The sequence below is a fragment of the Miscanthus floridulus genome, unplaced genomic scaffold (assembly GCF_019320115.1).
Source record: "Miscanthus floridulus cultivar M001 unplaced genomic scaffold, ASM1932011v1 fs_580_1_2, whole genome shotgun sequence".
In the NCBI taxonomy this organism is placed as follows: Eukaryota; Viridiplantae; Streptophyta; class Magnoliopsida; order Poales; family Poaceae; genus Miscanthus; species Miscanthus floridulus.
In genome coordinates, this window is record NW_027096966.1 from 33938 (window position 1) to 178116 (window position 144179).

Here is a 144179-nt window from a genome sequence, read left to right on the forward strand (position 1 = left end):
AGCAAGTTCGGGGCTGATCTGCAGAAATCGTGTATACCGGACACGTCCGGTATTCATACCGGACACGTCCGGTATTTCCTGCCTGCACTGAAAATATTTATTTTCTGTTCTAACTTGGTGTTGCAGGGTTGTAGCTTCTAGATATATTCTTTATACCTTGTTTTCTTTGTGGCTAACTTGTGAGGGGTGGTAGTACTCTTAATTTGGAGTTTCCATTTTGGAAACTCCCCTTTCTAATTTTTTCCACATTTAAAGGTGTTAATTTTCAGAAACGCCTATTCACCCCCCTCTAGGCGGCATCCTAGGTCCTTTCAGGGAGGCACGGGGAGTGGTTTTATATCAGGAATCTGGTAGAGGCGCCATTCTCGGTGTTCACCAGTGGGAGGCCAGAGAAGCGGGATAGTTGGTCATGGGGCTGTTCTCATCGAGAGAAGAAGAAGGTGGAGATCATTGAGGTGTCGCTCCAGAAGCTCGTGCGGCGCGGTCTTGATGGGGTGCGGGTGTTCCACACCCTCTACCACCGCCAAGTTGCTCCATTAGTGGAGAGGGCACAACCCATGTGGAGGTAAGGCGGCGCATCAAATCCTGATCGTGTGTCGCCAGAGGAGCTATCGAATGACGAGGTCTAGAGTCACCTTGATCAGGGCTACAGCAGAAGTCCAAAGAGAAGGTCGATGGGAAGCCCGAACCTCTCAATGCCTCAGTGGTGTCCAAACTGGTATGCTCCTCTCTCTTTACTTCATGTTCTTTTCCCCTTTGCTTTCCTGCTTTTTTGATCTTGAGTCGCCTATTGCATAGATGCTTGATGCTTACAAGTCCTGGCCACACCTTCCAAAGGGGCCAAAGGGCATGGCTAGGCAAGCCACCTAGAAGGAGGCGGCGGATGCCAGGAAGAAAAAGAAAGTCGAGGTGGCTCACCGGAAGTATAAGAAGGAGAAGGAGATTGCCCGACGCGTGAAGGCCAGGGAAAATAATAGTGACGTCGAGTCTGAGCTCGAGTCAGAGGATCCCACAGATGTGGATGACATGGTTTTCTCTGAGGAGGAGGAAAGCCGGGAGGTTGTTGTGACCTCGGTGGAGCATCATGACCCTGCGGTGATGTCTGCTGGCGATGAGCGGGAGGCGAAGAGCCGTGCCACGGTTCCTATGCTGAGGAAGTGTGCGGCGAGCACAGACGCCGCCGGCGAATGGGAGGCAAAGCGGGCGCGGTCACTGCACCCCTCGGTGGCGTCGCCGATCTCGTCCCCACCTGCCACGGGTGCGATCGAGCAAGCCAGGTGGTTAGAGGAGCGAGCTTGCACCCGTGTGTCGCTGGGACTAGTGCCAGTGCACGACTCGTAGCGGGAGGATGCCTCGCCTGCTGCTCCGGTCAGAGCGTCCTGAGCCGAAGGTCATGGTGACCCACAGGCCAGGCAGGAGATGGTTGGGATGACTCGGCCCCCGGTTGAAGTGAGGGGGCGCAGGTCGTAGCCTGGGAGCGGTCCTCGCCCTACGGGCCCATCGACACTGGGTCTTGGCTTCAGAGTTGTGCCGCTCACCTCTCGATATGTCTTTATTTGTTTCTTTTTGATCTTGCTGTTTAGTCTTTTTTTGGAGTATGACTGACGTGTACATTTTCTCAGCGGCCGGACGATGACGGGGTTGAGCATCACCCCAACTCCCGTGCAGGAGGTTTGGAGGCCCACCCTATAGCGCGCCACGGTGAGCGGCGGGGGGAATAGGGTGGTGGCGGCAAGCCCTTCCCTTCTAGGGGTGGTGCTCCCCGGGTCGATTGCTAGTATGGCGGCTGCGGCGGTGATGGTGCTAGCGGCGATCCCGGTGGTGATGATGGAGGCTTCGCTAGAGGTGTCCCTCGTGGCCCCTCCTCCACCAGCTGTGGTGGAAGAGGAGAAGGAGACCAAGCCTCCTGCCTCGCCGGGTGGAGGGCTACATGGCTCACCCTCATGGTCGGAGCTGATGGCGCCGGGGGAGACACGACCGGGATGGAGTCAAAATGCCCATCGGCGGCCCATGCAATCGAGGTGGTGGAGATCCCATCTGACGATGAGGTGAATGATGTGGTGGAGCAGCCGGTGCCATCGCAGGAGCTGGTGGTGGTTCGGTCGGAGGCTGGGCCCTCTAGCGGGCTACCGGAGGGTGACCTAGTGGGGCCCTACCCTAAGGACCCAGCAAAGGTGTGGTTCGTCCTTTGGGATTCCTAGGAGTGTCAGCTCTGGGACATCCTTAGGGGGAAAGGACTTGCCATGGAGTCTAAACTTGCCAACCTGTTGGTGAAGCTCTAGGACGCCTAGGAGTAGGTTAAGTCCGCCCAACAGTTAGTCAAGGTCGACCTACAGCTCGCCGTGGAGGTGAGTTTCCCGTATTTGTCCTTGACTTCTGAGTCTCTTGTTGGTTGCCTCAGCATGCTTGCTTTTTGTTTTCATAGGGTCTACAGGAGATGTTGTCCCGCAAGTCCCGCTTCCTTCGGATGGAGCATGCCCAGGTGGCTGAGCTTGAGCGTCAGCTAAAGTTCGCCCGCCATGAGTCCTAGGACCGGGCGATCGAGGTGACCGTGATGCGAGCGGAGGAGCAGCGCACAGTAGAGCAAGCGTCTGCTGCCGAGCGGGGGCTTGAGGAGGCAAAGGCCCACCAGGTGGAGACCAAGGCGGGGTTGCGAAAATCCCTAGCGAACACCGAGGCGGCGCTCCAAAAATCCCTGGAGACCCTTGAGTCAGAGCGGAATACCCTAGAGTTGGAGCAAAAGGCCTGGTCGGAGGTAGACTAGGAAGTGCTCGTGCTTTGGGGCCATGTGATGGGGACGGAGGAGGCGAGCGACCAGCTATGCGAGCAAGTGGCCCGTCAGGCGGAGGAATTCTCCACCCTTGAGAACTTTCGCCTCGGTACGTACCTTTTTTGTTTTTTGTCGTGTTGGTTTTCTTCCTTTAGCCTATTTCTGAGCTTGTCGCCTTCTTCCTGAGCTGGGTGGAAAGGTGAAGTCATTGGAGTGGGACCTGGACACGGTCAAGGTGACTTTTGGCCAGAATGCAAAGGAGCTGGCCAAGTCCCTTGAAGAGCGACATGCTCTCAAGGGGGAACTTGACCAGATCCACAATGTTGCCTAGCTTGTCGTCTCGGAGGTCTTCGGGTCAGTGCCTAGTACTAGCGTGCCCGCCGTCCAGCTGGCAAAGGTTCTGAATGAGGTTCGGGCCCTTATCACAAGCGGGCTATTCTACGGAGCGTCGGGGGTGTTGACTTCGGTGGTGACGTACCACCCAAACCTAGACATCACCACTATCTAGTATCTATAGCGGGTATGCCGATGGCTGAGCATGGAGGACATCCAATCGCTTTAGGAGAGCTTGCTGCCGGATGCAAGGTTGGTGGCAGAGCAAGTCTCTACGTTGTGGGTGATGGATGTCCGCCGTGAAGACATGGCCAAAAGCATGCATCGAGAGGACGTCGCCCAGCCTATGGATGGCACATAGCCTGGGTCAAAAGTGGATGTTGTCCCACATTCAGCCGAGCCGAATGTGGTTCCGTCGGGGAGTGGGTAGCCTGCACCTTCGCCGATCGTACCAACAGCAGATGCCGCTGAGCCACCCCAATAGCTTTGTGAAGTATAAGTAGTTTAGTAGATAAAAAAAGTTTAAGTCCATGGGGGAGCCCCCCGTGTAAACATTCTTGTGTGTTTTACTGACTACAATCGGTTTCATTTTTTGTGATGGAGTCACTCTGTTCGGGGAAGCTTGTCCCGTTCGTTCCTTAGTTTTACCTTAGCATAATTTTGTTTTTTATTCTTCCTCATACTTGCCTGTTCATCCCATAGGCTGCAACCTTAGGAGCCTAGGGCATGACCCATGAGGCTCAGCTGCTCGTAACCGTAGGTAGAGGCGGGGTGTGATCGGTCGGAATATTTTAAAGCAAAGCTATGTAAGGCAAATTAAAGGAACAAACAACCCTTTTGTTCGGGTAGGAAGGAGTTTCACCATATGACAATAAATGAGAAAGAGAGGTAGTAGTGCACCCTCATGGAGCCCTCGAGCGACCCGGGCTGAAAAGTGTTCGGGTCGGGGTGCTCATATAGGAGCAAACGCTAAGTAAACAATGCTAAGACTAAATTTTTGGGGAAGAAAAATGACATAGCTGTTCCAAGCGTTTGGTGAGAATGTCGTCGTTGTTCTCCTTCAGTCGGTAGACGTCCGGTCGGATCACTTCAACCTTCAGTCATCCGGATCCTTGTCCGCTACGCCCCCTTTCTTGGTCGCTGCTTCTGCGCCTTTTTCTTCCTTTGGCCCACCAGCCTGTAGCAGAAGGTGCTTGAGAAGCTTGTAGTTCTTTGTAGAGGTGTTTAACGGGGTAGGCGTGGTTGGTGCAAGGGCTCTCCATGAGCTCATGGAATTGGCCTAGAAGGTTCTGCTAGGGCTGCTTGCCCGTGTGATCAGCCATGGCGACCAACGTGGAGTTGGCCGGTTGACAGTGATCTTTTCTATTCTTTTCCCCTTCTACATGGAGGGGCCCTCATCTTGATCCTAGCACTTGGCCTTGCCTTTGCCTCGGCCTCCGTTGGAGCACGGCGGGAGCGGCGCTCGCTGGAGGCATTGGACAAAGGTTCAGGCTAGGACTTCGATCACTACTGTGAGTGTCTCGGTTCGGCCCGAGCCGCTCGTGTATAGGTGGTTGGTGTGGAGCGGTCGCCAAGTCAAGACGAGGCGCATATGTGGCCTCTTGTGCTACGCTTGGTGGCTGTAGCGATGAGCGGGTGGAGCGATTTGTCTAGTGTGTCCCCACTCCCTCGGTGGGGAGAGAGGCCATGAGTTGGTGTCGTGATGCGGAGCTCTCCGCATATTGAACGGCAGCGGTCTCCACTAGTTGCCGAAGGTTCTGGTGGATAACCTATTCCTAGGGGTCGTTCAGCTCAAGAAGGCCACGCAGAAGCATTGCCACAGCGACGATGTTCTGATTGACCCAAGCGAACTATGGGGGATCATTCCCCCTGTCCATGGTGTTGTGCTGGACCCGATGGGCGCGACCCTAGGCGCCGCTCACCGGTTTATGCGCACGGGGTGTAGTGTGGTGCGCCGAGCGTACTGACGCAGTTGGCGGCTGGATCAGCCACTATTGTCGTAGCTCCTCGTCGTGCTCCCGTGTGAGCTCAGGGTTCTCCGCATGAGGGTCTAGAGGGGCATGAGTCCATAAGGACTCTGTTACCACCGGTGGCTGTCCCAGAGCGTTCGCCACAGTGCACTCCTAGGACGAACGGTGGCTAGGTGCCACGTCGCCGATGCTAGAAGCCATCACTCTCAACATCGTCATCCATGAGGTCGAGGAAATAGGTGTGAGCATAGCTCGCCATCCCCACGAATTGGGACATGAGAGGGGGCGGCGCCGGCATCCTTCGGAGCCCCCAAGCGTATGCATCCATGGGAGACGCGAGGCCATAGGGGAACCAGTCTTATGGTGATCGCGGCGGGGACAACGGGGTAATCGGCGAAAGATAGAGAATAGTAAGTAGATAACAGTATGTACATTACTTACAGTGGGGTTTGAGCAGAGAGTTTGCTCAGAATGAAGCACAGATGCCTCGTCATTGAAGTTGTCATACGTCCCAAAGCCGATGGAGGGTGCCCCTCCCACAGGCGCCGAAACGAGTGCCTCCTCGCGGAGGTGTAGTACGCCGAGCCGGTCGGCGACGAAGTCTAGGCTTCCAAAGACGAAGGCCTAGGATGGCTCAGAGACGAGTGGAACCCACATCCCAATAGGTGGGAGAGTAGGAAACTCGAGTGAGCCAAAACGAGTCATATCGCCTGAGCCCGCCATGGCGAAGGTGGTGGAAAAGTGGGCCATCCGATGACCAAAAAGTGTTGAACGTACAACATCTTCCCCACGGACGGTGCCAACTGTCGGTGCAGAAAGTGACCAACAAGTAAATATTTGTAGTTTTGCTATACGTTGTGATCGGAGGTGGCCTAGCACTCAATGACACAGGGTTTATACTGGTTTAGGCAATGTGCCCTATGTCCAGTTTGAGTCGGTCGGTGACTTTATTCCTGAGCCCAGGTGCTCGAAGTTTGTAGTGGGGTTACAAATGAGAAGGAGAAAGATGGGAGGGTACAAGAGGTTTGGTCGGACTCCGGTCAGAAGGACCGAGAGTGACAGGAGCCCCGCTATGAGCTAAGTGTTCAAGCGTGTGCTTGAGGTTCGAACCTGGCGGTTCTGTGGTTGTGAACTAGTGAACTTGATTGATCTGATCAATCTGAATCAACTTGAATGTTGGGAGAGAGCGCATCCCCTTTTATAGATGAAGGGGATAGCCTTACAAGTGAGAGGGAGAGAGTATGCATGCTACTAAGCCTTGTTGCCCACGCCGACAGGGAGAGGATGACGGCAGATGCCCACAACACTGTTGGATGTCAGATGCACGTGGGAGGTTGCGTTGTCCTGTTCAGGTATGGCAGACGTCGACGCCTACCACACTATGGATACCTAGAGGCATGCAAGGGGTTTCACCATGTACGCCTGGTACGGTAAATGCCGGTGGCCACAACACTGTTGATGCCCAGAGGCATGTGGGGGAGCCTTACCATATGGAAGTTAATGGCGCCCACAACACTATAGAGGAAAATATTGGCGCCAACAACACTGCTCAGGCTCTGCCATGCTAGGGAGGTCGCAAAGTACTACTTCCACAGGTGTACATGGTACGGACCCTGGTATTGTGGTTTGACTTCTACGCCCTACCTTGCTTTCTCCGTCCATTTCCTGGTCCTTACCGAGCGGGTGTCCCTGGTCGGTTAGTCCTAGTCGGCTCTGATCGCGCCAGTCAGAGAAGAGCAGTGAGCAGGGGTTTGGCGCATCCTCGGTCGGAGATGCGGGTTGGAGGGAGAAGTAGTGCTTTGGCCAGCCCTTCCAGTCGGAGAGACCGTCCAGAGGCGGGCTGGAGATCGAAGCGAGCGCTTCGGTTGGAGAGGTGGGCCAGAGTCGGAGAAACAGGCATCGTTCCTCCTCGGTCTGTCGTTTAGGTACTTGGGCCGGCCCATGAGTTGCGTGTTTGTTTGCAACGTTGCCTGCTGGGCTGAGCCTCTATTGGGAAGCCGGTCCGCGAGGAATCCCGGGTTTATGAACCCGACAGTCTAGTTGTGATAAATTTATCGGTTACAATATATGTATTTTATCCTTTAAGATTGTACCTTTGTGAGCTTTTAATACCTTGCTCTGCCCCAAAATAAATGCCATTTGCATAGGGACAGGGGACTATATATTTAGATAAAATCTTAGTTTAAATTATATTAGTTCTTCTTGCTTCCTTGTTGTGATATCATGAATTTATATTTTGGATTTCAACTTTTAAACTTATATTTAGTTGTTTAAATTTTTTCATCCACTCTCAAATTTTCCTTTTATCTTTTCGATCTAGAAAATGATTCTTGGTCCGAAACTCCACCCGTAGTTAGTTTTTGCGATGGTATGCATAGTTGTTTTGGTGCGCACCATAGCACTCAAGATGTCAAATTTCCTTTATAAAAAACTATATATGTTGTAATCTAATCTAAACTAGCACAAAAAAATTATTGCTGTAGATCGAGTATTAGTATAACTTGAAGTGATTTATTAGTGTCATTTGGTATGTGGTTCGTTAAGACCTAGATGATCTAGTGGTAGCACCAAAGGGTTCTGCAATGGCTTCCAATGGCTAGTTGCAACAATCGGCTAACACATTGTACGAGACTATACGCACTAGATGATATGTGTGGCAGAATCGTTCGAAATAACATGCTTTCGGAGGTGCTCGTCTTCCACTAGACACTAAGCACCCTCGAAAGTTAGCTACATCGGGCAGTTTCGTCGAGCACACCCCATGGGAGAACTCGAATCAATCCATGTTTTACCTCTAGAATCCAACCATGAGTACGAGCTTACAATACTTAGTCCATTTCATATAACAAGAGTTCTTGGAAATTATTTATTACAATAGCAGGGTTCAGAGTGCGATAATTAAACAGCGGATTGAAAATAAACATCTAGCGGAAACGATACAAGGATTCGTCTATGCCCACCAGAAAAATCCTCCACACAAGAGCTACTCTTCAAGCTGCACCTACAACAGGGTAAAATAAACCCTGAGTACATAATATACTCGTAAGACTTACCCAACTAGTGGGAATAGTTTCCTGACTCCAAGGAGTATGATAGGCAATATGGATTTGTTGTTTTCTTTTTGTTTGTAAAAAGCATTACTAGATGTACGTCCTTAAGATCAAGTTTAATTAGCAGTCATGATTACTTCATTAGCTAACCATTCTAGGTAAACACCTATTCTACTTTCAAGTAAGGGTTGAGCAATTAGAACTAATTTACCATCTTTCATATTCAAGTTCTTACTATGGTGCTAGACCATAGCCAAGTCGTACCATCTCATAAAAATGACGATTCGTGAACCAATGTATCCCAGCTGGGTATCCCCTGAAACACAAGCCTCGCTTGTAACCCAGGCACAAACAAGACCAACCCATTCTACTCCTGTTATGGGGTCTAGGTCCTCGTCCAAACTTGGACTCCAAGCCCCCACACTTGAGACCTAGTCTCAATATGGTGCTTAGACCTCCACCGTTCCCTGCCTCCAATCAGTCAGTTTGGAAAGAGCCAGAACCCACGAAAAGAGCGTAACGAGCCTTCCCGCTCCCATAAACAAGTATGTGCTCAGGATAATAAGTCTGTGACCTAACTATCAACCACAACATGGACGTTCCTCAATTGACACGGATAGGAAAAACAGTGTAACCAAGCTAAGCCCTATGGCCGCAGGACACAACTTGTTACGCCCACCAATACACATACCATATCACAGCCGGGTCTCTATTTTCCTTTCATCATTTTTATCATGAGAGTAATTATAATAATCACCTATTGTGAGTAATGGCAGGTTACTCATGCTACCGAAAACCTAAGCATAGCAACTACTCGAACCTGCACTAGTAAGACTCATAGGACAGATATATCTATCATTGTGGTTTCCATAAAATCCTTGTAACATAAATGCACATCACATATATACATATAGTGATTATAAAAAATAAGGGTTATGCACCGGGGCTTGCCTTGGGCAGGCGCGGTGTCAGCCGAGTCAGTCGGTGGTGGCTCCGGGACCTCCTCCCTCATGAGGACCTCCTCCTCGTATTCCTCGACGATCTCCTCGAACTCACGATTGTCGGTGGTCACTATCTCCACCAAACTCGTTCTCTACATGCATACGATGATTATGCAACAACTTAGCATTTAGGCAACAACAACTCTTAAAATAAGAATACACATATGAAGCTACTAAGCTAGCTCTAATGACTAAGATACTAAGCTAGCTATCATCTTCACCAAGCAAAGTATTGGGTTCAACTAACAAACACGTTGCTTTGTAATTTTAGGGTATATCTTTAGTTCTACTAAGGATTTAATGTATATTGAAACAAAGAGCATTTAACTACCCTAATGCTTAGTCTATTCTAAGGCTACAAAAATTATAGTGAGCACATAATAATACAATGAAGCTACTATAAAAACTTCAGGACTAAAGTTATCACCAATTTACCACAAAAATTCATACAATGATTAACTTAATAATATTAAGCATTCTCAAACAATTTAATAGCTCCTAGTATCAACACATATAAGTATAAACTAAATACACCAATAGATAGACCACAATTTTAGGAACCTAACAAAATTTATTTCATAATTTTTGGACACCTACACGATTTTATATTAATTACCAAAGACCAGCTCAAAAATTAAATTAGAAAACTATTTCTAAATTCCTAGGAAAAAGAAAAATGAATCTCCCGCGTGGCTCAAACGCGCGGCCGGCTGAAGCGGCCAATGCGACGCCGGCCCGCGCGTGAGATGTCCCGCGGCGGGGAAATCCCGCGCGTGCAGGCGCTTTTGCAAAATAGACCTTGCACTTCTCCCGAATTACAACTAAGTCCTAATGCTATTTCCCCCTCTCTTCAACCTTCTCACTTAACCCCCTGGCTTTCCTGGAATTCCCCCGCGTGCACCCCCAGCGACTCAGCGCACAGCGGTGCGGTGGGTGGTGACACAGCACGGCAGCACTGACCACTTAGGACCTGCGTAGACCCTCCTAACAGGTCGGTCACCATCTCCGACCCAAGCGGCTACACAAAGCGGTGGTGCGGAGTGACATGACTTGCTGGGGAAGGCTACAGCGGCGCGTGGGCATCCGCGATGGTGGCACCATTGTTCCGGTGAGCTAGGGTAGCTACAAACCTAATTGGTTAGTGCGCGAGCATTAGGAGGCTACCATGGACTAGGCTGATGTGATGGTTAAAGCAGAGGATGATGGAGAACTAATTCTATTGTTGATCTACCTCCTCTGGTAGTGAGGAAGTGGATAGCGAGTCGTTGCTGAAAGAGACCTCGGAATCGGCTCCGAGATCGGATCTACGGTTGCAGGTGCGGCGGTGGTCGGCGTAGAACCGATCTACCCCGGCTTGAGGAGCTCTCCAACTTTGTCAGCATTGATGACCCATGAGATGGATCCGACCGTGAAGATCTAGCCAGGCTATAGAAGGGACGAAGAGCCAGCGGAAAAAGCCATCTAGTTCGACAAGGAAACAGCACGCACACCCCTACCTGGCGCGCCAACTATCGACAGAATATCGTCGGTAGTCCTCCGAGGGGTATCCCACGAAGGTAGATTGATCGGCAGAGGAGTTTGAGATCAAGAACAAGAAGGTAACAGAGACACACGAGTTAGACAGGTTTAGGCCGTCAGTATGACGTAATACCCTACTCCTGTGGTCTGTTGGTTTGTATCAGCTATCGTATGATATGCCATGATTTTTAAGGGGGTCCCTGCCCGCCTTATATAATCCGGAAGGCAGGGTTACAAGTCAGTTAGATCTAAGAGATAACCAGAAAGTAATAACTGATTATAGGAATCTTGGGATCATACATATCCTAACAGATCTTGTAGTATCTTCTGGATATTTTCCTGATGTCTTGCGGGGGGCGCCGAGCAGAATCATGCCCCACAAGGCTCCATCTTGTGGGCTGGGCCACCCCTAGGGGCGCAGCCCATGTGGCCTGCCATGGGTATCTGGGGTCGTACACCCCACAGCTAGTCCCCGAGTGCCTTGTACCCGTTGCGCAACGCCATCTTGAGCTCGTCGAGCAGGTGCGAATAACGCTGAGCAGTCAAACTCATGGTCCAATCACCGTGTTGAATTGCTAAGTAGCGTGAACCGTCACCGAGCAGCGTGAACTATCGCCGAGCAGCATGACCTATCGCCGAGTAATGTGACCTGTCGCCGAGCAATGTGAACCGTCACCGAGCAGCATGACCTGTCGCCGAGCAGTGTGAACCGTCGCCGAGCAACATGACCTGTCGCCGAGCAGTGTGACCCAAGTACGACTTGCCATAAGGGTGTAAGGTGCTCAAGTTCAGAATCGAAAATTTCTTCGTAGTGGACCAAGTGTGCCTACTTAGAGTTTGAACAAAGTAGCAGGAGTCAATCTTCTTCTATAGGCATGTACTCTTCGAGAAAAAATTATGCACACTCACCGTGAGGTGAAGTGTGCCCACTTAGTCCCTGAGCCTAACAGCAGATGATATAGTCATGTGGTGCTAGGGTCAGAAACTAGATGAATAGTAGAAAAACTAGCCGAGCAGGCAGCCAGTCCCTGGGCGTGGCCCACAAAGAGACAAAGCACATTCACCGCAAGGTGAAGTGTGCCCACTTAGTCCCTGAGCCTGACAGCAGATGATGTAGTCATGTGGTGCTAGGGTCAAAAATAGAAAAACAATCAAAGACTAGCAGAGCAAGCAGGCAGTCCCCGAGCTACAGGCGAAGACATCGGAGAAATCAAACCATGGAGAAAAAACCAGAGTAACGGCTGTAAAGTGTCGGTTACCGAATCTCAATAAATGGCGGAGAAGTCGGCGATATTTCGGCGAGTGGCAACTGATGGCAGTGATAAATGAGCGACATGGGCTGCAATTGCGCAGAAGCCCAGGTAACGGCCCATATGCCGCATCGGAGAAATTAGAGCGGCGCAGATCATGGGAACGGTTCCCAAAAAACCATGGAATGCGGAACGGTGGGGAAAATCCTATATAATAGTGCAGCCGCATACCCCGTTCCCACCTTTTCCACTTCATCTTCCTCCTCATCTCTTGCTCTGCCAAATCCGCAACCACATTTGCCTCCACCGCCAAACCCTAGCCAGATCTAAGAGATGGTGCCAAAGAAAGGAGCTGCGAAATCGAAGAAGACTAGTCCCAAGAAGACGGACGCTGTGGCCCGACGTGACGAGGAGTGGGTGCCATCGCGAACTGGAGAAGCGGAGCTAAATCGATTGGTGGAAGCCAGCGTTCTCCTCGACCGTGCCACCACCGGATGGCGGCCAGCCCTCAGTGAGTCCTTCCCAGCACCCCATATTGACGAAGCAGTGGTATTCGAAGACTATTTCTGGCGCGGGTTAGGATTTTCTGTTCACCCATTTCTGAGGGATCTATTGGAGCTCTGGGGGATTACTCTGTGCAATCTCCACCCCAATACCATTTTGCACATCTCAATCTTCATCCATTTTTGTGAGGCATACCTCAGAATCCTACCCCACTTCAATCTTTTCCGTCACCTATTCTGGCTAAAGAAGATAGGCGGCGCTGGTTCCAAGGTGGTCAGCGGGGTGTTTGTCTAGCCGCGGGATGGAATGTCGAGCGAATACCTTACCGTACCGCTTAACACGTCATTGAAGGAGTGGAACACTAGGTGGTTCTACATGAAACAAAGCCACCCAGCGGTTCGCTGTAACGCCAACCACATCCTAGAAAGCCAGAGGAGTTGGTCGGAGCTGACGAGCAAAGATGATATGGAGCAAGTGAATGAACTCCTCGGCTTAATAAAAGGCGTGAGGACCAATGGCGGATTGGTGGTGGCAAGTTTCATAGTGCGCCATGTTTAGCCCTATAAAGAGAGGGCGCACCCAGGCTTTGAATTCAAAGGGGAGACCGACGGTACCCGAGAGAGGCCAGAAATACTGTCCAGGAATGTCGTTGAAGAGCGGACTACCGAGCTATTCGCTTCGCTGGCCTCATTTAGGTTGTTAGGGTACACAAAGCCCTTCAACTATAAGAATCTACCTCCTTAGGTGAATATCCCGACTATGTGTTTCTGAGAAGTTGTTTTTATATGTTGTCATTGCCAAGCAGTAAACTGATCCTACTCATGTGAAGATCCATTCGCAGGACAGGGCAGTGTATTTCTTGGGCGTGCCAAGAAATGATTGGCCACCAACAGTAGATGCACGACCACCACCTCAACCTGAAGAAAGCTCTGTTGGCATTTCCTCAGAGTCTGGAGGTATGGATGCTAGTCGGACGGAGAGTCCTCCCCCGGTGTCGGCGAAAATCCAAGGGAAGAGGCCGGCGGTAGATGAGCCGGCCTAGAAGAAGAGGAAAATAGCGGCTACTGCTCCCCGCAAACCAGGCGGCATCTCTCTTGGTGATGATCAAACCAACTGAACACGAAGGACAGCGATGTTCGATTGGTCTGACGATGATGAAATTCTCATGGTTTCTCCCCAAGCACAAAAGAGCCTCCACGTAGCCCACATGCTGGGGAGCAAACTGGGCTAGGCGAAGAAGTCCATGAGGCACTGACGAGGAATGTCCTCGAGCAGCGGGAGGACAGAATTTCCACGCAGCAGACGACAGAAGTCCCTGTGGGGCGAGCAATGGAAGTCCCCGAGCAACAAGCGGAAGCGGACCCGGAGCAGCAAGCGGAACCGAGGTCGACCGAGGAAGAGCAAGGGATTCCCCCACAGAGCACGGGAGTCGACCCCGCGGCTACACCCGGAGGCTCAGGCCGGCATCGCCGGTTCAAGAAATTGAACCGTTAGACCAAACCGTAAGTGTCCTTGTGCTGAAGTTACTTTGTTGTATTTTCTTTACTTCTGTGGTGACTGAATACATGATTTGATATAGTTCAAGGCGAACAACAGATCCAGCCCCACCCGCTCAGACTGAGCAGCAACCAAAAACAGGTGCTAGAGCGGGGGAGATGCCAGTAGACCCCATCTTGGAGTCCCCAAGTGCTCGGGAGCACGCGGGGGAGCTAATCGCTACCCCTAGTGGGCTTGGTGGCAGCGAACGGCTGTCTACAATGGCGAAAGAGTCAGCGACAGCACCTTCGGCAATAGCAGAATCTGGAGCGGAAAAGCTTTCGGCGCCGAAGGATCAGACGACAGTCCCCGATGCTTCGGATGGCATGGTCGAACCCGCTATCCGACCACCGAGCCCCCAGGTGGTGCCCTCGGCTACAACAGAGGAAGACGAGGTGGAGGAGATCGTGCGTGATGAACCTCAACCCTAAGCAGTCTGGATCCTCCAAAAACACGGCGATGAAATAGTGATTGTCAAAGAGGAGGACACCACCAAGGAGTTCAGGAGACTGGAGACTGCCCTTACCGGTGTGATGAAACAAATCAAGGTTAATACTGCGTCTAGAAAGGTCCTAGTTGTTTATTGGAATTGGATAATGATACTATCATTATGCATTTGTAGGAAATAACTCGAGTTGTCGAGCAGGGCCGCCAGCTGATAAAGCGAATGGAGCCCCTTGCTGAGGAGAATGAAAAACTCAAGGAGGCCAGGAACCTCTCGAAGAAGAATATCCAGGGGCCCCAACATGAACGAGACCTTGCGGAGTCCAACGCGCAGGACCTAGAATACCAAGAGGGAGTCCTGACCGAAAAGCTAGCTACTGTGTCCGAGCAGGTGCGGAGCCAGTCCAAGCAGCTGGCTACCGTCTTCGGCCAACTGAAAAGTGCTTCTGAGCAGCTGGAGAGGAAAACCAAACAACTTAACAATGTATCCGAACAGAAAGCAGGTATGATACATCAACGAATGTACTTTTGTATTGCTAAACAGCCATATTTTGGTGACAACTGTTGTGCTTGTAGAGCAAAACGCTGAGCTCGGCCAAATGCGCCAGGCTGTCGATCAACTTCACCAGGAGAAGGCAAAGGAAACAGAGCGGGCGGACAAACTTGCTTTGGAGCTAAAAGGTGAATTCCTCCTTGTCGGAATTACTGTCGAAGTAGCTTCCTTATATAATGGATCATTATAACACTTGTAGGCTATCACCATAAAGCCAAAGCATAGTTTGACATGCTAGTGCAGGAGGCCAAGGTCCAAAAGGAGAACTTCGACGCTGTAATCACCGCAATTAATCTGGTGCTTGACTGCGTCGACCTAGAACTGGCCACTCAGCACAACGACATGCGGCAATGTCCCGACACCGTCATCCAGAGGTGCAAGGTAGCATGGGAGAACTTCAAGACCTTCAACCGCGACGCCATTATGACCGTCGCTACCCATGTCCTTGAGGTTGTTCGGTCCCATTACCCGACCATCGACCTTCAGTCAATAGGGGGTGGGTTCACCGAAGGACTGAGCGACATGGGGACCCAGCAGCTAGAGGATGAGGTGGAGGACACAGCGAAGATGCTGGCCGGCGATATAGATCTGTTTGGTGACACGGATGGTAATTGCGGAGCTCAGTAATCTGCTCGTAGATTATCATCTGTGAAATCTTGACAGTGTAACTAGAACGCGTGAAAGCGCAAGAAACAATTATTTATCGAATAAATGTTATAATGTGCATGTATATGCAATATATGCAGTTTGCTTGTATTTCGGCGAAAAAATCTTCACAGTTTCAATCCTGACGCGATTATGCGTAGTTCAAATAACGTCTGAACAGTTGGTCTGCTACTGATCCCTATGGCCTTGGCCGGCCCATAGTCCATAACGTCGAGCGTGGAGCCCGTGCATGTGTAGGAGTAATAGGCGTGACCCAGGAACCATAGCCGACCACCCATGACGCAGAGCGCGGAGCCCATGGTACGTGTAGGGAGAGATCGGTGACTAGGTCTTCTCCATAAAAAACAGCGCGGAACGTGTGCTGCTCGGTAGTTGTTGTACGAACTTGGAGATAAAGGCAGCATAAGCAGCGTCTGAGCAATGTGTTCTATGTTGAACTCTCGGCCTTGGCTGACCCATAGTCCTTACTGTCGAGCGCGGAGCCCGTAGACATGTAGGACAAACAGGTGTGACCAAGGAACCACAGCCGACCACCCATAACGCAGAGCATGGAGCCCGTAGCACGTGTAGGAAGAAATCAGAGATTGGGTCTTCTCTGAAGAGAACAGAAAAGAAAAGATGTTGCTCTCCGATCGGGAAAAGTGTTCAGCGATTTTGGAGAAAACATGTTCGGCGATAACGTTTGGAGAAATCGTGTTCGGCGATTTTGGAGGAAACATGTTCGGCGATAACGTTTGGAGAAATCGTGTTCGGCGATTTTGGAGGAAACATGTTCGGTGATTTGGAGAAATCGTGTTCGGCGTAGTTATGGCGATTACATATTGGAGTTTGTTATGAAGTAGCATGGAGCTCGGCGACCGCAAGTGGATGTTAAACCACAATTGAGACAAAACGGAGACAAGTTATGGAGACCAAAACTTTAATGAATATAAAATTGGAGAGTACATATCTAGAGTGTTTCAAGGATAGAAACATATAAGGTGTTTGATGTGCCATGAGTTGGGAACATCGACTCCTTCTAAGTCACTTAGGCGATAAGAACCTGGTCGAGTAAGCTCCTTTACGACGTAAGGCCCTTCCCAAGGGGAAGAGAGCTTGTGCATCCCCTCAGTTTTTTGTTTTCTGCGGAGAACGAGATCGCCGACAGCAAATGAACGACCTTTGACATTTAGGTTGTAGTACCTCCGCAAGCCTTCTAGATATTTAGCTGTACGGAGGCAGGTGATTAGGCATTCTTCCTTAGCCCTATCGACGTCCTTAGACCGAATGGCCTCGGCCTGCTCTTCATCATAATTTTCCACTCTAGGAGCTCGGAAAGTAACGCCCGCTGGTAGTATGGCTTCTGAGCCGTAGACCAAAAAGCATGGAGTCATGCCGGTGCTGCGACTAGCTTGAGTATGCAATCCCCAGACTACAGCTGGAATAATGGGAACAGGGATTCCGATATTCCGTCAGGTGGTGGTAACTATCGTTGTGGCAGAGAATGACACACCGATCTGGCTTCAGATCGAAAGATCAAACCCTACAATCTTAGCACCACAGCTCCTCTGGTTATCAACCGAGTCTTGGACCAGATTGACCTCGCCAAGAAGGCTAATCCCTGCCTACGCAACGAAGAACACAAGCAAGAACAAGAAAGAACACAACAAAATTGCAGATGAATGATTAATCTCTCAAAGTTGGGGTCTCACAAACCGATGAACGGCGAAACTGTTCTTGACAGAATAATCTAAGCAAAACCCAAAACCTAATGGAGGGGCAGAGGCTGTTTATAAAGACTCTAGGGTCGTGCAAGACCCCTGGACGCGGACCTAATGGGCCCAAACACGATACATGGTCCAACGGACCAAAAGACGGTATCACAGCACCCTGGCAGATTCTGGATGATGACTTGTTTCAATGATTCCCGTTGATTTCGAAGAGCTTTTGATGTGAGATCACTTGGATTGGCTTCCTTATCAAATTAGCTTTCTATCCATATGTGGATTGTCAAAAACGGAGTCTAGATGCTTTCTGGGTGACCAGTTTAAGGCAGACTGGTCCTGGAGGCCGAGGCATACTCGAAATCATGTTGGACCGGGCCTCCGGTTCCTGTTGAACGTCCTTGCTGGTCATCTTTGCCTCCACCACATCCTCTAAGTCCTTCATGACCTTCTCCAATGTTCCTAAGCAAGATAACATCATTAGGTAGTAGTCTATTCTCAAAAGTATAAAAAGAATCGCTTAAGAACGAGCTCACCTCTAAATTGAGTTGACGCATTCGAGCCCGGGTCATTGGACCTTGCATGACGGTTGGAGGATCAGCGGGTACATCCGAAGGAGTGATGTCCTCATCATCCTCCCCCTCTTGAAATGGAGTCATCCTCGACTCAAGCTCATCTTCTTCTCCCAAATAAGGTTTCAAATCTGCAATGTTAAAGGTGGGACTAATCCCGAACTCAGGTGACAACTCAAGTTTGTAGGCATTATCATTTATTTTCTCAATTATCTTATAAGGACCAGCTACTCTTGGCATTAATTTAGACTTACGCAGCTCATGAAATCTATCTTTTCTCAAATGTAACCACACCAAATCACCCGGTTTAAGTTTAATCTCTTTTCTACCTTTACTACCAGCAATTCTATACTTTTCATTCATTCTTTCAATATTTGCTTTAGTTGTTTCATGCAACTTACAAATAAAATCAGTATGCTCTCTAGCATCACAATGTATTCTCTCAGTGGTAGGTAAAGGCAAAAGATCAATAGGAGCACGGGGGTTAAAACCACACACTACCTAAAAAGGACTTACCTTGGTGGTGGAATGTTCCGCCCTGTTATATGCAAACTCCACATGCAGCAAACACTCTTCCCATATCTTCAAATTGCGCTTTAAAATTGCTCTCAACATGGTGGACAATGTTCGATTCACAACCTCAGTTTGCCCATCAGTTTAGGGATGACATGTTGTAGAAAATAGTAGCTTGGTCCCCAATTTATTCCACAACGTGCGCCAAAAATGACACAAGAATTTTGCGTCGCGATCTGAAACAATAGTAGAAGGCATACCATGCAAGCGAACGATTTCTTGAAAGAAAAGGTCAGTAATATGAACAACATTGTTGCTCTTATGACAAGGAATAAAATGTGCCATCTTAGAAAAATGATCAACCACCACAAAAATACTATCCCTCCCCCTTTTAGTCCTTGGCAAATCCAACACAAAATCCATAGATATATCAGCCCAAGGAGTAGAAGGAACAGGAAGAGGCATATACAAACCATGTGGGTCCAACCGCGACTTAGCTATTTAACATGTGGCACACCGAACCACGTACCGCTCTACATCTCGCCTCATCCTTGGCCAAAAGAAGTGTGTGGACAGCACCTCCTCCGTCTTCTTGGCACCAAAATGTCCCATCAATCCACCTCCATGTGCCTCCTGCAACAGCAAAAGATGAACGAAACCAACTGGAATGCATAGACGGTTAGCTCTAAACAAAAACCCATCATTGATCATAAACTTATTCCATGCACATCCCTCTCTACAATTAAGCAACACATCCTTAAAATCAAGATCAAGCACATATTGTTCTTTTATTGATTGAAGACCAAAAATCCGACAATCAAGTTGGGACAGCAATGTATATCTTCTAGACAAAGCATCAGCAATCATATTATCCTTCCCTTTTTTGTGTTTGATAATATAAGGAAAAGATTCAATAAATTCAACCCATTTAGCATGCCTACGATTTATATTATTTTGAGAACGAAGGTACTTAAGCGATTCATGATCAGAATGAATAACAAATTCTTTAGGCCACAAATAATGATGCCACGTCTCTAAAGAACGAACAAGTGCATACAATTCCTTATCATACATGGAATAATTAAGAACAGGGCCATGCAATTTTTCACTAAAGTAAGCAATGGGTTTACCATCTTGCATCAAAACACCTCCAATGCCAACTCTACTAGCATCACATTCTAGCTCAAAAGTCTTACCAAAGTTTGGAAGTTGCAGCAATGGTGCGTGTGTAAGCTTGTCCTTCAAAGTGTCAAAGGACTCTTCATGTGCCTTTCCCCAATGGAACACTCCTTTCTTCGTCAACTCATGCAACAGGGCAGCAATGGTGCTGAAATCTTTGACGATGCGGCAGTAGAATCCTACAAGACCAAGAAAACTCCTCACATGTGTGACGGTTTGGGAAACCAGCCAGCTCTTTATGGCTTCAATTTTCATCTCGTTCACCTCAATTCCCTATGGAGTTACAACATAGCCAAGAAAAGAAACTCGATCCGTGCAAAAGATGCACTTCTCAAGGTTACCAAATAAACGTGCATCACGTAAAGCATTAAAAACAGCACGTAAGTGATCCATATGTTCATCAAAAGACTTGCTGTAAATCAATATATCATCAAAGTAAACTACCACAAAATGACCAATAAAAACTCTTAAAACCTCATTCATTAGGCGCATGAAAGTGTTAGGTGCATTTATCAAACCAAAAGGCATAACTAACCACTCATACAACTCGAATTTGGTTTTAAACGCAGTTTTCCATTCATCTCCAAGTTTCATTCTAATCTGGTGGTAGCCACTTCGCAAGTCAATCTTAGTGAAAATTATAGAACCACACAACTCATCAAGCATGTCGTCTAGCCTAGGAATAGGATGATGATACCAAATAGTAATATTATTGATGGCTCTACAATCAACACACATATGCCAAATTCCATCTTTCTTAGGAACCAAAAGTACAGGAATGGCACAAGGACTAAGGCTTTCACGTACATACCCGCGGTCCAAAAGGTCTTGGACTTGCCGCTGAATTTTCTTAGTCTCCTCGGGATTGGTTCGATAGGCAGCACGGTTGGGCAAGGTTGCTCCCGGAATCAAATCAATTTGATGCTCTATTCCTCTCATAGGTGGCAGCCCTAGGGGTATCTCAGCTAGAAAAATGTCCTCATACTCCTGCAAAAGGTTAGTGACAGCAGGAGGCACCGAGCTAACAATATCATCAAGCGAAAACATAGCTCGTTTGCATATCAAACCATAGCAAATATCATCATCAGAAATTTTAGCAAAGTCACATTTTGTTACAAGCATAACACCACCCTTCAATTTAATCCCCTCAGCCTTAGAAATAGATGTAGACTTATCCTTTTTAGGTGGGAAATTAGAATTAGCAACTTGCTGATTTTCAGATTGGACATCATTCGAACTAGCAGTTCTCTATTAGCTTGTACAATTTGAGCAGAGGTCAAATGTACCAAAGTAATTTTCTTTCCTTTATGCACAAAAGTGTATTTATTACTTCTACCATGGTGTGTAGCATCATTGTCATGTTCCCAAGGATGACCCAATAAGAGTGAACAAGCTTGCATATGTACCACATCACAATCAATAGAATCAACATAAGAACCAATAGAAAATGATACTCTATAAGTTTGTGTTACCTTTGCTTTACCTGAATCATTTAGCCACTGAATATGGTATGGACGTGGGTGTGGGCATGTGGTCAAGCCAAGCTTCTCGACCAAATCAGAACTTACCAAATTGTTGCAGCTACCTCCATCAATAATGACACGTGCGCGATGGTCGCTGATGACGAAGAAAATCTGGAACAAGTTATGGCATTGTAGCTTCTCAAGTTGCTGGACTTGTGAGCTGAGCACCCGCTGTACAATGATGCTCCTATAGGCCGCCGTGGCCTCATCACCAAGGACTTCGCCGTCCTCCTCATCTGCATCTCGGTGTTCTTCATCCTCAATGTCAGAGGTGCTGATGTAACCATCTTCTATAGCAATATATGCCCGCTGACTTGGGAAGTCCTTCTGCACATGGCCAATGCCATGGCAGTGGTGGCACTAAATGCCCGAAGTGCGTCCCGTCGATGCAACGGATGAGGAACTCTTGGTAGGCACCTGCAAAGAATTTTTACCTGAATCTGAAGGTCGTGTGGGAGGTGCCTTAGGTGTAGCGGAAACTCCAGAGGTTGTTGGTCGCTTGCTCGCTGGTGGAGGCGCCCAAAAAGTGGTTGGCTTGGTTAGCCCCGAAGATGGTGCCGAGCGTGGCATGTATGTGGTGGTGCTGACCTTGCTCTTGCTCTGCTGTTCACGCCCCTACAATTCCTTTTCTGCAAGCATAGCAAACTAAAACAACTAGTTGATAGAGTTAAATTCTTTATAATCAATAATGTCCTGAATCTCACGCCTCAAACCCGAATAAAAATGACAAATGGCATCTTCGTTCCCCTCCACAACACTACAGCGCATCAATCCTTTTTGGAGCTCACCATAGTAATCCTATACAGATTTATCTCCTTGTTTTAGACGCATCAATTTCTTACGCAAGTCTCTTTGATAAGGAGGAACAAAGCGATCACGCATAGCTACCTTAAGTTCTTCCCATGTACCAGGTAAAGCATCCTGTGCAGCTAACCCATTCCACCAAATAATGGCAAAATCCTTAAACTCACTAGTAGCTTGCCGAACTCTATGATGCTCAGGCACAAGGTGGGCACTAAACTTTTGTTCTACCATCATCTCCCATTCAAGATATCCCTCAGCATCATAATGACCCAAAAAAGATGGTATTATGAACTTAATCTTAGCATAAGGATCATCGGGTACACGGTGATTATTACCTTGATGGTGGTGGACACCACCCATACCTGTCGTGTTGCGGCGAAGACGTCATCGTAATCTTGCTTGTCGGAAGGCTGCTCGATCTATGTTCCCAATGGCATCATGCACCATGTCTTCTGGCAAGAGACCATCGATGTTGCTGCCAGAGACATCATTGTTATTGACCGCCACCAATGTTTCCAACTCAGTAACCTTGTCGGTTAGCGTGGAAATTCATTTGTCTAATCTCTCCATGCTATTGCCAATGTTGAGTTCAATGAGTGCATCAGTGACGGCCTTCCTAACGGCCTCATTCATCCTTTTTTGGGCATCCTCTACAACACCTTGTAGTTGCTCTTGGCTGACGCATTCATTGAAACCCTTAGGATTGTTATCTCTAGTCTGATCATCTCCTACCATTGTAAACACAAAAATAGGAACAAACGGTGAAAGTTATCCCTACCAAATGACTATGTGGTTGCAGTGGTGTCACTTTTCACAACAAGTGGAAGCGTCTTACCAAGCTCTTACAAAGTTCTTACCAACGCAAGCAGTGGGCGGTACAATCGGCGGCTGGTTCGTGATACCTGTGAGGTAGTGGTACTGAGATTGCAAGGCCCTTTTTCTGTACAAATCTGAAGAGTTTGTGGAGCTTGGAAGGCACACAAAAAGTAATATGTATATCTGGCACACAAGTCAGTAACAGAAAGTAATGCTGAATTATAGTCCAAAGTACCTGTTCTCGTTGCTGGTCTAAAATGTTCCAAGTACCAGGTGTGTGACAAAAGTATGGTGGATAGCAAGATGACAGGTGTGTGAAAACAAGTATGATGGATGGAAACAGTAACGCAAACAAGGAACCAGACAGCACATGCAAACACAGCTCACTTTGGTCTTCTCTGTGTGCTCCTCTAGATATTGTTCCTCTTTTGCCCCTCTTTTTTTTCTATTTTTTGGGCTGTCATTGTTTTTTTGGGAAATTTCGACTTTTTATTTTATTTTTTTGATATTTTTCCTTTACTTAGGAGCACAAAAGAAGTAACTACAAAAAATATGAGCTTAAACAAGTGAAAGACGTGGCCTGTGGAAAATTCAGAAAACTTGCTCAAAATCGACACAAACCTTGTGACCACGAAAAAAGGATCTTGTGACCACTTTTTGACCAATTTAAAAATCTTCAAGCCTAGCAAGGCCGAGGATGGACGAATACGAATTTGTTTTCTGATTGATTTTGATATATGGAACGTCAAAATCGGAGTTCATATGCGAAAACTAGACCAGTTTTAAGAATTGACTCCGAATTAGAGGACAAAACAGGAACAATGTGCACAAAACTGGTCACAATAGCAAAGATTTGATGGAAACGATGGGGGGAAACACACAAACTAGACTCTAAGATGACCTAACCAGCAACAAGACCTTGACTAGGACACAATCTCAACACGACAGACTCTGAAACTGAAATAAGCAAAGGCTATGGCGCGGAAGGTTCTAGGATAGGAAAAACGAGTATGGCGCTGGACTATAGGACGAAAGTGAAACACTCAAAACTAGGGGATAAATGTAAACCTGACGGTATACCTTAGCTTTGATACCACTTAATGGGAACGGGGATCCCGATCTTCCATCAGGTGGTGGTAACTATCGTTGTGGCGGAGAATGACACACCGATCCGGCTTCAGTTCGAAAGATCGAACCCTGCAATCTTAGCACCATAGCTCCTCTGGTTATCAACCGAGTCTCAGACCAGGTTGACCTCACCAAGAAGGCTAATCCCTGCCTGTACAATGAAGAACACAAGCAAGTACAAGAAAGAACACAACCAAATTGCAGATGAATGATTAATCTCTCAAAGTTGGGGTCTCACAAACCGATGAACGGTGAAACTGTTCTTGACAGAATAATCTAAGCAAAACCCAAAACCTAATGGAGGGGTGGCGGCTGTTTATAAAGACTCTAGGGTCGTGCAAGACCCCTGGACACGCCCCTAATGGGCCCAAACACGATACATGGTCCAACGGACCAAAAGACGGTGTCGCAGCACCCAGGCAGATTCTTGATGATGACTTGTTTCGATGATTTCCATTGATTCCGAAGAGGTTTTGACATGAGATCACATGGATTGGCTTCCTTATCAAATTAGCTTTCCATCCATATGTGGATCGTCAAAAACGGAGTTCAGATGCGTCCTGGGTGACCAGTTTAAGGCAGACTGGTCCTGAAGGCCGAGGCAGACTCGAAATCATGTTGGACCGGGCCTCCGATTCCTGTTGAACGTCCTTGTTGGCCATCTTCACCTCCACCACGTCCACTAAGTCCTTCATGACCTTCTCCAATGTTCCTAAGTAAGATAACATCATTAGGTAGTAGTCTATTCTCAAAAGTATAAAAAGAATCGCTTAAGAACGGACTCACCTCTAAATTGAGTTGACGCATTTGAGCCCGGGTCATTGGACCTTGCATGACGGTTGGAGGATCAGCGGGTACATCCGAAGGAGTGATGTCCTCATCATGGAAGCTCCTTGAGCCATCTGCCCGGGTGCTTTTCTTCTTTTTGATATAGTCGCTTTTTGAGGGCATCAAGGATCATGCCGTTCGCCCATTCAACCTGGCCGTTGGCTCTTGGATGGGCAACGGAGACATATTTGATAGAGATGCAACGGTCTTCGCAGAAGTCCTAGAACTGATGGCCAGTAAATGTAGTTTCGAGATCGGTGACGATGCTGTTTGGTAGACCAAATCTATGGATGATATCTTCGAAGAGCTCAACTGCTTTCTTTGCAGTAGCTGAGACGAGCGGTTTATAGTCAATCCACTTGGAGAACTTGTCGATGGCGACATACACGTACCGAAAACCACCTGGTGCTGGTTTGAAAGGGCCGATCATGTCTAGTCCCCAGCACACGAAGGGCTAGGAAGCTGGGATGGTTTGTAGCTCTTGCGCCGCCATGTGTATTTGTTTAGCGAAGAATTGGCATCCTTCACAACATCGGACGAGGTCTTCTGCATCAGTGATAGCTGTGGGCCAATAAAAACTAGCTCAAAAAGCCTTGTTGACCAATGTTCTCGAGGCCGCATGGTTGCCGCAGGAACCAGAGTGAATTTCGAGAAGTAGCTTTACTCCCTCCTCTCGAAATTTCTGCAGTATCCCTTCCTTGGCGCTTTTCCTCATCAAGTTGCCGTCCACCAGCATATAAAGTTTGCTTCAACAAATTAGGCATTCAGTTTCAGTCTTGTCGGTGGGTACCTCGGTGCTAGCGAGGTACTTGATGAATTACTCCCTCCAATCGGCGACCGGCGAAGGTACCGCAAGTACCAACTGCTCAGCAGGGGGGACCACTTCGACTTCCTTATCTTCTTTGATGGATGGCACCAAGAGATCTTGAACAAAGACCCCCGGTGGGATCGCGGCGCGAGAAGAGCCTAGCTTGGATAAGTGATCGATGAGCTAATTTTGGTCACGTACCACGTGGTGATACTCGATGCCGTAGAATTTTCCTTGGAGCTTCCTGATTTCGGCGTAGTATGCGTCCATCTTCTCACTAGAACAGGACCAGTCCTTGTTGAGCTGGTTGATAACTAGCACGGAGTCCCCGTACACCATGAGTTGTTTGACGCTGAGCTCGACGGCTATACGGAGACCATGGAGACACACTTCGTATTCAGCGGCGTTGTTGGAGGCCGGAAAGTGTATCTAGAGAACATAGCGTAGCTTATCCTGGGTTGACGTAATGAATAGAATGCCCGCACCAGCACCATTGATGTTAAGGGCACCGTCGAAGTACATCACCTAGTGTTTGGGGCAAGTAGCGGCGATGGGCTCTTGGATCTCGGTCCATTCAACGACAAAATCAGCAAGCACCTGTGACTTAATGGTAGGTCTACTTCTGAATTTGATGGAATAGGTGCCAAGCTCAATAGCCCACTTAATGATGCAGCCATTGGCCTCTTTGTTGCGGAGAGTGTCCCCCAGAGGGAACTCAGTGACCACAACGATCTTGTAGTATTCGAAGTAGTGGTGGAGTTTGCGCGACGTAATAAGAATGGTGTATAACAGCTTTTGTACCTGAGGATAACGAGTTTTGGGCTCATTAAGTACCTCGCTGATGAAGTAAACTGGACGTTGCACTTTATAAGCGTGCCTAGCTTCCTCGCGTTCGACGACAATAGCTGTGCTCACGACGTGAGAAGTAACGACGATGTATATTAGCAGAGTCTCATCTGGATGTGGCGCCGTCATGACTGGAGGCTTTGTTAAGAACAGCTTGAGCTGCTCAAAAGCTGAGTCTGCCTCCTCCGACCAGGAGAATCGCTCGGAGGCCTTGAAGAGTTTGAAGAAAGGTAGCCCTTTTTCGTCGAGGCGTGATATGAAGCGACTTAAAGTAGCCATGCAGCCTGTAAGCTTCTGTATATCCTTGACGCATGTCGGCTGTTTCATATTGGTGATGGCAGAGACCTTGTCAGGGTTAGGTTCTATACCTTGAGCACTGACGATGTAGCCTAGCAGTATACTGGATGGAACTCCAAAGATGCACTTTCAAGGGTTCAGCTTGCATCGATACTTGTTCAGGTTGGCGAAGGTTTCTTTGAGGTCGGCGATAAGTGAAAGTGCATCTAGCCCTTTAGTGAGTTTTGGATGATTGAATGACAACACGATTAAAGGTCTAACATGTTTGCTAAGTGTTAGACAGGAAATTGATTATCTCACAGATACTTGATGAAATTGTATAAAGCCAAAATGATGTATTGTTGTATAAACAATCTAGTTCAAGCACAAGACAACAATGCAAATGGAATTCATGCAAAGGCTTATTTATTGTGGGATTTCAATGATCTATGTGAAAGCAAGCACGATAAAAGTTAATTAATGAGACATGAGGGATTGCATATGGAATGGTCTCATATTTGAAGCTTGCTAAATTGAAATGAAAAAGACAACAATACAAATGAATGGATGATTCAACACAAGATGTGACTTGATGGCTTGAGATGGTGAAGATAGCAAGGAAAGGCTTTGAGGTACTAAGCAAGGGTGAAGGGCAAGCGACGGCTTGGCGGCCGAAGAACCTAGCTAGGGTGAAGAAGGAAGTACTTGCATTTAGTTGAGGTACTAATCAAGCTGCGACGGTCATATTGTTGTGGAGGATCAAACCTATATTGGACAAAGCATTGGAAGTGACTTGATGCATTTAGAGTTATTCATATTTGATGAATGGAATCAAGTCACGTGCTCAAGATGGCTATGCTCAAGTGAAAAGATCAATATCAACATGATTGGCACCCTCACTTGATGAAGATCGGAAAACACGGCTTCGGTTCAAAGAGATCAACTCAAAAGGTTTAATTTCCTTATACTTTAAATTTGAGTTAATAGGAATGCCGTACTATTAAGAGGGATGCAAGTTTAGGTGGTCTGAGGAAGATAGAGTGCTCAAGCATATTAATTAAATCAAAAGAGAGACACTCTAGCACTTCACGAGCACATAGAATAATTTTCTGTGACTGTCGGTGTCGGAAGTCCCGACGTAAGCCGGAACTCCCGACAGTCGGAAGTCATGACTCTTGCCGGAAGTGCTGACTCTCAGTCATAGCCTGCGCGGTGACTGTGGACGTCGGAAGTCCCAACGTGTGTCGGAACTCCCGACAGTCGGAAGTCCCGACGTGTGTCGGAAGTCCCGACAGTCAGAAGTCCCGACCCAAGCCAGCAGTCCCAGCATCGATGGTTCTTCTGACTGCTCGCTGTCTGTGCTCATCGGAAGTCCCGACATTCACCGGGAGTTCCGACCGTCGGAAGTCCCGACGTTCGCCGGGAGTTTCGACACTGACCTGACCCAAGCCGGGAGTCCCGGCCTCAGCGGTGTTGGCTGTTTGATTAACTGTGCCCGTCGGAAGTCCCGACGTACGTCGGAAGTGATGACCGTCGGAAGTCCCGACGTTTGTCGGAAGTTCCGACACTGACTTGCACGCACAGATTTCTGGCCCATTGTGAACAGTGTTTTCTTCATACGTCGGAAGTCCCGGGATCTGCGTCGGAACTTCCGACGTAGATCTGAACGGTTCGATTTTCACTTGGGGTATAAATACCCCTCTCCTCACTTCTAACCGTTGCCCACTCATTTCATTGCAACGAACACTCGGCCAAAACAGCCCCCAAGCATTCTAGGCTCCCCTCTCTTCACTCCTTTACTTCCAACTTTGATTCCCAAAGGGTTTGAGTGATTGGAGAGTGGATTGAGTGAGAAAAACACTTTGAGCAAGCTTGAGCACTTGATTTCTTCATCAAGCCGGTTTGATTTGCATTTGTTACTCTTGGGGATTTTCCCCTAGCTGGCTAGGCGTCGCCCAAGAGCTTCCATCTTGTGGAAGAGCCTTGGGAAGTTTGTATTACCCTTGTTTTCTAGTGAAGAAACTCAAGTGACCTTTGTGGTATCCTTGAGTGAGGAAAGGAGGTGGAAGAGACTCCGACCTAAGTGGTCACCTCAACAACGAGGACGTAGGAGCTCCTTTGTGGGGCTGCCGAACCTCGGGATAAATTCTTGTCTCCCGCGTGCTTGTTGTTGTTGTGATTTGCTCGAAATTATATGTATTTGGTTGTCTTCCTCTCTCTCTCTAGCTATTCATTAGGGTTTGGGCCTCGATTTACGGAGTGGTGGCTTATCAACGTCAAGAGAGTGACCCAACACCTTACCTTACCACTAGGAAGTGGGTTTGTAAGTTATCGGCATCACAAAGTTCATTTTAGCACTTGCAGTTCATTTCCCGTAGGGGTCGGAAGTGCTGACAGTTTGCGTCGGAAGTTCTGACCCAAACTGTCGGGACTTCTGACACGTCGGAACTTCCGACCCAAACGTCGGGACTTCCGACATTAACTGACTTGTGCATTTTGATTCAACTCTTTGGTTGCAGCTGTTTGGCTCCCTAGGTTTATCTAGTATCTTTTATATACTTTGTGGCTAACTTGTGAGGGGTGGTATTACTTTGATTTGGAGTTTCCATTTTGGAAACTCCTATTACTAATCGTTTCCGCTTTTAAAGGTGTTGATTTTTCAGAAACGCCTATTCACCCCCCTCTAGGCGACATCCTAGATCCTTTCAATTGGTATCAGAGCGAGGTTCTCACCTGAAGCTTCACCGCCGTGAGAAAAGGATGTCGACGCCTATCGAGTTGGAGCCGATGCTTCTCCAAAATGACGGTTCAAACTTTCTACCTTGGTCAATTCATGTACTCAATGCTTTTAGAGATATTAGTCCTCTTGTTGAGCATATTGTGTTTGCAAGCATACCTCTTCCTATAGTTGATTGGAGCAACTATAAGAATTTATCAAAAGAGGAAGAGATATGCGTGCAACTAAATGCTCAAGCTATTAATATCATTTTGAGTACATTGAGTGCAGAGGTTCAAGATGAGGCAATATTCAATGGACAACCACCTCCGGAGAGTGCTCATCTCATTTGGACCAAACTCATTGAGTTATATGGAAAATCCAAATGCGATGATGCACTTGAGGTCGAGTCAATGGAAAATATGTCCATTATGTCTTCATGCAGCGAAGAAGCCTCACACGATCTCAAGTGCGCTGAGCCGGAGCAAGAGGTGCAAGCCGAGGTGACTGCGCTGTCTACAAGCGCATGCCGGACATGTCCGGTATCCCTACCTGACACGTTCGGTATGGCTGAGGCAACCGGACAGCAGGCAGTCTATGATGATGAGGCTCAAGCCCGGTGGCGGCCAAGTGATGAGTCAACCTCAGTATCTCATGATACTCATCACTTGTGTCTCATGGCCAAGAAAAGCAAGAAGAAGGCTAGCAAGAAAGATCAAGCCAAGGAGATAGCACGAGTAGATGATCAAGAAGAGAGTGATATTGAAATTGAAGATAGCTACACTCTTGATCATCTAAGCAACAAAGACAAGCTCATTCTCATGAAGCTAGTTGAGAAGAATGATGAGCTAGAGGAAGAGAATGAGAAACAAGAGCAATCACTTCAAAATCAAGAAAAGTTTCTCATCTCCAAATTGCAAGAGCTAAAGGCCATAAATGAGAGGTATGAAAAATTATCAATTGAGCATGCTTTAGTTACTAACTCCTCTTCTAGTGTTTCACAACTAGAGAAGGAAAACTTTGAGCTCAAGGCAAAATTAGATGAACTCTCAAGCAAATATAATGTGCTACAAGCAAACTATGTTCATCTCAAGTGCTCTCATGAAGAATTAGTAGAATCAAGCATCATGCTTGAGGTGGCTCATGAGGTTGTGATTACAATGGTAAAATCATCTCAACCTCCTACTCACACACTCACTTGTACACAAACTCAATTGAATATTTCTTGTGCTAATGAGTGTGCTTCTCAAGCAAGCCAATCTTCGATTGAGCAAAAATTTATAGAAAACATAGAGCTCAAAGAAGAGGTGAAAAGATTAAAGAAAGATGTGATTCGATTGAAGGGTAAGGAGAAAGCACAACCTTCTCAAGATAACCGTGATAACATGGTGAAGAAGCTTGAGAAGGGTTCAAACCTTGCTTCCTTCAAAACCCAACAAAGGAATCACATTTCAAGCAAGGCCAACACAACCAAGAGCAAGAAACATGGAAAAAGTATGTGCTATGGTTGTGGATTGTATGGACATGAGTGGGCTAGGTGTCCACATAAGAATTGGGCCGACAAGGTTGAAGCCGCCACTCAAAAGGCTTCAATCAAGGAGGCCAAGCAAGTGAAGAGTGATGGACAAAGCGCTTGTCTCATGAGCAAGAAATTGGGGCATCCTACCAAGAAATGCCCAATATATCAAGAGTCAAGAAAGGTAGCCCAAGTTGCAACAAGAAGATGCTATGGATGCAATGAGATGGGCCACAAGGTTGATGGATGTCCATACAAGCAAAACAAGCATAGAGCAAACAAAGGTCGCATATGCTATGCTTGTGGAAGAAAGGGGCATCTAAGCTATGATTGCCCAAATGGTAACATCCCTAAGCCGAACACATTTGTTTATGATAATATGCTTAGGAAGACCACAAATGGAATTAGCACTAGCAAGGTGATGTGTTCACCACAAACTAGTACTAAGGCCATTTGGGTGCCTAAGCACTTGTTGACTAACCCAAAAGGACCCAACAAGAGTTGGGTACCAAAATGTGCTTAGGTTGAGAATGTAGGTACTTGGTGGTGAGATGAAAGCTTCGGGGTGGTTGAGCAAGCAAATTGAAAATATTCACTCAATCTATCAATCAATTCTTATCATAATCTCATATATGGTTGACCCGAAGATAAATCAATGACCATATCGTTTACTTCATCTCTACCATTGGTAACAAGTACCTAAAGACCTTATAGGATAGCCACTTTGTGTTTAGTGCTCAATGGCTCACAAATAAGCATATTTGTGAAATAATTGGAAGTGACTAATTAGTTTTATTTAATCATTATCATATTTGCCATGTGATGCTTTTAATGGCTCTCTAGTAGAGCAATGCATTTGTTCAGATGCAGGCATACAAGAAGTACTAGAGCTAAAACGAAGAATCACAAGCAGCGCTTCAATTGGTTCTGTCCTGCGCCTACCAGACATGTCCGGTATGGCCAGGGCAGAAAGGAAAAGTGTTTATGTTCTTCACATGCCGGACGTGTTCGGTATGTCTACAGGACGTGTCTGGTATGGTAGGAACCAGAGCACTAATTGGAATGCAATTGAGGTTTGATCCATATGATTTCATATATCCTTAATTTGCTCAGAAGCTTATGATCTATCAAACCTAAGTGGGTTGTGAGTATGTCTCAACGAAATTTAAATATGGCAAATTACTTTGTGTTGGTCAAAATAGAAAATTGACTCCCAAATTCTTAAAAGAATAAAGTGCTTGTTGAAAGTCATTCAAATTATTTGTGGTACTTATTTAGGGGGAGCTCAGTTTCTATTTTGCACCATTGTGGACTAACAAATCTATCTAGTATTATTTGTAGTCCTTTGGATGAAAATTGATTTCATATATGGTATGATTATTTGACAAGTGAGGTCAACATGATGTTGTCATGCCATGTATTATCTCAGTGGTGATATTGTGGGCTCAAGGCAAAGGTATGTATTTACATACATGCATTGTAAGTGCATCTAAGGCCCTTTATATGCTAGTGTGTGCATTTGTGTGATATAGGATAGATGTTTTTCAAAATCCCTAACTAGCATGTGTAGGTGGTGTGGTTTTTAAAAATCATGTGGTTTTTGGGTCTTTGTGACCTAGTCATGTCATATTGTGATTTTTGCTACCCTTGGTTGATTATTTGCCTAATCACATGTGACATGGTTCTCTCAAGTTCATAAAAATCCCTATGTCCCTCTAAAATCTCTCTCAAGTTTTGAAAATCATAAATTTGCCAAATATTCGAAAAGGAGAAAATCAATTCTTGGCTAATTCATGTCCCCTAAGTGAGAATCCTAGGCCTATTTCAATTGATGCAAATATTATGCCTAGGAAGGTTTGTTATGGTACCCTATTGGTTAGTATTGCAAAAATATTCCACTATTCATACTAAGGCTATGCCTAAGTATGTTGCGTCTAACATGGGAGGACCCAAACTAGTTTGGGTACCATCGAAAAGTGGATGATTGTTTGTAGGTACCATGGCATTGGAGACTTGATTCAATGGAAGTATTATTGTTCATCTTATGTTGAGTCAAGTATTGAAGCCTAGTGCAATTCTATCCCAATGCCAAGTCAAAATTGAGTGAAGTCCATATGCTATCAACATACAAGTGTCATATTCAAGTTGTGGGAATTTATTGATATATTTGAAGGCATACAAATAAGTGGAGTTGAAGCTTGCAAAGATGATCATAAGCTATCAAGGTATATCTCTTGTTGATCAAAGTTTATTTGGGTGCATATGAGTTAATTGAATTGGATATATATGCATATGTTGCTTGCTATGAGATGTTTGAATGGATTAAATGCTTAAGTAATCAAGTTTGAAGTTGGTTTGATTGGATATGTTCATAAGATTTCTTCTAGTAAGTGGTTTGAATGGACATATGTCTTGTGAGAGTATTCAAACAAGTTGATTTCAAGTTTGGTTCAATTTGGAGAAAAATGGCTCAATTATTGAAATCTGTCCAATATTGAAAATCTGAGCTAGCAGTGATCATAGACATGTTTGAGTAATCAAATCTATTTGTATTGGCTTGAAATTTGGTCTGCATGCTCTACACTTATGGTATTAGTTGCTGTGCAAATTTCATAAGATTTGGATAAGTGATACTTCGGATTTGGAGTAGATCTTGTCAGCTATAGTGCAGCAGTTTTCAGCATGTAGCAGTGTAGAAAGATGTGAAATCTGGTAGCAATATAGAAGTCAAAAGAAGCTCAAATTTTTACAGCTACTAAAAGACTTAGTGTGTCACATCTTCACCAAATTTCGGGGTTTTTGGATATGTACTTTGGGAGATATGATTTATTCTTTGAAGAGTACAGAATCTGCCAGGAAAGTGACAATTATCGGATTGATCAAAAGTCGCTTAGATTCAAAGGTCCGCAAATTAGAATCATATCTATAAGTGATTGAGGTACCTATGTTTTGGTTTTGGTTTGAGATAGAAGCATGACAAATGATGAGTACAAGACAATTTATTTGAAGAGTGTATCTAGTACACATTTGGTACTCAAGCTAGAGATCAAGACCAAGATCAAGATGAAGATGGAGTTTAAATTCTAGTGATAATTGGAGATCTTTTGATAGAAAGAAAAGGACTTAAACAAGTAGAAAGAAAAGGACTTAAAGAATGATTTAAAGTTATTCATCAAATTAAGTCCAACAATATGGATCAATCAAACAAAATCTTTCAAGTGGATCAAGTGATTTTCTTTCAAGTTATTTCAAGTGAGTATCAAGGATGGTTCTTTGGAGAGAGGTCACTTCGCTCTAGGCTTGGATGGCTAAAATCTAAGTGGTAATCTAAAGGGACATTTGAGGTACTTGGTTGAAGAAAATCAAGAGATTGGTCTAAAAAGCAAGCAACACCCAAAAGAAAACAAGTCATAAAATTTCAAGTGGTATCATGAAATTTCAAGTGGTATTACGAGTGGTGCATCTTTCAGTTCTCTCAAGCAAGCAATGATCAAAGAAGAAGCAAGCCAACCACAACAAGAAAAGTGCACTTGATCATTAGTGATTCTCAATTCATATGGGTGAAGAATAGGAATTCATAGAATTGGTATCTATTGGTCTTCACCAAGCTTATAATTGGACTTCATGGTGCTATTGGAGAAATGAATTGAAATCTATATGACTATCTTCCTCTCCAATATAGCAAAGGTATCATTGTATTGTGCATGATCATTTTTCATCCCTTACTAGTATGCGGTTAGTGCATATAGTACATGCTTATAGGATCATGCATTACAAATGAAAATTTTTAGATTCATAGACTACCACTGTTGCTTGAATGGTTATATAATCTAGTGGTTAGTGTATGAGTTTGTTCATGAGCTAGTAAACCCATGTACTTGATCTATTTTGAATTGCAAACAAGTGACAAGTACAACCTCTTTAAGATGACAAAGGGGGAGAGGTTAATACAAAGAGGGAGAGATTAGTACAAAGTTTTAACCTTAAGCACCCTTTGTGCTTTGTGTGACCCTTTTTGGCGATAGATGACAAAGGGGGAGAGGTATGATTAAAGCTTAAGGAGGAGAGAGATGAAAGCTTAAGGGGGAGAGATATGTTTAAAGCTTCAAGAATGCAACCTTGTGTCTAGCTAGGAAAGGGGGAGACTAGCTATGACAAGGGGAGAGATATGACTTGAGAAATCTTTGTGATGAGTGCTATGTGTGTGATATATATGATGTATTTACCTTCATAAGGACCATGCATGGTTTAGAGTGACTTTGTATGGTGTGATGCTTTCTGTTTAGTCTTGTGTGAAATATCATGTCATATGCATCACGGTTTTTAATTTTGACACACACTTGCACCCCACGGATCAATGATTTAAGGGGGTCTCCTATGTGTTTTAGTATGTGCAAATTGACATTTGAGGTCAGTTATGAATTCAATTCATATTGCACACATTAAGGGGGAGCCTCTCATAAATCATTGAATCCAAAAGCCTAATTGTTTATATCTTTTTGTAAGCTTTAATCGGGTTGTCATCAATCACCAAAAAGGGGGAGATTGAAAGTGCATCTAGCCCTTTAGTGAGTTTTGGATGATTGAATGACAACACGATTAAAGGTCTAACATGTTTGCTAAGTGTTAGACAGGAAATTGATTATCTCACAGATACTTGATGAAATTGTATAAAGCCAAAATGATGTATTGTTGTATAAACAATCTAGTTCAAGCACAAGACAACAATGCAAATGGAATTCATGCAAAGGCTTATTTATTGTGGGATTTCAATGATCTATGTGAAAGCAAGCACGATAAAAGTTAATTAATGAGACATGAGGGATTGCATATGGAATGGTCTCATATTTGAAGCTTGCTAAATTGAAATGAAAAAGACAACAATACAAATGAATGGATGATTCAACACAAGATGTGACTTGATGGCTTGAGATGGTGAAGATAGCAAGGAAAGGCTTCGAGGTACTAAGCAAGGGTGAAGGGCAAGCGACGGCTTGGTGGCCGAAGAACCTAGCTAGGGTGAAGAAGGAAGTACTTGCATTTAGTTGAGGTACTAATCAAGCTGCGACGGTCATATTGTTGTGGAGGATCAAACCTATATTGGACAAAGCATTGGAAGTGACTTGATGCATTTAGAGTTATTCATATTTGATGAATGGAATCAAGTCACGTGCTCAAGATGGCTATGCTCAAGTGAAAAGATCAATATCAACATGATTGGCACCCTCACTTGATGAAGATCGGAAAACACGGCTTCGGTTCAAAGAGATCAACTCAAAAGGTTTAATTTCCTTATACTTTAAATTTGAGTTAATAGGAATGCCGTACTATTAAGAGGGATGCAAGTTTAGGTGGTCTGAGGAAGATAGAGTGCTCAAGCATATTAATTAAATCAAAAGAGAGACACTCTAGCACTTCACGAGCACATAGAATAATTTTCTGTGACTGTCGGTGTCGGAAGTCCCGACGTAAGCCAGAACTCCCGACAGTCGGAAGTCATGACTCTTGCCGGAAGTGCTGACTCTCAGTCACAGCCTACGCGGTGACTGTGGACGTCGGAAGTCCCAATGTGTGTCGGAACTCCCGACAGTCGGAAGTCCCGACGTGTGTCGGAAGTCCCGACAGTCAGAAGTCCCGACCCAAGCCAGTAGTCCCAACATCGATGGTTCTTCTGACTGCTCGCTGTCTGTGCTCATCGGAAGTCCCGACGTTCACCGGGAGTTCCGACCGTCGGAAGTCCCGACGTTCGCCGGGAGTTTCGACACTGACCTGACCCAAGCCGGGAGTCCCGGCCTCAGCGGTGTTGGCTGTTTGATTAACTGTGCCCGTCAGAAGTCCCGACGTACGTCGGAAGTGATGACCGTCGGAAGTCCCGACGTTTGTCGGAAGTTCCGACACTGACTTGCACGCACAGATTTCTGGCCCATTGTGAACAGTGTTTTCTTCATACGTCGGAAGTCCCGGGATCTGCGTCGGAACTTCCGACGTAGATCTGAACGGTTCGATTTTCACTTGGGGTATAAATACCCCTCTCCTCACTTCTAACCGTTGCCCACTCATTTCATTGCAACGAACACTCGGCCAAAACAGCCCCCAAGCATTCTAGGCTCCCCTCTCTTCACTCCTTTACTTCCAACTTCGATTCCCAAAGGGTTTGAGTGATTGGAGAGTGGATTGAGTGACAAAAACACTTTGAGCAAGCTTGAGCACTTGATTTCTTCGTCAAGCCGGTTTGATTTGCATTTGTTACTCTTGGGGATTTTCCCCTAGCCGGCTAGGCGTCGCCCAAGAGCTTCCATCTTGTGGAAGAGCCTTGGGAAGTTTGTATTACCCTTGTTTTCTAGTGAAGAAACTCAAGTGACCTTTGTGGTATCCTTGAGTGAGGAAAGGAGGTGGAAGAGACTCCGACCTAAGTGGTCACCTCAACAACGAGGACGTAGGAGCTCCTTTGTGGGGCTGCCGAACCTCGGGATAAATTCTTGTCTCCCGCGTGCTTGTTGTTGTTGTGATTTGCTCGAAATTATATGTATTTGGTTGTCTTCCTCTCTCTCTAGCTATTCATTAGGGTTTGGGCCTCGATTTACGGAGTGGTGGCTTATCAACGTCAAGAGAGTGACCCAACACCTTACCTTACCACTAGGAAGTGGGTTTGTAAGTTATCGGCATCACAAAGTTCATTTTAGCACTTGCAGTTCATTTCCCGTAGGGGTCGGAAGTGCTGACAGTTTGCGTCGGAAGTTCTGACCCAAACTGTCGGGACTTCTGACACGTCGGAACTTCCGACCCAAACGTCGGGACTTCCGACATTAACTGACTTGTGCATTTTGATTCAACTCTTTGGTTGCAGCTGTTTGGCTCCCTAGGTTTATCTAGTATCTTTTATATACTTTGTGGCTAACTTGTGAGGGGTGGTATTACTTTGATTTGGAGTTTCCATTTTGGAAACTCCTATTACTAATCGTTTCCGCTTTTAAAGGTGTTGATTTTTCAGAAACGCCTATTCACCCCCCTCTAGGCGACATCCTAGATCCTTTCAATAAGGTTGTCGGCTGTCTTGGTCTTGACGACCACGTCATCTATGTAGGCTTCGATGTTGCGGCCGATCTGTTGGTCGAGGCACATCTGGATGGCCCTTTGATAGGTAGCCCCAGCGTTCTTGAGTCCAAAGGACATAGTTGTGTAGCAGTATGCACCGAAAGGCGTAATGAATGACGTCTTGATCTGGTCTTCTTCCTTGAGGGAGATCTGATGATAGCTGGAGTAACAGTCAAGGAAGAAGAGTAGTTCACAGCCGGCGGTCGAGTCTACAACCTCGTCTATCCGAGGCAAGCCAAAGGGGTCTTTAGGGCAGTGTTTGTTAAGATCAGTATAATCAACGCACATTCTCTATTCTTTATTCTTTTTTCGAACGAGAACAGGGTTTGCTAACCAATCTGGATGATACACTTCTTTTATAAACCTGGCAGCTAAGAGCCATTTTTATTTCTACCCTAATAGCCTCCTTCTTGTCTGGCGTGAATCGGCGGAGTTTCTGCTTGATCGGTTTGGCGGTCGGTGAGACATTCAAGGAGTGCTCGATCTTCTCCCGTGGTACCCCGCCATGTCTGCTAGTTTCCAAGCAAACACATCGGCGTTGGCACATAGGAAGGAGATGAGCGCACTTTCCTATTTGGGGTCAAGGTGAGCACCAATCTTCATGGTCTTGGAGACGTCATTGAGGCTGAGACCGACCTCCTTAATTTCCTTAGACTTGGTGGAGGCGCGAGGAAGCTCTAGCTCTAGGATCTCCATATCATCGGCGGGCGCTGTCTTGGCTTCGATGACCATGCTAGCCATCTGGATGGAGAGGTCGGTGGCTTTGGCGAGAGCGAGACTCTTTGTCTCGTAGGCATAGGCAACGGAGAGGTTGGCCCACAGAGTCAGGACTCCTGCAGGCGAAGGCATCTTCATCACCAGATATGCATAGTGTAGTATAGCCATGAACTTGGCCAGAGCTGGCCGGCCAAGTATGGCGTGGTAGGCGGTGTCGAAGTCGGTGACATAGCAGTTGATATGCTCAACGCGGTAGTTGCTTGCCGTGCCGAACTATACTGGTAGGGTGATCTCTCCAAGTGGTCTGGATGCCCTTCTAGGTACCACACCCCAGAAAGAGGAGTCTGAGGGTGTGAGATCTGTTATCGCAAGGCCCAACTCCCTTAGGGCCCTGGCGAAGAGTAGGTTCAAAGCACTGCCACCGTCAACGAGGACTTTTCTAAAGAGCACCTACTGGATGGTTGCATCGAGGATGAGAGGGAAATGCCCTGTGTAGGGTATGTCTGCCCACTGGTCAGCCCTGCTGAAGGTGATGGGGACCTCGGACCATGGGCGATAACTGGGGTTGGCGGTGGTTTCCTCTGAAGTGACAGCGAGCACTCATCGGGCGATGAGCTTTTGTTCTCTTCTACTTTCAGTGGAGGCGAGGCCCCCAAAGATGGTGGCGACCACCTTATCGTGGTCCTGAAAGGCATTGTTGTTGCCCCCAGGTGGTCGACGACCTCCGGCTCCATCGTTGGTGTAATCATCGAGCCTCTTGTCCTGGAACTCCTTAGCTAGACCAATGTAGTCCTTCATCTTGTGTTTGGCATTTTTGTGAAGAGGGCACAGGCCGTCAAGGATCTTTTGGTACTGTTCGTCGTAGTTGCGCTTGGCGTGAGGTTGACTGACGGTGGCGACGATGTGTTCTGGCCGGCGGCGACGATTTTGGCCAGGCCTGTGTCCTCCTATTCGATCTTGGCCGCCGTCGCGATGGTTGCTGCGGTCGTCGAGGCGGCGATCGCTGTGATGCCAGTCATCAGGGCGATCGTCGTAGCGGTGAGATGGGCGATGAGTGCCTGCATCCTCATTGAAGCGCACCTAGGCTTCCTCGGTGTCGGCATACTGGTTGGCAGTAGTTATCATTTCGCCGATATCGGTGGGCGGCTTATGGTTGAATTTGGAGCGAAGCTCGCGATGGTGGAGTCCTCGGATAAAGGCGGTGATGACTTCAGCTTTCGTGATGTTGGGAATAGAGTTCCTTATCTCGGAGAAGTGTCGGATGTAGCTGCGAAGGAGCTTGGATGGCTTTTGGTTGATGCGGCTGAGATCATGCTTCGTGCCGGGTCGAGTACACATGGCCATATAGTTGTCGGTGTAGACTTTCTTCAGCTCTTCCCATGATCCGATGGAGTCTGGCGCAAGGCTAGTAAACCAGCTCATGGCAGGTGGCGTGAGCATGATGGGGAGATAATTTGCCATGACGCTGGTGTCTCCTCCGGCGGCACGGACAGCAGTGGTGTAAGCCTACAGCCACTGAGTCAGGTTCATTCTTCCTTCGTAGGGCTCGACCCCGGTGATCTTAAAACCACGGGGCCACCGAAGCGTTCGGAGCGCCCTTGTGAAAGCTGGAGGCCCCTCAGGGTTGTCGACACCATTGTCTACGGCGTTGCGGTCGGGGATAGGCTCGAGGGCTAAGTCCGGGTTGTTGTACTCCTTTTCGTACTCCTGGCGGCGACGCACTTCATCTTCATGGCGACCGAAGCGATGTTGCTCGATATGCCGTCGCGCATCCCAGAGGTTGCTGAGATGCACTCGAGCGTCCTGTTCGACCTCCTGGTCGTGTCGGCAAAACGGCTTTGACTGGGCGGTGATTGGATCTCGGCATAGCTGATCGGTGAATCGTGCTCGTGGAGCACGAAGGTCTATGATCCTCGCGAATCTCATTGACCTGACAGTGAGTCGCTTTAAGCATGGCGGCGATCTTGGCAAGCTTGGGCATTTGAGGGAAACGAGCGAGCTCATTGGCGGCTACTGCCAAATTGGCGCTTGGAGTCTTAAAGACGTCGTGGCCATCAACGCGGAGAAATTCTTTATCGAGGTCGCGGTTGAGCGGGAGCGGTCTTCCTTGAGAATCGAGCCGATTATTCCAAGCAACCTCGGCCCTCGCAATGGCTGCCTCATTTTCTCACCGCTACACGCGGTTGACATTCTGGTTCTCCCGAGCAACGCGCTCCTCCTCGGTTTCGCCATTCCCAGGAGGGCTGTCGATGCTGACGTTGAAGATCGCACCACCCCGGAAGGGTGGAAGGAGAAATTGCTCAGAGAAGGTTTCGGCGAGGGTCTCCATAGAGCCCTAAGACTCGGAGCCCGGAGTTTCTTCTGGGATAGTCTGGAGGGGCACCCCGGGGCTCTGACCTAAGTGTAGCATGTTGACGGCTGACGGAAGCTGGATAGCAACCTAGTCGGCGAGTAGACGGGCGCAGTCCACTTAGTCGGTGAGTTTGCCCCTCAGGGCGTGCTGATAAGCAGTGGTGGCATTGTTGGGCCCGAAGGGTAGGGCCGTAACCCCTGTAGTTTCCCGAGCAGCCTCTGATAGATCTGGATCAGAGGGCGGTCGACGCTGAACTAGAGTGTCCAGAGCTGATTCGGCGATGGAGAGACAATCGACGAGCTTCAATCCGACCTGATCGATGGATTCGATCAGATCGCCGTTGTTGATCTGCCTCCTCTGGTAGCAAGGAAGAGGACAGCGAGTCGTTGCTGAAGGAGACCTCAGAATCGGCTCTGAGATTGGATCTGCAGTTGCAGGTGCGGGGGTGGTCGGCGCAGAACTAATCTGCCCTGGCTTGAGGAGCTCTCTGACTCCGTCAGCATTGATGACACACGAGATGGATCCGACAGTGAAGATCTGGCCAGGCTATGGAAGGGACGAAGAGCCTATGGAAAAAGCCATCTTGTTCGACAAGGAAACAACACGCACACCCCTACCTGGCGTGCCAACTATCGACAGAATATCGTCGGTAGTCCTCCGAGGGGTATCCCACGAAGGTAGATTGATCGGCAGAGGAGCATGAGATCAAGAACAAGAAGGCAACATAGACACATGAGTTAGACAGGTTCAGGCCGTCGGTATGACGTAATACCCTACTCCTGTGGTCTGTTGGTTTGTATTAGCTATCGTATGATATGCTGTGATTTTGGAGGGGGTCCCTGCCCACCTTATATAGTCCGTAAGGCAGGGTTACAAGTCGGTTAGATCTAAGAGATAACCGGAAAGTAATAACTGATTACAGGAATCTTGGGATCATACATATCCTAACAGATCTCGTTGTATCTTCTGGATATCTTCCTGATGTCTTGCGGGAGGCACCGAGCAGAATCGTGCCCCGCAAGGCTTCGTCTTGTGGGCTGGGCCACCCCTAGGGGCGCAACCCATGTGGCATGCCGTGGGTATCCAGGGTCGTACACCCCATAGTGGCCGAGCCGTGCTGCGGCGCACCACGGCGACACAGTCGCGTGAGTGACGACGAGGAGGTGGTAGAGGTTTGGCTATGGCGTGCAGGACGAAGAGGGGATGAAGGCAAATCTAGTGGTGCATAGGAATTGGCTCGGGTGAAGTGATGGAGGGCTGCCCTTGGCCATGGCTTAGTGTGGCCTTATTGGCACTGCGGCGGGGAAAGTTCCAAATTGGAGCTTGGCCGTGCATGGTTCAAGGCTGGATGGGGTCAGGCAGCGAGAGGACTTGATGATGAAGCCACGAATGCGCTGAATTGAATGGAGGTGATCGCTCGATGCTTAATTTAATGGCCTGGCTCGACGGCGGCCATAGAGAGAGACGAGGCGCGACAGGGGGGCTCAGCTTGGGCTCGCCTTGGCGGGACGCGGTCGGCGTGATCATGGAGGCACGCGTGCAGACGCTACGGACAAGCACGCACGTCCATGACTTGCATGGCCCGTGCGGTGCAGCACCACAAATGGCAAGGCGATGATGAGCTCAGCCACATGCGCACGGTAGTGGTGGTCTCGAACCAGGCTAGCAGCGGCGCAGAGGTGTAGAGAGAAGCGCGGACGTGATGGTGAGGTGACGGCACCGGCAGCGGTAGCGTTGCTGCGTAGGCGGATCGACAGTACGGCAGCGCGGCATGGCTGGTGGTAGTACGGCTTGGCTACACGAGCAGCGGCGGTGGCTCCACGCGCCAGAGGCAAGTAGCAGCCAGGCCAGAGTAGCCACTGCTAGCCACACGTGGTAGCGCACACGCGATCAGCGTGTGATGCCATGCGGCTGGGCGTGGTGATCGCGCTCATCCGGTGAACCAGCCCGAGAACGTGTCGTGCATGAGTTTTAAAGGGTCTATAGAAAGTTAGAAACTAAACGGTTGTTCTAGGAATCAAACCGCCTTCACCATGCTCAAGAGGGCTTATTAGGCTACCAAATCGAGCTAAAACACGACATCACTTCTTAACTTGATTTCATGAAATAAATTCCCAAGCATGGTATTGTCTTGATGTCTTGAGTTTTGATTCCAAGTTCCATTTCTAGGCTATCAAAAATGTTAGTTAACGATGTCATTTTTCTATAGCAAGGATTTCATTGTCATCTACAATGTTCATATTTCAAACTTTATGTAAATGCCCTATAGTATTTTTGTTCAATAAAAATTGGTTTTAAACCCTACTTGATATACATGGGTTATGGAATAGCCTCTCATTTAGAATTTTTATTGATCATCTTAGGTTCCAAAAAATTTATCCACACATTTCATCACATGCATTATCACATAAACATGATGCTCATGACATGATTTAGTAATTTGTTTAAGGCGTAACACCGAGGGTGTTACAATATGGAGCCGACATGCCTAGGTGCACCATAGCTCTTATGACAAACACATTCTGTATTGTCAAAAAAAAGTCTAGCGATATGGGACTAGACTTTTCCGGTGGTGGCGAATACCTTCTATATTGTCAAAAAAGAGGTTTCAGGGGCCACCAGATTTATCCAGTGGTTGCCCTGAGTGGGCTCCGGAGCGCATGCTTCACACTGGCTGTTTCTACATAGGCTCGGGGTCAGTGGATTTCTCCAGTGACCACCAGAAAGAGTGGATAAGAGCTTGGGGCCGGGCAACAACTAGTTCTGACACAATGTCAGTGACTGTTGAGTTAGTTAATGGGCTTTCTCTAGTGGGTTCTCTAGTGGTAGCGCTAGATCTTCCATTGCTCCCACATAAGTCATGTAAATCTTATAATGGCTAGTTTCTTTGGTTGGCTTATAAATAGGTGGGTTGGTCGGTTGGTTGATGCTTGCTGGTGCCCAAGGTTTGTACCCACACACATTAGAGACAAAGATAGCCCTCCATTCACATATTCCAAGTTGAGATCACATTTGAGGTGAAATTAGAGTGATATAGTGCATTTGCTTAAGGGATATAGCATCTAATGGCACTAGGGGCTGGTTATGCATGCTTGAGAGCTTGTTACATTTGGAGGTTGCCACCTTTTAGAGAGCCTAGTGGTTGTGACTCTGTTGAAGCCAATAAAAAAGATTGTGTAGTGCTTCGAAGGAGACTTGTGAGGGGTTGTTGTGCTTGTCCTTGCTAGAGGAAGGCAAAGAACAACTCTAGTATGTAAGCAAGACATGGAGTGTCAAGTTGATAGATCGTCTCAAGTCTAGTGCTCATGATGGAGCCTACCTTGTGTGGTAGTCTGAGCTTGGGAACTAATGAGAGGATCAGTAATCCTTGAACTCACCTCAACGAGGAGTAGGTGGCTGGCAAGCCACTAAATCTCGAGAGAAAAATTATCATGCCATCTATTATCTCCCATTGGTTTGCACTTTTAAAAAAAGCTCTTTACTTGCGTTATCTTGCTCTAGTGTTGTTACTTTTGTTCTAGTGTAATTGTGTGGCAGAACCACCCGAAATAGCACGCTTGCGGAGGCGCTCGTCTTCCACTAGACACTAAGCACCCCGAAAGTTGGCTACATCGGATAGTTCCATCGAGCACACCCTAAGGGAGAACTCGAAACAATCCACGTTTTACATCCAAAATCCAATAATGAGTACGAGCTTACAATACTTAGTCCATTTCATACAACCAGAGTTCTTGGAAATTATTTATTACAATACTAGAGTTCAGAGTGCGATAATTAAACAACGGAATGAAAATAAACATATAGCAGAAACGATACAAGGATCCATCTGTGCCCACTAGAAGAATCCTCCACACAAGAGCTACTCCTCAAGCTACACCTGCAACAGGGGTAAAATAAACCCTGAGTACATAATGTACTCGTAAGACTTACCCGACTAGTGGGAATAGTTTTCCGACTCCAAGGAGTATGATAGTGTTTACACCAAAATCTGGAAAGAAGAAAGCGGGAACTCGAAGCTTCTAAGATTGTATCAAGGAATCAATCAGATGTGAATCAATATCGGCTGGTTTTGAGGTAGTGTCGGAATCGGCTATTTTATAGATGACGTAAGTAGATAACGTCGATGGACTACGTGCAGATGGCGTCGGGAAAAAAATATGTCGGACTCTACAAAAAAAGATTAGGGTCTAAGTTATTTTAGGAATGTTTTCTTTTGTTCCAAGAATTGTAATGAGTCGTATTTGAGTAGGATTCATGTTTAAGTTCCAGGTATAAATATTGGACCCTGGTTATTATAAAAGGAGATCAAACAATCAATCAATACAATTACTTTTCTGGCTTCATGCCAACCCTTAGGAGTAGGAGTACTGTAGATCTCCACGAGTTCTTCAACAAGTAGGGCTGCATTGACTGATCAACCTTCGGCTTGTCTATGAGTACCGTCATGACTTGTATCATACTTGTAAACCTACATCAGCCGATTGATCTTTTACAAGTATAATATAAGTTAGTTATCGATCGGTATCATTATTTGTAAGGTTACATCAGTTGATTGATCTCTTATGAATCATAATATAGATCAAAGTTATTGATCTTGTGTTAAACAACTTGTTGTTTAATACAATATCACCAGTTATCGAATCTTCTAAGATTAGTAAGATTTTTCTTGTTGTTTTTGGCTGATTCACCAGTTATCGATCTTGTTATAATTAATGTTCCATTAATTATAATAAATCACCTGATTGAGATAGAGATAAATCAACATCATATCATCGCAATTGGTTGTCTTCTAGTCTGGTCACGCTTTCAATCTTATGATTGATGACTTGATTCTGCTAGATCGGCTGTTTTATCTCTATTCCAATCAAACATAGTATGCATTCAAAGAAATGTTTCAATCCTGAATAAACTCACTAGTTAATGAGATCCAATCTAATGATGCTACCATAGTTGCATCGATCCGGTCGAACCTCACTGGTAAGATTTTGGGTTAGAGATTGTCGATTAGTGGTTTTGTTCATGGTTGAGATATGTACTCTGTTTGTTTGCTATGCATGCATCGGCCATTTTAGCCGATTCGCCTGTGCTTTCACATATATGGCACGCTTTCATGACCCTGTCCATATATAGATGGTTTTATGGATTCTTTGGCTTTAGTTTGTTATTGTTATTATAGCTGTATCGATCCGGTCGAACCTCACTGTTGATGGTAACAGATTATATTCAGAGCATTTGTATATCCATTTGTACCAGACAGTCGATTTGTTCGCATGTTATATCCCTTCTCGTTAAACTTATCGGCTCAATGCTTTACACTGGTTATATCTATCTAGCTGATGATGTTTCTTTATATTACTTATATCTAGGTGTATTGTACTTGTTATTATAAATCAATCATGACCCACGAGCATCACAGTCCCTAAACAGTCGATTTCTTCTCGTAACAACTATTTAGTCGATTCCTCTGTTTGGCTGCTCTCGAAGTAGCATACTTGGAACTATCTAGGCAACCCCAGCATGTTCCACGTTAAACTACTGATAAAACTTTCTCTCCTTGTCAATTGCAGGTCAAATTGACTGGCATGTTTTTAGGATTTTTAGGATCGACTGGTCCTGTGTTGAAGCCAAGTAGATCTCTGGTTTGACTCTACTCAGATCATCCGACTTGCAGTGTGTAAGGCGCATCGCCACATTTTTGCGCCGACAGATAGGCAATATGGATTTATTGTTTTCTTTTTGTTTGCGAAAAGCATTACTAATAGTTCATCTTTACTGTCAAGATTTATTAGCAGTCATGATTACTTTATTAGCTAACCATTCTAGGTAAGCACCTGTTCTACTTTCAAGCAAGGGTTGAGCAATCAGAACCATTTCACCATCTTTTATCTTTCTGTTCTTACTACGGTGCTAGACCATAGCCAAGTCGTACCGTCTCATGAAAACGACAATTCGCGAACCAATGTATCCCAGCTGGGTACCCTGAAACACACGCTATGTTTGTACCCCAGGAACAAACAAGACCAACCCATTCCACTCCTATCACAGGGTCTAGGTCCCCTTCCAAACTTGGACTCTAAGCCCTCACACTTGAGACCCGGTCTCAGTATGGTGCTTAGACCTCCACCTTTCCCCGCCTCTAATCAGTCGGTCCGGAAAGAGCCAGAACCCACGATAAGAGCGTAATGAGCCTTCCCGCTCCCATAAGCAAGTATGTGCTCAAGATAATAAGTCCGAGACCTAACTACCATCCACAGTAATGGACGGTCCTTAATCAACATAAACAAGGAAAACACTATAACCAAGCTAAGCGCCGCTGGCCATGGGACATAACCTATTACACCCACCAATACCCATATCATATCCCTGCCCTGTCTCCATTTTTCCTTTCGTCATTTTATCATGAGAGTAATTATAATAATCACCTATTGTGAGTAACGGCAGGTTACTCACGCTACCAATAACCTGTACTAGTAGGACTCATAGGACAGTTATATCTATACATGTGGTTTTCATAAAATTTCTATAACGTAAATGCACATAACATATATAAACAATGATTATCAAAAATAAGGGTTATGCACCGGGGCTTGCCTTGGGTAGGCGCGGTGTCAGCTGAGTCAGTCAGTGATGGCTCCAGGACCTCCTCCTACACAAGAATCTCCTCCTCGTACTCCTCAATGATCTCCTTGAACTTGCATTCGCCGGTGGTCATGATCTCCCCCAACTCATTCTCTACATGTATGCGATGATGATGCAACACTAAGCATTTATGCAACATCAACTCTTAAAATAAGAATACGCATGCTAAGCTACTAAGCTAGCTCTAATAACTAAGGTACTAAGCTAACTATCATCTTTACTAAGCAAAGTGTTGGGTTCAACTACCAAACACCTAGCTTTACAAATGAAGGATATATCTTTATTCCTACTAATGATTTAATGCATATTTGAAACAAAGAGCATTTAACTACCCTAATGATTAGTCTATTCTAAAATTACAAAAATTACAGTGAGCACATAATAATGCAACGAAGCTACCATAAAAAGTTTAGGACTAAAGCTATCACCAATTTACCAAAAAAATTCCTACAATATTTAACCTAAAAATATTAAGCACTCTTAAATGATTTAATAGCTCCAGGTATCAACATGTATATATATATATATGAACTAAATACACTAACAGATAGAACACAATTTTAGGAACCTAACAAAATTTGTTTCACAATTTTTGGACACCTACATGATTTTATATGATTTACCAAAGATCAACTCAAAAATTAAATTAGAAAACTATTTCTAATTCCTTAGGAAAAGAAAAATGAAATCTCCCACACGACCCACAAACGCGGCCCACGCGGAGACGACCTGCGTCGGGGAAAGCCCGCGCACATCGATGACTTTGCAAAAGAGACCTCAAACTTCTCCTAAATTACAAATAAGTCCTAACACTATTTCCCCCCTCTCAGAACTTCTCACTTAACCCCCTGGCATTTCCCTAATTCACTCGCGCGCACCCCTGGCGACTCAGTGCACAGCGACGCGGCGAGCAGTGGCACTAAGCGCTTACGCCGGCCACCTAGGACCAACGTAGGCCCACCTAACGGGTCGATCACCATCTCTAACCCGAGCGGCTACGCTAAGCGACGGTGCATGGTGACACGACTGGTTGGGGAAGGATGTAGCGGCGCGCGGCCATCCATGATGGCGGCGCCACTATTTTGGTGGGCTAGGGTAGCTACATGCCTAATTGGCTAGCTCATGAGCATCAGGAGGCTACCATGGACTAGTCCGAGGTGACGGTTGGGGTGGAGGATGATGGAGGAAGACTGGCCACATGAGGGCGAGCCATGCGGTGACTCACCGCGACAGCATAGTCGCATCAGCGACGAAGGAGAGGTGGTAGCTGTTCAGCTAAGACGCGCAGGGTGAAGAGGGAGTCAAGGCGATGCTGGTGGTGCAAGTGAATTGGCTCAGGAGAGACGGTAGGAGGGCTGCCCACATCCACGGCGGGACGCGGCCTTATCGGCACGGCGGGGGAAACTCCAAATTTGGATCTTGGCCGTGCTCGCTTCAAAGCTAGGTGGGGTCGGGCAGCAAGAGGACGTGATGGTAAAGCCGTGGATGTGCTGAATTGAATGGAGGTAATCGTTCGCTGGGTAAATTGGATGGCGCGGCTCGTGGCGACAGCATAGGGAGAAACAGAGAAAGAGAGAGACGGGGCACGGCAGGTGGGCTCGGCTCGACCTCACCGTGGTGGGATGCGGTTGGCGAGATCATGGAGACCCACGCGTAGGCGCTAGCAGATAGGCGCGCATTCGCGATCGGTGTGGCTCATGAGCCGTAGTGCCATTAATGACAAGGCGACGACGAGCCCGACCACGTGCGCGCGGTAGAGGCGGCAACGCACTGGGCCGACAACGACTCAGAGATGCAGAGGGAGGCACGGACAAGATGACAAGGCGACGATGCCGGCAGTGATTGCGTCGTGGCACGGGGTGGTCGGCAGTGCGGCAGCGCGGCAGGGTCGACGGTAGCACCGCCTGGCTACACAAGCAGCAGCAGCGGCTCCACGCGCCAGGAGTCAGCGGTGGCCAGGCCCAAGCAACCGTGGCCAGCCACACGCGGCAACGCGTGTGCGTGCGGGACATCCGGCGTGGCGACGCCGAACGCCCGAGCGTGGTGACCGCGCCCACGCGGCCAACCAGGTCAAAACCGTGTCGTGCACGAATTTTAAAGCGCCTATAAAAACTAAACGATTGGTTCTGGACCTAAACCATCTTCACCATGTTCAAGATGGCATATGAGACTACCAAATCGAGCTATAACACTACACCACTCCTTAACCCAATCTCTCAAAATAATTTGCTAAACATAGCAATGTCTAGTTGTTGACAAACTTAGAAATTTTCTAAGTTTTTGAGCTGAACTTGATTTCAATTTGTAATTTCTTGGCTAGTAGAAATATTAGCTAGTAATATCATTTTTCGACAGCAAGTATTTCACTGTCATCTACAAAGTTTGTAATTCAAACTTTATTTAAGTATCACACACATGTTCTATAGCATTTTTGTTCACTAAAAATTAGTTTTAAACCCTACTTGATATACATGAACTATTGAATCAACTTTTGTTTAACATTTTTATTGATCATTTTAAGTTACAAGAAATTTATCTACACACTCTATCACATGTATTAACACATAAACATGATGCTCATGACATGTTTTAGTAAATGATTTAGGGTGTAACACCGAGGGTGTTACAAATTGCTTACTAGTGTTTACCTTTTCTTACTAGTATGTGTAGGAGTTCCCTTGTGCTAGCTTGTGCTCTAGCTGCTTAGTTGATTGATCTTGCCAACTAGACTTGTTTATGTGAGCCCTCTCTAGCCCGACACCCTAGTTGCTCCCTTGTTTAATCTCTTGTTAGGGTGCTTGTGAACTTAGATGCAGCGGTGTAGTCGTGGCTAGACCGTTAGTTCATCTTCGCATTTATATTGGCTATATATCCTTCGCGATTAAAGTTTCAAAAATAACTATTCACATCCCCTCTAGATGGCCATCTCGTTCTACAGAAACCTAAACCCACAATGCCACCTCAGAAACTCAGTCTCTCTTTATCTCTCAAACCTGGCTTGTCACCTCGGTCAAGTCAAGCAGTGGCCTTGCAGGCGACATTTCCTTCTACCTAGTAAGCCATGAGCTAACACCCTAGTAGGTGAGAATGTCTAATTCCCATTCCCCTTTTCTTTTTTCGTGCACAAATAGCTACTTAGGTATGGTGGTTTTTAGTTTCATCTAGATCCTAATAAGACTTTGAGAAATGGAGAAGAAATAAGCTAGAACAAACTATTTTCTCTAATTGGTGGTGATGTTTATAGTGTGAACAATTTGCATTCAAATCTATCTTGCCATCATATATATTGTGCATTTTTTCTTTGATGTTGAAAATATGGGAAGATATAAGCTTTTTTTAAACAAGGGCAATGCCTTGTGCTAGGCAGAGTTGCAGTGTCTTTCCTAACACCCAAGCATTTTGTTAGGTTTTTTGTGCATAGAGATGTTTTTGGTTTGATACATATATGAAAATGAGTCAAACTATAGCGGGAAATATGAATCACAATCCACAAACTTAGTTTGTTTTTTTATAATTGACTTGTGAGCACTTTTTTTTTTGGCAAAAGAAGAGCAATGAAGAACAGAACTGTCATTTTTGTCTAGCATGCCACTTCATGGCTCCCAGAGGATCATTTACCTTTGTGGATTGTTTTGTTTGTTTCGTAGCAGGGAACACGTTTGATTGTACCTAAGGGGTTTAATTTTAGTTATTGCGCGTGGTAGAACTTTGTAGAGAAGAAAAAATAGAGTTACTCCCTCCATTGGAAAATTATAGTTCATTTGGATTTTTCCTAAGTCAAACATCAAATTTGTTTCATAAAATTCTCCATGAAATATATTATGGTACAACACTTATTTAACTTGAAGATGTTCATATATTTTACCCTTGGTTAAAGTTAGAGAAGTTTGGTTTAGAACAAACCTGAAGTGAAGAAGTAAGACAGTACTCCCTCCGTTCCAAAAAGTGCAATTCTAGGTTTAGGGTGAGTCAAACTTTCTTAAGTTTGACCAAGTTCATAGTAAATAATATTAACATTTATGTCTTCAAATAGATTTAGCATGAAAATATATTTTAAATCTAATCTAATGATAGTTATTTGGTATCATAAATGTTATAAAATTTTTATATATTTTTTTATTAAACTTGAAATTATTTGTCTTCTCAGGAGTTGAGAATTGTATTTTTTGAGCACGAAGGGAGTAATACGGTGAGGGATATTTCAATTTTACGCCTATGTACGTCCATGCTTTGATGCAGATATTCTAATCACCATGGCGCAATCCAGTGAACCATGTTCCAGGAATGCCTTTTTTTGTCGTTCATCCAGAAAGATCGTTTCTTATCTTGATGCTCACTATCACTCTCAGTAGATGCAAAGTGGGGAACAGAGGCTATTTCGACAATCAAACAAGGAGTTGGGTTTGGGGGCAAAAGGAACTTTTGCTATCTGACATACCACATGTCGTTTTCAGCTAGTTTGTTATATACGGCCGGGGACAGAACACTCTGCACGCCGGTGTTCAGCTCTGAGTTATCTGCAGCAAGAAAGTAACAAACCGAAAACCGTACTATATGGGAAAGTAGAGTAAGTTCAGCCTGTTCAGGAGTTGTGCGCTCGACGACGTCAACGTCGAGCATGCTATGAAGTACGAGTATGAAGTTGAGCGTAATAGAGCTCAGAGTCCATCTGAAATCCTGAACTGAAACACATTAGCCCAACAAACTGTGTAAAACTAGGTGTACGATGCAGAGTTTTCGCCGGTTTATAAGTGGGCGTCGAGGATCAGACGGAGGAGAGCGTTATCATTGCCGGCAGTGCAGGTCCAAGTTGTCTCCCGGCAGATCCAAAGTTGTCTCCGGCACAGCACATCTGTGGAGCCCTTCGTAACCGGCCATGAACCGAGCTACTGCACACCTGTGCAAAAAGCCAGCCGCCAAAAGAAAAGCCCGTCCTTCTCGGCGAGGGAGGGCGGGACAGACGGACGGTGATGCCCGTTGGTCTGGGTTTTTTTTTTTTTTTTTTTTTTTATAAGCTATGGTTGAAAATACTATTGACTGATTTAGTACGAGAGAAAAATAATATTCGTTGGCTGATAAGGTATGGCTTATAAGCTAAATACGACGAAGCGATAAAGCCGAAGGGCAGTGAGACGATGGCGTGAGGCCGCGTGGCGCAGTACGCGCGGCGCAGCCAGTTTTTGGAGTACAGTGGGGTAGATTAGATAGATAGGGTGCGCGGCGCGGTGAACGGCCGGGGCGGCATGATGGCGCCGTCATTCTCATCGGCCGTATTCGTCTCCAGCGCCGTCGCCGTCCAATTTAATGCGCGACACGGCGCCGTGACAATTGTCGCCAATCACCAGTCCGTTCTAACCACCTGTTTAACTCTATGAAAGTGGCTGCTCTTATCAGTCACTGCATTTGCTACCGCACTCCCGGGCTATTTCGATGTAGTATGCCAATTTATTTATTTATTTTTAGAAATAAGGGATGTACTAGTATATGTCCTTATATACCTGCCATTATGTATACTGGTTGTTTACATCCTGGAACATAGAAATCTAGGCTCTGTTTGCTTCTCTTATAATTCGTCTTTTTCATCTTATTTTTTCAGTCCGAACAGTGTTTTTCTCTCACACCAAATCAGCTGGAACAGTGTTTCGGCTTGTTTTTTCAGCGAAGCGAACGGGTTGCTACGCATGCAGTTGATTAAATGGATCCTTTTCTTTTCCCTTTCCAGGTTTAGAGGGGCCGATGAGGGTTTAGGCAGAGTTGGTTAATTAGCTCGTCTGAGTATATCGATGGAGCGCAGGCGCAGCAGTCGATTTCGACATGCTCCTTTCTTGAGAGGGACACGAGAGCGATGGGTACTGGATAGCGGTATAAGCTCATAAATTCTCCTTCCGTCGGCACTCGCGTGATGTAACCTCCGCATGAGATCGACCTGAGTGTAGTGCTTCGTGGCTCCATGGAGTGCTTCGTGGCTCCATGAGATGGACCTGAGTGCTCCATGGCGCATTTGGACTAGCAATAACCACTCTGGTCTCTGCGTCGTCTCTGCTGTGCATTTTTTTTAAGATAAATGATAGTTTATATCCGGCTTCATCTACTATGAGGTAGAATCAGGCCAATAGAATCAGGCCAATTATTACAAGGTTCGATCCAACGGTGAGCACACAACTTACACAATTCACAAGCTTACAGCCAGACTTTGGAAACACAAAGCGTGAAGTAAAGTCTTGACTAAGAAAGACCGATAAATCTATTTGAGAACCACTCATTTGGAACTAAAGAAATGTAAGACTGATGTCTCCAAAAGCCGCCCAGCAGATGTCAGCTGGTCTCGTAGATTATCATGCCGCTGCAGTCTTGCCCATTGCCGCAGCCAATGGGTTCCTCTGAAGAGTACCTGCAAAAAAAAATTCGGTCTACATTTATCAAAAACCACTTCATTTCTTGTTATCCAAATTGTCCAACATAAAGCCGATGCTGCTGTTAGTAACAATGAATTGTGAATAGTACCACCAACTTTAGACCAATTAACAAATAAATCATCTATGCTGAGAGGAGGTGATATCCCAAACACTAAGTGTACAGCGCGCCACAAGAATTTAGCATAAAAGCATTCGAAAAAAGGTGATGAACATATTCTGGAGAGTGACAAAAGCTACACCTTGTGTCACCATTCCAGTTACGTCGGGCGAGGTTATCTTTGTAAGGACCACACCTCTTTTTAGGTACCACAAGAATATTTTTATTCTTGTAGGTATTTTAATCTGCCATAAATCTTGTGACACTTTGACCCCATTGTTGATTAACGCAGCATACATATATTTTACAGAATATCTGCCTGATGAATGTAGTCCCCAAACAAAAGCATCTCTTTCCCCCTGTAAGTTCACATCTTGTAACGAGGCAACAATTCTATGCCAGTCCCTTAGGTTCATACCCACTAGGTTGCGGCGGAAGGAAATGTTTAGTGGAACTGAAGCAATTACTGTTGCCACAGAATCTTGTTTTCTTCTCACAATATTGAACAACAAAGGGAATCTATCCTTCAATGACTGATTTCCCAACCAAGTGTCCATCCAAAAATGAGTCTGTGGTCCGTCTTTCACTTTGAATGAACCAAAGCTCATGAAGGAATCTTAACATTCATCAGACCTTTCCAGAAATGAGAATATGTTGGCTTTTTAGTGCATTCCCCTAGAGTCTTGTATTTTACATATTTATTCCTCAACAATTCTTGCCACATGTCATCTTCATTCAAAAGTTTAAAAAGCCACTTACTCAGCAAGCATTTGTTTTGTAGGTCTAGATTGTGTATACCTAAGCCTCCTTGGCCTTTTGGTTGGCATAAGATATCCCATTTGGCCAATCTATATTTGCGTTTGTGTTGATCATTTTGTCAGTAGAATCTTGATCTAAAGCAGTCAATCTTTTCTAATACTGAAAGTGCATCTAGCCCTTTAGTGGGTTTTGGATGATTGAATGACAACGTGATTAAAGGACTAACCCGTTTGCTAAGTGTGGACAGGTAATAGGTTATCTCACAGGTACTTAATGAAAGCCAAAATGATGTGTTGTTCTGTAAATAATCTAGTTCAAGCACAAGACAACAATGCAAATAGAATTCATGCAAAGGCTTAATTATTGTGGGATTTCCATGTGATATATGAAAGCAAGCTTGTAAGAATTAACTAATGAGACATAAGGGATTGCATATGGAATGGTCTCATATTTGAAGCTTGCTAAATTGAAATAAAAAAAGATGACAATACATGAATGGATGATTCAACATAAGATGTGACTTGATGGCTTGAGATGGTGAAGATAGCAAGGAAAGGCTTCGAGGTACTAAGCAAGGGTGAAGGGCAAGCGACGGCTTGGCGGCCAAAGAACCTAGCTAGGGTGAAGAAGGAAGTACTTGCATTTAGTTGAGGTACTAATCAAGCTATGATGGTCATATTGATGTGGAGGATCAAATCTATATTGGACAAGTTGATTAAAGTGACTTGATGCATTTAGAGTTATTCATATTTGATGAATGGAATCAAGTCACGTGCTCAAGATGGCTATGCTCAAGTGACAAGATCAATATTGACATGTTGGCACCCTCACTTGATGAAGATTGAAAGACACGGCATCAATTTAAAGAAGATCAACTCAAAAGGTTTAATTTTGTTTTTCTTTTGATCTTGAGTTAATAGGTATGCCGTACTATTAAGAGGGATGCAAGTTTAGGTGGTCTGAGGAAGATAGAGTGCTCAAGCATAATAATAAAATCAAAAGAGAGACACTCTAGCACTTCACGAGCACATAGAATAATTTTCTGTGACTGTCGGTGTCGGAAGTCCCGACGTAAGCCGGAACTCCCGACAGTCATAAGTCATGACTCTTGCCGGAAGTGCTGACTCCCAGTCATAGCCTGCGCGGTGACTGTGGATGTTGGAAGTCCCGATGTGAGTCGGAACTCCCGACAGTCGAAAGTCCCGACCCAAGCCGGGAGTCCCGGCATCGATGGTTCTACTGACCTGCTGTCCGTGCCCGTCGGAAGTCCCGACGATCGTCGGAAGTCCCGACCGTCGAAAGTCCCGACGTTTGTCAGGAGTTCCGACACTGACTTGACCCAGGCCAGGAGTCCCGGCATCAGTGGTGCTGACTGTTTGTTCAACTATGCACGTCGGAAGTCCCGACGTTTACCGGGAGTTCCGACACTGACTTGCACCCGTGGACTTTTGACCTCGCGTGAACAGTGTTTTCTTCATACGTCGGAAGTCCCAAGATCTGCGTCGGAACTCCCGACGTAGATCTGAACAGTTAGATTTTGCCTTGGAGTATATATACCCGTCTCCTCCATTCTAACCGTTGCCCACTCATTTCATTGCAACGAACACTCGGCCAAAACAGCCCCCAAGCATTCTAGGCTCGCCACTCTTCTCTCCTTTGCCTCCAACTTCAATTCCTAAAGGGTTTGAGTGATTGGAGAGTGGTTTGAGTGAGAAAAACACTTTGAGCAAGCTTGAGCACTTGATGTCTTCGTCAAGCCGGTTTGATTTGCATTTGTTACTCTTGGGGATTTTCCCCTAGCCGGCGAGGCGTCGCCCAAGAGCTTGCATCTTGTGGAAGAACCTTGGAAAGTTTGTATTACCCTTGATTTCTAGTGAAGAAGCTCAAGTGACCTATCCTTGAGTGAGGCAAGGAGGTGGAAGAGACTCCGACCAAAGTGGTCACCTCAACAACGAGGACGTAGGAGCTCCTTTGTGGGGCTGCCGAACCTCGGGATAAATTCTTGTCTCCCGCGTGCTTGTTGTTGTTGTGATTTGCTCGAAATTACATGTATTTGGTTGTCTTCCTCTCTCTAGCTATTTCTTAGGGTTTGGGCCTCAATCTACGGAGTGGTGGCTTATCAACGTCAAGAGAGTGACCCAACACCTTACCTTACCACTAGGAAGTGGGTTTATAAGTTATCGGCATCTCAAAGTTCATTTTAGCACTTGTAGTTCATTTCCCGTAGGGGTCGGAAGTGCTGACAGTTTGCGTTGGAAGTTCTGACCCAAACTGTCGGGACTTCTGACACGTCGGAAGTTCTGACCCAAACGTCGGGACTTCTGACACGTCGGAAGTTCTGACTCAAACTGTCGGGACTTCCGACATTAACTGACTAGTGCATTTTGATTCAACTCTTTGGTTGCCGTTGTTTGGCTCCCTAGGTTTATCTAGTATCTTTTATATACTTTGTGGCTAACTTGTGAGGGGTTGTATTACTCTGATTTGGAGTTTCCATTTTGAAAACTCCTATTACTAATCGTTTCCGCTTTTAAAGGTGTTGATTTTATAGAAACGCCTATTCACCCCCCCTCTAGGCGACATCCTAGATCCTTTCAAAGCTTCAGGATAACTTCAGGATAGTTTCTTTTGCTTATCTTTGTACCTGAAGATATGTACTGCAGGCTGTAGTTTGTTTTTGAGCTTCATTGTTGTATCTTGTGAGAGATGAGACTTATGCTTTATCTTTGTATCTCTTGAGACATGATCTTTATCTATATATCAGTGGTTTCTGGACTTGAGAAAATTTGTAATGAGTGCTATGTGTGAATTACATGTGCCATATTTATTTTCATAAGGACTATGCATGCTAGAATGAAAATATTTGATGTGATGCCTTTATATTTATTCTTGTATGATATATCTTGTCATATGCATCACGATTTCTCTTTGTCACACACACATGCACCCCACGGATGCAATGATTTAGGGGGAGTCTCCTATTTGTTTTAGTATGTGCAATTGACATTTGAGGTCATTTTGTGAAATTCTAATCATAAGCACATATTAAGGGGGAGCCTCTCATAAATCATTGAACCCAAAAGTTTAAATGTTTATATCATTTTGTAAGCTTTAATCAAGTTGTCATCAATCACCAAAAAGGGGGAGATTGAAAGTGCATCTAGCCCTTTAGTGGGTTTTGGATGATTGAATGACAACGTGATTAAAGTACTAACCTGTTTGCTAAGTGTGAACAGGTAATAGGTTATCTCACAGGCACTTAATGAAAGCCAAAATGATGTGTTGTTGTATAAACAATCTAGTTCAAGCACAAGACAACAATGCAAATGGAATTCATGTGAAGGCTTATTTCTTGTGGGATTTCCATGTACTATGTGAAAGCAAGCTCATGATTATTAGTTAATGAGACATGAGGGATTGCATATGGAATGGTCTCATATTTGAAGCTTGCTAAATTAAAATGAAAAAGATAACAATACATATGAATGGATGATTCAACACAAGATGTGACTTGATGGCTTGAGATGGTGAAGATAGCAAGGAAAGGCTTCGAGGTACTAAGCAAGGGTGAAGGGCAAGCGACGGCTTGGCAGCCAAAGAACCTAGCTAGGGTGAAGAAGAAAGTACTTGCATTTAGTTGAGGTACTAATCAAGCTAAGATGGTCATATTGATGTGAAGAATCAAATCTATAATGAAGTATTTGATGGAAGTGACTTGATACATTTGGGATTATTCAAATTTGATGAATGGAATCAAGTCACATGCTCAAGATGGCTATGCTCAAGTGAAAAGATCAACATCAACATTTTAGCACCCTTACTTGATGAAGATTGGAAGGGACGGCATCAATTCAAAAAGGAACAACTCAAGTGGTACAAATTCATATTTCCGTTTATCTTGAGTTTAATAGGTATGCCGTACTATTAAGAGAGATGCATCATGTTGATAGATAATGTTTCATAAGTGCTCAAGCCAACCCATGTGAGTTTTAAGTATTTGAGCGACAAAAGTGCTAACTGATTTCTTGCTGGTCTGGCAATACCGGACGTGTCCGGTATTCATACCGGACGTGTCCGGTATTTGTCCAGCAGCTGTGAACCTGTTGTTCTCGGGTTGGTTCGTCGGGAGTTCCGACGTAGGTCGGGAGTTCCGACGGTCGGGAGTCCCGGCATGGGTCGGGAGTTCCGACGTCTCGCACTTCAAGAGTCTTGGAGGTTTCACTGTCCTGGTCATACCGGACGTGTCCGGTATTCATACCGGACGTGTCCGGTATGGATGACCAGATGCCAACGGCTAGTTTTCAAAAGCCGTGAGGGTCGGGAGTTCCGACACCTCACTAACTTTAACTCAGTTACATGTTTTTCAAAACTTCTGAGGGTCGGGGGTTCCGACTTGAGTCGGGAGTTCCGAGGGTCGGAAGTCCCGGCGTTCTTTGGGAGTTCCGACGCCTCACAACTTCACTGTAACTTAGTTACCGTTGGCGCAGTATGAGTCATACCGGACGTGTCCGGTATTGCAACGGCTATAAAACGGCTAGTTTTCCTTGGGGGCTATAAATACCCCCAAGCCTCCACCTTTGGAGGCTGCTGATTCTGCTGAGATAGACACACATTTTTGAGCCTTGCCAACTCTCCTAAACCCTCTCTTAGTGAGTGTGTGATCCAAATTGCAAAATCAATTTGTGGGTTAAGAGAGAATTTGAAAAAGAGAGCAAGCCACCACTTGAGCACTTGTGCATATTGTCAATCTCGTGATTCGCATTTGTTACTCTTGGACTCTTCGGTCCTAGACGGCTAGGCGTCGCCGGAGAGCAACCGAGAGATTGTGGTTGCTTTGGAAAGTTTGTAACGGTCGATTCCGCCGCCTCGGAATCATTTAGTGGAAGGAGGAAAAGGAGTTGGAAAAGACTCCGGTTAGAGTGACCTTCGTGGTACCCTCTAGGGCTGACCTTCGCTGGGTCGCCCGCAGCCCCCTCAACGGAGAGTAGGACTCGAACGAGTCCGAACTTCGGTAAAACAAATATCGTGTCTAAATTCGCATTTCATTTGATATTTGTGTTGCTCTAGCTGTTCTGCAGGTTCTCTGTGTATATTGTCATCTCCACTAAGTGCCTGCAGTTTGGTTTGAAGATAGAAATCGAAAGGAGCAAGTTCGGGGCTGATCTGCAGAAATCGTGTATACCGGACACGTCCGGTATTCATACCGGACACGTCCGGTATTTCCTGCCTGCACTGAAAATATTTATTTTCTGTTCTAACTTGGTGTTGCAGGGTTGTAGCTTCTAGATATATTCTTTATACCTTGTTTTCTTTGTGGCTAACTTGTGAGGGGTGGTAGTACTCTTAATTTGGAGTTTCCATTTTGGAAACTCCCCTTTCTAATTTTTTCCACATTTAAAGGTGTTAATTTTCAGAAACGCCTATTCACCCCCCTCTAGGCGGCATCCTAGGTCCTTTCAGGGAGGCACGGGGAGTGGTTTTATATCAGGAATCTGGTAGAGGCGCCATTCTCGGTGTTCACCAGTGGGAGGCCAGAGAAGCGGGATAGTTGGTCATGGGGCTGTTCTCATCGAGAGAAGAAGAAGGTGGAGATCATTGAGGTGTCGCTCCAGAAGCTCGTGCGGCGCGGTCTTGATGGGGTGCGGGTGTTCCACACCCTCTACCACCGCCAAGTTGCTCCATTAGTGGAGAGGGCACAACCCATGTGGAGGTAAGGCGGCGCATCAAATCCTGATCGTGTGTCGCCAGAGGAGCTATCGAATGACGAGGTCTAGAGTCACCTTGATCAGGGCTACAGCAGAAGTCCAAAGAGAAGGTCGATGGGAAGCCCGAACCTCTCAATGCCTCAGTGGTGTCCAAACTGGTATGCTCCTCTCTCTTTACTTCATGTTCTTTTCCCCTTTGCTTTCCTGCTTTTTTGATCTTGAGTCGCCTATTGCATAGATGCTTGATGCTTACAAGTCCTGGCCACACCTTCCAAAGGGGCCAAAGGGCATGGCTAGGCAAGCCACCTAGAAGGAGGCGGCGGATGCCAGGAAGAAAAAGAAAGTCGAGGTGGCTCACCGGAAGTATAAGAAGGAGAAGGAGATTGCCCGACGCGTGAAGGCCAGGGAAAATAATAGTGACGTCGAGTCTGAGCTCGAGTCAGAGGATCCCACAGATGTGGATGACATGGTTTTCTCTGAGGAGGAGGAAAGCCGGGAGGTTGTTGTGACCTCGGTGGAGCATCATGACCCTGCGGTGATGTCTGCTGGCGATGAGCGGGAGGCGAAGAGCCGTGCCACGGTTCCTATGCTGAGGAAGTGTGCGGCGAGCACAGACGCCGCCGGCGAATGGGAGGCAAAGCGGGCGCGGTCACTGCACCCCTCGGTGGCGTCGCCGATCTCGTCCCCACCTGCCACGGGTGCGATCGAGCAAGCCAGGTGGTTAGAGGAGCGAGCTTGCACCCGTGTGTCGCTGGGACTAGTGCCAGTGCACGACTCGTAGCGGGAGGATGCCTCGCCTGCTGCTCCGGTCAGAGCGTCCTGAGCCGAAGGTCATGGTGACCCACAGGCCAGGCAGGAGATGGTTGGGATGACTCGGCCCCCGGTTGAAGTGAGGGGGCGCAGGTCGTAGCCTGGGAGCGGTCCTCGCCCTACGGGCCCATCGACACTGGGTCTTGGCTTCAGAGTTGTGCCGCTCACCTCTCGATATGTCTTTATTTGTTTCTTTTTGATCTTGCTGTTTAGTCTTTTTTTGGAGTATGACTGACGTGTACATTTTCTCAGCGGCCGGACGATGACGGGGTTGAGCATCACCCCAACTCCCGTGCAGGAGGTTTGGAGGCCCACCCTATAGCGCGCCACGGTGAGCGGCGGGGGGAATAGGGTGGTGGCGGCAAGCCCTTCCCTTCTAGGGGTGGTGCTCCCCGGGTCGATTGCTAGTATGGCGGCTGCGGCGGTGATGGTGCTAGCGGCGATCCCGGTGGTGATGATGGAGGCTTCGCTAGAGGTGTCCCTCGTGGCCCCTCCTCCACCAGCTGTGGTGGAAGAGGAGAAGGAGACCAAGCCTCCTGCCTCGCCGGGTGGAGGGCTACATGGCTCACCCTCATGGTCGGAGCTGATGGCGCCGGGGGAGACACGACCGGGATGGAGTCAAAATGCCCATCGGCGGCCCATGCAATCGAGGTGGTGGAGATCCCATCTGACGATGAGGTGAATGATGTGGTGGAGCAGCCGGTGCCATCGCAGGAGCTGGTGGTGGTTCGGTCGGAGGCTGGGCCCTCTAGCGGGCTACCGGAGGGTGACCTAGTGGGGCCCTACCCTAAGGACCCAGCAAAGGTGTGGTTCGTCCTTTGGGATTCCTAGGAGTGTCAGCTCTGGGACATCCTTAGGGGGAAAGGACTTGCCATGGAGTCTAAACTTGCCAACCTGTTGGTGAAGCTCTAGGACGCCTAGGAGTAGGTTAAGTCCGCCCAACAGTTAGTCAAGGTCGACCTACAGCTCGCCGTGGAGGTGAGTTTCCCGTATTTGTCCTTGACTTCTGAGTCTCTTGTTGGTTGCCTCAGCATGCTTGCTTTTTGTTTTCATAGGGTCTACAGGAGATGTTGTCCCGCAAGTCCCGCTTCCTTCGGATGGAGCATGCCCAGGTGGCTGAGCTTGAGCGTCAGCTAAAGTTCGCCCGCCATGAGTCCTAGGACCGGGCGATCGAGGTGACCGTGATGCGAGCGGAGGAGCAGCGCACAGTAGAGCAAGCGTCTGCTGCCGAGCGGGGGCTTGAGGAGGCAAAGGCCCACCAGGTGGAGACCAAGGCGGGGTTGCGAAAATCCCTAGCGAACACCGAGGCGGCGCTCCAAAAATCCCTGGAGACCCTTGAGTCAGAGCGGAATACCCTAGAGTTGGAGCAAAAGGCCTGGTCGGAGGTAGACTAGGAAGTGCTCGTGCTTTGGGGCCATGTGATGGGGACGGAGGAGGCGAGCGACCAGCTATGCGAGCAAGTGGCCCGTCAGGCGGAGGAATTCTCCACCCTTGAGAACTTTCGCCTCGGTACGTACCTTTTTTGTTTTTTGTCGTGTTGGTTTTCTTCCTTTAGCCTATTTCTGAGCTTGTCGCCTTCTTCCTGAGCTGGGTGGAAAGGTGAAGTCATTGGAGTGGGACCTGGACACGGTCAAGGTGACTTTTGGCCAGAATGCAAAGGAGCTGGCCAAGTCCCTTGAAGAGCGACATGCTCTCAAGGGGGAACTTGACCAGATCCACAATGTTGCCTAGCTTGTCGTCTCGGAGGTCTTCGGGTCAGTGCCTAGTACTAGCGTGCCCGCCGTCCAGCTGGCAAAGGTTCTGAATGAGGTTCGGGCCCTTATCACAAGCGGGCTATTCTACGGAGCGTCGGGGGTGTTGACTTCGGTGGTGACGTACCACCCAAACCTAGACATCACCACTATCTAGTATCTATAGCGGGTATGCCGATGGCTGAGCATGGAGGACATCCAATCGCTTTAGGAGAGCTTGCTGCCGGATGCAAGGTTGGTGGCAGAGCAAGTCTCTACGTTGTGGGTGATGGATGTCCGCCGTGAAGACATGGCCAAAAGCATGCATCGAGAGGACGTCGCCCAGCCTATGGATGGCACATAGCCTGGGTCAAAAGTGGATGTTGTCCCACATTCAGCCGAGCCGAATGTGGTTCCGTCGGGGAGTGGGTAGCCTGCACCTTCGCCGATCGTACCAACAGCAGATGCCGCTGAGCCACCCCAATAGCTTTGTGAAGTATAAGTAGTTTAGTAGATAAAAAAAGTTTAAGTCCATGGGGGAGCCCCCCGTGTAAACATTCTTGTGTGTTTTACTGACTACAATCGGTTTCATTTTTTGTGATGGAGTCACTCTGTTCGGGGAAGCTTGTCCCGTTCGTTCCTTAGTTTTACCTTAGCATAATTTTGTTTTTTATTCTTCCTCATACTTGCCTGTTCATCCCATAGGCTGCAACCTTAGGAGCCTAGGGCATGACCCATGAGGCTCAGCTGCTCGTAACCGTAGGTAGAGGCGGGGTGTGATCGGTCGGAATATTTTAAAGCAAAGCTATGTAAGGCAAATTAAAGGAACAAACAACCCTTTTGTTCGGGTAGGAAGGAGTTTCACCATATGACAATAAATGAGAAAGAGAGGTAGTAGTGCACCCTCATGGAGCCCTCGAGCGACCCGGGCTGAAAAGTGTTCGGGTCGGGGTGCTCATATAGGAGCAAACGCTAAGTAAACAATGCTAAGACTAAATTTTTGGGGAAGAAAAATGACATAGCTGTTCCAAGCGTTTGGTGAGAATGTCGTCGTTGTTCTCCTTCAGTCGGTAGACGTCCGGTCGGATCACTTCAACCTTCAGTCATCCGGATCCTTGTCCGCTACGCCCCCTTTCTTGGTCGCTGCTTCTGCGCCTTTTTCTTCCTTTGGCCCACCAGCCTGTAGCAGAAGGTGCTTGAGAAGCTTGTAGTTCTTTGTAGAGGTGTTTAACGGGGTAGGCGTGGTTGGTGCAAGGGCTCTCCATGAGCTCATGGAATTGGCCTAGAAGGTTCTGCTAGGGCTGCTTGCCCGTGTGATCAGCCATGGCGACCAACGTGGAGTTGGCCGGTTGACAGTGATCTTTTCTATTCTTTTCCCCTTCTACATGGAGGGGCCCTCATCTTGATCCTAGCACTTGGCCTTGCCTTTGCCTCGGCCTCCGTTGGAGCACGGCGGGAGCGGCGCTCGCTGGAGGCATTGGACAAAGGTTCAGGCTAGGACTTCGATCACTACTGTGAGTGTCTCGGTTCGGCCCGAGCCGCTCGTGTATAGGTGGTTGGTGTGGAGCGGTCGCCAAGTCAAGACGAGGCGCATATGTGGCCTCTTGTGCTACGCTTGGTGGCTGTAGCGATGAGCGGGTGGAGCGATTTGTCTAGTGTGTCCCCACTCCCTCGGTGGGGAGAGAGGCCATGAGTTGGTGTCGTGATGCGGAGCTCTCCGCATATTGAACGGCAGCGGTCTCCACTAGTTGCCGAAGGTTCTGGTGGATAACCTATTCCTAGGGGTCGTTCAGCTCAAGAAGGCCACGCAGAAGCATTGCCACAGCGACGATGTTCTGATTGACCCAAGCGAACTATGGGGGATCATTCCCCCTGTCCATGGTGTTGTGCTGGACCCGATGGGCGCGACCCTAGGCGCCGCTCACCGGTTTATGCGCACGGGGTGTAGTGTGGTGCGCCGAGCGTACTGACGCAGTTGGCGGCTGGATCAGCCACTATTGTCGTAGCTCCTCGTCGTGCTCCCGTGTGAGCTCAGGGTTCTCCGCATGAGGGTCTAGAGGGGCATGAGTCCATAAGGACTCTGTTACCACCGGTGGCTGTCCCAGAGCGTTCGCCACAGTGCACTCCTAGGACGAACGGTGGCTAGGTGCCACGTCGCCGATGCTAGAAGCCATCACTCTCAACATCGTCATCCATGAGGTCGAGGAAATAGGTGTGAGCATAGCTCGCCATCCCCACGAATTGGGACATGAGAGGGGGCGGCGCCGGCATCCTTCGGAGCCCCCAAGCGTATGCATCCATGGGAGACGCGAGGCCATAGGGGAACCAGTCTTATGGTGATCGCGGCGGGGACAACGGGGTAATCGGCGAAAGATAGAGAATAGTAAGTAGATAACAGTATGTACATTACTTACAGTGGGGTTTGAGCAGAGAGTTTGCTCAGAATGAAGCACAGATGCCTCGTCATTGAAGTTGTCATACGTCCCAAAGCCGATGGAGGGTGCCCCTCCCACAGGCGCCGAAACGAGTGCCTCCTCGCGGAGGTGTAGTACGCCGAGCCGGTCGGCGACGAAGTCTAGGCTTCCAAAGACGAAGGCCTAGGATGGCTCAGAGACGAGTGGAACCCACATCCCAATAGGTGGGAGAGTAGGAAACTCGAGTGAGCCAAAACGAGTCATATCGCCTGAGCCCGCCATGGCGAAGGTGGTGGAAAAGTGGGCCATCCGATGACCAAAAAGTGTTGAACGTACAACATCTTCCCCACGGACGGTGCCAACTGTCGGTGCAGAAAGTGACCAACAAGTAAATATTTGTAGTTTTGCTATACGTTGTGATCGGAGGTGGCCTAGCACTCAATGACACAGGGTTTATACTGGTTTAGGCAATGTGCCCTATGTCCAGTTTGAGTCGGTCGGTGACTTTATTCCTGAGCCCAGGTGCTCGAAGTTTGTAGTGGGGTTACAAATGAGAAGGAGAAAGATGGGAGGGTACAAGAGGTTTGGTCGGACTCCGGTCAGAAGGACCGAGAGTGACAGGAGCCCCGCTATGAGCTAAGTGTTCAAGCGTGTGCTTGAGGTTCGAACCTGGCGGTTCTGTGGTTGTGAACTAGTGAACTTGATTGATCTGATCAATCTGAATCAACTTGAATGTTGGGAGAGAGCGCATCCCCTTTTATAGATGAAGGGGATAGCCTTACAAGTGAGAGGGAGAGAGTATGCATGCTACTAAGCCTTGTTGCCCACGCCGACAGGGAGAGGATGACGGCAGATGCCCACAACACTGTTGGATGTCAGATGCACGTGGGAGGTTGCGTTGTCCTGTTCAGGTATGGCAGACGTCGACGCCTACCACACTATGGATACCTAGAGGCATGCAAGGGGTTTCACCATGTACGCCTGGTACGGTAAATGCCGGTGGCCACAACACTGTTGATGCCCAGAGGCATGTGGGGGAGCCTTACCATATGGAAGTTAATGGCGCCCACAACACTATAGAGGAAAATATTGGCGCCAACAACACTGCTCAGGCTCTGCCATGCTAGGGAGGTCGCAAAGTACTACTTCCACAGGTGTACATGGTACGGACCCTGGTATTGTGGTTTGACTTCTACGCCCTACCTTGCTTTCTCCGTCCATTTCCTGGTCCTTACCGAGCGGGTGTCCCTGGTCGGTTAGTCCTAGTCGGCTCTGATCGCGCCAGTCAGAGAAGAGCAGTGAGCAGGGGTTTGGCGCATCCTCGGTCGGAGATGCGGGTTGGAGGGAGAAGTAGTGCTTTGGCCAGCCCTTCCAGTCGGAGAGACCGTCCAGAGGCGGGCTGGAGATCGAAGCGAGCGCTTCGGTTGGAGAGGTGGGCCAGAGTCGGAGAAACAGGCATCGTTCCTCCTCGGTCTGTCGTTTAGGTACTTGGGCCGGCCCATGAGTTGCGTGTTTGTTTGCAACGTTGCCTGCTGGGCTGAGCCTCTATTGGGAAGCCGGTCCGCGAGGAATCCCGGGTTTATGAACCCGACAGTCTAGTTGTGATAAATTTATCGGTTACAATATATGTATTTTATCCTTTAAGATTGTACCTTTGTGAGCTTTTAATACCTTGCTCTGCCCCAAAATAAATGCCATTTGCATAGGGACAGGGGACTATATATTTAGATAAAATCTTAGTTTAAATTATATTAGTTCTTCTTGCTTCCTTGTTGTGATATCATGAATTTATATTTTGGATTTCAACTTTTAAACTTATATTTAGTTGTTTAAATTTTTTCATCCACTCTCAAATTTTCCTTTTATCTTTTCGATCTAGAAAATGATTCTTGGTCCGAAACTCCACCCGTAGTTAGTTTTTGCGATGGTATGCATAGTTGTTTTGGTGCGCACCATAGCACTCAAGATGTCAAATTTCCTTTATAAAAAACTATATATGTTGTAATCTAATCTAAACTAGCACAAAAAAATTATTGCTGTAGATCGAGTATTAGTATAACTTGAAGTGATTTATTAGTGTCATTTGGTATGTGGTTCGTTAAGACCTAGATGATCTAGTGGTAGCACCAAAGGGTTCTGCAATGGCTTCCAATGGCTAGTTGCAACAATCGGCTAACACATTGTACGAGACTATACGCACTAGATGATATGTGTGGCAGAATCGTTCGAAATAACATGCTTTCGGAGGTGCTCGTCTTCCACTAGACACTAAGCACCCTCGAAAGTTAGCTACATCGGGCAGTTTCGTCGAGCACACCCCATGGGAGAACTCGAATCAATCCATGTTTTACCTCTAGAATCCAACCATGAGTACGAGCTTACAATACTTAGTCCATTTCATATAACAAGAGTTCTTGGAAATTATTTATTACAATAGCAGGGTTCAGAGTGCGATAATTAAACAGCGGATTGAAAATAAACATCTAGCGGAAACGATACAAGGATTCGTCTATGCCCACCAGAAAAATCCTCCACACAAGAGCTACTCTTCAAGCTGCACCTACAACAGGGTAAAATAAACCCTGAGTACATAATATACTCGTAAGACTTACCCAACTAGTGGGAATAGTTTCCTGACTCCAAGGAGTATGATAGGCAATATGGATTTGTTGTTTTCTTTTTGTTTGTAAAAAGCATTACTAGATGTACGTCCTTAAGATCAAGTTTAATTAGCAGTCATGATTACTTCATTAGCTAACCATTCTAGGTAAACACCTATTCTACTTTCAAGTAAGGGTTGAGCAATTAGAACTAATTTACCATCTTTCATATTCAAGTTCTTACTATGGTGCTAGACCATAGCCAAGTCGTACCATCTCATAAAAATGACGATTCGTGAACCAATGTATCCCAGCTGGGTATCCCCTGAAACACAAGCCTCGCTTGTAACCCAGGCACAAACAAGACCAACCCATTCTACTCCTGTTATGGGGTCTAGGTCCTCGTCCAAACTTGGACTCCAAGCCCCCACACTTGAGACCTAGTCTCAATATGGTGCTTAGACCTCCACCGTTCCCTGCCTCCAATCAGTCAGTTTGGAAAGAGCCAGAACCCACGAAAAGAGCGTAACGAGCCTTCCCGCTCCCATAAACAAGTATGTGCTCAGGATAATAAGTCTGTGACCTAACTATCAACCACAACATGGACGTTCCTCAATTGACACGGATAGGAAAAACAGTGTAACCAAGCTAAGCCCTATGGCCGCAGGACACAACTTGTTACGCCCACCAATACACATACCATATCACAGCCGGGTCTCTATTTTCCTTTCATCATTTTTATCATGAGAGTAATTATAATAATCACCTATTGTGAGTAATGGCAGGTTACTCATGCTACCGAAAACCTAAGCATAGCAACTACTCGAACCTGCACTAGTAAGACTCATAGGACAGATATATCTATCATTGTGGTTTCCATAAAATCCTTGTAACATAAATGCACATCACATATATACATATAGTGATTATAAAAAATAAGGGTTATGCACCGGGGCTTGCCTTGGGCAGGCGCGGTGTCAGCCGAGTCAGTCGGTGGTGGCTCCGGGACCTCCTCCCTCATGAGGACCTCCTCCTCGTATTCCTCGACGATCTCCTCGAACTCACGATTGTCGGTGGTCACTATCTCCACCAAACTCGTTCTCTACATGCATACGATGATTATGCAACAACTTAGCATTTAGGCAACAACAACTCTTAAAATAAGAATACACATATGAAGCTACTAAGCTAGCTCTAATGACTAAGATACTAAGCTAGCTATCATCTTCACCAAGCAAAGTATTGGGTTCAACTAACAAACACGTTGCTTTGTAATTTTAGGGTATATCTTTAGTTCTACTAAGGATTTAATGTATATTGAAACAAAGAGCATTTAACTACCCTAATGCTTAGTCTATTCTAAGGCTACAAAAATTATAGTGAGCACATAATAATACAATGAAGCTACTATAAAAACTTCAGGACTAAAGTTATCACCAATTTACCACAAAAATTCATACAATGATTAACTTAATAATATTAAGCATTCTCAAACAATTTAATAGCTCCTAGTATCAACACATATAAGTATAAACTAAATACACCAATAGATAGACCACAATTTTAGGAACCTAACAAAATTTATTTCATAATTTTTGGACACCTACACGATTTTATATTAATTACCAAAGACCAGCTCAAAAATTAAATTAGAAAACTATTTCTAAATTCCTAGGAAAAAGAAAAATGAATCTCCCGCGTGGCTCAAACGCGCGGCCGGCTGAAGCGGCCAATGCGACGCCGGCCCGCGCGTGAGATGTCCCGCGGCGGGGAAATCCCGCGCGTGCAGGCGCTTTTGCAAAATAGACCTTGCACTTCTCCCGAATTACAACTAAGTCCTAATGCTATTTCCCCCTCTCTTCAACCTTCTCACTTAACCCCCTGGCTTTCCTGGAATTCCCCCGCGTGCACCCCCAGCGACTCAGCGCACAGCGGTGCGGTGGGTGGTGACACAGCACGGCAGCACTGACCACTTAGGACCTGCGTAGACCCTCCTAACAGGTCGGTCACCATCTCCGACCCAAGCGGCTACACAAAGCGGTGGTGCGGAGTGACATGACTTGCTGGGGAAGGCTACAGCGGCGCGTGGGCATCCGCGATGGTGGCACCATTGTTCCGGTGAGCTAGGGTAGCTACAAACCTAATTGGTTAGTGCGCGAGCATTAGGAGGCTACCATGGACTAGGCTGATGTGATGGTTAAAGCAGAGGATGATGGAGAACTAATTCTATTGTTGATCTACCTCCTCTGGTAGTGAGGAAGTGGATAGCGAGTCGTTGCTGAAAGAGACCTCGGAATCGGCTCCGAGATCGGATCTACGGTTGCAGGTGCGGCGGTGGTCGGCGTAGAACCGATCTACCCCGGCTTGAGGAGCTCTCCAACTTTGTCAGCATTGATGACCCATGAGATGGATCCGACCGTGAAGATCTAGCCAGGCTATAGAAGGGACGAAGAGCCAGCGGAAAAAGCCATCTAGTTCGACAAGGAAACAGCACGCACACCCCTACCTGGCGCGCCAACTATCGACAGAATATCGTCGGTAGTCCTCCGAGGGGTATCCCACGAAGGTAGATTGATCGGCAGAGGAGTTTGAGATCAAGAACAAGAAGGTAACAGAGACACACGAGTTAGACAGGTTTAGGCCGTCAGTATGACGTAATACCCTACTCCTGTGGTCTGTTGGTTTGTATCAGCTATCGTATGATATGCCATGATTTTTAAGGGGGTCCCTGCCCGCCTTATATAATCCGGAAGGCAGGGTTACAAGTCAGTTAGATCTAAGAGATAACCAGAAAGTAATAACTGATTATAGGAATCTTGGGATCATACATATCCTAACAGATCTTGTAGTATCTTCTGGATATTTTCCTGATGTCTTGCGGGGGGCGCCGAGCAGAATCATGCCCCACAAGGCTCCATCTTGTGGGCTGGGCCACCCCTAGGGGCGCAGCCCATGTGGCCTGCCATGGGTATCTGGGGTCGTACACCCCACAGCTAGTCCCCGAGTGCCTTGTACCCGTTGCGCAACGCCATCTTGAGCTCGTCGAGCAGGTGCGAATAACGCTGAGCAGTCAAACTCATGGTCCAATCACCGTGTTGAATTGCTAAGTAGCGTGAACCGTCACCGAGCAGCGTGAACTATCGCCGAGCAGCATGACCTATCGCCGAGTAATGTGACCTGTCGCCGAGCAATGTGAACCGTCACCGAGCAGCATGACCTGTCGCCGAGCAGTGTGAACCGTCGCCGAGCAACATGACCTGTCGCCGAGCAGTGTGACCCAAGTACGACTTGCCATAAGGGTGTAAGGTGCTCAAGTTCAGAATCGAAAATTTCTTCGTAGTGGACCAAGTGTGCCTACTTAGAGTTTGAACAAAGTAGCAGGAGTCAATCTTCTTCTATAGGCATGTACTCTTCGAGAAAAAATTATGCACACTCACCGTGAGGTGAAGTGTGCCCACTTAGTCCCTGAGCCTAACAGCAGATGATATAGTCATGTGGTGCTAGGGTCAGAAACTAGATGAATAGTAGAAAAACTAGCCGAGCAGGCAGCCAGTCCCTGGGCGTGGCCCACAAAGAGACAAAGCACATTCACCGCAAGGTGAAGTGTGCCCACTTAGTCCCTGAGCCTGACAGCAGATGATGTAGTCATGTGGTGCTAGGGTCAAAAATAGAAAAACAATCAAAGACTAGCAGAGCAAGCAGGCAGTCCCCGAGCTACAGGCGAAGACATCGGAGAAATCAAACCATGGAGAAAAAACCAGAGTAACGGCTGTAAAGTGTCGGTTACCGAATCTCAATAAATGGCGGAGAAGTCGGCGATATTTCGGCGAGTGGCAACTGATGGCAGTGATAAATGAGCGACATGGGCTGCAATTGCGCAGAAGCCCAGGTAACGGCCCATATGCCGCATCGGAGAAATTAGAGCGGCGCAGATCATGGGAACGGTTCCCAAAAAACCATGGAATGCGGAACGGTGGGGAAAATCCTATATAATAGTGCAGCCGCATACCCCGTTCCCACCTTTTCCACTTCATCTTCCTCCTCATCTCTTGCTCTGCCAAATCCGCAACCACATTTGCCTCCACCGCCAAACCCTAGCCAGATCTAAGAGATGGTGCCAAAGAAAGGAGCTGCGAAATCGAAGAAGACTAGTCCCAAGAAGACGGACGCTGTGGCCCGACGTGACGAGGAGTGGGTGCCATCGCGAACTGGAGAAGCGGAGCTAAATCGATTGGTGGAAGCCAGCGTTCTCCTCGACCGTGCCACCACCGGATGGCGGCCAGCCCTCAGTGAGTCCTTCCCAGCACCCCATATTGACGAAGCAGTGGTATTCGAAGACTATTTCTGGCGCGGGTTAGGATTTTCTGTTCACCCATTTCTGAGGGATCTATTGGAGCTCTGGGGGATTACTCTGTGCAATCTCCACCCCAATACCATTTTGCACATCTCAATCTTCATCCATTTTTGTGAGGCATACCTCAGAATCCTACCCCACTTCAATCTTTTCCGTCACCTATTCTGGCTAAAGAAGATAGGCGGCGCTGGTTCCAAGGTGGTCAGCGGGGTGTTTGTCTAGCCGCGGGATGGAATGTCGAGCGAATACCTTACCGTACCGCTTAACACGTCATTGAAGGAGTGGAACACTAGGTGGTTCTACATGAAACAAAGCCACCCAGCGGTTCGCTGTAACGCCAACCACATCCTAGAAAGCCAGAGGAGTTGGTCGGAGCTGACGAGCAAAGATGATATGGAGCAAGTGAATGAACTCCTCGGCTTAATAAAAGGCGTGAGGACCAATGGCGGATTGGTGGTGGCAAGTTTCATAGTGCGCCATGTTTAGCCCTATAAAGAGAGGGCGCACCCAGGCTTTGAATTCAAAGGGGAGACCGACGGTACCCGAGAGAGGCCAGAAATACTGTCCAGGAATGTCGTTGAAGAGCGGACTACCGAGCTATTCGCTTCGCTGGCCTCATTTAGGTTGTTAGGGTACACAAAGCCCTTCAACTATAAGAATCTACCTCCTTAGGTGAATATCCCGACTATGTGTTTCTGAGAAGTTGTTTTTATATGTTGTCATTGCCAAGCAGTAAACTGATCCTACTCATGTGAAGATCCATTCGCAGGACAGGGCAGTGTATTTCTTGGGCGTGCCAAGAAATGATTGGCCACCAACAGTAGATGCACGACCACCACCTCAACCTGAAGAAAGCTCTGTTGGCATTTCCTCAGAGTCTGGAGGTATGGATGCTAGTCGGACGGAGAGTCCTCCCCCGGTGTCGGCGAAAATCCAAGGGAAGAGGCCGGCGGTAGATGAGCCGGCCTAGAAGAAGAGGAAAATAGCGGCTACTGCTCCCCGCAAACCAGGCGGCATCTCTCTTGGTGATGATCAAACCAACTGAACACGAAGGACAGCGATGTTCGATTGGTCTGACGATGATGAAATTCTCATGGTTTCTCCCCAAGCACAAAAGAGCCTCCACGTAGCCCACATGCTGGGGAGCAAACTGGGCTAGGCGAAGAAGTCCATGAGGCACTGACGAGGAATGTCCTCGAGCAGCGGGAGGACAGAATTTCCACGCAGCAGACGACAGAAGTCCCTGTGGGGCGAGCAATGGAAGTCCCCGAGCAACAAGCGGAAGCGGACCCGGAGCAGCAAGCGGAACCGAGGTCGACCGAGGAAGAGCAAGGGATTCCCCCACAGAGCACGGGAGTCGACCCCGCGGCTACACCCGGAGGCTCAGGCCGGCATCGCCGGTTCAAGAAATTGAACCGTTAGACCAAACCGTAAGTGTCCTTGTGCTGAAGTTACTTTGTTGTATTTTCTTTACTTCTGTGGTGACTGAATACATGATTTGATATAGTTCAAGGCGAACAACAGATCCAGCCCCACCCGCTCAGACTGAGCAGCAACCAAAAACAGGTGCTAGAGCGGGGGAGATGCCAGTAGACCCCATCTTGGAGTCCCCAAGTGCTCGGGAGCACGCGGGGGAGCTAATCGCTACCCCTAGTGGGCTTGGTGGCAGCGAACGGCTGTCTACAATGGCGAAAGAGTCAGCGACAGCACCTTCGGCAATAGCAGAATCTGGAGCGGAAAAGCTTTCGGCGCCGAAGGATCAGACGACAGTCCCCGATGCTTCGGATGGCATGGTCGAACCCGCTATCCGACCACCGAGCCCCCAGGTGGTGCCCTCGGCTACAACAGAGGAAGACGAGGTGGAGGAGATCGTGCGTGATGAACCTCAACCCTAAGCAGTCTGGATCCTCCAAAAACACGGCGATGAAATAGTGATTGTCAAAGAGGAGGACACCACCAAGGAGTTCAGGAGACTGGAGACTGCCCTTACCGGTGTGATGAAACAAATCAAGGTTAATACTGCGTCTAGAAAGGTCCTAGTTGTTTATTGGAATTGGATAATGATACTATCATTATGCATTTGTAGGAAATAACTCGAGTTGTCGAGCAGGGCCGCCAGCTGATAAAGCGAATGGAGCCCCTTGCTGAGGAGAATGAAAAACTCAAGGAGGCCAGGAACCTCTCGAAGAAGAATATCCAGGGGCCCCAACATGAACGAGACCTTGCGGAGTCCAACGCGCAGGACCTAGAATACCAAGAGGGAGTCCTGACCGAAAAGCTAGCTACTGTGTCCGAGCAGGTGCGGAGCCAGTCCAAGCAGCTGGCTACCGTCTTCGGCCAACTGAAAAGTGCTTCTGAGCAGCTGGAGAGGAAAACCAAACAACTTAACAATGTATCCGAACAGAAAGCAGGTATGATACATCAACGAATGTACTTTTGTATTGCTAAACAGCCATATTTTGGTGACAACTGTTGTGCTTGTAGAGCAAAACGCTGAGCTCGGCCAAATGCGCCAGGCTGTCGATCAACTTCACCAGGAGAAGGCAAAGGAAACAGAGCGGGCGGACAAACTTGCTTTGGAGCTAAAAGGTGAATTCCTCCTTGTCGGAATTACTGTCGAAGTAGCTTCCTTATATAATGGATCATTATAACACTTGTAGGCTATCACCATAAAGCCAAAGCATAGTTTGACATGCTAGTGCAGGAGGCCAAGGTCCAAAAGGAGAACTTCGACGCTGTAATCACCGCAATTAATCTGGTGCTTGACTGCGTCGACCTAGAACTGGCCACTCAGCACAACGACATGCGGCAATGTCCCGACACCGTCATCCAGAGGTGCAAGGTAGCATGGGAGAACTTCAAGACCTTCAACCGCGACGCCATTATGACCGTCGCTACCCATGTCCTTGAGGTTGTTCGGTCCCATTACCCGACCATCGACCTTCAGTCAATAGGGGGTGGGTTCACCGAAGGACTGAGCGACATGGGGACCCAGCAGCTAGAGGATGAGGTGGAGGACACAGCGAAGATGCTGGCCGGCGATATAGATCTGTTTGGTGACACGGATGGTAATTGCGGAGCTCAGTAATCTGCTCGTAGATTATCATCTGTGAAATCTTGACAGTGTAACTAGAACGCGTGAAAGCGCAAGAAACAATTATTTATCGAATAAATGTTATAATGTGCATGTATATGCAATATATGCAGTTTGCTTGTATTTCGGCGAAAAAATCTTCACAGTTTCAATCCTGACGCGATTATGCGTAGTTCAAATAACGTCTGAACAGTTGGTCTGCTACTGATCCCTATGGCCTTGGCCGGCCCATAGTCCATAACGTCGAGCGTGGAGCCCGTGCATGTGTAGGAGTAATAGGCGTGACCCAGGAACCATAGCCGACCACCCATGACGCAGAGCGCGGAGCCCATGGTACGTGTAGGGAGAGATCGGTGACTAGGTCTTCTCCATAAAAAACAGCGCGGAACGTGTGCTGCTCGGTAGTTGTTGTACGAACTTGGAGATAAAGGCAGCATAAGCAGCGTCTGAGCAATGTGTTCTATGTTGAACTCTCGGCCTTGGCTGACCCATAGTCCTTACTGTCGAGCGCGGAGCCCGTAGACATGTAGGACAAACAGGTGTGACCAAGGAACCACAGCCGACCACCCATAACGCAGAGCATGGAGCCCGTAGCACGTGTAGGAAGAAATCAGAGATTGGGTCTTCTCTGAAGAGAACAGAAAAGAAAAGATGTTGCTCTCCGATCGGGAAAAGTGTTCAGCGATTTTGGAGAAAACATGTTCGGCGATAACGTTTGGAGAAATCGTGTTCGGCGATTTTGGAGGAAACATGTTCGGCGATAACGTTTGGAGAAATCGTGTTCGGCGATTTTGGAGGAAACATGTTCGGTGATTTGGAGAAATCGTGTTCGGCGTAGTTATGGCGATTACATATTGGAGTTTGTTATGAAGTAGCATGGAGCTCGGCGACCGCAAGTGGATGTTAAACCACAATTGAGACAAAACGGAGACAAGTTATGGAGACCAAAACTTTAATGAATATAAAATTGGAGAGTACATATCTAGAGTGTTTCAAGGATAGAAACATATAAGGTGTTTGATGTGCCATGAGTTGGGAACATCGACTCCTTCTAAGTCACTTAGGCGATAAGAACCTGGTCGAGTAAGCTCCTTTACGACGTAAGGCCCTTCCCAAGGGGAAGAGAGCTTGTGCATCCCCTCAGTTTTTTGTTTTCTGCGGAGAACGAGATCGCCGACAGCAAATGAACGACCTTTGACATTTAGGTTGTAGTACCTCCGCAAGCCTTCTAGATATTTAGCTGTACGGAGGCAGGTGATTAGGCATTCTTCCTTAGCCCTATCGACGTCCTTAGACCGAATGGCCTCGGCCTGCTCTTCATCATAATTTTCCACTCTAGGAGCTCGGAAAGTAACGCCCGCTGGTAGTATGGCTTCTGAGCCGTAGACCAAAAAGCATGGAGTCATGCCGGTGCTGCGACTAGCTTGAGTATGCAATCCCCAGACTACAGCTGGAATAATGGGAACAGGGATTCCGATATTCCGTCAGGTGGTGGTAACTATCGTTGTGGCAGAGAATGACACACCGATCTGGCTTCAGATCGAAAGATCAAACCCTACAATCTTAGCACCACAGCTCCTCTGGTTATCAACCGAGTCTTGGACCAGATTGACCTCGCCAAGAAGGCTAATCCCTGCCTACGCAACGAAGAACACAAGCAAGAACAAGAAAGAACACAACAAAATTGCAGATGAATGATTAATCTCTCAAAGTTGGGGTCTCACAAACCGATGAACGGCGAAACTGTTCTTGACAGAATAATCTAAGCAAAACCCAAAACCTAATGGAGGGGCAGAGGCTGTTTATAAAGACTCTAGGGTCGTGCAAGACCCCTGGACGCGGACCTAATGGGCCCAAACACGATACATGGTCCAACGGACCAAAAGACGGTATCACAGCACCCTGGCAGATTCTGGATGATGACTTGTTTCAATGATTCCCGTTGATTTCGAAGAGCTTTTGATGTGAGATCACTTGGATTGGCTTCCTTATCAAATTAGCTTTCTATCCATATGTGGATTGTCAAAAACGGAGTCTAGATGCTTTCTGGGTGACCAGTTTAAGGCAGACTGGTCCTGGAGGCCGAGGCATACTCGAAATCATGTTGGACCGGGCCTCCGGTTCCTGTTGAACGTCCTTGCTGGTCATCTTTGCCTCCACCACATCCTCTAAGTCCTTCATGACCTTCTCCAATGTTCCTAAGCAAGATAACATCATTAGGTAGTAGTCTATTCTCAAAAGTATAAAAAGAATCGCTTAAGAACGAGCTCACCTCTAAATTGAGTTGACGCATTCGAGCCCGGGTCATTGGACCTTGCATGACGGTTGGAGGATCAGCGGGTACATCCGAAGGAGTGATGTCCTCATCATCCTCCCCCTCTTGAAATGGAGTCATCCTCGACTCAAGCTCATCTTCTTCTCCCAAATAAGGTTTCAAATCTGCAATGTTAAAGGTGGGACTAATCCCGAACTCAGGTGACAACTCAAGTTTGTAGGCATTATCATTTATTTTCTCAATTATCTTATAAGGACCAGCTACTCTTGGCATTAATTTAGACTTACGCAGCTCATGAAATCTATCTTTTCTCAAATGTAACCACACCAAATCACCCGGTTTAAGTTTAATCTCTTTTCTACCTTTACTACCAGCAATTCTATACTTTTCATTCATTCTTTCAATATTTGCTTTAGTTGTTTCATGCAACTTACAAATAAAATCAGTATGCTCTCTAGCATCACAATGTATTCTCTCAGTGGTAGGTAAAGGCAAAAGATCAATAGGAGCACGGGGGTTAAAACCACACACTACCTAAAAAGGACTTACCTTGGTGGTGGAATGTTCCGCCCTGTTATATGCAAACTCCACATGCAGCAAACACTCTTCCCATATCTTCAAATTGCGCTTTAAAATTGCTCTCAACATGGTGGACAATGTTCGATTCACAACCTCAGTTTGCCCATCAGTTTAGGGATGACATGTTGTAGAAAATAGTAGCTTGGTCCCCAATTTATTCCACAACGTGCGCCAAAAATGACACAAGAATTTTGCGTCGCGATCTGAAACAATAGTAGAAGGCATACCATGCAAGCGAACGATTTCTTGAAAGAAAAGGTCAGTAATATGAACAACATTGTTGCTCTTATGACAAGGAATAAAATGTGCCATCTTAGAAAAATGATCAACCACCACAAAAATACTATCCCTCCCCCTTTTAGTCCTTGGCAAATCCAACACAAAATCCATAGATATATCAGCCCAAGGAGTAGAAGGAACAGGAAGAGGCATATACAAACCATGTGGGTCCAACCGCGACTTAGCTATTTAACATGTGGCACACCGAACCACGTACCGCTCTACATCTCGCCTCATCCTTGGCCAAAAGAAGTGTGTGGACAGCACCTCCTCCGTCTTCTTGGCACCAAAATGTCCCATCAATCCACCTCCATGTGCCTCCTGCAACAGCAAAAGATGAACGAAACCAACTGGAATGCATAGACGGTTAGCTCTAAACAAAAACCCATCATTGATCATAAACTTATTCCATGCACATCCCTCTCTACAATTAAGCAACACATCCTTAAAATCAAGATCAAGCACATATTGTTCTTTTATTGATTGAAGACCAAAAATCCGACAATCAAGTTGGGACAGCAATGTATATCTTCTAGACAAAGCATCAGCAATCATATTATCCTTCCCTTTTTTGTGTTTGATAATATAAGGAAAAGATTCAATAAATTCAACCCATTTAGCATGCCTACGATTTATATTATTTTGAGAACGAAGGTACTTAAGCGATTCATGATCAGAATGAATAACAAATTCTTTAGGCCACAAATAATGATGCCACGTCTCTAAAGAACGAACAAGTGCATACAATTCCTTATCATACATGGAATAATTAAGAACAGGGCCATGCAATTTTTCACTAAAGTAAGCAATGGGTTTACCATCTTGCATCAAAACACCTCCAATGCCAACTCTACTAGCATCACATTCTAGCTCAAAAGTCTTACCAAAGTTTGGAAGTTGCAGCAATGGTGCGTGTGTAAGCTTGTCCTTCAAAGTGTCAAAGGACTCTTCATGTGCCTTTCCCCAATGGAACACTCCTTTCTTCGTCAACTCATGCAACAGGGCAGCAATGGTGCTGAAATCTTTGACGATGCGGCAGTAGAATCCTACAAGACCAAGAAAACTCCTCACATGTGTGACGGTTTGGGAAACCAGCCAGCTCTTTATGGCTTCAATTTTCATCTCGTTCACCTCAATTCCCTATGGAGTTACAACATAGCCAAGAAAAGAAACTCGATCCGTGCAAAAGATGCACTTCTCAAGGTTACCAAATAAACGTGCATCACGTAAAGCATTAAAAACAGCACGTAAGTGATCCATATGTTCATCAAAAGACTTGCTGTAAATCAATATATCATCAAAGTAAACTACCACAAAATGACCAATAAAAACTCTTAAAACCTCATTCATTAGGCGCATGAAAGTGTTAGGTGCATTTATCAAACCAAAAGGCATAACTAACCACTCATACAACTCGAATTTGGTTTTAAACGCAGTTTTCCATTCATCTCCAAGTTTCATTCTAATCTGGTGGTAGCCACTTCGCAAGTCAATCTTAGTGAAAATTATAGAACCACACAACTCATCAAGCATGTCGTCTAGCCTAGGAATAGGATGATGATACCAAATAGTAATATTATTGATGGCTCTACAATCAACACACATATGCCAAATTCCATCTTTCTTAGGAACCAAAAGTACAGGAATGGCACAAGGACTAAGGCTTTCACGTACATACCCGCGGTCCAAAAGGTCTTGGACTTGCCGCTGAATTTTCTTAGTCTCCTCGGGATTGGTTCGATAGGCAGCACGGTTGGGCAAGGTTGCTCCCGGAATCAAATCAATTTGATGCTCTATTCCTCTCATAGGTGGCAGCCCTAGGGGTATCTCAGCTAGAAAAATGTCCTCATACTCCTGCAAAAGGTTAGTGACAGCAGGAGGCACCGAGCTAACAATATCATCAAGCGAAAACATAGCTCGTTTGCATATCAAACCATAGCAAATATCATCATCAGAAATTTTAGCAAAGTCACATTTTGTTACAAGCATAACACCACCCTTCAATTTAATCCCCTCAGCCTTAGAAATAGATGTAGACTTATCCTTTTTAGGTGGGAAATTAGAATTAGCAACTTGCTGATTTTCAGATTGGACATCATTCGAACTAGCAGTTCTCTATTAGCTTGTACAATTTGAGCAGAGGTCAAATGTACCAAAGTAATTTTCTTTCCTTTATGCACAAAAGTGTATTTATTACTTCTACCATGGTGTGTAGCATCATTGTCATGTTCCCAAGGATGACCCAATAAGAGTGAACAAGCTTGCATATGTACCACATCACAATCAATAGAATCAACATAAGAACCAATAGAAAATGATACTCTATAAGTTTGTGTTACCTTTGCTTTACCTGAATCATTTAGCCACTGAATATGGTATGGACGTGGGTGTGGGCATGTGGTCAAGCCAAGCTTCTCGACCAAATCAGAACTTACCAAATTGTTGCAGCTACCTCCATCAATAATGACACGTGCGCGATGGTCGCTGATGACGAAGAAAATCTGGAACAAGTTATGGCATTGTAGCTTCTCAAGTTGCTGGACTTGTGAGCTGAGCACCCGCTGTACAATGATGCTCCTATAGGCCGCCGTGGCCTCATCACCAAGGACTTCGCCGTCCTCCTCATCTGCATCTCGGTGTTCTTCATCCTCAATGTCAGAGGTGCTGATGTAACCATCTTCTATAGCAATATATGCCCGCTGACTTGGGAAGTCCTTCTGCACATGGCCAATGCCATGGCAGTGGTGGCACTAAATGCCCGAAGTGCGTCCCGTCGATGCAACGGATGAGGAACTCTTGGTAGGCACCTGCAAAGAATTTTTACCTGAATCTGAAGGTCGTGTGGGAGGTGCCTTAGGTGTAGCGGAAACTCCAGAGGTTGTTGGTCGCTTGCTCGCTGGTGGAGGCGCCCAAAAAGTGGTTGGCTTGGTTAGCCCCGAAGATGGTGCCGAGCGTGGCATGTATGTGGTGGTGCTGACCTTGCTCTTGCTCTGCTGTTCACGCCCCTACAATTCCTTTTCTGCAAGCATAGCAAACTAAAACAACTAGTTGATAGAGTTAAATTCTTTATAATCAATAATGTCCTGAATCTCACGCCTCAAACCCGAATAAAAATGACAAATGGCATCTTCGTTCCCCTCCACAACACTACAGCGCATCAATCCTTTTTGGAGCTCACCATAGTAATCCTATACAGATTTATCTCCTTGTTTTAGACGCATCAATTTCTTACGCAAGTCTCTTTGATAAGGAGGAACAAAGCGATCACGCATAGCTACCTTAAGTTCTTCCCATGTACCAGGTAAAGCATCCTGTGCAGCTAACCCATTCCACCAAATAATGGCAAAATCCTTAAACTCACTAGTAGCTTGCCGAACTCTATGATGCTCAGGCACAAGGTGGGCACTAAACTTTTGTTCTACCATCATCTCCCATTCAAGATATCCCTCAGCATCATAATGACCCAAAAAAGATGGTATTATGAACTTAATCTTAGCATAAGGATCATCGGGTACACGGTGATTATTACCTTGATGGTGGTGGACACCACCCATACCTGTCGTGTTGCGGCGAAGACGTCATCGTAATCTTGCTTGTCGGAAGGCTGCTCGATCTATGTTCCCAATGGCATCATGCACCATGTCTTCTGGCAAGAGACCATCGATGTTGCTGCCAGAGACATCATTGTTATTGACCGCCACCAATGTTTCCAACTCAGTAACCTTGTCGGTTAGCGTGGAAATTCATTTGTCTAATCTCTCCATGCTATTGCCAATGTTGAGTTCAATGAGTGCATCAGTGACGGCCTTCCTAACGGCCTCATTCATCCTTTTTTGGGCATCCTCTACAACACCTTGTAGTTGCTCTTGGCTGACGCATTCATTGAAACCCTTAGGATTGTTATCTCTAGTCTGATCATCTCCTACCATTGTAAACACAAAAATAGGAACAAACGGTGAAAGTTATCCCTACCAAATGACTATGTGGTTGCAGTGGTGTCACTTTTCACAACAAGTGGAAGCGTCTTACCAAGCTCTTACAAAGTTCTTACCAACGCAAGCAGTGGGCGGTACAATCGGCGGCTGGTTCGTGATACCTGTGAGGTAGTGGTACTGAGATTGCAAGGCCCTTTTTCTGTACAAATCTGAAGAGTTTGTGGAGCTTGGAAGGCACACAAAAAGTAATATGTATATCTGGCACACAAGTCAGTAACAGAAAGTAATGCTGAATTATAGTCCAAAGTACCTGTTCTCGTTGCTGGTCTAAAATGTTCCAAGTACCAGGTGTGTGACAAAAGTATGGTGGATAGCAAGATGACAGGTGTGTGAAAACAAGTATGATGGATGGAAACAGTAACGCAAACAAGGAACCAGACAGCACATGCAAACACAGCTCACTTTGGTCTTCTCTGTGTGCTCCTCTAGATATTGTTCCTCTTTTGCCCCTCTTTTTTTTCTATTTTTTGGGCTGTCATTGTTTTTTTGGGAAATTTCGACTTTTTATTTTATTTTTTTGATATTTTTCCTTTACTTAGGAGCACAAAAGAAGTAACTACAAAAAATATGAGCTTAAACAAGTGAAAGACGTGGCCTGTGGAAAATTCAGAAAACTTGCTCAAAATCGACACAAACCTTGTGACCACGAAAAAAGGATCTTGTGACCACTTTTTGACCAATTTAAAAATCTTCAAGCCTAGCAAGGCCGAGGATGGACGAATACGAATTTGTTTTCTGATTGATTTTGATATATGGAACGTCAAAATCGGAGTTCATATGCGAAAACTAGACCAGTTTTAAGAATTGACTCCGAATTAGAGGACAAAACAGGAACAATGTGCACAAAACTGGTCACAATAGCAAAGATTTGATGGAAACGATGGGGGGAAACACACAAACTAGACTCTAAGATGACCTAACCAGCAACAAGACCTTGACTAGGACACAATCTCAACACGACAGACTCTGAAACTGAAATAAGCAAAGGCTATGGCGCGGAAGGTTCTAGGATAGGAAAAACGAGTATGGCGCTGGACTATAGGACGAAAGTGAAACACTCAAAACTAGGGGATAAATGTAAACCTGACGGTATACCTTAGCTTTGATACCACTTAATGGGAACGGGGATCCCGATCTTCCATCAGGTGGTGGTAACTATCGTTGTGGCGGAGAATGACACACCGATCCGGCTTCAGTTCGAAAGATCGAACCCTGCAATCTTAGCACCATAGCTCCTCTGGTTATCAACCGAGTCTCAGACCAGGTTGACCTCACCAAGAAGGCTAATCCCTGCCTGTACAATGAAGAACACAAGCAAGTACAAGAAAGAACACAACCAAATTGCAGATGAATGATTAATCTCTCAAAGTTGGGGTCTCACAAACCGATGAACGGTGAAACTGTTCTTGACAGAATAATCTAAGCAAAACCCAAAACCTAATGGAGGGGTGGCGGCTGTTTATAAAGACTCTAGGGTCGTGCAAGACCCCTGGACACGCCCCTAATGGGCCCAAACACGATACATGGTCCAACGGACCAAAAGACGGTGTCGCAGCACCCAGGCAGATTCTTGATGATGACTTGTTTCGATGATTTCCATTGATTCCGAAGAGGTTTTGACATGAGATCACATGGATTGGCTTCCTTATCAAATTAGCTTTCCATCCATATGTGGATCGTCAAAAACGGAGTTCAGATGCGTCCTGGGTGACCAGTTTAAGGCAGACTGGTCCTGAAGGCCGAGGCAGACTCGAAATCATGTTGGACCGGGCCTCCGATTCCTGTTGAACGTCCTTGTTGGCCATCTTCACCTCCACCACGTCCACTAAGTCCTTCATGACCTTCTCCAATGTTCCTAAGTAAGATAACATCATTAGGTAGTAGTCTATTCTCAAAAGTATAAAAAGAATCGCTTAAGAACGGACTCACCTCTAAATTGAGTTGACGCATTTGAGCCCGGGTCATTGGACCTTGCATGACGGTTGGAGGATCAGCGGGTACATCCGAAGGAGTGATGTCCTCATCATGGAAGCTCCTTGAGCCATCTGCCCGGGTGCTTTTCTTCTTTTTGATATAGTCGCTTTTTGAGGGCATCAAGGATCATGCCGTTCGCCCATTCAACCTGGCCGTTGGCTCTTGGATGGGCAACGGAGACATATTTGATAGAGATGCAACGGTCTTCGCAGAAGTCCTAGAACTGATGGCCAGTAAATGTAGTTTCGAGATCGGTGACGATGCTGTTTGGTAGACCAAATCTATGGATGATATCTTCGAAGAGCTCAACTGCTTTCTTTGCAGTAGCTGAGACGAGCGGTTTATAGTCAATCCACTTGGAGAACTTGTCGATGGCGACATACACGTACCGAAAACCACCTGGTGCTGGTTTGAAAGGGCCGATCATGTCTAGTCCCCAGCACACGAAGGGCTAGGAAGCTGGGATGGTTTGTAGCTCTTGCGCCGCCATGTGTATTTGTTTAGCGAAGAATTGGCATCCTTCACAACATCGGACGAGGTCTTCTGCATCAGTGATAGCTGTGGGCCAATAAAAACTAGCTCAAAAAGCCTTGTTGACCAATGTTCTCGAGGCCGCATGGTTGCCGCAGGAACCAGAGTGAATTTCGAGAAGTAGCTTTACTCCCTCCTCTCGAAATTTCTGCAGTATCCCTTCCTTGGCGCTTTTCCTCATCAAGTTGCCGTCCACCAGCATATAAAGTTTGCTTCAACAAATTAGGCATTCAGTTTCAGTCTTGTCGGTGGGTACCTCGGTGCTAGCGAGGTACTTGATGAATTACTCCCTCCAATCGGCGACCGGCGAAGGTACCGCAAGTACCAACTGCTCAGCAGGGGGGACCACTTCGACTTCCTTATCTTCTTTGATGGATGGCACCAAGAGATCTTGAACAAAGACCCCCGGTGGGATCGCGGCGCGAGAAGAGCCTAGCTTGGATAAGTGATCGATGAGCTAATTTTGGTCACGTACCACGTGGTGATACTCGATGCCGTAGAATTTTCCTTGGAGCTTCCTGATTTCGGCGTAGTATGCGTCCATCTTCTCACTAGAACAGGACCAGTCCTTGTTGAGCTGGTTGATAACTAGCACGGAGTCCCCGTACACCATGAGTTGTTTGACGCTGAGCTCGACGGCTATACGGAGACCATGGAGACACACTTCGTATTCAGCGGCGTTGTTGGAGGCCGGAAAGTGTATCTAGAGAACATAGCGTAGCTTATCCTGGGTTGACGTAATGAATAGAATGCCCGCACCAGCACCATTGATGTTAAGGGCACCGTCGAAGTACATCACCTAGTGTTTGGGGCAAGTAGCGGCGATGGGCTCTTGGATCTCGGTCCATTCAACGACAAAATCAGCAAGCACCTGTGACTTAATGGTAGGTCTACTTCTGAATTTGATGGAATAGGTGCCAAGCTCAATAGCCCACTTAATGATGCAGCCATTGGCCTCTTTGTTGCGGAGAGTGTCCCCCAGAGGGAACTCAGTGACCACAACGATCTTGTAGTATTCGAAGTAGTGGTGGAGTTTGCGCGACGTAATAAGAATGGTGTATAACAGCTTTTGTACCTGAGGATAACGAGTTTTGGGCTCATTAAGTACCTCGCTGATGAAGTAAACTGGACGTTGCACTTTATAAGCGTGCCTAGCTTCCTCGCGTTCGACGACAATAGCTGTGCTCACGACGTGAGAAGTAACGACGATGTATATTAGCAGAGTCTCATCTGGATGTGGCGCCGTCATGACTGGAGGCTTTGTTAAGAACAGCTTGAGCTGCTCAAAAGCTGAGTCTGCCTCCTCCGACCAGGAGAATCGCTCGGAGGCCTTGAAGAGTTTGAAGAAAGGTAGCCCTTTTTCGTCGAGGCGTGATATGAAGCGACTTAAAGTAGCCATGCAGCCTGTAAGCTTCTGTATATCCTTGACGCATGTCGGCTGTTTCATATTGGTGATGGCAGAGACCTTGTCAGGGTTAGGTTCTATACCTTGAGCACTGACGATGTAGCCTAGCAGTATACTGGATGGAACTCCAAAGATGCACTTTCAAGGGTTCAGCTTGCATCGATACTTGTTCAGGTTGGCGAAGGTTTCTTTGAGGTCGGCGATAAGTGAAAGTGCATCTAGCCCTTTAGTGAGTTTTGGATGATTGAATGACAACACGATTAAAGGTCTAACATGTTTGCTAAGTGTTAGACAGGAAATTGATTATCTCACAGATACTTGATGAAATTGTATAAAGCCAAAATGATGTATTGTTGTATAAACAATCTAGTTCAAGCACAAGACAACAATGCAAATGGAATTCATGCAAAGGCTTATTTATTGTGGGATTTCAATGATCTATGTGAAAGCAAGCACGATAAAAGTTAATTAATGAGACATGAGGGATTGCATATGGAATGGTCTCATATTTGAAGCTTGCTAAATTGAAATGAAAAAGACAACAATACAAATGAATGGATGATTCAACACAAGATGTGACTTGATGGCTTGAGATGGTGAAGATAGCAAGGAAAGGCTTTGAGGTACTAAGCAAGGGTGAAGGGCAAGCGACGGCTTGGCGGCCGAAGAACCTAGCTAGGGTGAAGAAGGAAGTACTTGCATTTAGTTGAGGTACTAATCAAGCTGCGACGGTCATATTGTTGTGGAGGATCAAACCTATATTGGACAAAGCATTGGAAGTGACTTGATGCATTTAGAGTTATTCATATTTGATGAATGGAATCAAGTCACGTGCTCAAGATGGCTATGCTCAAGTGAAAAGATCAATATCAACATGATTGGCACCCTCACTTGATGAAGATCGGAAAACACGGCTTCGGTTCAAAGAGATCAACTCAAAAGGTTTAATTTCCTTATACTTTAAATTTGAGTTAATAGGAATGCCGTACTATTAAGAGGGATGCAAGTTTAGGTGGTCTGAGGAAGATAGAGTGCTCAAGCATATTAATTAAATCAAAAGAGAGACACTCTAGCACTTCACGAGCACATAGAATAATTTTCTGTGACTGTCGGTGTCGGAAGTCCCGACGTAAGCCGGAACTCCCGACAGTCGGAAGTCATGACTCTTGCCGGAAGTGCTGACTCTCAGTCATAGCCTGCGCGGTGACTGTGGACGTCGGAAGTCCCAACGTGTGTCGGAACTCCCGACAGTCGGAAGTCCCGACGTGTGTCGGAAGTCCCGACAGTCAGAAGTCCCGACCCAAGCCAGCAGTCCCAGCATCGATGGTTCTTCTGACTGCTCGCTGTCTGTGCTCATCGGAAGTCCCGACATTCACCGGGAGTTCCGACCGTCGGAAGTCCCGACGTTCGCCGGGAGTTTCGACACTGACCTGACCCAAGCCGGGAGTCCCGGCCTCAGCGGTGTTGGCTGTTTGATTAACTGTGCCCGTCGGAAGTCCCGACGTACGTCGGAAGTGATGACCGTCGGAAGTCCCGACGTTTGTCGGAAGTTCCGACACTGACTTGCACGCACAGATTTCTGGCCCATTGTGAACAGTGTTTTCTTCATACGTCGGAAGTCCCGGGATCTGCGTCGGAACTTCCGACGTAGATCTGAACGGTTCGATTTTCACTTGGGGTATAAATACCCCTCTCCTCACTTCTAACCGTTGCCCACTCATTTCATTGCAACGAACACTCGGCCAAAACAGCCCCCAAGCATTCTAGGCTCCCCTCTCTTCACTCCTTTACTTCCAACTTTGATTCCCAAAGGGTTTGAGTGATTGGAGAGTGGATTGAGTGAGAAAAACACTTTGAGCAAGCTTGAGCACTTGATTTCTTCATCAAGCCGGTTTGATTTGCATTTGTTACTCTTGGGGATTTTCCCCTAGCTGGCTAGGCGTCGCCCAAGAGCTTCCATCTTGTGGAAGAGCCTTGGGAAGTTTGTATTACCCTTGTTTTCTAGTGAAGAAACTCAAGTGACCTTTGTGGTATCCTTGAGTGAGGAAAGGAGGTGGAAGAGACTCCGACCTAAGTGGTCACCTCAACAACGAGGACGTAGGAGCTCCTTTGTGGGGCTGCCGAACCTCGGGATAAATTCTTGTCTCCCGCGTGCTTGTTGTTGTTGTGATTTGCTCGAAATTATATGTATTTGGTTGTCTTCCTCTCTCTCTCTAGCTATTCATTAGGGTTTGGGCCTCGATTTACGGAGTGGTGGCTTATCAACGTCAAGAGAGTGACCCAACACCTTACCTTACCACTAGGAAGTGGGTTTGTAAGTTATCGGCATCACAAAGTTCATTTTAGCACTTGCAGTTCATTTCCCGTAGGGGTCGGAAGTGCTGACAGTTTGCGTCGGAAGTTCTGACCCAAACTGTCGGGACTTCTGACACGTCGGAACTTCCGACCCAAACGTCGGGACTTCCGACATTAACTGACTTGTGCATTTTGATTCAACTCTTTGGTTGCAGCTGTTTGGCTCCCTAGGTTTATCTAGTATCTTTTATATACTTTGTGGCTAACTTGTGAGGGGTGGTATTACTTTGATTTGGAGTTTCCATTTTGGAAACTCCTATTACTAATCGTTTCCGCTTTTAAAGGTGTTGATTTTTCAGAAACGCCTATTCACCCCCCTCTAGGCGACATCCTAGATCCTTTCAATTGGTATCAGAGCGAGGTTCTCACCTGAAGCTTCACCGCCGTGAGAAAAGGATGTCGACGCCTATCGAGTTGGAGCCGATGCTTCTCCAAAATGACGGTTCAAACTTTCTACCTTGGTCAATTCATGTACTCAATGCTTTTAGAGATATTAGTCCTCTTGTTGAGCATATTGTGTTTGCAAGCATACCTCTTCCTATAGTTGATTGGAGCAACTATAAGAATTTATCAAAAGAGGAAGAGATATGCGTGCAACTAAATGCTCAAGCTATTAATATCATTTTGAGTACATTGAGTGCAGAGGTTCAAGATGAGGCAATATTCAATGGACAACCACCTCCGGAGAGTGCTCATCTCATTTGGACCAAACTCATTGAGTTATATGGAAAATCCAAATGCGATGATGCACTTGAGGTCGAGTCAATGGAAAATATGTCCATTATGTCTTCATGCAGCGAAGAAGCCTCACACGATCTCAAGTGCGCTGAGCCGGAGCAAGAGGTGCAAGCCGAGGTGACTGCGCTGTCTACAAGCGCATGCCGGACATGTCCGGTATCCCTACCTGACACGTTCGGTATGGCTGAGGCAACCGGACAGCAGGCAGTCTATGATGATGAGGCTCAAGCCCGGTGGCGGCCAAGTGATGAGTCAACCTCAGTATCTCATGATACTCATCACTTGTGTCTCATGGCCAAGAAAAGCAAGAAGAAGGCTAGCAAGAAAGATCAAGCCAAGGAGATAGCACGAGTAGATGATCAAGAAGAGAGTGATATTGAAATTGAAGATAGCTACACTCTTGATCATCTAAGCAACAAAGACAAGCTCATTCTCATGAAGCTAGTTGAGAAGAATGATGAGCTAGAGGAAGAGAATGAGAAACAAGAGCAATCACTTCAAAATCAAGAAAAGTTTCTCATCTCCAAATTGCAAGAGCTAAAGGCCATAAATGAGAGGTATGAAAAATTATCAATTGAGCATGCTTTAGTTACTAACTCCTCTTCTAGTGTTTCACAACTAGAGAAGGAAAACTTTGAGCTCAAGGCAAAATTAGATGAACTCTCAAGCAAATATAATGTGCTACAAGCAAACTATGTTCATCTCAAGTGCTCTCATGAAGAATTAGTAGAATCAAGCATCATGCTTGAGGTGGCTCATGAGGTTGTGATTACAATGGTAAAATCATCTCAACCTCCTACTCACACACTCACTTGTACACAAACTCAATTGAATATTTCTTGTGCTAATGAGTGTGCTTCTCAAGCAAGCCAATCTTCGATTGAGCAAAAATTTATAGAAAACATAGAGCTCAAAGAAGAGGTGAAAAGATTAAAGAAAGATGTGATTCGATTGAAGGGTAAGGAGAAAGCACAACCTTCTCAAGATAACCGTGATAACATGGTGAAGAAGCTTGAGAAGGGTTCAAACCTTGCTTCCTTCAAAACCCAACAAAGGAATCACATTTCAAGCAAGGCCAACACAACCAAGAGCAAGAAACATGGAAAAAGTATGTGCTATGGTTGTGGATTGTATGGACATGAGTGGGCTAGGTGTCCACATAAGAATTGGGCCGACAAGGTTGAAGCCGCCACTCAAAAGGCTTCAATCAAGGAGGCCAAGCAAGTGAAGAGTGATGGACAAAGCGCTTGTCTCATGAGCAAGAAATTGGGGCATCCTACCAAGAAATGCCCAATATATCAAGAGTCAAGAAAGGTAGCCCAAGTTGCAACAAGAAGATGCTATGGATGCAATGAGATGGGCCACAAGGTTGATGGATGTCCATACAAGCAAAACAAGCATAGAGCAAACAAAGGTCGCATATGCTATGCTTGTGGAAGAAAGGGGCATCTAAGCTATGATTGCCCAAATGGTAACATCCCTAAGCCGAACACATTTGTTTATGATAATATGCTTAGGAAGACCACAAATGGAATTAGCACTAGCAAGGTGATGTGTTCACCACAAACTAGTACTAAGGCCATTTGGGTGCCTAAGCACTTGTTGACTAACCCAAAAGGACCCAACAAGAGTTGGGTACCAAAATGTGCTTAGGTTGAGAATGTAGGTACTTGGTGGTGAGATGAAAGCTTCGGGGTGGTTGAGCAAGCAAATTGAAAATATTCACTCAATCTATCAATCAATTCTTATCATAATCTCATATATGGTTGACCCGAAGATAAATCAATGACCATATCGTTTACTTCATCTCTACCATTGGTAACAAGTACCTAAAGACCTTATAGGATAGCCACTTTGTGTTTAGTGCTCAATGGCTCACAAATAAGCATATTTGTGAAATAATTGGAAGTGACTAATTAGTTTTATTTAATCATTATCATATTTGCCATGTGATGCTTTTAATGGCTCTCTAGTAGAGCAATGCATTTGTTCAGATGCAGGCATACAAGAAGTACTAGAGCTAAAACGAAGAATCACAAGCAGCGCTTCAATTGGTTCTGTCCTGCGCCTACCAGACATGTCCGGTATGGCCAGGGCAGAAAGGAAAAGTGTTTATGTTCTTCACATGCCGGACGTGTTCGGTATGTCTACAGGACGTGTCTGGTATGGTAGGAACCAGAGCACTAATTGGAATGCAATTGAGGTTTGATCCATATGATTTCATATATCCTTAATTTGCTCAGAAGCTTATGATCTATCAAACCTAAGTGGGTTGTGAGTATGTCTCAACGAAATTTAAATATGGCAAATTACTTTGTGTTGGTCAAAATAGAAAATTGACTCCCAAATTCTTAAAAGAATAAAGTGCTTGTTGAAAGTCATTCAAATTATTTGTGGTACTTATTTAGGGGGAGCTCAGTTTCTATTTTGCACCATTGTGGACTAACAAATCTATCTAGTATTATTTGTAGTCCTTTGGATGAAAATTGATTTCATATATGGTATGATTATTTGACAAGTGAGGTCAACATGATGTTGTCATGCCATGTATTATCTCAGTGGTGATATTGTGGGCTCAAGGCAAAGGTATGTATTTACATACATGCATTGTAAGTGCATCTAAGGCCCTTTATATGCTAGTGTGTGCATTTGTGTGATATAGGATAGATGTTTTTCAAAATCCCTAACTAGCATGTGTAGGTGGTGTGGTTTTTAAAAATCATGTGGTTTTTGGGTCTTTGTGACCTAGTCATGTCATATTGTGATTTTTGCTACCCTTGGTTGATTATTTGCCTAATCACATGTGACATGGTTCTCTCAAGTTCATAAAAATCCCTATGTCCCTCTAAAATCTCTCTCAAGTTTTGAAAATCATAAATTTGCCAAATATTCGAAAAGGAGAAAATCAATTCTTGGCTAATTCATGTCCCCTAAGTGAGAATCCTAGGCCTATTTCAATTGATGCAAATATTATGCCTAGGAAGGTTTGTTATGGTACCCTATTGGTTAGTATTGCAAAAATATTCCACTATTCATACTAAGGCTATGCCTAAGTATGTTGCGTCTAACATGGGAGGACCCAAACTAGTTTGGGTACCATCGAAAAGTGGATGATTGTTTGTAGGTACCATGGCATTGGAGACTTGATTCAATGGAAGTATTATTGTTCATCTTATGTTGAGTCAAGTATTGAAGCCTAGTGCAATTCTATCCCAATGCCAAGTCAAAATTGAGTGAAGTCCATATGCTATCAACATACAAGTGTCATATTCAAGTTGTGGGAATTTATTGATATATTTGAAGGCATACAAATAAGTGGAGTTGAAGCTTGCAAAGATGATCATAAGCTATCAAGGTATATCTCTTGTTGATCAAAGTTTATTTGGGTGCATATGAGTTAATTGAATTGGATATATATGCATATGTTGCTTGCTATGAGATGTTTGAATGGATTAAATGCTTAAGTAATCAAGTTTGAAGTTGGTTTGATTGGATATGTTCATAAGATTTCTTCTAGTAAGTGGTTTGAATGGACATATGTCTTGTGAGAGTATTCAAACAAGTTGATTTCAAGTTTGGTTCAATTTGGAGAAAAATGGCTCAATTATTGAAATCTGTCCAATATTGAAAATCTGAGCTAGCAGTGATCATAGACATGTTTGAGTAATCAAATCTATTTGTATTGGCTTGAAATTTGGTCTGCATGCTCTACACTTATGGTATTAGTTGCTGTGCAAATTTCATAAGATTTGGATAAGTGATACTTCGGATTTGGAGTAGATCTTGTCAGCTATAGTGCAGCAGTTTTCAGCATGTAGCAGTGTAGAAAGATGTGAAATCTGGTAGCAATATAGAAGTCAAAAGAAGCTCAAATTTTTACAGCTACTAAAAGACTTAGTGTGTCACATCTTCACCAAATTTCGGGGTTTTTGGATATGTACTTTGGGAGATATGATTTATTCTTTGAAGAGTACAGAATCTGCCAGGAAAGTGACAATTATCGGATTGATCAAAAGTCGCTTAGATTCAAAGGTCCGCAAATTAGAATCATATCTATAAGTGATTGAGGTACCTATGTTTTGGTTTTGGTTTGAGATAGAAGCATGACAAATGATGAGTACAAGACAATTTATTTGAAGAGTGTATCTAGTACACATTTGGTACTCAAGCTAGAGATCAAGACCAAGATCAAGATGAAGATGGAGTTTAAATTCTAGTGATAATTGGAGATCTTTTGATAGAAAGAAAAGGACTTAAACAAGTAGAAAGAAAAGGACTTAAAGAATGATTTAAAGTTATTCATCAAATTAAGTCCAACAATATGGATCAATCAAACAAAATCTTTCAAGTGGATCAAGTGATTTTCTTTCAAGTTATTTCAAGTGAGTATCAAGGATGGTTCTTTGGAGAGAGGTCACTTCGCTCTAGGCTTGGATGGCTAAAATCTAAGTGGTAATCTAAAGGGACATTTGAGGTACTTGGTTGAAGAAAATCAAGAGATTGGTCTAAAAAGCAAGCAACACCCAAAAGAAAACAAGTCATAAAATTTCAAGTGGTATCATGAAATTTCAAGTGGTATTACGAGTGGTGCATCTTTCAGTTCTCTCAAGCAAGCAATGATCAAAGAAGAAGCAAGCCAACCACAACAAGAAAAGTGCACTTGATCATTAGTGATTCTCAATTCATATGGGTGAAGAATAGGAATTCATAGAATTGGTATCTATTGGTCTTCACCAAGCTTATAATTGGACTTCATGGTGCTATTGGAGAAATGAATTGAAATCTATATGACTATCTTCCTCTCCAATATAGCAAAGGTATCATTGTATTGTGCATGATCATTTTTCATCCCTTACTAGTATGCGGTTAGTGCATATAGTACATGCTTATAGGATCATGCATTACAAATGAAAATTTTTAGATTCATAGACTACCACTGTTGCTTGAATGGTTATATAATCTAGTGGTTAGTGTATGAGTTTGTTCATGAGCTAGTAAACCCATGTACTTGATCTATTTTGAATTGCAAACAAGTGACAAGTACAACCTCTTTAAGATGACAAAGGGGGAGAGGTTAATACAAAGAGGGAGAGATTAGTACAAAGTTTTAACCTTAAGCACCCTTTGTGCTTTGTGTGACCCTTTTTGGCGATAGATGACAAAGGGGGAGAGGTATGATTAAAGCTTAAGGAGGAGAGAGATGAAAGCTTAAGGGGGAGAGATATGTTTAAAGCTTCAAGAATGCAACCTTGTGTCTAGCTAGGAAAGGGGGAGACTAGCTATGACAAGGGGAGAGATATGACTTGAGAAATCTTTGTGATGAGTGCTATGTGTGTGATATATATGATGTATTTACCTTCATAAGGACCATGCATGGTTTAGAGTGACTTTGTATGGTGTGATGCTTTCTGTTTAGTCTTGTGTGAAATATCATGTCATATGCATCACGGTTTTTAATTTTGACACACACTTGCACCCCACGGATCAATGATTTAAGGGGGTCTCCTATGTGTTTTAGTATGTGCAAATTGACATTTGAGGTCAGTTATGAATTCAATTCATATTGCACACATTAAGGGGGAGCCTCTCATAAATCATTGAATCCAAAAGCCTAATTGTTTATATCTTTTTGTAAGCTTTAATCGGGTTGTCATCAATCACCAAAAAGGGGGAGATTGAAAGTGCATCTAGCCCTTTAGTGAGTTTTGGATGATTGAATGACAACACGATTAAAGGTCTAACATGTTTGCTAAGTGTTAGACAGGAAATTGATTATCTCACAGATACTTGATGAAATTGTATAAAGCCAAAATGATGTATTGTTGTATAAACAATCTAGTTCAAGCACAAGACAACAATGCAAATGGAATTCATGCAAAGGCTTATTTATTGTGGGATTTCAATGATCTATGTGAAAGCAAGCACGATAAAAGTTAATTAATGAGACATGAGGGATTGCATATGGAATGGTCTCATATTTGAAGCTTGCTAAATTGAAATGAAAAAGACAACAATACAAATGAATGGATGATTCAACACAAGATGTGACTTGATGGCTTGAGATGGTGAAGATAGCAAGGAAAGGCTTCGAGGTACTAAGCAAGGGTGAAGGGCAAGCGACGGCTTGGTGGCCGAAGAACCTAGCTAGGGTGAAGAAGGAAGTACTTGCATTTAGTTGAGGTACTAATCAAGCTGCGACGGTCATATTGTTGTGGAGGATCAAACCTATATTGGACAAAGCATTGGAAGTGACTTGATGCATTTAGAGTTATTCATATTTGATGAATGGAATCAAGTCACGTGCTCAAGATGGCTATGCTCAAGTGAAAAGATCAATATCAACATGATTGGCACCCTCACTTGATGAAGATCGGAAAACACGGCTTCGGTTCAAAGAGATCAACTCAAAAGGTTTAATTTCCTTATACTTTAAATTTGAGTTAATAGGAATGCCGTACTATTAAGAGGGATGCAAGTTTAGGTGGTCTGAGGAAGATAGAGTGCTCAAGCATATTAATTAAATCAAAAGAGAGACACTCTAGCACTTCACGAGCACATAGAATAATTTTCTGTGACTGTCGGTGTCGGAAGTCCCGACGTAAGCCAGAACTCCCGACAGTCGGAAGTCATGACTCTTGCCGGAAGTGCTGACTCTCAGTCACAGCCTACGCGGTGACTGTGGACGTCGGAAGTCCCAATGTGTGTCGGAACTCCCGACAGTCGGAAGTCCCGACGTGTGTCGGAAGTCCCGACAGTCAGAAGTCCCGACCCAAGCCAGTAGTCCCAACATCGATGGTTCTTCTGACTGCTCGCTGTCTGTGCTCATCGGAAGTCCCGACGTTCACCGGGAGTTCCGACCGTCGGAAGTCCCGACGTTCGCCGGGAGTTTCGACACTGACCTGACCCAAGCCGGGAGTCCCGGCCTCAGCGGTGTTGGCTGTTTGATTAACTGTGCCCGTCAGAAGTCCCGACGTACGTCGGAAGTGATGACCGTCGGAAGTCCCGACGTTTGTCGGAAGTTCCGACACTGACTTGCACGCACAGATTTCTGGCCCATTGTGAACAGTGTTTTCTTCATACGTCGGAAGTCCCGGGATCTGCGTCGGAACTTCCGACGTAGATCTGAACGGTTCGATTTTCACTTGGGGTATAAATACCCCTCTCCTCACTTCTAACCGTTGCCCACTCATTTCATTGCAACGAACACTCGGCCAAAACAGCCCCCAAGCATTCTAGGCTCCCCTCTCTTCACTCCTTTACTTCCAACTTCGATTCCCAAAGGGTTTGAGTGATTGGAGAGTGGATTGAGTGACAAAAACACTTTGAGCAAGCTTGAGCACTTGATTTCTTCGTCAAGCCGGTTTGATTTGCATTTGTTACTCTTGGGGATTTTCCCCTAGCCGGCTAGGCGTCGCCCAAGAGCTTCCATCTTGTGGAAGAGCCTTGGGAAGTTTGTATTACCCTTGTTTTCTAGTGAAGAAACTCAAGTGACCTTTGTGGTATCCTTGAGTGAGGAAAGGAGGTGGAAGAGACTCCGACCTAAGTGGTCACCTCAACAACGAGGACGTAGGAGCTCCTTTGTGGGGCTGCCGAACCTCGGGATAAATTCTTGTCTCCCGCGTGCTTGTTGTTGTTGTGATTTGCTCGAAATTATATGTATTTGGTTGTCTTCCTCTCTCTCTAGCTATTCATTAGGGTTTGGGCCTCGATTTACGGAGTGGTGGCTTATCAACGTCAAGAGAGTGACCCAACACCTTACCTTACCACTAGGAAGTGGGTTTGTAAGTTATCGGCATCACAAAGTTCATTTTAGCACTTGCAGTTCATTTCCCGTAGGGGTCGGAAGTGCTGACAGTTTGCGTCGGAAGTTCTGACCCAAACTGTCGGGACTTCTGACACGTCGGAACTTCCGACCCAAACGTCGGGACTTCCGACATTAACTGACTTGTGCATTTTGATTCAACTCTTTGGTTGCAGCTGTTTGGCTCCCTAGGTTTATCTAGTATCTTTTATATACTTTGTGGCTAACTTGTGAGGGGTGGTATTACTTTGATTTGGAGTTTCCATTTTGGAAACTCCTATTACTAATCGTTTCCGCTTTTAAAGGTGTTGATTTTTCAGAAACGCCTATTCACCCCCCTCTAGGCGACATCCTAGATCCTTTCAATAAGGTTGTCGGCTGTCTTGGTCTTGACGACCACGTCATCTATGTAGGCTTCGATGTTGCGGCCGATCTGTTGGTCGAGGCACATCTGGATGGCCCTTTGATAGGTAGCCCCAGCGTTCTTGAGTCCAAAGGACATAGTTGTGTAGCAGTATGCACCGAAAGGCGTAATGAATGACGTCTTGATCTGGTCTTCTTCCTTGAGGGAGATCTGATGATAGCTGGAGTAACAGTCAAGGAAGAAGAGTAGTTCACAGCCGGCGGTCGAGTCTACAACCTCGTCTATCCGAGGCAAGCCAAAGGGGTCTTTAGGGCAGTGTTTGTTAAGATCAGTATAATCAACGCACATTCTCTATTCTTTATTCTTTTTTCGAACGAGAACAGGGTTTGCTAACCAATCTGGATGATACACTTCTTTTATAAACCTGGCAGCTAAGAGCCATTTTTATTTCTACCCTAATAGCCTCCTTCTTGTCTGGCGTGAATCGGCGGAGTTTCTGCTTGATCGGTTTGGCGGTCGGTGAGACATTCAAGGAGTGCTCGATCTTCTCCCGTGGTACCCCGCCATGTCTGCTAGTTTCCAAGCAAACACATCGGCGTTGGCACATAGGAAGGAGATGAGCGCACTTTCCTATTTGGGGTCAAGGTGAGCACCAATCTTCATGGTCTTGGAGACGTCATTGAGGCTGAGACCGACCTCCTTAATTTCCTTAGACTTGGTGGAGGCGCGAGGAAGCTCTAGCTCTAGGATCTCCATATCATCGGCGGGCGCTGTCTTGGCTTCGATGACCATGCTAGCCATCTGGATGGAGAGGTCGGTGGCTTTGGCGAGAGCGAGACTCTTTGTCTCGTAGGCATAGGCAACGGAGAGGTTGGCCCACAGAGTCAGGACTCCTGCAGGCGAAGGCATCTTCATCACCAGATATGCATAGTGTAGTATAGCCATGAACTTGGCCAGAGCTGGCCGGCCAAGTATGGCGTGGTAGGCGGTGTCGAAGTCGGTGACATAGCAGTTGATATGCTCAACGCGGTAGTTGCTTGCCGTGCCGAACTATACTGGTAGGGTGATCTCTCCAAGTGGTCTGGATGCCCTTCTAGGTACCACACCCCAGAAAGAGGAGTCTGAGGGTGTGAGATCTGTTATCGCAAGGCCCAACTCCCTTAGGGCCCTGGCGAAGAGTAGGTTCAAAGCACTGCCACCGTCAACGAGGACTTTTCTAAAGAGCACCTACTGGATGGTTGCATCGAGGATGAGAGGGAAATGCCCTGTGTAGGGTATGTCTGCCCACTGGTCAGCCCTGCTGAAGGTGATGGGGACCTCGGACCATGGGCGATAACTGGGGTTGGCGGTGGTTTCCTCTGAAGTGACAGCGAGCACTCATCGGGCGATGAGCTTTTGTTCTCTTCTACTTTCAGTGGAGGCGAGGCCCCCAAAGATGGTGGCGACCACCTTATCGTGGTCCTGAAAGGCATTGTTGTTGCCCCCAGGTGGTCGACGACCTCCGGCTCCATCGTTGGTGTAATCATCGAGCCTCTTGTCCTGGAACTCCTTAGCTAGACCAATGTAGTCCTTCATCTTGTGTTTGGCATTTTTGTGAAGAGGGCACAGGCCGTCAAGGATCTTTTGGTACTGTTCGTCGTAGTTGCGCTTGGCGTGAGGTTGACTGACGGTGGCGACGATGTGTTCTGGCCGGCGGCGACGATTTTGGCCAGGCCTGTGTCCTCCTATTCGATCTTGGCCGCCGTCGCGATGGTTGCTGCGGTCGTCGAGGCGGCGATCGCTGTGATGCCAGTCATCAGGGCGATCGTCGTAGCGGTGAGATGGGCGATGAGTGCCTGCATCCTCATTGAAGCGCACCTAGGCTTCCTCGGTGTCGGCATACTGGTTGGCAGTAGTTATCATTTCGCCGATATCGGTGGGCGGCTTATGGTTGAATTTGGAGCGAAGCTCGCGATGGTGGAGTCCTCGGATAAAGGCGGTGATGACTTCAGCTTTCGTGATGTTGGGAATAGAGTTCCTTATCTCGGAGAAGTGTCGGATGTAGCTGCGAAGGAGCTTGGATGGCTTTTGGTTGATGCGGCTGAGATCATGCTTCGTGCCGGGTCGAGTACACATGGCCATATAGTTGTCGGTGTAGACTTTCTTCAGCTCTTCCCATGATCCGATGGAGTCTGGCGCAAGGCTAGTAAACCAGCTCATGGCAGGTGGCGTGAGCATGATGGGGAGATAATTTGCCATGACGCTGGTGTCTCCTCCGGCGGCACGGACAGCAGTGGTGTAAGCCTACAGCCACTGAGTCAGGTTCATTCTTCCTTCGTAGGGCTCGACCCCGGTGATCTTAAAACCACGGGGCCACCGAAGCGTTCGGAGCGCCCTTGTGAAAGCTGGAGGCCCCTCAGGGTTGTCGACACCATTGTCTACGGCGTTGCGGTCGGGGATAGGCTCGAGGGCTAAGTCCGGGTTGTTGTACTCCTTTTCGTACTCCTGGCGGCGACGCACTTCATCTTCATGGCGACCGAAGCGATGTTGCTCGATATGCCGTCGCGCATCCCAGAGGTTGCTGAGATGCACTCGAGCGTCCTGTTCGACCTCCTGGTCGTGTCGGCAAAACGGCTTTGACTGGGCGGTGATTGGATCTCGGCATAGCTGATCGGTGAATCGTGCTCGTGGAGCACGAAGGTCTATGATCCTCGCGAATCTCATTGACCTGACAGTGAGTCGCTTTAAGCATGGCGGCGATCTTGGCAAGCTTGGGCATTTGAGGGAAACGAGCGAGCTCATTGGCGGCTACTGCCAAATTGGCGCTTGGAGTCTTAAAGACGTCGTGGCCATCAACGCGGAGAAATTCTTTATCGAGGTCGCGGTTGAGCGGGAGCGGTCTTCCTTGAGAATCGAGCCGATTATTCCAAGCAACCTCGGCCCTCGCAATGGCTGCCTCATTTTCTCACCGCTACACGCGGTTGACATTCTGGTTCTCCCGAGCAACGCGCTCCTCCTCGGTTTCGCCATTCCCAGGAGGGCTGTCGATGCTGACGTTGAAGATCGCACCACCCCGGAAGGGTGGAAGGAGAAATTGCTCAGAGAAGGTTTCGGCGAGGGTCTCCATAGAGCCCTAAGACTCGGAGCCCGGAGTTTCTTCTGGGATAGTCTGGAGGGGCACCCCGGGGCTCTGACCTAAGTGTAGCATGTTGACGGCTGACGGAAGCTGGATAGCAACCTAGTCGGCGAGTAGACGGGCGCAGTCCACTTAGTCGGTGAGTTTGCCCCTCAGGGCGTGCTGATAAGCAGTGGTGGCATTGTTGGGCCCGAAGGGTAGGGCCGTAACCCCTGTAGTTTCCCGAGCAGCCTCTGATAGATCTGGATCAGAGGGCGGTCGACGCTGAACTAGAGTGTCCAGAGCTGATTCGGCGATGGAGAGACAATCGACGAGCTTCAATCCGACCTGATCGATGGATTCGATCAGATCGCCGTTGTTGATCTGCCTCCTCTGGTAGCAAGGAAGAGGACAGCGAGTCGTTGCTGAAGGAGACCTCAGAATCGGCTCTGAGATTGGATCTGCAGTTGCAGGTGCGGGGGTGGTCGGCGCAGAACTAATCTGCCCTGGCTTGAGGAGCTCTCTGACTCCGTCAGCATTGATGACACACGAGATGGATCCGACAGTGAAGATCTGGCCAGGCTATGGAAGGGACGAAGAGCCTATGGAAAAAGCCATCTTGTTCGACAAGGAAACAACACGCACACCCCTACCTGGCGTGCCAACTATCGACAGAATATCGTCGGTAGTCCTCCGAGGGGTATCCCACGAAGGTAGATTGATCGGCAGAGGAGCATGAGATCAAGAACAAGAAGGCAACATAGACACATGAGTTAGACAGGTTCAGGCCGTCGGTATGACGTAATACCCTACTCCTGTGGTCTGTTGGTTTGTATTAGCTATCGTATGATATGCTGTGATTTTGGAGGGGGTCCCTGCCCACCTTATATAGTCCGTAAGGCAGGGTTACAAGTCGGTTAGATCTAAGAGATAACCGGAAAGTAATAACTGATTACAGGAATCTTGGGATCATACATATCCTAACAGATCTCGTTGTATCTTCTGGATATCTTCCTGATGTCTTGCGGGAGGCACCGAGCAGAATCGTGCCCCGCAAGGCTTCGTCTTGTGGGCTGGGCCACCCCTAGGGGCGCAACCCATGTGGCATGCCGTGGGTATCCAGGGTCGTACACCCCATAGTGGCCGAGCCGTGCTGCGGCGCACCACGGCGACACAGTCGCGTGAGTGACGACGAGGAGGTGGTAGAGGTTTGGCTATGGCGTGCAGGACGAAGAGGGGATGAAGGCAAATCTAGTGGTGCATAGGAATTGGCTCGGGTGAAGTGATGGAGGGCTGCCCTTGGCCATGGCTTAGTGTGGCCTTATTGGCACTGCGGCGGGGAAAGTTCCAAATTGGAGCTTGGCCGTGCATGGTTCAAGGCTGGATGGGGTCAGGCAGCGAGAGGACTTGATGATGAAGCCACGAATGCGCTGAATTGAATGGAGGTGATCGCTCGATGCTTAATTTAATGGCCTGGCTCGACGGCGGCCATAGAGAGAGACGAGGCGCGACAGGGGGGCTCAGCTTGGGCTCGCCTTGGCGGGACGCGGTCGGCGTGATCATGGAGGCACGCGTGCAGACGCTACGGACAAGCACGCACGTCCATGACTTGCATGGCCCGTGCGGTGCAGCACCACAAATGGCAAGGCGATGATGAGCTCAGCCACATGCGCACGGTAGTGGTGGTCTCGAACCAGGCTAGCAGCGGCGCAGAGGTGTAGAGAGAAGCGCGGACGTGATGGTGAGGTGACGGCACCGGCAGCGGTAGCGTTGCTGCGTAGGCGGATCGACAGTACGGCAGCGCGGCATGGCTGGTGGTAGTACGGCTTGGCTACACGAGCAGCGGCGGTGGCTCCACGCGCCAGAGGCAAGTAGCAGCCAGGCCAGAGTAGCCACTGCTAGCCACACGTGGTAGCGCACACGCGATCAGCGTGTGATGCCATGCGGCTGGGCGTGGTGATCGCGCTCATCCGGTGAACCAGCCCGAGAACGTGTCGTGCATGAGTTTTAAAGGGTCTATAGAAAGTTAGAAACTAAACGGTTGTTCTAGGAATCAAACCGCCTTCACCATGCTCAAGAGGGCTTATTAGGCTACCAAATCGAGCTAAAACACGACATCACTTCTTAACTTGATTTCATGAAATAAATTCCCAAGCATGGTATTGTCTTGATGTCTTGAGTTTTGATTCCAAGTTCCATTTCTAGGCTATCAAAAATGTTAGTTAACGATGTCATTTTTCTATAGCAAGGATTTCATTGTCATCTACAATGTTCATATTTCAAACTTTATGTAAATGCCCTATAGTATTTTTGTTCAATAAAAATTGGTTTTAAACCCTACTTGATATACATGGGTTATGGAATAGCCTCTCATTTAGAATTTTTATTGATCATCTTAGGTTCCAAAAAATTTATCCACACATTTCATCACATGCATTATCACATAAACATGATGCTCATGACATGATTTAGTAATTTGTTTAAGGCGTAACACCGAGGGTGTTACAATATGGAGCCGACATGCCTAGGTGCACCATAGCTCTTATGACAAACACATTCTGTATTGTCAAAAAAAAGTCTAGCGATATGGGACTAGACTTTTCCGGTGGTGGCGAATACCTTCTATATTGTCAAAAAAGAGGTTTCAGGGGCCACCAGATTTATCCAGTGGTTGCCCTGAGTGGGCTCCGGAGCGCATGCTTCACACTGGCTGTTTCTACATAGGCTCGGGGTCAGTGGATTTCTCCAGTGACCACCAGAAAGAGTGGATAAGAGCTTGGGGCCGGGCAACAACTAGTTCTGACACAATGTCAGTGACTGTTGAGTTAGTTAATGGGCTTTCTCTAGTGGGTTCTCTAGTGGTAGCGCTAGATCTTCCATTGCTCCCACATAAGTCATGTAAATCTTATAATGGCTAGTTTCTTTGGTTGGCTTATAAATAGGTGGGTTGGTCGGTTGGTTGATGCTTGCTGGTGCCCAAGGTTTGTACCCACACACATTAGAGACAAAGATAGCCCTCCATTCACATATTCCAAGTTGAGATCACATTTGAGGTGAAATTAGAGTGATATAGTGCATTTGCTTAAGGGATATAGCATCTAATGGCACTAGGGGCTGGTTATGCATGCTTGAGAGCTTGTTACATTTGGAGGTTGCCACCTTTTAGAGAGCCTAGTGGTTGTGACTCTGTTGAAGCCAATAAAAAAGATTGTGTAGTGCTTCGAAGGAGACTTGTGAGGGGTTGTTGTGCTTGTCCTTGCTAGAGGAAGGCAAAGAACAACTCTAGTATGTAAGCAAGACATGGAGTGTCAAGTTGATAGATCGTCTCAAGTCTAGTGCTCATGATGGAGCCTACCTTGTGTGGTAGTCTGAGCTTGGGAACTAATGAGAGGATCAGTAATCCTTGAACTCACCTCAACGAGGAGTAGGTGGCTGGCAAGCCACTAAATCTCGAGAGAAAAATTATCATGCCATCTATTATCTCCCATTGGTTTGCACTTTTAAAAAAAGCTCTTTACTTGCGTTATCTTGCTCTAGTGTTGTTACTTTTGTTCTAGTGTAATTGTGTGGCAGAACCACCCGAAATAGCACGCTTGCGGAGGCGCTCGTCTTCCACTAGACACTAAGCACCCCGAAAGTTGGCTACATCGGATAGTTCCATCGAGCACACCCTAAGGGAGAACTCGAAACAATCCACGTTTTACATCCAAAATCCAATAATGAGTACGAGCTTACAATACTTAGTCCATTTCATACAACCAGAGTTCTTGGAAATTATTTATTACAATACTAGAGTTCAGAGTGCGATAATTAAACAACGGAATGAAAATAAACATATAGCAGAAACGATACAAGGATCCATCTGTGCCCACTAGAAGAATCCTCCACACAAGAGCTACTCCTCAAGCTACACCTGCAACAGGGGTAAAATAAACCCTGAGTACATAATGTACTCGTAAGACTTACCCGACTAGTGGGAATAGTTTTCCGACTCCAAGGAGTATGATAGTGTTTACACCAAAATCTGGAAAGAAGAAAGCGGGAACTCGAAGCTTCTAAGATTGTATCAAGGAATCAATCAGATGTGAATCAATATCGGCTGGTTTTGAGGTAGTGTCGGAATCGGCTATTTTATAGATGACGTAAGTAGATAACGTCGATGGACTACGTGCAGATGGCGTCGGGAAAAAAATATGTCGGACTCTACAAAAAAAGATTAGGGTCTAAGTTATTTTAGGAATGTTTTCTTTTGTTCCAAGAATTGTAATGAGTCGTATTTGAGTAGGATTCATGTTTAAGTTCCAGGTATAAATATTGGACCCTGGTTATTATAAAAGGAGATCAAACAATCAATCAATACAATTACTTTTCTGGCTTCATGCCAACCCTTAGGAGTAGGAGTACTGTAGATCTCCACGAGTTCTTCAACAAGTAGGGCTGCATTGACTGATCAACCTTCGGCTTGTCTATGAGTACCGTCATGACTTGTATCATACTTGTAAACCTACATCAGCCGATTGATCTTTTACAAGTATAATATAAGTTAGTTATCGATCGGTATCATTATTTGTAAGGTTACATCAGTTGATTGATCTCTTATGAATCATAATATAGATCAAAGTTATTGATCTTGTGTTAAACAACTTGTTGTTTAATACAATATCACCAGTTATCGAATCTTCTAAGATTAGTAAGATTTTTCTTGTTGTTTTTGGCTGATTCACCAGTTATCGATCTTGTTATAATTAATGTTCCATTAATTATAATAAATCACCTGATTGAGATAGAGATAAATCAACATCATATCATCGCAATTGGTTGTCTTCTAGTCTGGTCACGCTTTCAATCTTATGATTGATGACTTGATTCTGCTAGATCGGCTGTTTTATCTCTATTCCAATCAAACATAGTATGCATTCAAAGAAATGTTTCAATCCTGAATAAACTCACTAGTTAATGAGATCCAATCTAATGATGCTACCATAGTTGCATCGATCCGGTCGAACCTCACTGGTAAGATTTTGGGTTAGAGATTGTCGATTAGTGGTTTTGTTCATGGTTGAGATATGTACTCTGTTTGTTTGCTATGCATGCATCGGCCATTTTAGCCGATTCGCCTGTGCTTTCACATATATGGCACGCTTTCATGACCCTGTCCATATATAGATGGTTTTATGGATTCTTTGGCTTTAGTTTGTTATTGTTATTATAGCTGTATCGATCCGGTCGAACCTCACTGTTGATGGTAACAGATTATATTCAGAGCATTTGTATATCCATTTGTACCAGACAGTCGATTTGTTCGCATGTTATATCCCTTCTCGTTAAACTTATCGGCTCAATGCTTTACACTGGTTATATCTATCTAGCTGATGATGTTTCTTTATATTACTTATATCTAGGTGTATTGTACTTGTTATTATAAATCAATCATGACCCACGAGCATCACAGTCCCTAAACAGTCGATTTCTTCTCGTAACAACTATTTAGTCGATTCCTCTGTTTGGCTGCTCTCGAAGTAGCATACTTGGAACTATCTAGGCAACCCCAGCATGTTCCACGTTAAACTACTGATAAAACTTTCTCTCCTTGTCAATTGCAGGTCAAATTGACTGGCATGTTTTTAGGATTTTTAGGATCGACTGGTCCTGTGTTGAAGCCAAGTAGATCTCTGGTTTGACTCTACTCAGATCATCCGACTTGCAGTGTGTAAGGCGCATCGCCACATTTTTGCGCCGACAGATAGGCAATATGGATTTATTGTTTTCTTTTTGTTTGCGAAAAGCATTACTAATAGTTCATCTTTACTGTCAAGATTTATTAGCAGTCATGATTACTTTATTAGCTAACCATTCTAGGTAAGCACCTGTTCTACTTTCAAGCAAGGGTTGAGCAATCAGAACCATTTCACCATCTTTTATCTTTCTGTTCTTACTACGGTGCTAGACCATAGCCAAGTCGTACCGTCTCATGAAAACGACAATTCGCGAACCAATGTATCCCAGCTGGGTACCCTGAAACACACGCTATGTTTGTACCCCAGGAACAAACAAGACCAACCCATTCCACTCCTATCACAGGGTCTAGGTCCCCTTCCAAACTTGGACTCTAAGCCCTCACACTTGAGACCCGGTCTCAGTATGGTGCTTAGACCTCCACCTTTCCCCGCCTCTAATCAGTCGGTCCGGAAAGAGCCAGAACCCACGATAAGAGCGTAATGAGCCTTCCCGCTCCCATAAGCAAGTATGTGCTCAAGATAATAAGTCCGAGACCTAACTACCATCCACAGTAATGGACGGTCCTTAATCAACATAAACAAGGAAAACACTATAACCAAGCTAAGCGCCGCTGGCCATGGGACATAACCTATTACACCCACCAATACCCATATCATATCCCTGCCCTGTCTCCATTTTTCCTTTCGTCATTTTATCATGAGAGTAATTATAATAATCACCTATTGTGAGTAACGGCAGGTTACTCACGCTACCAATAACCTGTACTAGTAGGACTCATAGGACAGTTATATCTATACATGTGGTTTTCATAAAATTTCTATAACGTAAATGCACATAACATATATAAACAATGATTATCAAAAATAAGGGTTATGCACCGGGGCTTGCCTTGGGTAGGCGCGGTGTCAGCTGAGTCAGTCAGTGATGGCTCCAGGACCTCCTCCTACACAAGAATCTCCTCCTCGTACTCCTCAATGATCTCCTTGAACTTGCATTCGCCGGTGGTCATGATCTCCCCCAACTCATTCTCTACATGTATGCGATGATGATGCAACACTAAGCATTTATGCAACATCAACTCTTAAAATAAGAATACGCATGCTAAGCTACTAAGCTAGCTCTAATAACTAAGGTACTAAGCTAACTATCATCTTTACTAAGCAAAGTGTTGGGTTCAACTACCAAACACCTAGCTTTACAAATGAAGGATATATCTTTATTCCTACTAATGATTTAATGCATATTTGAAACAAAGAGCATTTAACTACCCTAATGATTAGTCTATTCTAAAATTACAAAAATTACAGTGAGCACATAATAATGCAACGAAGCTACCATAAAAAGTTTAGGACTAAAGCTATCACCAATTTACCAAAAAAATTCCTACAATATTTAACCTAAAAATATTAAGCACTCTTAAATGATTTAATAGCTCCAGGTATCAACATGTATATATATATATATGAACTAAATACACTAACAGATAGAACACAATTTTAGGAACCTAACAAAATTTGTTTCACAATTTTTGGACACCTACATGATTTTATATGATTTACCAAAGATCAACTCAAAAATTAAATTAGAAAACTATTTCTAATTCCTTAGGAAAAGAAAAATGAAATCTCCCACACGACCCACAAACGCGGCCCACGCGGAGACGACCTGCGTCGGGGAAAGCCCGCGCACATCGATGACTTTGCAAAAGAGACCTCAAACTTCTCCTAAATTACAAATAAGTCCTAACACTATTTCCCCCCTCTCAGAACTTCTCACTTAACCCCCTGGCATTTCCCTAATTCACTCGCGCGCACCCCTGGCGACTCAGTGCACAGCGACGCGGCGAGCAGTGGCACTAAGCGCTTACGCCGGCCACCTAGGACCAACGTAGGCCCACCTAACGGGTCGATCACCATCTCTAACCCGAGCGGCTACGCTAAGCGACGGTGCATGGTGACACGACTGGTTGGGGAAGGATGTAGCGGCGCGCGGCCATCCATGATGGCGGCGCCACTATTTTGGTGGGCTAGGGTAGCTACATGCCTAATTGGCTAGCTCATGAGCATCAGGAGGCTACCATGGACTAGTCCGAGGTGACGGTTGGGGTGGAGGATGATGGAGGAAGACTGGCCACATGAGGGCGAGCCATGCGGTGACTCACCGCGACAGCATAGTCGCATCAGCGACGAAGGAGAGGTGGTAGCTGTTCAGCTAAGACGCGCAGGGTGAAGAGGGAGTCAAGGCGATGCTGGTGGTGCAAGTGAATTGGCTCAGGAGAGACGGTAGGAGGGCTGCCCACATCCACGGCGGGACGCGGCCTTATCGGCACGGCGGGGGAAACTCCAAATTTGGATCTTGGCCGTGCTCGCTTCAAAGCTAGGTGGGGTCGGGCAGCAAGAGGACGTGATGGTAAAGCCGTGGATGTGCTGAATTGAATGGAGGTAATCGTTCGCTGGGTAAATTGGATGGCGCGGCTCGTGGCGACAGCATAGGGAGAAACAGAGAAAGAGAGAGACGGGGCACGGCAGGTGGGCTCGGCTCGACCTCACCGTGGTGGGATGCGGTTGGCGAGATCATGGAGACCCACGCGTAGGCGCTAGCAGATAGGCGCGCATTCGCGATCGGTGTGGCTCATGAGCCGTAGTGCCATTAATGACAAGGCGACGACGAGCCCGACCACGTGCGCGCGGTAGAGGCGGCAACGCACTGGGCCGACAACGACTCAGAGATGCAGAGGGAGGCACGGACAAGATGACAAGGCGACGATGCCGGCAGTGATTGCGTCGTGGCACGGGGTGGTCGGCAGTGCGGCAGCGCGGCAGGGTCGACGGTAGCACCGCCTGGCTACACAAGCAGCAGCAGCGGCTCCACGCGCCAGGAGTCAGCGGTGGCCAGGCCCAAGCAACCGTGGCCAGCCACACGCGGCAACGCGTGTGCGTGCGGGACATCCGGCGTGGCGACGCCGAACGCCCGAGCGTGGTGACCGCGCCCACGCGGCCAACCAGGTCAAAACCGTGTCGTGCACGAATTTTAAAGCGCCTATAAAAACTAAACGATTGGTTCTGGACCTAAACCATCTTCACCATGTTCAAGATGGCATATGAGACTACCAAATCGAGCTATAACACTACACCACTCCTTAACCCAATCTCTCAAAATAATTTGCTAAACATAGCAATGTCTAGTTGTTGACAAACTTAGAAATTTTCTAAGTTTTTGAGCTGAACTTGATTTCAATTTGTAATTTCTTGGCTAGTAGAAATATTAGCTAGTAATATCATTTTTCGACAGCAAGTATTTCACTGTCATCTACAAAGTTTGTAATTCAAACTTTATTTAAGTATCACACACATGTTCTATAGCATTTTTGTTCACTAAAAATTAGTTTTAAACCCTACTTGATATACATGAACTATTGAATCAACTTTTGTTTAACATTTTTATTGATCATTTTAAGTTACAAGAAATTTATCTACACACTCTATCACATGTATTAACACATAAACATGATGCTCATGACATGTTTTAGTAAATGATTTAGGGTGTAACACCGAGGGTGTTACAAATTGCTTACTAGTGTTTACCTTTTCTTACTAGTATGTGTAGGAGTTCCCTTGTGCTAGCTTGTGCTCTAGCTGCTTAGTTGATTGATCTTGCCAACTAGACTTGTTTATGTGAGCCCTCTCTAGCCCGACACCCTAGTTGCTCCCTTGTTTAATCTCTTGTTAGGGTGCTTGTGAACTTAGATGCAGCGGTGTAGTCGTGGCTAGACCGTTAGTTCATCTTCGCATTTATATTGGCTATATATCCTTCGCGATTAAAGTTTCAAAAATAACTATTCACATCCCCTCTAGATGGCCATCTCGTTCTACAGAAACCTAAACCCACAATGCCACCTCAGAAACTCAGTCTCTCTTTATCTCTCAAACCTGGCTTGTCACCTCGGTCAAGTCAAGCAGTGGCCTTGCAGGCGACATTTCCTTCTACCTAGTAAGCCATGAGCTAACACCCTAGTAGGTGAGAATGTCTAATTCCCATTCCCCTTTTCTTTTTTCGTGCACAAATAGCTACTTAGGTATGGTGGTTTTTAGTTTCATCTAGATCCTAATAAGACTTTGAGAAATGGAGAAGAAATAAGCTAGAACAAACTATTTTCTCTAATTGGTGGTGATGTTTATAGTGTGAACAATTTGCATTCAAATCTATCTTGCCATCATATATATTGTGCATTTTTTCTTTGATGTTGAAAATATGGGAAGATATAAGCTTTTTTTAAACAAGGGCAATGCCTTGTGCTAGGCAGAGTTGCAGTGTCTTTCCTAACACCCAAGCATTTTGTTAGGTTTTTTGTGCATAGAGATGTTTTTGGTTTGATACATATATGAAAATGAGTCAAACTATAGCGGGAAATATGAATCACAATCCACAAACTTAGTTTGTTTTTTTATAATTGACTTGTGAGCACTTTTTTTTTTGGCAAAAGAAGAGCAATGAAGAACAGAACTGTCATTTTTGTCTAGCATGCCACTTCATGGCTCCCAGAGGATCATTTACCTTTGTGGATTGTTTTGTTTGTTTCGTAGCAGGGAACACGTTTGATTGTACCTAAGGGGTTTAATTTTAGTTATTGCGCGTGGTAGAACTTTGTAGAGAAGAAAAAATAGAGTTACTCCCTCCATTGGAAAATTATAGTTCATTTGGATTTTTCCTAAGTCAAACATCAAATTTGTTTCATAAAATTCTCCATGAAATATATTATGGTACAACACTTATTTAACTTGAAGATGTTCATATATTTTACCCTTGGTTAAAGTTAGAGAAGTTTGGTTTAGAACAAACCTGAAGTGAAGAAGTAAGACAGTACTCCCTCCGTTCCAAAAAGTGCAATTCTAGGTTTAGGGTGAGTCAAACTTTCTTAAGTTTGACCAAGTTCATAGTAAATAATATTAACATTTATGTCTTCAAATAGATTTAGCATGAAAATATATTTTAAATCTAATCTAATGATAGTTATTTGGTATCATAAATGTTATAAAATTTTTATATATTTTTTTATTAAACTTGAAATTATTTGTCTTCTCAGGAGTTGAGAATTGTATTTTTTGAGCACGAAGGGAGTAATACGGTGAGGGATATTTCAATTTTACGCCTATGTACGTCCATGCTTTGATGCAGATATTCTAATCACCATGGCGCAATCCAGTGAACCATGTTCCAGGAATGCCTTTTTTTGTCGTTCATCCAGAAAGATCGTTTCTTATCTTGATGCTCACTATCACTCTCAGTAGATGCAAAGTGGGGAACAGAGGCTATTTCGACAATCAAACAAGGAGTTGGGTTTGGGGGCAAAAGGAACTTTTGCTATCTGACATACCACATGTCGTTTTCAGCTAGTTTGTTATATACGGCCGGGGACAGAACACTCTGCACGCCGGTGTTCAGCTCTGAGTTATCTGCAGCAAGAAAGTAACAAACCGAAAACCGTACTATATGGGAAAGTAGAGTAAGTTCAGCCTGTTCAGGAGTTGTGCGCTCGACGACGTCAACGTCGAGCATGCTATGAAGTACGAGTATGAAGTTGAGCGTAATAGAGCTCAGAGTCCATCTGAAATCCTGAACTGAAACACATTAGCCCAACAAACTGTGTAAAACTAGGTGTACGATGCAGAGTTTTCGCCGGTTTATAAGTGGGCGTCGAGGATCAGACGGAGGAGAGCGTTATCATTGCCGGCAGTGCAGGTCCAAGTTGTCTCCCGGCAGATCCAAAGTTGTCTCCGGCACAGCACATCTGTGGAGCCCTTCGTAACCGGCCATGAACCGAGCTACTGCACACCTGTGCAAAAAGCCAGCCGCCAAAAGAAAAGCCCGTCCTTCTCGGCGAGGGAGGGCGGGACAGACGGACGGTGATGCCCGTTGGTCTGGGTTTTTTTTTTTTTTTTTTTTTTTATAAGCTATGGTTGAAAATACTATTGACTGATTTAGTACGAGAGAAAAATAATATTCGTTGGCTGATAAGGTATGGCTTATAAGCTAAATACGACGAAGCGATAAAGCCGAAGGGCAGTGAGACGATGGCGTGAGGCCGCGTGGCGCAGTACGCGCGGCGCAGCCAGTTTTTGGAGTACAGTGGGGTAGATTAGATAGATAGGGTGCGCGGCGCGGTGAACGGCCGGGGCGGCATGATGGCGCCGTCATTCTCATCGGCCGTATTCGTCTCCAGCGCCGTCGCCGTCCAATTTAATGCGCGACACGGCGCCGTGACAATTGTCGCCAATCACCAGTCCGTTCTAACCACCTGTTTAACTCTATGAAAGTGGCTGCTCTTATCAGTCACTGCATTTGCTACCGCACTCCCGGGCTATTTCGATGTAGTATGCCAATTTATTTATTTATTTTTAGAAATAAGGGATGTACTAGTATATGTCCTTATATACCTGCCATTATGTATACTGGTTGTTTACATCCTGGAACATAGAAATCTAGGCTCTGTTTGCTTCTCTTATAATTCGTCTTTTTCATCTTATTTTTTCAGTCCGAACAGTGTTTTTCTCTCACACCAAATCAGCTGGAACAGTGTTTCGGCTTGTTTTTTCAGCGAAGCGAACGGGTTGCTACGCATGCAGTTGATTAAATGGATCCTTTTCTTTTCCCTTTCCAGGTTTAGAGGGGCCGATGAGGGTTTAGGCAGAGTTGGTTAATTAGCTCGTCTGAGTATATCGATGGAGCGCAGGCGCAGCAGTCGATTTCGACATGCTCCTTTCTTGAGAGGGACACGAGAGCGATGGGTACTGGATAGCGGTATAAGCTCATAAATTCTCCTTCCGTCGGCACTCGCGTGATGTAACCTCCGCATGAGATCGACCTGAGTGTAGTGCTTCGTGGCTCCATGGAGTGCTTCGTGGCTCCATGAGATGGACCTGAGTGCTCCATGGCGCATTTGGACTAGCAATAACCACTCTGGTCTCTGCGTCGTCTCTGCTGTGCATTTTTTTTAAGATAAATGATAGTTTATATCCGGCTTCATCTACTATGAGGTAGAATCAGGCCAATAGAATCAGGCCAATTATTACAAGGTTCGATCCAACGGTGAGCACACAACTTACACAATTCACAAGCTTACAGCCAGACTTTGGAAACACAAAGCGTGAAGTAAAGTCTTGACTAAGAAAGACCGATAAATCTATTTGAGAACCACTCATTTGGAACTAAAGAAATGTAAGACTGATGTCTCCAAAAGCCGCCCAGCAGATGTCAGCTGGTCTCGTAGATTATCATGCCGCTGCAGTCTTGCCCATTGCCGCAGCCAATGGGTTCCTCTGAAGAGTACCTGCAAAAAAAAATTCGGTCTACATTTATCAAAAACCACTTCATTTCTTGTTATCCAAATTGTCCAACATAAAGCCGATGCTGCTGTTAGTAACAATGAATTGTGAATAGTACCACCAACTTTAGACCAATTAACAAATAAATCATCTATGCTGAGAGGAGGTGATATCCCAAACACTAAGTGTACAGCGCGCCACAAGAATTTAGCATAAAAGCATTCGAAAAAAGGTGATGAACATATTCTGGAGAGTGACAAAAGCTACACCTTGTGTCACCATTCCAGTTACGTCGGGCGAGGTTATCTTTGTAAGGACCACACCTCTTTTTAGGTACCACAAGAATATTTTTATTCTTGTAGGTATTTTAATCTGCCATAAATCTTGTGACACTTTGACCCCATTGTTGATTAACGCAGCATACATATATTTTACAGAATATCTGCCTGATGAATGTAGTCCCCAAACAAAAGCATCTCTTTCCCCCTGTAAGTTCACATCTTGTAACGAGGCAACAATTCTATGCCAGTCCCTTAGGTTCATACCCACTAGGTTGCGGCGGAAGGAAATGTTTAGTGGAACTGAAGCAATTACTGTTGCCACAGAATCTTGTTTTCTTCTCACAATATTGAACAACAAAGGGAATCTATCCTTCAATGACTGATTTCCCAACCAAGTGTCCATCCAAAAATGAGTCTGTGGTCCGTCTTTCACTTTGAATGAACCAAAGCTCATGAAGGAATCTTAACATTCATCAGACCTTTCCAGAAATGAGAATATGTTGGCTTTTTAGTGCATTCCCCTAGAGTCTTGTATTTTACATATTTATTCCTCAACAATTCTTGCCACATGTCATCTTCATTCAAAAGTTTAAAAAGCCACTTACTCAGCAAGCATTTGTTTTGTAGGTCTAGATTGTGTATACCTAAGCCTCCTTGGCCTTTTGGTTGGCATAAGATATCCCATTTGGCCAATCTATATTTGCGTTTGTGTTGATCATTTTGTCAGTAGAATCTTGATCTAAAGCAGTCAATCTTTTCTAATACTGAAAGTGCATCTAGCCCTTTAGTGGGTTTTGGATGATTGAATGACAACGTGATTAAAGGACTAACCCGTTTGCTAAGTGTGGACAGGTAATAGGTTATCTCACAGGTACTTAATGAAAGCCAAAATGATGTGTTGTTCTGTAAATAATCTAGTTCAAGCACAAGACAACAATGCAAATAGAATTCATGCAAAGGCTTAATTATTGTGGGATTTCCATGTGATATATGAAAGCAAGCTTGTAAGAATTAACTAATGAGACATAAGGGATTGCATATGGAATGGTCTCATATTTGAAGCTTGCTAAATTGAAATAAAAAAAGATGACAATACATGAATGGATGATTCAACATAAGATGTGACTTGATGGCTTGAGATGGTGAAGATAGCAAGGAAAGGCTTCGAGGTACTAAGCAAGGGTGAAGGGCAAGCGACGGCTTGGCGGCCAAAGAACCTAGCTAGGGTGAAGAAGGAAGTACTTGCATTTAGTTGAGGTACTAATCAAGCTATGATGGTCATATTGATGTGGAGGATCAAATCTATATTGGACAAGTTGATTAAAGTGACTTGATGCATTTAGAGTTATTCATATTTGATGAATGGAATCAAGTCACGTGCTCAAGATGGCTATGCTCAAGTGACAAGATCAATATTGACATGTTGGCACCCTCACTTGATGAAGATTGAAAGACACGGCATCAATTTAAAGAAGATCAACTCAAAAGGTTTAATTTTGTTTTTCTTTTGATCTTGAGTTAATAGGTATGCCGTACTATTAAGAGGGATGCAAGTTTAGGTGGTCTGAGGAAGATAGAGTGCTCAAGCATAATAATAAAATCAAAAGAGAGACACTCTAGCACTTCACGAGCACATAGAATAATTTTCTGTGACTGTCGGTGTCGGAAGTCCCGACGTAAGCCGGAACTCCCGACAGTCATAAGTCATGACTCTTGCCGGAAGTGCTGACTCCCAGTCATAGCCTGCGCGGTGACTGTGGATGTTGGAAGTCCCGATGTGAGTCGGAACTCCCGACAGTCGAAAGTCCCGACCCAAGCCGGGAGTCCCGGCATCGATGGTTCTACTGACCTGCTGTCCGTGCCCGTCGGAAGTCCCGACGATCGTCGGAAGTCCCGACCGTCGAAAGTCCCGACGTTTGTCAGGAGTTCCGACACTGACTTGACCCAGGCCAGGAGTCCCGGCATCAGTGGTGCTGACTGTTTGTTCAACTATGCACGTCGGAAGTCCCGACGTTTACCGGGAGTTCCGACACTGACTTGCACCCGTGGACTTTTGACCTCGCGTGAACAGTGTTTTCTTCATACGTCGGAAGTCCCAAGATCTGCGTCGGAACTCCCGACGTAGATCTGAACAGTTAGATTTTGCCTTGGAGTATATATACCCGTCTCCTCCATTCTAACCGTTGCCCACTCATTTCATTGCAACGAACACTCGGCCAAAACAGCCCCCAAGCATTCTAGGCTCGCCACTCTTCTCTCCTTTGCCTCCAACTTCAATTCCTAAAGGGTTTGAGTGATTGGAGAGTGGTTTGAGTGAGAAAAACACTTTGAGCAAGCTTGAGCACTTGATGTCTTCGTCAAGCCGGTTTGATTTGCATTTGTTACTCTTGGGGATTTTCCCCTAGCCGGCGAGGCGTCGCCCAAGAGCTTGCATCTTGTGGAAGAACCTTGGAAAGTTTGTATTACCCTTGATTTCTAGTGAAGAAGCTCAAGTGACCTATCCTTGAGTGAGGCAAGGAGGTGGAAGAGACTCCGACCAAAGTGGTCACCTCAACAACGAGGACGTAGGAGCTCCTTTGTGGGGCTGCCGAACCTCGGGATAAATTCTTGTCTCCCGCGTGCTTGTTGTTGTTGTGATTTGCTCGAAATTACATGTATTTGGTTGTCTTCCTCTCTCTAGCTATTTCTTAGGGTTTGGGCCTCAATCTACGGAGTGGTGGCTTATCAACGTCAAGAGAGTGACCCAACACCTTACCTTACCACTAGGAAGTGGGTTTATAAGTTATCGGCATCTCAAAGTTCATTTTAGCACTTGTAGTTCATTTCCCGTAGGGGTCGGAAGTGCTGACAGTTTGCGTTGGAAGTTCTGACCCAAACTGTCGGGACTTCTGACACGTCGGAAGTTCTGACCCAAACGTCGGGACTTCTGACACGTCGGAAGTTCTGACTCAAACTGTCGGGACTTCCGACATTAACTGACTAGTGCATTTTGATTCAACTCTTTGGTTGCCGTTGTTTGGCTCCCTAGGTTTATCTAGTATCTTTTATATACTTTGTGGCTAACTTGTGAGGGGTTGTATTACTCTGATTTGGAGTTTCCATTTTGAAAACTCCTATTACTAATCGTTTCCGCTTTTAAAGGTGTTGATTTTATAGAAACGCCTATTCACCCCCCCTCTAGGCGACATCCTAGATCCTTTCAAATACATCTTTAGGTAATTCAAAGAATGACATCATAAACATCGGTAAGCTAGAGAGCACCAAGTTTAATAAGACCAAGCGACCTCCTACCGAGAGCAATTTACCTTTCCATCCACTAAGTTTCTTCTCAATTCTATTTTCAATTGTCTGCCAATCTTTATTACTCAACTTCCTAGTGTGCATCGGTAAACCAAGGTAGCGGAAAGGGAATTTACCCACCCCACATCCAAACAGTTGCGAATAAAACACCTCATTATCCCTTGCTTTACCAAAACAGAAGATCTCACTTTTGTGAAAGTTGATTTTAAGCCCTGAAAGTTGCTCAAAAGTACTTAAAATTAACTTCATGTTTCTTGCTTTTTCAAAATCATGGCTCATAAATAACACTGTGTCATCCGCATATTGGAGAATGGACAAGCCATCTTGGACAAGGTGGGGGATGACCCCTTTTACTTGACCTGCTTCCTTGGCTCTAGCAATCTGTATGGCCAGCATGTCTACCACTATATTAAATAGTATTGGAGACATTGGGTCACCTTGCCTTAAGCCTTTTTCGTTTGAAAGTAGGAGCCAAGTTGATCATTCACCTTACTATTTACATTACCTCCTTGTGTGAACTGCTTCACCCAAGAGCACCATTTTTGTGAGAAACCTTTCATCCTTAAAGTTTGCTGTAGAAAACTCCATTTTACTTTATCATATGCCTTCTCAAAATCTATCTTAAAGATTATCCTATCTTGTTTTTTCAAGTGAAGTTCATGTATTGTCTCATGGAGTATTACTGCGCCTTCCATAATGTTTCTGCCTGGGAGGAACGTTGTTTGTGTTGGTCTAATAATCTTTTGGGCAACATAGATAATCTATTAGTTGCAACTTTGGTATAGATTTTAAAAGAGACATTCAACAAACATATCGGTCTGTATTGTTGAATCACTTTCGCATCTTTCTTTTTTGGTAGCAAGATTATCGTTCCAAAGTTGAGTCTATTCAAAGGCAAGGTTCCCTCATGGAATTCCATGAACATAGCCATCAGGTCATTTTTTATTAAGTCCCAGAAAACCTGATAAAACTCTGGTGGAAAACCATCCGGGCCTGGTGCCTTATCATGTTCCATTTGGAAAATTGCTGCCCTTACTTCTGATTCCAAGAAGGCATCTGTCAAGTACTCATTTTCCAGTTGGGAGACTTGTCGAATGTCATGAACATAGTGTTCATTTAACTCAATAAAAGAATTCTCCGGAGGACCAAAAAGGCTCTTATAATAGCTGGTAATATGCTGCTTTAACCAAGCATCACCATCTATTACAGTGTTACCGTCCTCCAACTAGAAAATACGAGTTTTTCGATGTCTTCCGTTAGCCAATAAATGGTAATATTTTGTATTAGCATCACCCTCCAGTAGATGCTTAACCTTTGCCCTTTGGTACCATTTAAGTTCCTTTTCGTGAAGTAATTCAGCAAGTCTTTCGCTTAACACGTGTTTTAAATTTAATTCCGACTCATCGAGCAAAGAGTTTTCTGCCTTTTTATCTAGCTCATCGAGTTTGTTTAACAAAGTTTCCTTTTCTTTCTTGTAGGCATCACTCACATTTTTTGCCCATCCTCTAAGGTACTGGTGAAGCCTTCTGATCTTCGCTTGCCATCTCTCTAGGGGGCTGCCTTGGACAGGCACACTATGCCAAATATCTCTCACCATGTCACAAAATCCATCCCTGAGCAACCATCCCAGTTCAAACTTGAACTGTGGCTGGTAAGCCGGAGATGGTCTATTTGTGCTACATAACAGTGGAGTGTGGTCAGAAATCTCTCTGCTCAAAGCTTGGACACTTGTAACCGAATACTTAGACTCAAAATCCGTACAAACAAGAATCCTATCTAATTTCTCAAAGGTCTGATTTTGTAAGTGATTAGCCCAAGTAAACTTTCTTCCTGCCATTTCTAATTCTCTGAGGTTTAACGTATCTATTACAGCATTGAAAAGAAAAGGCCATCTATCATTATAATTGTCATTATTTTTCTCATCCGGTCTACGAATAATGTTAAAATCACCACCTATAATAATAGGTAATGTTTCTTTTGAACATACTCGGACTAATTTGGATAAAAATTGTGATTTGAAATCCACTTCAGCTGGGCCATACATTGAGATTAAATTGAACTTGAAATCATCCTCTTTGTGTCTCAACATAAACCGTATAAAAAAGTCTCCTTCTTCTATTTGTCCAATGTCAAAGGTTAAAAGGTTTACCCCTAGAATCATGCCACCGGACCGACCCCTTGGAGCCATGCCGTGCCAAAGAAAATCTCTGCTAGCGTAGATATTATTCGAGGTGGACTGCGGAAAATTGGCTCTCCCGGTTTCTGATACAGCTATAAAGTCTAGGTTCTTTTCTTTTGTTAAATCAGAAAGGAATCTATTTTTTTGTCCGTAAAACCGTTGCTATTCCAGAAAATTCCTTTCATCTCGAGTGGTTTTTTAATTTTTTCTTTTTGTTTTTGGACCTAGACTTCTTGAGATGTGATATAGGGGTCTATAGACATACAGGGTCACAGCCCCCATCACCTAGGTCTTCAAAGATTTCAACACAAATGAGGTTTAAAGCATCTAAATCTAGGTTCTCATCTAGCGAACAAACAGAAGAAGCATCACCTAACAAAGAATTAGACTCTACATGTAAACATTTACTCTCAGACATTCTACGAGATTCTATGTCTCTAAGAAGTTGCATAGAAAGAGCAGCTTCCTGTTCATTACCCCCAAGTGATATGCCTAGTGTGCTAGTAGAAGCTAGTAAGGATGAATCATCAAAAACATTAAAAGAAAGTGGTAGTTCTTTACCTTTGATAGAAGAAGAATCTATGTTCCTACGCGCCTTTAACTTCGTTGCCTTTTCCAACGAGTCTTGCTCCGAAATAGACGCGTTCCTTTTACTAGCTCTCACTAGCGACACTACCCCACCACTCAGTGCTTTAGTCTTATTCAGAAGACCAGAGTCAATCTTGGATTGCATCAAACTAGCTTTCCACTGTGCAGATCCACCTGGAGTCATCCTAGTCTACGTGAGTAACACCACCGGCTTAACTACATCACTCTTCCTAACAGAGTCAGAACCTGTGCCTTCTAGATCAACATGATGAAATGGTTCATCTACAGCGTCTGTAGAAACCTGCTGGATCCCAGCGTCCTCTGCAAGGACATGCTGAGTCCCCATTGCCAAGTCCACGTGCTGCTCAAGAGGTATACCTGTTGCAGCCTTACTCATGTGTTGTCCACTCGTTGCAACTGTGTTATTAGGCTGCTTTTCAGATGTTTGACCAGCTGGCGGGTCTTCCATCTTTATACCATAATGATCCATATTCTCCGGCTCTTTCTCCTCTGGGGCTTTATCCTCGTCCATGGTAGAGTCCATGTCAATGACTTGGGGCTCACCATCAGGCATATCTTTCTCCATTCTAAATTGTAGCTCATAGACATAATCCCCAATGACTACATCCACTAGGTTTGGGATGAGGTCAGGATTCAGCACGGCTACTTTCATTCTAGCTCTGCCATACTTCTTTGTAAACTTAGTATCAACTGCTCGAGAGACACCTAGGATTGAGCCAATTGCCCAAATAATAGGGAAGTCTCGCAGTTCCTTTGGGAGTCTCTGAAACTGCATCCAAACCTTGTCAATCTCATATTTAAAAACATCATTTTCTATCCCTCTCAAACCGAATCTTTCCTTTCACTGTTTTGGTGTCCATTGGACCCCAATTCACCATGTGATTGAGCACTTCAGAAGAAGGGAAAATTAGTGATAAAGGCGTCGTTGCCTTTCTCTTCAATCACCCAACTGTTTCCGGGTAGTAGTTTGTCGAGTTCCACTGCTAGTTGATCTGCAGTAAGAGAACCCTCCAGAACACGTACCACAGCTGATTTGTCCTCTGAAACTATTTTTGGATTTTCTACAACAGGTATAAAATAGAATCCTAAACCTTCAACAGCATATCCACATGGTATAGCAGTAGAAAGAAGATTCTTCAAATTTGGGCAAACTTTTTTAACATGATCCCCAAAGCAGATCTCACATATAAGTACTGTTGTACAAACTGAAATTGTGTGCCCTTTAGTATGACAACAGTAGCAATATGGTTTACCCTTGCTTTTTTTATTCCCCTTCTGGGATGACTCTGGCACATCGCTCTGGATCACTACATTGTTGGAGCTTGGTGGGGCAGTGGCCGGCTTGAGTATTTCGGTTGATGTCGTTTCCGTCGTGGACAAAGGTTGAGGAGCTGCCCCCATGATTGGGTTGGAGACAGCACCCAGCGCCACCTGCGAATTAGCTCTAGCGCCTTGCACTGTAGCCACGCCCCTGTCCATGCATAGGTGCTGTAACATCCTGGCCCAAGGGCTTAACAGGATTAATAGGATACTCATACCAATAAGTTGCAACTTCTTTTCTGGAAGCCTATCTCTTAAGAACTCCGAGGTTAAGCGTGCTTGGCCTGGAGCGATAGGTGACCGACCGAGAAGTTCTTCCCGGGTGTGCACGAGTGAGGACAAAGTGCGCAGAAAAGACCTGTGTTGGTCTGTGAGGGCAGTCTATGTCCTAGAAAAGCTACCAGATGTAAGCGGGCCTGGCCTCGAGGAGGCGGGACATTACAGAATGGTATCAGAGCCGACTCTCGCGGTTTCACGGGCGCGTATGTCGCAGTTGTGCAGGCATGGTGCGTATGGCTGGTGTGGATCCGACGTGGTCACACAGCATGGCACATGCGCTGGCTCTGGACACACGGACGTGGCCAAGAGAGGACGCTCCTGGCTTGGGATTGATCGACGAGGACGTCGATCTCTTAAGGGGGTGAGGATGTAACATCCTGGCCCAAGGGCTTAACAGGATTAATAGGATACTCATACCAATAAGTTGTAACTTCTTTTCTGGAAGCCTATCTCTTAAGAACTCCAAGGTTAAGCGTGCTTGGCCTGGAGCGATGGGTGACCGACCGGGAAGTTCTTCCCGGGTGTACACGAGTGAGGACAAAGTGCGCAGAAAAGACCTGTGTTGGTCTGTGAGGGCAGTCTATGTCCTAGAAAAGCTATCAGATGTAAGCGGGTCTGGCCTCGAGGAGGCGGGACGTTACAGGTGCATGGCCCAGAGTGGGCTGTCCCGCCGATGCCTCCAGCACCCCTCGTCCTGCACCACCGCCAGTGCCCAGGTGAAAGCCACCACTGCCAGCAGCTACATGAACGCCACCACTCGCCTCTGCTGTGCATATGACGATGTTACCCTAAACTCATGGTAAAAATCTTCTCTAAACGCCCTTTCGTCGGGAGATTGCAGTAGATGATCTCTTGTTGGTACTCCACCACTCCCCAGTGCTGCTTTCCCTTTCAAATAATGCTCATACAGGCGCTCTGGCTGATGCGTGACCATCACTGCAATCTCTGTCGCTCGCTCCAGCACGTAAGCGTTTGTGATCTCTCAAAAAGGGCCGTCCAGCTTCGATTTGAATCCAATTTTTGAGGAGGAAGAGAGAAGGGTCACTGGTAGCGAGATACTAAAAAAAACTTACATTGTCCTGTTTCAGCTTCTTCTCTCAACCACGCTGATTTTTTTCTTGCATTGTAAATGTGGCCTTGACGTTTTTTTTTTGAAGAAACTGGAGGGGCCAAAGCCCCTACGCCTTGACGTTATTTCAATACCAATGATATGCACTTTCTTTTTTTTTTTCCTATTTTGCAATTCATAATATGCAGTTATATGATGTTACATATTGAAAAAAACAGGCATTTGCTATGATACTTCACTGTTATTTTATTTTACAAATCTTTTTAATGCAACATGTATTGGCACTGTTCTGCAGCACTACTTTTCAGTGAACAAACAGTGTTCTCCTCTCACAACAAATCAGCATAAGCAACAGCATAAGCCAAATTTCAGCGAAACGAACAGGGCCAACGGAACTGTTGGCGACGTCCGGTCAGATACTTATCCATCGGACGGTACCGTTGCCCGGGCGAATTCGTTTCACCCACACGCCTGGACTCCGCGTCCGCGCCTACGTTTTGCGCACCCACGCGGGGGCCGCTCACGCCCCCTTCCGCTTCCCCCGCGCATCCCATGTGCAACACCCGATCTACTTTTGAAACATTCAGATGCAACACTTGCAACATACGTTTGAAGACATATCAAACACTTGAAACATGCATCTGAAACACTTGCAAAAACAATTAAAAACCATTGCAAAACATATGCAACATCCAAATAAACACTCTTGCAACATACGTCTAAAAAATAGATAAAACATTGGGGACAGATGCTTGCAACATACGTGTACAACCATTATAACATATACAATAACCCAATCTACTTTTGCAACATCCGTATAAAACACTTGCAACGTACCTCTAAAACATCTGAAACATTTGAAATGTACACTTGCAACATGCATAATATCCCGGTGCGGCCTCCTCCGTCGTCTGCATCGGAGCGTCGCAACCGTAGCAGGGCCAGGCCAAAGGACTTCCACGCCACGGCCCGACGCTTCTCCTTACATTGACGGCGCCTGTCGGTGTCATTGGGTGGCGGAGCAGGAGCAGGCGGGGCGGGCGGTAGGAGCGACGGAAGGGGCACACGCGGGAGGTATATTGGGCTGGTCTGTAGACACAGGAAGAGGCGTTCGGACGGAACAAATGCCTTGCACACATCATTTCGACATAATAATCAGCAATAAATGGAGCTAACCCACCAGCGTAGATGAATAAACTTAATTTATGATTTGATATATATATATATAGGTACATGTTTGAATCTTTGGCCACGGAAAAAAATCTGGTCTGAGTTTATTTTGCGAGGTGAGTACATATTTGCTCTGCCGTAATAATGCGTATTACATATAGTTATCTATTTTGGTTTATTAAGATTGGAAACATTTCTATCAGGGGTGTGCTGAAGCAAATAAAAAGATCTCACTGACATACATCTCGTTAGAAATGGTTCACCTAGTTGCTAGAATTTTTTTAACTATCATGATACTTTATTTTGATAAAAAAAGGGTAGTATGGATCTTATAGAGAGGACAGCAACACCAGCTAATTAAATTTGGCACCCTATCTAGAACATCTTAGTGGAGGAAGAGAGAATAATTACATTGCTAAACAGATATTTGTATTTTTCCACTATTTTGCGGGTCTTATTACTCTGTAACCTATCAACCTTTATATTAGTACTTTAATTTTTTTCTCAGAGTAATGTTCAGAGTTGATTTATTCAACAAGTGTATACACTCCGGAATATGAAAATGTTTAGTGAAGCAGTGAAGGAAATTTTTTAGGCACCATTCACCTAGAATGTATAGGCTACTTTTGTATTGGAACGAAGAATGTATAGGCTATTTGTTTAGTTCCGACGAATACGTTCACACCCCTATAAAATGAAATAGAACCTAATATAGCTAAAAGGCCGCGTCCTTGTACTTATGCCTAGCATTCCTTGTTTCCTTTTTCATCGGTATATAAACATCGGTACCAGAGCGATTAGGTCAAAAGAGTCTTCGATCAAAAATGTCGCACTTCGAGCAAAAACATCGAAATCTCAGTAGAAGTCTTCTGTTATACCCCCTCTGTCTTTGAAAGAATAGATTTATGGAGTTGTCTTAAGTCAAACTTTTTAAACTTTGACCGAATTTATAAAAAAAACATCAAGATTTATGATATCAAACTAGTATTATTAGATGTACCATAGAATATATCTTCATAAGTTTGACTGGCACGGATTCTAGGAAATGATTTATTTGGGGACGGAGGGAGTAAGACCCACTAGGGCATTTTGTAATGGACAACTCTTCTGTACACGTAATCAAGTCTTAACCATCACAGCTATCACACCAATTTCATTCATAGGAAGAGTATCTTGAAAGATTACGGCATCGCAAGATACTACGCAAATCTAAAGTTCTCTCGTAATACTTCACCAATGTCTACTTGTAGCGAATCTAACAATGCAAACCGATGCAAGTATCATGCACACTACTAGTCACACACACACACACTGCAGTCGATCTGTGCCCTGGGGACATGCATATATATGCTCACAACTTGCGGTCTAGTAGCTGGCTACAGCGCGTGCAGCCGAAGGACAAGCTCCAGACAATCACCTCGATGACACTATAGATAAATATTAGAATCGTTTGATTCTGCCTGTTTGTTTTATCAGCAGGCTCCCCAGAAAACCGTTATGGAGTTACCAGACACGAGAGGAACGTACGGCCACTGCTGCCGTGCCGGAAATGTAGGGCCCTAGCTCTCAAGCTTGAAAACATCACATGGGCCTTGTTTAGATTGCAAATTTTTGCAATCTGGACACTGTAGCACGTTTCGTTTGTATTTGACAAACTTTGTCCGATCATGGACTAACTAGCCTCAAAAGATTCGTCTCGTGATTTACAACCAAACTGTGTAATTAGTTATTTTTTTAACCTACATTTAATGCTCCATGTATGCGCCTAAAAATTGATGTGATGAAGAGAGGATGAAAAAACTTGAAATTTTGAGGCAATCTAAACAAGGCCATGGACCATATGACCCCCAAGGGCACAAATACCAAGCCACACAGGCGTCGGGTGACAGTAGGCAGGCAGGGAAGCAGGCTCTCGCTAATCTAGGATTAGTGTCCTGCTAATCTCATGGCAGAGGGGATTAGCCCGGACCAAATCCGCGTTAGTGGACTGCCAATGGATTGTCTGGTCCGGTGGAGAGATGTGTTCCGGGCAAATTTTAGATTTGACTCCACAGTGGCATGGAGAAGCGCGCAAAAGATTACCCTTTTAAGTGGCTCGAGGCAGGCATGCATGGATTAGGTTATTTTGGGGCGGTATGGCCAGTGTGCAAGCTTCATTTGTTCCGAGTGACCAAGGACAGTCTTATAGCCAGTCTCAGTGAATGTTTCATGAGAGTTTTATTTGTATTAGCAGTCTGTCATGTACGCATTTTTAATGATATGACAATGTTTTTACGGAGAGAGAAGTGAGTTTCATAGCACGATTATCAACTCTATATGAGTCACATAATTAAATGTCTATGAAACTAGAATAATTGTGAGCCGCTAATATAATTGCTACCGCATCACTTTATTGTGTCACAACATCCCCACCTGTGGCCTTCTCCACCTTTGCATCTTCACTACTGACAGCTATGTCCTCAACTACGTTGTTGTGCACTCAGCGTGCATGGTCTTCGTCAATCTATTCGTATTGTTTGTCGTCTAATTCAAACACCGTCGCCACAACATATCCAGATCATTGGCCTTATGCTAGATCATCTAGACCAGCCTCCTTACTTCGTTCACCACAACCTCATCGCCAATGTCATCGACTCTTCCTCATCGACCATGTCTACTTCGAAAATTATGGGCGAAATATGCACCTTCTACCCCATCTATTCTGGCATTTTGCACATCGCATAGTCGTTGGGGCCTCTCTGCTGGTCCACATAGGCACAAAAGGCTACCACCTTACTTGAGCAATATTGTTGCCTTACACTTAGCCACATCCCATCGGGATGCATTGACTATTAAGACTATAGGGGGTATTAGTTCACCGACTTACAACCTTTGACTTCTTCTCCAATCTCACCACTTGTGCTGCTCTCGCTTTGATTGTGGGAAGATGTTAGAGTATTACAGGTATACGATTGCTTTGGTAGAATAGATGGAGTTTGGGTTTGTTTCCATACGACCCTAACTTGATCCCTTATTAGATGGGCAGCACTTAGCTAACAACTATTTCACTAGTTGTCCCAACCCAGCTAATACTATAGTAGCTAATTTGTGAAAAGACTGTCACGCACCTCTATCCCTATGTTCATCTATCAATAGCCTCTAAAAGATTAAGGACATTATATAGACAAAACCATAAATAAGTTCACCTTTTAGCTCTTGGATCTAAAAAACACCCAAGTAATAGGTAACCAACTAATAGTTAGCTCACTAATATTAACCGTAAGTTATTTGCTAGTGGATCCAAACAAGAGAAAAGTTATAGCATAACTGTTTGTGGCTAGTGGCGTTTTATGTTTTAATGAAGGCTATCTCAACACAAGTACACATCATCCCCCATTAACTATCCATGTAATCTCCCACTAACAGCCAACATCTAAATTTTAAGACATCAACATCATCTCAACTTAATTTCATTCTAATTTTTTTCTAATTCTTGCGTCAACACGCGGAGGGAATCTTGTAGTAATCACAATGTCGAAGACGACACTTGCTTTGAGGGGGCCCAGCTGGGAGTAGTAGATCGGGTTGCAGCAAATTGACGACACAATGTTGCAGCCTGTTCGGTTGGCTGGTTCGTATCGTTGCTGGTTCGTGAAGAAGTACTGTTGGCTGGTTTATGTGAGAGAAAAATACAGTTCCGGCTGGAAATTTACGATTGTTTACGACAAGCCACAGCCAAACGAACATGCTGCAAGTGCCCGAGAGCGTCCTGGACCTGTGGCTGTGGACCAACTTAACGCTGCACTTGTCTCTCATCTTGCATCGCGAGACCATAAAAAAAAAGGTGACGACCCGACAGATCGACAGCGTGCTCGCTGGAAACTTTGTTCGCATCTACTGTACCGTCGATCGATCGATCTGCCGGGTTGCCACTAGTCCCTTTACAGATTAACTCCGACGAGGATGGGATCGGGAGTTAATGACACCCACATCTTCTGGGGCTCGGTCGGTCGGAAACGATACACGCAACATGCATGCCGGTCAGTTTTTCGTTGCACGTTTGTTTTAGCAAAGTAAGCTGGACTGCTGCTGGAGACGCGGTCAGGCGCCAGCACGTAGTACCGCTCCAAGTATAGCTTAAGCACGGCAGTGTACTGTGTGCTCCTTTGATTGCTGAACCCTAGGCTACGCGGACTAGCTAGGGCAAATGCATGAACCATATCATCACATTGTAATTGTATAAGGCCTGGTAAGTGATACGATATCCGATTTGTCCCGGCGTCTCGGACAGGGCTGTCACGGGCGTGCCGGTGGATCCTTGGACAGTATCAGGGGGCGGTGCAAAGTCGTCAGATGGCCGGTGATCGGCGGGGGACACGAATGCGTCGCAAGTGTTAGTTGTTTGTGTGTTCTTGGTGGATATACGTGGCACACCTCCCTGGGTTAATTTGGTTTCTCGGCGAATGATACTACTAGTGCTGGACGACGAGAGGAGAGGAGACGAGATCGAATTTTATAACGTTGCGTCTGCATGGGAATCGAAGACGAAGCTACTAGCGTGTGTTGAAATACTCGATTCGGTCGATTTGGGTGTTTAGTCAAATTAAGTAATCGCAAGCTACCATAGATATAGCCTAGAGATCTAATTAATAAGCTAGATATGCATGGTAGCAATAATCTCTGCCTAAATTGCTGCACCTAACCCTAGCTAGCTATAGTAAACTCCACCAACTCCGATCCGCCATATCTAGCTCGAACAAAGATCAAATGGGCTCGAAACAGCGCAGTAACATAATTGGGGTACGCTTAGAATAGAAGAGAGAAGCGCATGCATGCATGCATAGCATATAGAACGTGGCACGTCCTACTGTCATGCATAATGGAGGACAATGCGATGTGGTGCGTGCTCCCGCGTGGACTTAGAGATGGAGACAGGCACACGGCCGGGCCCGGGGCCGGGGCTGGCGACCAAACGGCCCTAATCTTGGCGCGCGTGGCCTCCATACCGGCCGGCCGGCCGGCCGGCCCTCTATCGCGCACGTATGTCCGGCCGCAGCAAACGTTCCGTCCCCGGCGGCCGGACAACCGGCACCGCGGGCTCGATCTGTATGCTCCCGGTGCATGCATGCCCACTACGTAAAAAACGGTGTTTAGCAACAGAAGGAATTTTTTTTTAGGGGTGGCTGGTGATGGAGCCGCCCCTACCACTACTGGAAAACTATACTTTGCCGAGTGCCTGAGACTTTGCCGAGTACTTTTTATCGGGGCACTCGGCAAAGAAATATTTTGCCGAGTGCCGCACTCGGCAAAATAAAGCACTCGGCAAAGGTGGCTTTGCACTCGGCAAGCCTGGCTCTCGGCAAATCTGGGCTTTGCCGAGTGCCGCGGCACTCGGCAAAAGTCCCACTCGGCAAAAGGTGGCCGGCACGTGACGGCGGCCACCTGCCGTCAGATTTTACCAAGTGCCTAACGGATGACACTCGGCAAAAAAATTTTTATTATTTTTAAAAACTTATTTTGCCAAGTGTAAGCGTTGGACACTCGGCAATTTTTTTTTTATTTTTTAAAACTTATTTTGCCGAGTGCCAGTGTCAGGCACTCGGCAAAAAAAAATTATTTTTGAAAATCAACTTTGCCGAGTGCCTTCTGGGCCGGCACTCGGCAAAGCCCACTTTGCCGAATGCCCCCATGGCACTCGGCAATTTTTTTTTGATTTTGGGCCCAAATTTTTTTCTGTGGCCTTGTGACAGTATTTCAAACTCTATTTTAAAATTTGGGGCAATTTTGACTTTTTTTATATATTTCATTAGTTTATTTCGTTTCGTCTAATTTTTTGGGATATTTCAAATTTGAACTGCAGGTACATGGAATAATGGACTTTGGTCATCCAAAAATTGATACTCGTTATATTTAGGGTATGTTTAGGCCGTATCCAGGAAGTCACATGAAATCTCGAGCATCTCGTTGACGTAACATGTCGAGGTACTTGCCGAAAATGTGATTTTAAATTATATAAAATGCAAACGAAGTCCGAAAATCACGAAACTTGTCGAGGTGTCGTGTTATCACATGTGGAGCTTGTGGTAAAAAATTGTAAAGGTTTCGAGCAAGTTGTGACGTCGGATGCCAAAAACCCAGACATCTCAACGCTGGCGAGCCCCCGCCACCGCGCGCCCCCACCCCCGAGCACCCCCTAGCCCGGCCGCGCCGCCCGGCCGAGCGCCCGCCGCCGCCATCAGCGCTGCCCGCCGCCGTAAGCGCGGCCCGCCGCCGCTGTCCGCGCGTGCTGCCACCCATCGGCGCGCGCGGCCGTCCTCCCCTGCACGCGCCGGCCCCGTGCGCCCCTGTGCTCCCCTGCTCTTGCCGCCGGATTGGAAGAAGGAGGAGGAAGCAGCAGTAAGAAGAAGAAGGGAGGAGAAGAAGGAAGAAGAAGGAAGAAAAAAGAGGAGAAAGAAAGAGAAGGAAAAGGAAGAAGAAGGAGAAGGAAAAAAGAGAAGAAAAAGGAAGAAGGAGGAGGAGGAGAGGAAGGAGGAGGAGAAGGGGAGAGGGGGAGGAAGCCGAGGTGGAGGGGAGGAGGAGGTGCCTCGGCCGTCTTCTCCGTGTGCCCGTCTCGCCGACGCCCCTACCGTCACTGAACCGCCTACGAGCGTGGGCAAGGTATATCCACCCTTTCTCCGTTTGTCGGCCTTCGTGCCGTTGTGATGTCGGCCTTCGTGCCGCTGTTCTTATCGGCCTTTGTGCCATTTGTGATTGTCGGCCTTCGTGCCGTTGTTTTTTGCAGGTTTTGGAAACCTCCCCGTGCAGGGGAGGTGCTGCCGAAATTTTGAACTTATAGTGTCGTGTTTCTTCTTTTGCAGAGCAGGACCTGTCGGAGGTGACCCAGAGGTCCCCGATCGTCTTCATCGGCGTCGCTGGTCTGCCTGCACTGCGTCGCCTCGCCACTACGTCGACTCGCCACTGCCTCGCTAGCCTGACTTCACCGACACCCTAGGTATAAATCATCTCTTTTTCCGCTTGTCTGTCGTCGTAGATCGGTGTAGCCTAGTTAGGCATCTCCCGTCCAAAAGAGATATCTTTGGAGGTATGCAGATCTTTGCATATCTGCGAGCATTTCTGTTTCGGATTGTCCACGTTTTTTGGACAGCCCGCGGATGCGTAGATGGGTTAGTTTCCATGGTCCGCTCCGGTCCGAGACGGTGTTTCGGCATCACCCCCTGTTGTTCTCCGGATACACACTCTCCCTTGCAGGACGTGTATCGGGAGAACAGCAGGGAGGTGCTACCGAAATTCCGTCTCGGATAGGAGCGGAGCATGGAAACTAACCTCATCTACGGATCCGTGGGTGGGATTAGGACCTATCCTCACCTATTAGAGAGTAGGGACACCGCGTAGATGCAATTGATGGTGACTCATATGTGCCGATACGTCTGTTAAAGGATGGAGGACTGTGAGTGGATGTACACGCTCCGGAGAGATGAGCACGATTACGACTTGCTGTTTATAGTCAAGGTCGAAGAATTCTTACATCATGCATTTGGTGAGAGTGCTGGAGGCCATTCTCTAGTGGTTTGTCCGTGCAGTGGTTGTGACAACAGCAGAAGGAAAGATAGGTTAACCATGGGTAAACATATTGTGAAGTTTGGATTTACTCCGGGCTACCACCAGTGGATCCACCATGGTGAAGCCGATCGTATCAGGGAGGAGGTGGTGAGACCATGGCTCGAGGCTTTCGATGATGATGCCGGGGTAGCAGACATGCTGGATGACTTGCACCAAGCTCAGTTCGCTGAAGGACGTGACAAGGAGGAGATGGAGGCTGTCGTAGATGCCTTCTACCTGATGTTGGACTCGGCACAGAGACCCCTTCATGATCATACTAATGTTTCTCAGCTGGATGCCACTGGTTTGATCCTGCACGAACGAGACGGACCCCTCATCTTGGGCTAGTCGAGATTAGGCATGATTCCGTCTATAAAGGAAAAGATGTCTATATTGTGGCTCAACAGGCCGTGCAGGTGTATCATACGCCATACGCGTGCCAAGACAAAGACCATCTTAAGGGTTGGTCTATTGTGCACCAGGTATCTTTGCACGGTAAACTACCTGTTCCAAATGATGAAGATTACACCTTCGACACAAACACATATGATGGAGAGTTCTATCAAGTAGATGGGCTACAAGGGAGCTTTGAGATAGTCTTACCCGGTGTGACGACCGCCATGGAAGTAGACAATGAAACGGTTGATGACGAGGACCCTGGAGATGTAGTGCTAAATCCGAAGGACATTCAAATGCTTGAGCAATTCCATTTAGGCAAAGACAATAAGAAGACACAGAACCTTCGAATAGTGTTGCCCATTTGGACAATTTTGACAGTGCTGATGAGACCTGTGACCCCAATCATGAAGATTATTCCTAAACCATGTAATACTATGTTTTTTATTAAATTTTGTTATGTTTATTCATTTTGAACTATTTGACATGTTGTTAACACTGGATTTTGGTCGACTTCGGAAGATGACAGGTGGACCCGCATACAGGAAGAAGGACATTCGGCAAACAAAACGAGCGGTCGGCTAAATGCTTGTGCGGTTGGTTACCTCAGAAGGTGGTGACTCCATTCGGGAAAGCAGAAGATGGCAGGCAAAGCCGATCGAAAAGATGAAAGTTGTAATAATAAAGGACTCTGAGAGTTTAGGGCAAGGAATCGTAGTTTCCAAGTTTGTTTAAGAGTTCCTTTGTAAATCGTAGTCTTTTAGGACTCGTGTTTTGTCTAGGGTATAAATATTGACCCTCGACCATTGTAATAGGCGTTCACAACCAAATCAATACAACCGGCCCCGTGCCAACTTTCGAGTCCTTTTGTCGTGTCGTCGAGTTCTTCGAGAGGAGTCATCGATCCGTCGACCTCCGTAAGTTCCGACAACCTTGTTATCATGTTTAGTATCATGCGGTGGATTTAGACGTGATGCAAGTAGTCTTGTTTGTTTTCAATGATCATGCGGCGGATCTTTGCTTGACAATCAAGAGGTCTTTGCTTATGCTTTGTTTATGAGTAGATACCATGCGGCAGGCGTTTGCTCAATATGCTTAGTGAAGGCAAGACAGTTATCGGCTCTATTAGATACGACAAAATCTAAATAGATTCATTAAGTTATCCTGTGTTGCATGTTTTAAATATTTTATATATTTGTAACACACTTCTGCCCAATCTAGATTGATATTGTTCGGCCCTCTCTTATGGTTTTATTCGTGCTTCAATGATCATTACTTTCGTAATACCTTTGCAAATAGATAACATGCTTGTAATGACTGAATTATTTTAATCTAGATTGTCACATGTCGTGGGTTCATGCATGTTAATTACGTTTAAGCTTTGACGAAACTAGGTGTCGTGCGGCAGATGCAGGTTTTAGATTAGTTTAATCGTGTTTATTTGCACATTCCTTCTTCATGGACCCCAACTCGGCTGGATTGCTGAGCTTGGTTATGCATTAACTCATGATTAATTTCACTTGTTCAAACATGTCTTCCCATGCACATGCATTCGGCAATCGGATCTTTACGTGTGTTCGTCTTACGATTAGCCGAATGGTTTATAAACTTGCTGGCAGATAGCTTGCTATAGCTGTATGTCGTTGTAAGTGGCTTCAGGGCCGTATATATGGAACTGTCTGGTCTCACCCGATATGTTCCGGTTTGGCATTTAACTGTTTTATCCCTTGTTAGTTTTTTCAGGTCAAACTGACTGGCACGTTTCCGGATCACGAAGCACCCGGGCACCCAATTGAAGCCACGCTTTCTGGCTTGCTGTGTGTGAGGCACAGTGCGTCACATTTTGTGTCAACACACTTTTTGGCACGCCCGGTGGGACAATCTGTTAGTTCAAGATGGCGTCTGAGATCAACAATGATCATGTTCTGGATGTGAGCATGGCAGAATTGCTAGATAATTACAGGGATTTAGTGCTACAAGCATGTGAGCAATACCAACGGAAGTGTTTGATGTCTTTTTCCAAAAACAAAAGCAATAAAGTGTTTCAAAAGCAGTCAATGCCAAGGGTTCTTCTTCCACATCAAACTGATTACACTGAAGAGGAGGATGCTCAGAAGATGACAGCCCTGGTTTATAAAGCTATGGGAGAAACCATGACAAACCATCACACAGCTTTTCTGAATACCTTTCGGGCAATCATGATCAGTACTTTTGGTCCAATGGTTGATAAATACTTTGAAGAAAATGTTGGCCCACTCGGTGGACCGACACTTTTCAATGTTCCAAAGCATCAAGAGAAGCCTGTTGGAAAAGAAGAACCATCGACTTCAAATATAGGTGGATTGACTCACACTAAAAAGCAATCACATCCCACCTATGGCCAGGTAACATTTGGTACCACAGGAGAAGTGCCACCTTCAGCTTATAGAGTTTCTCCAGCATCAAACAGATTGCAGAAGAATATGTATGGAGATGGGTATCAAGAATTTACTGATTACAATGCTATCAATGCTGTGCCAAATCCAGGGTATAGGAGTGTTTCAGGATTGCCTTCTGGAGTACAAGTACAAGGAAATCAGGATTCAGGCATTGATGTTTTGATGCACAGGATGGCTGATATGATGCAGAATCAGTTCGGCTTGAAGCCAAAAAATCAATCCTATTCATACAAGTCTCCTTATCCAGAGTGGTACAGCAGAGTGGCGTTACCTCCAAGGGTGAAGCCTCCAACAGATTTGACCAAGTTTTCTGGTCAAGATGATACTAGTACCATAGAGCACGTCAGTCGGTACTTAATGCAGCTTGGAGAAGCTGCTTCAGATGAAGCTTGGAGGATTCGATATTTTCCTTTGTCTCTTACAGGACCAGCTTTCACGTGGTTCACGTCTTTACCAGCTCATTCCATTGGTACGTGGGCAGAGCTAGAGCAGAAGTTTCATTCATATTTCTACACGGGTACTAATGAGAAGAAGTTGGTCAATCTCATGAGTCTGAGGATGAGAACAAATGAGACACCATTGGAATATCTTCACAGATTTAGGGAGACCAAGAATATGTGTTATTCTCTGAATTTACCAGATGATCAACTACCTAGAATAGCTATAGCAGGAATGTTGCCGAATATCAGGGAGAAGTTGTTCGGCATGGAGTTTGATGATCTTGGCCAACTTGCACAGCGTTTAGCAGCTATGAGTAATCAGGCCCAAGGATTTAGGAGAGATAATCGCTTTCAGAAGAACAATGCCACTAATGAGGTGTATCAAGGTTTTCTAGAGGAAGCGACTGAGTATATTGATGAAGATGAGATAGCTGCAGCTGAGTTGAATTAGGCAAAGGAGCCTACTCAAATTAGTCAACGCTGGTTGAAACAACAAAAGGGAACCTATGATTTTGATGTTACTAAGGCAGACAGGCTTTTTACGTTATTGATGAAGGAAGGACGCATCAAGCTGCCAGAAGGACATCCCATGCTACGTCCTGAGGGAGTGAAAGATAAAAAGTATTGTGGCTTCCATAACACTAATTCTCACTCTATCAATGATTGCCGAGTGTTCAGAATACGAATCCAGAAAGCTATCCAAGAGGGACATTTGAAGTTTGATGGCAAGATGAAAATTGATGATCAGCCTTTTCCACAAAATATGATTTCTTTCTCTGTGAATATGGTCTCTACCAATGATCTTAAAGGTAAAGGCAAGATGAAGGTGTTGACTTCTGATAGAGCAAAGAAAAATGGTGCTGTTGACCCGGATCGGCAAGTCACCAGTAGAGAGCTGCAGCAACGAGTTCGGTTTTAGAATAGCCGAACCGAGAAAGGTCAAACTTCCAAACCCAGAGTTACATCACGTATTTTGCTAAACAAGTGGCAGAGAGAGCAAGAGAAGGAATACTATAAGAAGCAATGGTTTATGGAAGAATGCCGGAGGTATGAGGAAGAGGTATACCGAAGGGAGCAAGAAGAATACATGACAGAACAGGAGCAGTCTCATTGGGGTTGTTCATTCTTTAGGCATTGTTGGAATGAAGGCTTGAGATTGCCTGCTAGAAATAATTGTCCGAAGTGTAGTGCTCAGTACTCTGAGTATAGGCAATCTCGAGTCAACCGCCGTCCTGTCTATGAAAGACTTGGAACGAAGGTTCCTGAAGATGATCGGCGCTTAAAAACAGATGATTTTGAGAATCAGCAAAGGAAAAGATTTGCAGGTCAAGGTTGGATTCATGATAGAGTGCATGATGAAGAAGCTGATTCCTATAGATACGTATGGCAAAAAGGACAGTGGTGTCCTCCAGGCCTGAGGAAAAGTCAGAAAAGAAGAGTTCAACGGTTGAGGAATAGGGAGTTGAAACAGGAAGTTACCGAAACAAAGCAAATATGGCGTCCTAAGAAGAAGCCTGATGAATGTGGTCCTTCGGCTGATGCTTGCATGGCTTTCTTCCTCCCATCAGAGTTTATAGCTCCCAAAAGCCAAGATGTCCAAGAAGAGGTGTACTCTGATTTTGATGAAAGTGAATGTCAGGATTTGATGGCCCAGCTTGTATTAACACAGCAGGCTGTTTTTGACAAACCAATCAAGAATCGTCACTTGAGACCACTCTATTTAAAGGGATATGTCAATGGCAAGCCTTTAACTAAGATGTTTGTTGATGGAGGGGCTGCTATCAATATCATGCCTTATACTACCTTCAGAAAGCTTGGGATGACTAATGAAGAATTGTTGAAAACTGACATGGTGCTTAGGGACTTTGCTGGCAACCCTTCCGATACCCGAGGTGCTATCCATGTCGAGCTGACTATTGGGTCGAAAACTCTGATTACTACCTTTTTTGTCATTGATGGCAAGGGGGCAGATAGTCTACTCTTGGGCAGAGATTGGATCCATGCTAATTGCTGCATTCCTTCAACCATGCATCAAATTCGCATTCAATGGATTGGAGATGATGTTGAAGTTGTACATGCTGATGATTTGGTAAGTGTTGCTGCCACAGAATCTACCTACTGGGAATATGAAGGCGTCGATTGTTTCTCTGGAAAAGTGTGGAAAGAAGGTCCTGTAAATGTTTTCAGCGAGGGCCAACAGCCGATCCAAGCAGTCAGCTCTCATAGTAATTTTTAATGGGAAATCCTATCGATGGCAACAAAGGAAAGTTGGGACGTGGTTTTATGTCGGCTGATAAGTTGGAAGAAATTGATGTTGGTGATGGTTCTAAGCCAAGGCCGATGTATATTAGTGCAAAGTTAGACCCAGAATATAAATCAAAGTTGATAGATCTGTTGAAAGAGTTTAAAGATTGTTTTGCTTGGGATTACACGGAAATGCCTGGATTGGATCGTTCCATTGTTGAGCATCGATTACCCATTAAACCTGGATTTCGTCCTTACAAACAACCTCCATGGAAGATATACAAAGAGGAGGTATTGGCCGATGTGAAGAAGGAGGTTGAAAGATTAATAGAAGCAAACTTCAGTCGGCCCTGCAAGTATGCAGAGTGGATTTCAAATATAGTACCGGTATACAAGAAAAATGGAAAAATGAGGGTTTGCATAGATTTCAGAAATCTTAATAAGGCCACTCCCATGGATGGTTACCCAATGCCAGTTGCCGATTTACTAGTAGATGCAGCAGCAGGTTATGAAGTCATTAGTTTTATGGATGGTAATGCTGGCTATAATCAAATTTTTATGGCAATGGAAGATATTTCAAAAACAGCCTTCAGATGTCCTGGTCATATTGGTTTGTTTGAATGGATAGTCATGACATTTGGGTTAAAGAATGCTGGTGCAACTTATCAAAGAGCTATGAATTATATTTTTCACGAGCTGATCGGCAAGATTGTAGAGATCTACATCGATGATGTAGTGGTCAAATCTAGAAATCATGAAGGACATTTAGCCGATTTAAGAAAGACTCTGGAGTGCACAAGAAAGCATGGCTTGAAGATGAATCCAAACAAATGTGCCTTTGGAGTTTCGGCTGGTGAGTTTTTGGGATTTTTAGTTCATAAAGGAGGAATTGAAGTTGGGAAAAAGAGCATGGAAGCAATAGACAAAGTTGTGCCGCCAACCAATCTCACAGAATTACAATCATTGTTAGGCAAAATCAACTTTGTAAGAAGATTCATATCCAATCTATCAGAGAGAGTTTTACCCTTTTCTCCTTTATTAAAGCTCAAGAAGGATCAAAAATTTGTATGGGGTGACATACAACAAAAGGATTTTGATGAGATCAAGCAATATATGAAGGCACCACCTGTGCTGGTACCTCCACAACTTGACAAGCCTTTTAAGTTGTATGTGGCGGCCGATAGCCTAACGATAGGATCGGCCCTTATGCAAGAATTTGAAGGAAAAGAAAGAGTCATAGCTTATCTTAGCCGAAAGCTGCTAGACCCGGAAACAAGGTATTTGGCTACAGAAAAACTTTGCTTGTGTGTGTATTACTCATGTACCAAATTTCGGCACTATTTGTTGAATGCCGAATGCGTGGTAGTTTCTAGTTTTGATGTAATCAAACATATGCTATCAATGCCAATTTTGAATGGAAGAATTGGCAAATGGATTTTAGCATTGTCAGAATTTAATTTAAGGTACGAATCGGCAAAGGCGGTAAAGGGTCAAATTATTGCCGATTTTATTACCCAACATCGGGATCTTTCTGTTGAGGCGATAAGCATTGTGCCTTGGGCCTTGTTCTTCGATGGATCATCTTGTAACAAAGGTGGTGGTGCTGGTATTCTCTTGATTTCCCTACAAGGAAAAACTTTTGAGTATGCGGTTCCTATTGAATTTCATGTTACTAATAATCAGGCAGAGTATGAAGCGTTGCTTAGAGGGCTTCAGCTTCTTATAGAAGTAAAGGCCGTTGCTGTTGAAATCTTTGGGGATTCTGAGTTGGTGATTAATCAACTGAGTGGTCAGTATGAATGCAAGAACAATGTGTTAAGAGAATATTATGAGGAGTGTAGAGAACTTTTGAAGAATTTTCTGGTAGTAACCTTGCATCATATCCGTAGAGAGTATAATGAAGAAGCAAATAAGTTAGCTCAAGCTACTTCTGGATATCGAGAGGGTCGGGAAGTTTTTGCTATAGAAGAAGGTGTTTTAAATACTGATCAAGTAGATGGTGATTGGAGATACGAAATTACCAATTATCTGAAAGGTCCATCTCAAAAAGTTTCCCAAAAACTCAGATACAAAGCTCTCAAATTTGTGTTCCTTGATGATCAGTTATATTACAAGTCCATCGATGGAGTATTGCTCAAATGTTTAAGTCAAGAAGAGGCCAAGAAAGTGATGTATGAGGTTCATGAAGGATTGTGTGGTGCACACCAGTCAGCTTATCGGATGAAGTGGATAATTAGGAGAACTGGTTATTTTTGGCCGACTATGTTGGAGGATTGTTTTGAATATTACAAAGGGTGTCACAATTGTCAAAAATTCGGCAATATTCAAAAAGTTCCAGCATCTGCTATGAATCCCATAATCAAGCCTTGGCCGTTCAGAGAATGGGGTATGGATTTAATTGGTCAGATCAATCCTCCTTCTAGTAAGGGACACAAATTTGTACTCTTGGCCACGGATTATTTCACCAAGTGGGTTGAAGCTATCCCTTTGAAGAAGGTAATGTCAGAGAATATGATCAGTTTTGTTAAGGAACATATAATTCACAGATTCAGGATTCCTCAAACTATAACAACTGATCAAGGAACTCAGTTTACTTCTTCAGAATTCTGTGATTTTGCCAAAGATATGGGAATTAAGTTGTATAATTCTTCTCCTTATTATGCACAAGCTAATGGTCAGGCAGAAGCATCAAATAAGATTATGATTAAAATCATCCAGAAGAAGATTGATGAAAAACCAAGGAGATGGCACTTGGTTCTTAATGAAGCATTGTGGGCTTACCGAATGGCTTGTCATGGGTCCACTCAAACGTCTCCCTATGAACTGGTTTATGGGCATCATGCTGTATTACCATGGGAATTGCGGTCAGGTTCAAGGCGAGTTGTGTTATAGAAAGAATTGGTAGAAGAAGATTATAAGAATCTGATGATGGATGAATTGGAAGATTTACATTTGATTCGTCTCAAGGCATTGGAAAATATTGAGAAAAATAAAATACGCGTTGCCAAGTATTATAACAAAAGGGTTAGGCTGAGGCAATTCGCAGAAGGAGACTTGGTTTGGAAAACTATATTGCCAGTTGGAACAAAGGATAGAGCATTCGGCAAATGGTCTCCAAATTGGGAAGGTCCTTTCTAAATAGTAGAATGTGTACCTGGCAATGCATACATATTGAAGACTTTATTTAGGGAGGAGTTTACCAGAGCTATCAATGGAAGATTTCTTAAGAAATATTACCCCAGTGTTGAGGTTGGTTCATGAACGTAGATCAGAAAAGCTGATAAAAGGAAAATCGCCTTTAGCCTAAAAAATAAAACTGAGAATAGCCGATATTGTTCATATCGCCTTTAGCACAAAATAGCCGATGCAGTTTGCATCGCCTCTAGCACAAGAATGTTTATGCAAGACCGGGGTGTTTTCAGCATTTTTCTGACAGTCGCAGGCAGAATTTTACCGAAAAGAATCAAAGAAATAAGCATTCTTTCAAAAGACAAGTTTATTTACAGAAGTCCATCCTAATACAAACTACTCCTCAAATAACCTGTTGAGGACGGACTGGGGATTTGTGGACTCGGCAAGGGTGACGGCATGATCATCGTAGACCTCCAGACGCTCATCGATGTCGTCGATCTCGTCCGGGCGTCCTCCAGCGAAGCCGACTGGCTGGAAGGAGTAGTCTTCATTGGTTCGGGAGGTCATTGCCGCCAGCCCGAGAGAAACACCAAGGTGCACACCTTGGATGACGGCCTGATCAACACGGCCGTCCACAGCATCAAGGCGTGCCTCGGATGTCTCCCCCTGGGCATTCACCTTGTCGGCAACCTTGTTCGCCGCCGCCTTCAAGCGATCGTTCTCCGCAGAAAGAGCTGGGTAGAAAAGAAAAAAAAATGGGTCAGCAAGCAAGGGAAGCCAGAATGATAAAACCAAATGAAGATATCAAACCGGTGATGGCGTCGTAGAGTTGCTTCTGCTGGTCCTCCCATTCGGCTTGCTCGATGCCAAATTTCTTGGAGACGTCGCCTAGCTCCTCCCGGGCCTCGTCCCTCTCCTGGCGAAACTTGAGCGCTTCCTCGTGAGAATATGGATGGTGTGCATCTGCTGGTTCCGCCGGGCCCCAAGGATTGGGATGATAGGAGCTTGAAGAGCTGGAGGATCCGGAGGAGCCGGATGATGGAGTTCCCGGTTGAGCTGCTGTCGCCGGAGGGAGGAGATGATATTGACTGGAGCTGATGACCCTTATCCTGATGAATGAAGAAGAAAAAAGAGAATTGGTTGAACGATGTTACCTATAGTCTCATCAGATTTATGAGCCTTTGAACCTTCAGCTTCATGAGTCTCTGAAGCTTCACTGTCATGGATTTCTTCATTTTCAGTAGAAACTTTAGGAGTTGGTTTTACAGCTGCTGAGGTGCTGCCTAGTCTGGGAATTTCGACTTGTGGCTGCAATGGAAGTAATGAATATAGAGGTGGTCAGGTTTACTGCTAAGTGGGGTTGTTAACCTGATAGAGGATAAAAGGTTCATACCTTAAGAGATGATTTGGCTTTCTTGGTCCTTGGTTTCTTGGGTAAGAGAAAACTTTCAGGTGTTTTCCTTTTGCTTTTTCCTCTTGAAGATGCAGCAGCTGAAGTAGCGGGAGTTCTCATGAGTACCTTTAGAGGTACTGAATCCGAAGTTGCAAGAATTTTCATGAATTCCTTTAATTTTGGAGCATCAAACCCCAGAGCAGGCTTGGGACCAGCCGAATAGTACTGGATTGCTTTGGCAGGGGGAGTAGACTCAAGATCCTGTGCATAACCAGCTGTTAAAATAAGAAGTGAATTCAAGAGCAGGAAATGATGAGCCTAATGAAATTACCTCACTATCAGAAGCAAAATCGGGCTGCAAGTTTTTGCATAAAGGATGAACTAATATATTGAAGATATGAGCATGCCATTCTTGCCACCAAGAAACAAAGAAGGGATGAGCAACATCTATTAGCCCAAATGGAGATGGTTCGTATGTTGGCAATTCCCATCCTAATTCAAATATTTTCTTGGCTTCCATTCTTTCTGTTATTACTTCCCTTGGCTTTATGATTGTTGAGAAGAGGAATCTTGGGGGCAGCTGGCCACATCCTAATTGTCTGGCCACCATATTTGGATAGTAGAATTCATAGGTGGACTGCACTAACCTCCCATGATGAAATTCGGCTGGCAGAGTGCAAGGTTTGATAAAGGAGTTGAAGATCTCCGTGGATTCTTGACCTGAACAACTAATTTCATAGCTAAACTTACAGGGCAAAGTCAAATTTTCATTTTCTCTGTAAGGGAACCAGAGCACATTGCCGAATCCTTTGAAAAACAGCTTGAAGAAATGACCAATATCTATGTCAATGCTGATAGATGATGCTGCTTCCCCGTAAGTCTGACAAGCCTTAACCTTTGCTGTACTGCCTTCAGCATAGTTAACTAAAGAAAAACTTAGATTGAAGAGGCTCATAGAGGTTATCTGATGCATGTATAGCTAGAGCCACATCTGAATTAGCCACCAGGGACCATTCACACAAGAGATTTCTCCACCTTGGCGCATCTGAAGAGTAATCTGATGTATCATATGATAAACAGACCCTAAAAGATATTTGCCTAGTGGGATCTGAGTGCCTGTAGCTAAATCTTCAGCCATCACCATATGATTCAAAGTTGGTTCATTGGATTTTCCACAGAAGATGAATCTGCATAGCCACATGTTCATGAAGGCTTTCAACTCTTTGTCAGAAATGATGCCAGATGCATTCATGTAGTTCTGGATGTATTTGACCCATCCACATCCAGAGCTGATGGCTATTTGATTACTTTTGCTCTTGTACTTATGAGGGTATACTGGTAGTGACACGTTCAAGCCAGTCATCATGAACACGTCGGCTAGAGTGATGGTCATCATACCATGGCCGAAGATGAAGGCATTAATGGTGTCAGACCAAAAATGGGAAGCTGCTATCAAAAGGGAATCGTTTCTGGATGTTTCTGCTAAGGATAATTCCAGACAATGACTGATGTCTTGACTTTCCCAGTGGCTGCTGCTTTTCTCCAGCATTCTCCTGTACCAATTCCGCCATCCAGCGATTGGGGAAAATGGCCAATTCTTGAACGTGTTTGGCCATCGGTTTGGCAAGGTGATCCCAGATTTGAAAGGGATTCTTTGGGTTTCCTTCTCGATAATTTCAAAAGGGTCAGGATTTCCCATTGGGCCGAGGAAATAGGAATCAGGGTTGGTAGCATAAGGGATCAAAATCTGATTCTTGTATTCCTTTAAAGGGTGATTGAAATCAAAGAGGAATAAGCCAAAAGAAGAACGGGAAGATCAAGTGGAAATTGCCGAATATAAGTGAAGTTTACCTCTGGAATTTCATCCTGGGTCGCCATTGAAGATTCGAAGTGGGTCCGAGGTTGCGCTGAAAGCTTGAATTTTTGGACAGCGGCTGCGGTGTTGAACGGTGCTGACCTAGGAGGGAGAAGGAGCTTGTGGTCAATTTCAGAATAAAACAACTTTTATCCCAAAATTGAGGGGGCATGTGTTAACACTGGATTTTGGTCGACTTCGGAAGATGACAGGTGGACCCGCATACAGGAAGAAGGACATTCGGCAAACAAAACGAGCGGTCGGCTAAATGCTTGTGCGGTTGGTTACCTCAGAAGGTGGTGACTCCATTCGGGAAAGCAGAAGATGGCAGGCAAAGCCGATCGAAAAGATGAAAGTTGTAATAATAAAGGACTCTGAGAGTTTAGGGCAAGGAATCGTAGTTTCCAAGTTTGTTTAAGAGTTCCTTTGTAAATCGTAG

The 144179-nt window shown here is 45.6% G+C and overlaps 2 protein-coding genes across 2 annotated transcripts in view; both read left to right on the forward strand.

The window, feature by feature from the left end:
• The window catches only part of LOC136532324 (uncharacterized), a 5820-nt gene extending 4479 nt beyond the window's left edge, over window positions 1–1341 (forward strand). Inside the window, exons 3-4 of the mRNA XM_066524930.1 lie at window positions 380–565; window positions 891–1341. Of these exons, the coding sequence (XP_066381027.1) occupies window positions 380–565; window positions 891–1341 (637 nt within the window). The remainder of the gene's footprint in view (window positions 1–379; window positions 566–890) is intronic.
• A 12316-nt stretch (window positions 1342–13657) lies between these two features.
• LOC136532325 (uncharacterized) lies at window positions 13658–75764 on the forward strand. The gene is made up of 9 exons (XM_066524931.1): window positions 13658–13868; window positions 13976–14034; window positions 14555–14879; window positions 14953–15057; window positions 15168–15310; window positions 74599–74923; window positions 74997–75101; window positions 75212–75354; window positions 75720–75764. The coding sequence occupies exons 1-9, from the start codon at window positions 13658–13660 to the stop codon at window positions 75762–75764; spliced, it is 1461 nt and encodes a 486-aa protein (XP_066381028.1).
• Window positions 75765–144179: the final 68415 nt, after the last annotated feature.

Coding starts and splice junctions, on each gene's coding strand:
- LOC136532325 (XM_066524931.1), top strand. CDS start 13,658: ATGTCCTCGAGCAGCGGGAGGACAGAATTTCCACGCAGCAGACGACAG. Junction 15,311..74,598: donor CCGTCATCCAGAGGTGCAAG/GTAGCATGGGAG, acceptor ATGCATTTGTAG/GAAATAACTCGAGTTGTCGA. Junction 74,924..74,996: donor TGTATCCGAACAGAAAGCAG/GTATGATACATC, acceptor TTGTGCTTGTAG/AGCAAAACGCTGAGCTCGGC.